Source organism: Salvelinus fontinalis, chromosome 30 (assembly GCF_029448725.1).
Source record: "Salvelinus fontinalis isolate EN_2023a chromosome 30, ASM2944872v1, whole genome shotgun sequence".
NCBI classification, from domain to species: Eukaryota; Metazoa; Chordata; class Actinopteri; order Salmoniformes; family Salmonidae; genus Salvelinus; species Salvelinus fontinalis.
In genome coordinates, this window is record NC_074694.1 from 35,683,694 (window position 1) to 35,793,527 (window position 109,834).

At 42.8% G+C, this 109,834-nt stretch overlaps 1 protein-coding gene, 1 long non-coding RNA gene and 1 pseudogene across 2 annotated transcripts; 2 read left to right on the forward strand and 1 right to left on the reverse strand.

The window, feature by feature from the left end:
- Positions 1-37,814: 37,814 nt before the first annotated feature.
- On the reverse strand, positions 37,815-88,688 carry LOC129829124 (renalase-like; annotated as a pseudogene).
- LOC129829125 (uncharacterized) lies at positions 44,842-60,375 on the forward strand. The gene is made up of 3 exons (XR_008755343.1): positions 44,842-45,302; positions 59,258-59,376; positions 59,609-60,375. It is a non-coding gene; the product is annotated as an uncharacterized LOC129829125 (long non-coding RNA).
- LOC129829120 (lysosomal acid lipase/cholesteryl ester hydrolase-like) lies at positions 88,673-101,448 on the forward strand. The gene is made up of 10 exons (XM_055890668.1): positions 88,673-89,018; positions 90,601-90,718; positions 92,862-92,973; positions 97,442-97,640; positions 98,242-98,351; positions 98,695-98,831; positions 99,025-99,171; positions 99,309-99,380; positions 100,001-100,069; positions 100,391-101,448. Exons 1-10 carry the CDS (start codon positions 88,879-88,881, stop codon positions 100,628-100,630), a joined length of 1,344 nt encoding a protein of 447 aa, XP_055746643.1. The 5' UTR covers positions 88,673-88,878; the 3' UTR covers positions 100,631-101,448.
- The last annotated feature ends 8,386 nt before the right edge of the window (positions 101,449-109,834 follow it).

Sequence of the window (109,834 nt, forward strand, 5' to 3'; positions counted from 1 at the left end):
ACATTTGTTGCTTGGTAATGTATGCATCAAATGTCCTTCACTGATTCTTTAACACAGGAAACTGTTCTCTTTGTTTGCTAATATCCTCGAGGGTTCCTATTGTCAGTGTGAAGGATTCACCATTTTGTATATTGTTTGTCTTAGTACAATTTCTGCCACATCATAGAACAATGTTTTTCCCACAAATGACAGCGATTTGTGTGGCCTGATCCTTTGAAATGATAGGAAAGACAGACATCTCTTATGGAATTGACATTTGTTACATTTCCGTACAAACATGATTTGTGAATACCAAGTATGTGGTGAAGTGTGTGCTGCCTGCTAGTGTATATGTGAACAGAACCCCCCCCCCCCCCCCAATGATGTTAGTGACATTGATACAGACAGTCAGTAGATGAACGTTCCTCTCCTGTATAACTGACTGCTCTGCGTCCGTTTGTCGTTAGAAAACACCACCACAGCCCCGGTGGAAGCTGATATTTTCAGCAGTATGAAAAAGAAGAAGTGAGATTTGAACATTGTGGTGTGCCTCTCATTAACGAACGAGACTATCTCTCTCTCTAGCCTGTTGATAATCAAATTCCCCATGCAGCTCCCCTCAACTCAACTGCACCAGTTCAGCTCAAGTCAGTTCCCCTTTCCATGTTGCCTTTCTTCCCAATGTATTTCTTTCAACTGATCCATGTTGGCAGCAACCAATGATTGCTCATCATGTGAGTTATGGGTTTGTGCATCTGTGGTTATCTTCTAGCATCAGATACAGTTGAAGTCGGAAGTTTACATACACCTTAGCCAAATACATTTAAACTCAGTTTTTCACAATTCCTGACATTTAATCCTAGTAAAAATTCCCTGTCTTGGGTCAGTTAGGATCACCACTTTATTTTAAGAATGTGAAATGTCAGAATAATAGTAGAGAATAATTTATTTCAGCTTTTATTTCTTTCATCACATTCCCAGTGGGTCAGAAGTTTACATACAATCAATTAGTATTTGGTAGCATTGCTTCGGGTAGCCTTCCACAAGCTTCCCATAATAAGTTGGGTGAATTTTGGCCCATTCCTCCTGACAGAGTTGATGTAACTGAGTCAGGTTTGTAGGCCTCCTTGCGCGCACACGCTTTTTCAGTTCTGCCCACAAATTTTCTATGGGATTGAGGTCAGGGCTTTGTGATGGCCACTCCAATACCTTGACTTTGTTGTCCTTAAGCCATTTTGCCACAACTTTGGAAGTATGCTTGGGGTCATTGTCCATTTGGAAGACCCATTTGCAACCAAGCTTTAACTTCCTGACTGATATCTTGAGATGTTGCTTCAATATATCTACATAATTTTCCTCCCTCATGATGCCATCTATTTTGTGAAGTGCACCAGTCCCTCCTGCAGCAAAGCACCCCCACAACATAATGCTGCCACCCCCGTGCTTCACGATTGGGATGGTGTTTGTCAGCTTGCAAGCCTCCCCCTTTTTTCCTCCAAACATAACGATGGTCATTATGGCCAAACAGTTCTATTTTTGTTTCATCAGACCAGAGGACATTTCTCCAAAAAGTACAATCTTTGTCCCCATGTGCAGTTGCAATCCATAGTCTGGATTTTTTATGACCGTTTTGGAGCAGTGGCTTCTTCCTTACTGAGCGGCCTTTCAGGTTGTGTCGATATAGGACTCGTTTTACTGTGGATATAGATACTTTTGTACCTGTTTCCTCCAGCATCTTCACAAGGTACTTTGCTGTTGTTCTGGGATTGATTTGCACTAAAGTACGTTCATCTCTAAGAGACAGAACGCGTCTGCTTCCTGAGAGGTATGACAGCTGTGTGGTCCCATGGTGTTTATACATGCGTACTATTGTTTGTACAGATGAACGTGGTACCTTCAGGCCTTTGGAAAATGCTCCCAAGGATGAACCAGACTTGTGGAGGTCTACAATGGTTTTTCTGACGTCTTGGCTGATTTCTTTTGATTTTCCCATGATGTCAAGCAAAGAGGCACTGAGTTTGAACGTAGGTCTTGAAATACATCCACAGGTACACCTCCAATTGACTCAAATTATGTCAACTAGCATATCAGAAGCTTCTAAAGCCATGACATAATTTTCTGGAATTTTCCAAGCTGTTTAAAGGCTCAGTCAACTTAGTGTATGTAAACTTCTGACCCACTAGAATTGTGATACAGTGAATTATAAGTAAAATAATCTGTAAGCAATTGTTGGAAAAATTACTTGTCATGCACAAAGTAGATATCCCAACTGACTTGCCAAAACAAAAATGTGTTAACAAGAAATTTGTGGTGGTTGAAAAACAAGTTTTAATGACTCCAACCTAAGTGTATGTAAACTTCCGACTTCAACTGTATGTCTTTACAATCCATATGGACAGAATGTAAATGAAATAGTGTCAGAAGACTGTTTATTGATGTCTGTTGGAGCCCGTAAAAAGTTTCCAGGCTGACGTTTTGTAGCTGCAACGCTTCCAAAGTCTCAGCAGAAGTCACAGACAGTGCCTGTCTGGATGGTGTCAGATTTTCAGGCAAATGCCCAAGTCACCCTCATGTTTTCACCTTACCTGCCACCCTAGACCCACTTCAATTTGCTTACCGCCCCAACAGATCCACAGACGATGCAATCACCATCACTCTGCACACTGCCCTATCCCATCTGGAAAAGAGGAATATCTATGTAAGAATGCTGTTTATTGACTATAGCTCAACATTCAAAACCATAGTACCCTCCAAACTCGTCATTAAGCTCAAGGCCCTGGGTCTGAATCCCGCCCTGTGCAACTGGGTCCTGGACTTCCTGATGGGCCGCCCCCACGTGGTGAAGGTAGGAAACATCACCTCCACTCCGCTGATCCTCAACACTGGGGCAACACAAGGGTGTGTACTCAGCCCCCTCCTGTACTCCCTGTTCACACATGACTGCGTTGCCAAGCACGCCTCCAACTCAATCATCAAGTTAGCAGACAACACAACAGTAGTGGGCTTGATTACCAACGATGATGAGACAGCCTCCAGCGAGGAGGTGAGGGCTCTGGGAGTGTGGAGCCTGGAAAACAACCTCTCACTTAACAAAACAAAGGAGATGATCGTGGACTTCAGGAAACAGCAGAGGGTGCACCCCCCTATCTACATCGACGGGACCGCAGGGGAGAAGGTGGAAAGCTTCAAGTTTCTTGGCGTACACATCACTGACAAACTGAAATGGACCACCCACACAGACAGTGTAGTGAAGAAGGCGCAACAGAGCCTCGTCAACCTCAGGAGGCTAAAGAGATTTGGCTTGTCACCTAAAACCCTCACAAACTTTTACAGATGCACAATTGAAAGCATCCTGTCAGGCTGAATCACCGCCTGGTACGGCAACTGCACCGCCCACAACCGCAAGGCTCTCCAAAGGGTGGTGTGGTCTGCCCAACGCATTACCGGGGGCAAACTACCTGCCCTCCAGGACACCTACACAACCCGATGTCACAGGAAGGCCAAAAAGACCATCAAGGACAAAAACCACCCGAGCCACTGCCTGTTCACGCTATCATCCAAAAGACGAGGTCAATACAGGTGCATCAAAGCTGGGACCGAGATACTGAAGAACAGCTTCTATCTCAAGGCCTTCAGACTGTTAAGGAATGGAATACTATTAACTTTAATAATGTTTACATATCTAGCATTACTCATCTCATATGTACATACTGTATGCTATACTATTCTACAGTATCTTAGACACTAATAATGTTTACATAGCTTGCATTACTCATCTTATATGTATATTCTGTATTCTATACTATTCTACAGCATCTTAGTCACTTAATAATGTTTACATAGCTTGCATTACTCATCTCATATGTATATTCTGTATTCTATACTATTCTACAGTATCTTAGTCACTTAATAATGTTTACATAGCTTGCATTACTCATCTTATATGTATATACTGTATTCTATAATATTCTACGGTATCTTAGTCACTTAATGTTTACATATCTGGCATTACTCATCTCATATTTATATACAGTATATACTGTTTTCTATACTATTCTACTGTATCTTATTCTGTTCTGCTCTAACATCGCTCGTTCATATGTATATAGTCTTAATTCATTCCTACTTAGATTTGTGTGTACTGGGTATATGTTGTGTAATTTATTTGATATTACTTGTTAGATATTACTGCCGGAGCTAGAAGCACAAGCATTTCGCTACACCCGCAATAACATCTGCTAATCACGTGTGTGACCAATAACATTTGATTTGATTTGACTGAGGAGGATGAAAGGGATGACAATGGAAGCCACTGGTACACAGGGACACAACAGAAGTCCCCATGTCACAACACATTAGCTTTCAATTAACCTAACCCTCCATGGAATCTGGCTGGTAATGTTGTCTCCCCACTCTATTTCTATGGTTTCCTACCAAGTTCAAAACAGATCAGGGTGTCTTTAGTATATGCTGCTTTGCAGCCTCAGAATAAAATGTGGCCTGGTTGCCTGCCGATGCAGTCAGGCATGTTTGGTTTGAGAGGTGACTGAGTTAGGCTAGGCTGAGTTACCTAACCAAACACAGCAGCCAGGGCCAGTTCTAGCCTTTTGGGGGCCCTAGGTGAGATTTGGTTGGGGGGGCAGCTCACATGCATAACATTTTAGTGGCGGCAGAGAGAAAATGTTTACATTTTAAATTGAATTTCCCGCAATTCTACACATTTTGCCAAGGGGCGTAGAGAACATTTTGAAGTTCTACAGCTAATTTCCCCCAAATTCGACACATTTTGCCATGACATATGCCATGTTAATATGATATCTGACTGAAAGTGACCAACAAAATCGATGGGGGCCTGCTGGAGGTCAGGGCCCCTGGGCACATGTCCTTCGTTCCCGGTTGGTAATTTGGCCATGATTACTACAAGTTTAGATAGCTGACTAAACTACCAATCAAAAATGTGTTAGCTGACATGGCTAATTGAGTGACTGACATAATAAGAGGAAAAACAAGAGAAAAACTGCTGATGCACAACCAAATTTCGAAATTGCACATTGTGTATACTATTGTAATGCTCAATAGTCTATGTTGCTTATTCCCAGGGCCGGCCCTGAAAGCAGCAGCATAACTAAGTAAACTCCCAGAGAGGCCTGTGGCATAACTGACTCCCACACGCCTAGCTCGATCCAGCATCCACAGGCACAGAGAGAGAGTGGGAGAGATACAGAGATAGATGTATGCAGAGAGAAAAAGAGGGGAGAGATAAATAGAGAGAGTGGGGGAGGGGAAGGGAGAACATGCAGAAGCCTCGATCCAGAGAGCCTGCTAAAGCCATCTGCTGCGTGTGGACCTGATTCTCCAAGCATCTGCTGAGGTCCATTGTAGCAACTGTCAATGAAACGTGGAGCCTACTGTATGTACAGTATGGGCTCCCTTTAAGAATGAAGATTAATTTATGGGCAATGTTGTCTTTCTTTTTCTTAATGATGCCCCTCCCGTGGTGTTAGGGATTAAACCGCTCTCTGTGTATGTGTGTGTGTGTGTGTGTGTGTGTGTGTGTGTGTGTGTGTGTGTGTGTGTGTGTGTGTGTGTGTGTGTGTGTGTGTGTACGACTGCACGTCTCTGAATGTGTGTGTGTGTGTGTGTGTGTCTGTGCACGTATGTGACTGGGTGTGTTTTTAGACAGTGTGTCATCGCTCACCCATGTATTTAAAGTAAACCATTTTACCTGCACCTTGGTGTTTTTGTCAACACCCCTGCATCCCCTAGCATGGTTGGCCAGGTTTAATGGTGTGTGTTATGGCACAGTAGAAGAACTTGGCAGAGGGCCGGGTCAAGTGCCCGCCAGACCACACACAGGTAGGTCACAGTCCCTCTCTGTTCCCCTATCCTGCTGTCGAAAGAACATTGCCGAGTCATCAGAGTTCCCGGCTGCCAGCATGGCGGAAGTCTGGGAGGGAGCCCGGCGTCTGTGCCGCTCTATACACACTGCTAACTGCTCACAGGGGCCTTGGCAACACACACATAGAAACAGACACACACACACACAGCTGTTCTACACATACTGCTCACAGGGGCTCTGGCAACGCACACATAGCTCAACTCACACAGGTTGGTGAACAGTCTAGAACTGGGCCTCTGGTACTATACTTCATTTGACAGGAGACAGTCACTATGTACTGGCTCTCCAATGTCTGTTTTCTTCAGTCATCTCACTCTGTAGCATTTACAAAACAACATTTCTATCTCGTACTGAGATGAAACGCTTTAGATGTGTTGTATGCTGAGCCTGACGATTGAGTATGAGTTCACAAATCAGGTTAAGATCACTTTGTACGCCCGCCTGCGCGTCCTAGTGAGATCAATTCTTGCTGGCAGCTTTGTTGAGAAGCCTGCCATGCTCGGGTATGGATTGTGGAAGGCGTGTGCCCCTGGGCGCTATTGACTGTCCTGACTGGCCCAATCGTTGCACCTCATGAGCAGAGGGGAGCTCGATGCACGAAATTGACAGACGAGCAACGTCAAAGTCAATCCTGATCATTACTCTGCCTCAATGAATCTCATTTACTGCACAATAAGAGGGCAGGCAGGGCAACGCTGATGTGACTGACTGCTGAAGTTCACGTCTGTTTATCGACAATTCTTCATCAGGCACAATGGCCATTTGATTATTGCACATTGATTGCGCAATAATCTCTCCTGATCTGCTTTCTCCGGGTGTTTGTGCAGCAACTTTTTGTAATTACATGTAAAGGAATCCGATAACTAGTTTTGATGTTCTTTCTGTTCTCCGTGACGCCTTGAGACCCCCTCTTAGATGGTGCTATGGTTACAGAAAGCAGGATACAACACTGACTTGTTAGGATAATGCCACATGTTCTATGCATTCCCCCAACAAACGGCTGGAGCCATATGGTTGCATTCTGTGTTTCTGCCTGTTGTTTATGATCCTCTACAGGTTCTCACTACAGCTACTTACTTGGCAAATCCTTGTTAGATTTTTTTTCTTTTTAAAAATGTAATCTTTATTTAACCAGGAGACCAAGAGACTTGTGATTGACCATAATGACCATGAAGACCATACAGACCTCTAGTGGCCCAGGAGCTGTGAGCTCAGGAGTCTCTATCCAGAACAGGAACATCTGCTGCAGGCCAGGCCAGGGCCCAGTGGGCTGGATTCCTCTGTAGGCCATATATCAGTGTGATGGGACCCCGAGGTCTGGGGAGGCCCCTTAGTGCTGCCCCTGAGAGATAGTCCTGTCTGGTCAAAACTCTACCAGGTCCTGCCCCAGCCCTAGCAGCCCCAGTAACCCGAGGAAGAAGCTGAAGAGGGTAATGGGTACGGCTGCAGCCAATGGAGGGCAGGAGGATTGTAGACTTTCCACAGAAGCTTCCCTCTGGGGAGTCCTACAGCAGTCCTTTTAACTTCTCGGCAAGAGACCATTTATCTTGGTTTGTTTCTATGAAGGCATGCTATGAATAGAAAACATGAATAGGGAAAAGGGGGAAACTTGTGTGGCAGTGTTTTTCTCATTTCCCCCCTCTCTATCGTTCTTTTTCTACATGCGTATGACCTTGGCAGTGCAGTGGATCAAAAGCTCTGTGAGAGACGGAGCAGATAGGAACAGACAGGAGGCTCGTATTTCAAGCAGAAATGTGTTAGTCGCTGAAGTTTTCAATGAGTCAATTGTTCTCCCTGCCTTTTAGACCTTATCATTTTTTTGAAGTTTTTTTTATGTCCCTGGAAATATATTTTCTCTCTACTGGTTTCTGTGTCATTGGCTGAGAATTCCCTGTGAGAACATTGATGTTAACAGGGAAACATTCACAGCATGGAGAAGGTTTTGTATTATTCTCAACCAACTGAATTGGTTTGTGTCAAGATCATCTATCCACTCAAACAAATGAAACATTGTCTCAAAATATAGATAAGTCTATGTGAAATGAGACAATATCAGTTCACTCCTACATTGCGAAACGGCAGATAACATCTAAAATATAAATACTGTATTGCTTTAAGATCACAAAATGATTTAACATCAGTGTCCCCTAAATCTTTAAGACCACTGTAGCCCAGATGGATCCCGCAGACTCCAGTGAAAAAGCCTTGTGGGCTATTCAGCCAGCCTACATATGGTGAGTGAGCAGTACAAAACCCTTGGGCCCTTAGCTCTAACCTGGTGAGTGTTTGCGGCAGGGCCTGTATCAGTAGCATGGCGTGCACGGTTCTCTAGCACTTGCACTGTGAGTGCTGCTCTTCTCACTACGACTCCCTGGTTCCCACAATCTGTTAAAGCAGTTGAAGCGTGCTCCTCGGCCCAGCGTCTCCCCCATGACGGCCCTCCTCGCCCCCTCTCTCCCTTCCCCTACCCTCCCCCTGCCGCCTCACTGCACAGCTGTCTTGCGTTTGGATTAAGCCAAGAATAAAGCAGGAAGTGGAAATTAAACAAGGGGCTGAAAAACCGAGTCCTGTAAGTTATCAAATATGTAGGAACCTGTCTTCTGACAGCTCGTGGAAAATACTATTTTCACGGGGCCAAAACACTGTCAAAAAAAGAAATAGAGAAGAGAGAGAGAGCAATCAAGCAGTCATACCGTAGCCTCAGCCAGTGTACATTAATTTCCATTATTTATTTATCTGGGGGAGTGTACCAGGATGATTGTGTAGCCTGGAAAAGCAGCCATGTCATTTGTTTAAAGCCTGGGGAGAGCTATGCATCATAACCAGGCAGATTAAAGAACAATTACAGGCTTGGAACAGCTGTCAGATATTTCTGGCCCCTGTTCCTCTAGGCATTACCTTCGTTTCAGCACTCTGAAAATTGGTCAACAGCACAGGTACAGTGCATTCGGAAAGTATTCAGACACCTTGACTTTTTCCACATTTTGTTACGTTACAGCCTTATTCTAAAATGGATGAAATAGTTTTTAAAATTATTTTGCAAATGTATTAAAAATGTAAAAACAAATATTACATTAAGTATTCAGACACTTTACTCAGTACATTGTTGAAGCATCTTTGGCAGTGACTACAGCCTCGAGTCTTCTTGAGTATGATGCTACAAGCTTGGCACACCTGTATTTGGGGAGTTTCTCCCATTCTTCTCTGCAGACCCTCTCAAGCTCTGTCAGGTTGGATGGGGAGCATCGCTGCACAGCTATTTTCAGATCTCTCCAGAGATGTTCGATCGGGTTCAAGTCTGGGTTCTAGCTGGGCCACTCAAGGACATTCAGAGACTTGTCCCGAAACCACTCCTGCGTTGTCTTGGTTGTATGCTTGGGGTTGTTGTCCTATTGGAAGGTGAACCTTCGCCCCAGTCTGAAGTCCTGAGCGCTCTGGAGCAGGTTTCATCAAGGATCTCTGTTCTTTGCTCCGACCATCTTTCCCTCGATCCTGACTAATCTCACAGTCCCTGCTGCTGAAAAACATCCCCACAGTATGACGCTGCCATGATGGTGACAGGTTTCCTCCAGACGTGACGCTTGGCATTCAGGCCAAAGAGTTGAATCTTGGTTTCATCAGACCAGAGAATCGGGTTCTTGGTCACCTCCCTGACCAAGGCCCTTCTCTCCTGATTGCTCAGTTTGGCTGGGCGGCCAGCTCTAGGAAGAGTCTTGGTGGTTCCAAATCTCTTCCATTTAAGAATGATGTTGGCCACTGTGTTCTTGGGGACCTTCAATGCTGCAGACAATTTTTGGTACCCTTCCCCAAATCTGTACCTTGACACAATCCTGTCTCGGAGCTCAAAGGACAATTCCTTCGACCTCATGGCTTAGTTTTTGCTCTGACATGCACTGTCAACTGTGGGACCTTATATAGACAGATGTGTGCCTTTCCAAATAATTTCCAATCAGTTGAATTTACCACAGGTGGACTCCAGTCAAGTTGTAGAAACATCTCAAGGATGATCCATAGAATAGGATGCACCTGAGCTCAATTTCGAGTCTCATTGCAGAGGGTCTGAATATTTATGTAAATAAGGTATTTCTGATTTTATAAATTTGCAAACATTCTACTAACCTGTTTTTCCTATGTCATTATGGGGTATTGTGTGTAGATTGGTGAGGAAAAACAATTATTTAATCAATTTTAGAATAAGGCTGCAACGTAACAAAATGTGTAAAAAGTCAAGGGGTCTGAATACTTTCCGAATACACTGTATTTGGGCCAAGTTCGGCTCATTGTTCAACCCTGTGTCCCAGGTTGACACAAAATGGACACGTCTGCTTCATGTACCGTTTTGTGTATCATCAGGCCCCACTGCTGTGAGATGGTTTTGTTTTATCACTGACACATTGGAAACTGACTAGGCATCTGCCCCAAAATGGCTTCCCACTCTCTACTGGAGCTCCTGATCCAAACCAGAAGGATTGTGAGAAAGGAGATGAGAGGAGGGGGATTGCACTCCATGTGTTGACACTGCACTACTACAACCTCTGCAAAATGTGCATATTACAGCACCCTGTGTGATGCTAAATGTTAATACTCCTTAAGCTACTTCCCGCTCCTGCTTTGTGTCCTGTTTATGTAGTTACTACACTACATGGTTAAGCACTTTGACATTAATCCTATAGGGTCAGAGGAAGATTGAAATGATGTCGAGCTGCCAAATGAGTTATTCGGGATTAGAGGCTAGCGCTCTGTGCCGCTGACATATGTGGGAGTGAGGAGGACATGATGTTCCAATGGAAGATGGGATGGCAGCCATAAAACAAACTCTCTCCCAATATCTCATTGGAAATAATTTGCCTTTTATCAGTACAAGTGGGGATTAAACATCTAAGAGCCAGTGTGTTGTCATCCTCAATGTAACAGAGAGACCAGTGATAACTCTCTCCCCATAAGAGAAATATCAAATATTCGACGTGCAGCAAAGGAGGTAGGTTTTTCCTAACATTATATTATGCCAGTGAGAATTATGAGACACATGACAGTGTTTTCTACTGTAGATCCTTCATTGTAGACATGTATGTTGTAGCTACCGTGAACACATAGGCCAAACATGATTAATCAGATTAGCCAATAGAGGTCTTCGCTTATTAGATAATGAGATGATATCATCAAGAGGCATGGAATAAGATGGCCTCTGTCTCCCCGTGGCTTCCTATCCTCTGCTCTATCATACAGAGCTCTGTCTATTGTTCTTATCCTATTCACTTCAGTCAGTCATTTAGAGTTGGAAGGAATTGCTCCCTTTTTGTTTCCTTAGTTGCTGTAAGAAAAGCAAGTATTTTCTTCTGTCAGGCAGGTCAGTTGCAGGTCGGTTGCAGGTCGGCGTGGGCCAGCAACATTGCTCCTCTAGTTCGTTGTGCATGTCTGTGTTACTCAGTGTCCAGAGGAGACACACATGGAGTCCATTTGGCAATTCACTGTTGCCACTGACCCTCTTCGCGGGGGATGATGCAAGTATAAATATGGGCAGAAGGGCGAGTGTGTGTTGCTGTGTTTTGAACATGACGGCTAATCAAAAGCATGCAGTTTCAATAGCATGTGGACATACGCAAGAATAACCTGGATGGTTGTGCTCTAGTTTTTCAGATAGGGGCTGAGGTCACTCAAGAGCCTGGGTGTTTCACTATTCTTCACCAAGATGTCAGTCCAGCCCAGACAACCCCTCTCTTAGCGGGTAATATACCTTGTATCTACTGAAATACTACCTGTGACTTTTGAGCTTTGTGGGTCACCATTGTTGTTTGGTTATGAAAGGCTGGGTGTTAGAGAGAGCTCGATAAATCATAAGCCTGGGGCGTCAGACAATCAGCTAGTTCTTTGGCGTGCAACATGGCACCGACAGACGTGGTCGCCATGCTTCGAGTCCTTAGGAAACTATGCAGTATTTTGTTTTTTATGTATTTTTTCTTCCAATGTTACCCCAGGAAATCTTAAGTCTTATTTACAAACAGCCGGGAAGAACTATTGGATATAAGAGCGACGTCAACTTACCAACATTACGAATACGATTTTCCCGAAGCGGATCCTCTGTTTGGACCTCCAACCAGGACAATGGATCTAATCCCAGAAGCTAAACCAAAACAACGACGCAGTAGAAGGAGCAATTGGAGCGGCCTCTTGGTCAGGCTCCGTAGATGTGCACATCGCCCACCGCTCTCGAGTATACTACTCGCCAATGTCCAGTCTCTTGACAAAAAGGTAGATGAAATTCGAGCAAGGGTTGCCTTCCAGAGAGACATCAGAGATTGTAACATTCTCTGTTTCATGAAAACATGGCTCTCTCGGGATATGTTGTCGGAATCGGTTCAGCCACCAGGCTTCTCCATGCATCACGCCAACAGAGATAAACACCTCTCTGGGAAGAGGAAGTGCGGGGGGTGTATGCTTCATGATTAACGACACATGGTGTAATCATAACAACATACAGGAACTCAAGTTCTTCTGCTCACCCGACCTAGAATTGCTTACAATCAAATGCCGGCCATAATACAACTCAAGAAAATTCTCGTCAGTTATTGTCACAGCTGTGTACATTTCCCCTCAAGCAGACACTAAGACGGCCCTCAAGGAACTTCACTGGACTCTATGTAAACTGGAAACCATATATCCTTCGGATGCATTTATTGCAGCTGGGGAATTTAAGCAGATTTGAGAACAAGGCTACCTAAATTCTACCAGCATATTGATTGCACTACACGTGGGGGTAATACACTCGATCACTGCTACTCTAACTTCCGCGATGTATACAAACCCTCCCCCGCCCACCCTTCGGCAAATCCAACCACAACGCCATCTTGCTCCTACCATCCTATAGGCAGAAACTCAAACAGGATGTGACTAGAACCATTCAAAGCTGGTCTGACCAATTGGAATCCATGCTTGAAGATTGTTTTGATCACACAGACTGGGATATGTTCCTGTCAGCCTCAGAAAACAACATCGATCTATACACTGACTTGGTGAGCGAGTTTATGAAGAAGTTCATTGGAGATGTTGTACCTACTGTGACTATTAAAACCTACCCTAACCAGAAACCGTGGATGGATGGCAGCATTCGCGCAAAACTGAAAGCGCGAACCACCGCTTGTAACCATGGAAAGAGATCTGGGAATATGGCTGAATATAAACAGTGTAGTTATTCCGTCTGCAAGTCAAAAAAATAAGCGAAATGCCGATACAGGGACAAAGCGGAGTCGCAATTCAACGGCTCAGACATGAGACGTATGTGGCAGGGTCTACAGGAAATCATGGACTACAAAAAGAAAACCAGCCACGTCACGGATACCGACGTCACTCTTCCAGACAAACTAAACACCTTCTTTGCCCTCTTTGAGGATAATACAGTGCCACCATCGCAGCCCGCTAACAAGGACTGCGACCCCCCCCCCCCTCTCCCCCCTCCTCTGTGGCCAACGTGAAGGAAAACATTTAAAGGTGTTAACCCTCGCAAGGCTGCTGGCCCAGACGGCATCCCTAGCCGCATCCTCAGAGCATGCGCAGACCAGCTGGCTGGTGTGTTTACGGACATATTCAATCGCTCCCTATCACAGTTTTCTGTCCCCACATGCTTCAAGATCGCCACCATTGTTCCTGTACCCAAGAAGGCAAAGATAACTGAACAAAATGACTTCCGCCCCGTAGCACTCACTTCTGTCATCATGAAGTGCTTTGAGAGACTAGTCAAGGGTCATATCACCTCCACTTTACTGGCCACCCTAGACCCACTTCTGTTTGCATACCGCCCTATCCCATCTGGACAAGAGGAATACCTATGTAAGAATGCTGTTCATTGACTACAGCTCAGCATTCAACACCATAGTACCCTCCAAGCTCATCATCAAGCTGGAGGCCCTGGGTCTCAACCCAGCCCCATGCAATTGGATCCTGGACTTTCTGACGGGCTGCCCCCAGGTGGTGAAGGTAGGAAACAACATTTCCACTTCGCTGACCCTCAACACTGGGGCCCCACAGGGGTGCGTGCTCAGACCCCTCCTGTACTCCCTGTTCACCCACGACCGCGTGGCAATGCACGCCTCCAACTCAATCATCAACTTTGCAGACGACACAACAGTAGTGGGCTTGATTTTCAACAACGACGAGACAGCCTACAGGGAGGAGGTGAGGGCACTGGGAGTGTGGTGTAAGGAAAACAACCTCTCACTCAACATCAACAAAACAAAGAAGATGATCGTGGACTTCAGGAAACAGCAGAGGGAGCACCCCCATATCCACATCGAAGGGACAGCAGTGGAGAGGGTGGAACGTTTTAAGTCCTCTGTGTACACATCACAGACAAACTGAAATGGTCCACCCATACAGACAGTGTGGTGAAGAAGGTGCAACAGTGCCTGTCAGGGTTTTGGCTTGTCACCCAATGCCTGTTCACATCGCTACCATCCAGAAGGCGAGGTCAGTACAGGTGCATCAAAGCTGGGACCGAGAGACTGAAAAACAGCTTCTATCTCAAGGCCATCAGACTGCTAAACAGCAATCACTAACTCAGAGGCTTCTGCCTACATTGAGACCCAATCACTGGCCACTTTAATAAATGGATCACTAGTCACTTTAAATAATGCCACTTTAATAAATGTTTACATATCTTACATTACTCATATCATATGTATATACTGTATTTTATACCATCTATTGCACCTTGCCTATGCCACTCGGCCATCGCTCATCCATATATTTATATGTATATATTCTCATTCACCCCTTTAGATTTGTGTGTATTAGGTAGTTGGGAAATTGTTAGATTACTTGTTAGATATTACTGCAATGTCGGAAAACAAGAAGAATTTCGCTACACTCGCATTAACATCTGCTAACCACGTGTATGTGACCAATAACATTTGATTTGATTTGATCTTGGTTTGATGAGCAAAACCCAGTAACACAAGATGCCCTTTCGACCGTGGCTGAACTGAGTGAACTCCAAACCCAGTGAACTTCCAACCCAGCACCCCTCTGGGAATACCACCCATCTCCCTCCTCCAGATGTGGGGCTCAAAGTTCAGAAACCACACCACAGTTTAGAAAAACGGTTTGTGTGTGTGTGTGTGTGTTGCAATTTTGCGACTAAGTGTGCAACAGAGACCATTCACAAAACAAGACCAACAGGATTCTTACAGAAACCTCTTGAGGTTTTCTCAAAACAACCTCATTGTCTTAAGTTCTTATGAGGGAGAGCCAAACACAAAGGAAATAAAAAAATGTCCCTCAGAAGATCGAAGATCTGCAGCTGTCCATTTTACAGCTTCTTTACACATCTTCGAGTAAACCACCCTAAGTGATGAAGTAAAAAAGGTCCATCGCATCAAGGGTAAGACTGTCAAGAGGTCATGTGTTTGACATCTCTACCTAATAATAGCTAACGTTCCAAGAATGTCAAGGACTCAAGGTTCACATACTCCTAATGAAAATGGACATTTATGGACCTCTATTTGACTCTGGGTCATCATCTGATCACTCAGCACACCCAAATAAAAGCCTTCTATATATGACTGCCCAATGGTGCACTCAGGCAGGCCCCTGGCCCTGAACAGACATACATAGATGAGAGCCATCCACCCAGAAGAGTGCACACAACACCTTCACCAATAAATCTGTGAACCCACACAGAAGCCCCATACATATGAGATAGCCTGCCCTATGTCGCCACTCATCACGGATTTAAAAGCTGTTCATTTATTTTAAGTTGGTAAAAAACAAAGCAATAAACATATCCGTGAATGTCTTTGGTGGCCCACTTCATTATAATAGATTATAAGGTAACAAACAAAGGCCACTTTCCTTTGAAGTTAACATTCTATTTAGTTACAGCTAAAGGACTGAAACTTAAGAATCAAAACAAGTTGCCTCAGAAAAAGACGGGCTGGCCATTTTAACAAGGAATATGTGTCTGGGTGTGAGGCCAGGCCAGAATAATCTGCCTCGTGGTCTAGAGTCAAGGTCCCTTACCCGGTCTTCTCCCCTCTTTCCCTTAAGTCCCCATTCCATCAGTACTGCCTCCCCTCATTATTCAGGAGCCATTATCTCATCACAAGGTCACAGCCATGCCACAGGGCCTGCTATATATTGGCCCCTATTCTCTTTTGACAAACCCATATGTGTTACAGCGGGGCCAGTGTTTTCACTCTGCCACAGAATTCCCTTTCACTATGTCCTGATTACTCAGGCTTTCTGACGTAACACATCTAAGTGCATGGTATTACATATCTGAATTGACCACTCAGGACTCTAAAGCCAAATCCCACTGGGAACAGATGTCATTTCAACGTAAAGTTTTGATTTAAATTTGGTTGAGTTGTCAACTAATGTGATTTCAACGTGAAATCAACAAAATGGCACCATGTCAAGTTGGGTAAAAAAAAATACAATGTGCTTACATTGATGACAAATCCAATCAGTTTTCCACGTTGATCCAACGTCATCACGTAGAATGTTTTGGGTGGAAATGACGTGTAAACAATGTTAATTCAAACATATTTTGCATAGTGGGATATGTACATGTAGGTCTATATAGGGATGGGTTTCTAGAGCAGAATTAAATGCATTAGGATTAAGCACAGGGGATATAGCTATGTACAGTGCCTTCAGAAAGTATTCACACCCCTTGACTTATTCCAAATGTTGTTCCAGCTTGAATTCAAAATATATTTTTTCTGACCCATCTACACAAAATACCCCATAATGACAGTTAAAACATGTTTTTATAAATAGCGACAAATGTTTTGAAAAATACAGAAGATCAACTTTATATACAGTGAACACAAATATAAACGCAACATGTAAAGTGCTGGTCCCATGTTTCATGAGCTGAAATAAAAGATCACAAACATTTTCCATACTCACAAAAAGCTTATTTCTCTCAAATGTTGTGCACAAATTGGTTTACATCCCAGCCAGTGAGCATTTTATGCTTTGTCAATATAATCCATCCACCTGACAGGTGTGGCATTTCAAGAAGCTGATTAAACAGCATGATCCTTACACAGGTGCACCTTGTGCTGGGGACAATACAAGACCACTCTAAAAGGTGCAGTTTTGACACGTCTCAAGTTTTGAGGGAGCGTGCAATTGGCATGCTGACTGTAGGAATGTCCACCAGAGCTGTTTTCAGAGAATTGAATGTTAATTTCTCTAACATAAGCTGTTTTCATTGTCGTTTTAGAGAACTTGGCAGTACGTCCAACCGGCCTCACAACTGCAGACCACACAAGACCAGGATCTCCACATCCGGCTTCTTCACCTGTAGGAAATCGATTGATTTCCTTATATGAACTGTAACTCAGCAAAATATTAGAAATTGTTGCATTTATATTTTTGTTCCGTATGTATATGTATTCACACCTCTGAGTCAATACTTTGTATTAGCACCTTTGGCAGCATTTACAGTTGTGAGTCTTTGTGAGTAATTCTAAGAGCTTTCCACGCCTAGATTGTGCAATATTCGCCCATTATTATTTTCAAAATTCTTCAAGCTCTGTCAAGTTGGTTGTTGATCATTGCGAGACAACCATTTTCAGGTCTTGCCATAGATTTTCAAGTAGATTTAAGTCAGAAATGTAACTCGCACACTCAGGAACATTCATTGTCTCTTGGTAAGAAACTCCTGTGTAGATTTGGCCTTGTGATTTAGATAATTGTCCTACTGAAAGGTGAATTAATCTCTCAGTGTCTGGTGGAAGGCAGACTGAACCAGGTTCTATTGGATTTGCCCCAAACATAACACTTTTTATTCAGGACAAAAGTGAATTGCTTTGCCACATTTTGATCAGTATTACTTTAGTGCCTTGTTGCTATAAATACACATGTTTTGTCTCTTAACCTAGCCCCAAACCCCTAACCCTAACTCCTAACCCTAATTCCAACCCTAATTGTAACCCTAAACCTAACTCCTAAGCCTAAAATAGTATTTTTCCCTGTGGTGACTGGCTAAATGTTTTTTTCTATTCCCCAAAAGGACAGTAATAAAATAAAAAAACACACACACATTCATAAAAAGCAATCACATGGATGTTGCAGTCCCATATCTTAAATCACATTGACAAGTCTGGTTGGTTAATAATGAAAAAGCTGGTTTGGACTCAGTGAGAACGAAAACAGTTAAAAGGTTTTCATCAGAGATGCCAAACCCCAGCTTAAACTGTCTTTAGCACAATAAACCGGATTGAGATCAGATAACCCACAGTGGTGGAGATAAAGCATTTTAGCCCAACAACAGAGTAATAAGTATCTTTACAACCAGCCTATTAAATTCCATCTGGTCTTCTGGCGTGAGTTGACCACGGTCGCCTGCCCTGGTTGAAGGCACCATGTCATTTCAGACTGGCGTATGTAGAGGTCCTGTGTTCCAGTTCCACACTGTGGTCAACTGTTACATAAAACAACGACAAAGTGCTCTGGGCATGTGTTTAGAGGTTTCTCCAAACTTGACATTTCTTGGAGTTCCTGGAGTTCCCTCTCTGTTATGTTAAAGCATACCACTGATAATCAAGTCCCTTAGGGAAAAGGATGTCTTTATATGGTCACAAAGAGAAGTCCCAGTCAGACTAGAAGTCACTCCATTACTGCAGGTCTGAGAACAGACGGCCCGCTCAGGCCCGGGGACGAGAGGGGAACAATGTATGCATTTAGTCCTCTGCCCTCTTATGTGAACCACTCTATACTCTCGGCTGTTGAGTTAGCACGGAGAGGTTAGGGGAGGATAAACAATCCTAGTAGTGACGTTGTGGGGACCGCCACTAACCCCAATCCCCTCTACAAGAGAATGGGTAACCGAAATGAGGGAGCATGAGGGCTTGGGGTGTGTGGAGTCACGTGACCGATGGTCCCAATCCAGGAATCCCGAGGGAAGGACTCCTCCCTACTGTTCAGTTACAGAGAGAATCTCAAAGAAGAGTCCCAATCCGCCTCTACCCAATGTCTCCTCGTACAAACCCCAAATAAGTGTAGCATTGCTCTGAAACAAAAAAATGGAGATCATTGTCTAAATTACGAAAATAATCACGGTATCAAGCTTTCAGAGTAAGCTAAACATGTTGATGTGTGTGTGGATGACGTCTCCCCATGTTGCAGCTGAGGCGATCTCTTAAGGGTTAACCCACTCTTCCAGACACCCCATTGCGGCTGCCTTCCTCCCCCCTCCTCTCTCTCCACCCCCCGATTTCACTCCACCTCCCGCCTCTGCAGTTTAACTTCCCTAATCCATGTCTGCATCACTCCCACTGCAGCCCCCATCTCCCCTCCTCCACCCGTCCCCCAAAAATCAACTCTTGTCTTCAGGTTACTCTCACTCCATCAGGTGTTGTAGATATTGGAGAGGACACTTGGATGAACTGCTGGGGGTGGAGGGGAGGGATAGCATTTGGTTGCAGTGGAGATGAGGATGGGGAACATCTGTGGAACAGATAAAGGAGATGCTTTGCTCGTTTTCTCACGAGCCCTGGGTAGAACAAGGCTAAGCACAGTTCATCTCCCCATCTCAGCTCTCTCTCCTCAATGGCTGGTGTTTGCCTAAAGCCTTCAGGGGCTTCGGACCAGCCCCCACCAGCCCCCAACACACAGGACAAGAGCACAAGGAGGAAGTCAGCCCAGAGGTCTCGTGTGTGATCAAAGTTAGCCCTTATAAGCCTCATATTTGTACCAAACCCCAGTTATTTTCAAATGGCTTTCATTTCAGCTAGGTAAACAATATCCCGGCGTTCTCCTTTTTCAACCTCTCTCTCCAACCCTCCTGCAGTATTTCCAACCCCCTCACACTTTCCCCTATTACATGGATGGAGGGAAAGGGAAAGTTGAGAATCTAGATTCCTCCACAGGATAATTAATTTTCTGGGTATTAATGCTGATTTCAAAGGAGAGTGTGTTAGGAGAGTGTCCCCTCGGGGGACCTCGCATCAAAACCTTGAATACTTCATGATGACAAGAAAGTCAGCCATATGGAGTGAGGGAGCTCCGCTCTTTGATTCTCTCTCCTTCCATGTTACAGTCCATCAACCACATTGTTATTCCGGACTTGTCTCATTGCTAATGAGATTTCCAGTCTGCTAAAAGCCATGTTTTTCTTTTCCTGTCTTATGAAACCCAACACCTTTTCCCTTTTCGCTAAGAAGGCCGTGAGATCAAGTGACCAAGAAGTCCCTCTTTATCCCATCATTACGACGCCGACACCATCAGAGGGAAACAGTAGAGGCTTTTCTCATATGAAACATATGATATATTTTTGTTACAACCACAAAGAACACCCCTTGACTTTTTCCACATTTTGTTGTGTTTAGAATAGATGCAATTGAGATGTTTTGTCACTGGTCTATACACAATACCCCATTATCTTGAAGTGGAATTATGTTTTTCAAAAATGTTACAAATTAATAAAACATTAAAGCTGAAAGGTCTTGAGTCAATAAGTATTCAACCCCTTTGTTAAGTCAAGCCATAATAAGTTCTGGAGTAAAAACGTGCTTAACAAGTCACATAATAAGTTGCATGGACTCACTCTGTGTGCAATAATAGTGTTTAACATTATTTTTGAATGACTACCTCATATTTGTACCCCACACATGTAATTATCTGTAAGGTCCCTCAGTCGAGCAGTGAATTTCAAACACAGATTCAACCACAAAGACCAGGGAGGCTTTCCAATGCCTTGCAAAGAAGGGCACCGATTGGTAGATGGGTATAAATAAAAAAGCAGACATTGAATATCCCTTTGAGCATGGTGAAGTTATCAACTACACTTTGGATGGTGTATCAATACACCTAGTCACTACATTAATACATGTCCTCAGGGATTTCGCCATGATGCCAATGGTGACTTTAAAACAGTTACAGAGGTTAATCGCTGTGATAGGAGAAAACTGAGGATGGATCAACAAATTGTAGTTACTCCACAATACTAACCTAATTGACAGAGTGAAAAGAAGGAAGTGCTATGCTTGGTGCAAATCCAATACAACACATTACTGAGTACCACTCTCCATATTTTCAAGCACAGTGGTGGCTGCATCATGATATGCGTTTGCTTGTAATCGTTAAGGAAAACCCCAGAATGGAGCTAAGCACATGTAAAATCCGAGAGGAAAACCTTGCTCAGTCTCCTTTCCACCAGACACTGGGAGATGAATCCACCTTTGAGCAAATCTACATCTACAGTTGATTACCAAGAAGACAGTGGATGTTCAGTGAAAGTGGCAAAGTTACACTTTTGACTTACATCTAATGAAAATCTATGGGAAGATCTGAAAATGGTTGTCTAGCAAAGATCAACAACTAATTTGACAGAGCTGGAAGAATTTTGAAAATACTAATGTGCACAAAACGAAAAACACCAAAAAACGAAAAACAAAAAGTCAAGAGGTCTGAATACTTTCCAAATGCACAGTACTTTTCACCTTTTTTTTATTTATTTTTTTACAATTCAAGATCAGAACAGCGATTACTCACCTCGAACTGGACGAAGATTTTTTATTTAATGAGTCCGACACGAAGGATATACTGCTTTGTCAAGACAAGGCCAAAATCCATGTCATCAGCGTGAAGAAAAGACAGCATTATTGGCCAACGTGTAATCTAAACAGGAAACCAAACTGGACGATCTACGATTAAGACTATACTACCAATGGGACATTGGCTGAACGACAACATGGATAATATAAAGCTGCCTGGATTCTAGTAAGACGAGGGGCGGGAGTGTGTGTGTCAAGGCCGATGTTGGAAGGAGACCAAAGTGCAGCGTGGTGAGCGAACATTTTACTTTTATTTTAATGTCGCTAACAAATCAAGAAACAAAGAAATGACTGTGAAGCTTAACAGGGAAAAGTGCCACTAACAAAGATAACTACCCACAATCACAGGTGGGAAAAAGGGCTGCCTAAGTATGATTCCCAATCAGAGACAACGATAGACAGCTGTCCCTGATTGAGAACCATACCCGGCCAAAACATAGAAACACAAATCATAGAAATAAAGGACATAGAATGCCCACCCAAATCACAGGGGCGTGACAGTGTGTCTATTTGTCAATAACTGCTGGTGCACGATGTCTAATATTAAAGAAGTCTCGAGGTATTGCTCGCCTGAGGTAGAATACCTCATGATAAGCTGTAGACCACAATATTTACCAAGATAATTCTCATCTATATTATTCGTAGCCGTCTATTTATCACCACAAAACGATGCTGGCACTAAGACCGCACTCAACGAGCTGTATAAGGCCATAAACAAACAAGAAAATGCTCATCCAGAAGCGGTGCTCCTGGTGGCCGGGGACTTTAATGCAGGCAAACTTAAATCCGTTTGACCTCATTTCTACCAGCATGTCACATGTGCAACCAGAGGGGAAAAAAACTCTAGACCACCTTTACTCCACACACAGAGACGCATACAAAGCTTTCCCTCGCCCTCCATTTGGCAAATCTGACCATAATTCTACCCTCCTGATTCCTGCTTACAAGCAAAAACTAAAGCAGGAAGTACCAATGACTCGCTCAATACTGAAGTGGTCAGATGATGCGGATGCTATGCTACAGAACTGTTTTGCTAGCACAGACTGAAATATGTTCCGGGATTCATCCAATGGCATTGAGGAGTATACCACCTAAGTCACCGGCTTCATCAATAAGTGCATCAACGACGTCGTAATGACAGTGACTGTATGTACATATCCCAACCAGAAGCCATGGATTACAGTCAACAACTGCACCGAGCTAAAGGCTAGAGCTGCCACTTTCAAGGAGCGGGACACTAATCCGGACACTTATAAGAAATCCCTCTATGCCCTCAGACAAACCATCAAACAGGCAAAGCATCAATACAGGACTAAGGTTGAATCCTACTACGTCGGCTCCTACTACATTTTATGCTCGCTTCAAGGCAAGCAACACTGAAGCATGCATGAGAGCACCAGCTTTTCCAGACTGTGTGATTACGCTCTCCGTAGCCGATGTGAGCAAGACCTTTAAACAAGTCAACATTCGCAAAGCCGAAGGGGCCAGACAGATTACCAGGATGTGTACTCAAAGCATGCACGGACCAACTGGCAAGTGTCTTCACTGACCAAGTCTGTAATACCGACATGTTTCAAACAGACCACCATAGTCCCTGTGCCCAAGAAAGCGAAGGTAACCTGCCAAAATGATTACCGTGGCACTCACGTCGGTAACCATGAAGTGCTTTGAAAGGCTGGTCATGGCTCACATCAACACCATCATGCCAGAAACTCTAGACCCACTCCAATTTGCATACCACCACAACAAATCCAAAGATGATGAGATTTCAATCGCACTCCACACTGCTCTTTCCCACTTGGACAAAAGGAACACCTACGTGAGAATGCTGTTCATTGACTACAGCATTCAATACCATAGTGCCCACAAAGCTCATCACTAAGCTAAGGACCCTGGGACTAAACACCTCCCTCTGCAACTGGATCCTGGACTTCCTGACGGGCCACCCCCAGGTGGTAAGGGTAGGCAATAACACATCTGCCACGCTGATCTTCAACACTGGGGCCCCTCAGGGGTGCGTGCTTAGTCCCCTCCTGTACTCCCTGTTCACCCAATACTGCATGGCCAAGCACGACTCCAACACCATCATTAAGTTTGCTGATGACACAACAGTGGTAGGCCTGATCACAGACAACGATGAGACAGCCTATAGGGAGGAGGTCAGAGACCTGGATCGTGAACTATAGGAAAAAGAGGGCTGAACAGGCCCCCATTAACATCAACGGGGCTGAAGTGGAGCGGATCGAGAGTTTCAAGTTCCTTGGTGTCCACATCACCAACAAACTATCATGGTCCAAACACACCAAGACAGTTGTGAAGAGGGCACGGCAACACATTTTTCCCCTCAGGAAACTGAAAAGATTTGGCATAGGTCCCCAGATCCCAAAAGTTCTACAGCTGCACCATCGAAAGCATCCTGACCGGTTGCATCACCGCATGGTATGGCAACTGCTCGGCATCTGACCGCAAGGCGCAACAGAGGGTAGTGCGTACGGCCAAGTACATCACTGGGGCCAAGCTTCCTCACATCCAGGTCCTACAGTTGAAGTCGGAAGTTTACATACACTTAGGTTGGAGTCAATAAAACTTGTTTTTTTCAACCACTCCACAAATTTCTTGTTAACAAACTATACTTTTGGCAAGTCGGTTAAGACATCTACTTTGTTCATGACAAGTAATTTTTCAAACAAAAGTTTACAGACGGATTATTTCTCTCATAAGTCACTGTATCACAATACCAGTGGGTCAGAAGTTTACATACACTAAGTTGACTGTGCCTTTAAAAAGCTTGGAAAATTCCAGAAAATGATGTCATGGCTTTAGAAGCTTCTGATAGGGTAATTGACATAATTTGAGTCAATTGGAGGTGTACCTGTGGATGTATTTCAAGACCTACCTTCAAAGTCAGTGGCTCTTTGCTTGCTATCATGGGTCAATTAAAAGAAATCAGCCAAGACGTCAGGAAAAAAATCTGGTCTGGTTCATCCTTGGGAGCAATTTCCAAATGCCTGAAGGTACGACGTTCATCTGTACAAACAATAGCACGCAAGTATAAACACCATGGGACCACGCAGCCGTCATACCGCTCAGGAAGGAAACGCGTTCCGTCTCCGAGAGATTAACGTACTTTGGTGCGAAAAGTGCAAATCAATCCCAGAACAACAGCAAAGGACTTTCTGACGAGTAAAACGACGCCTATATCGACATAACCTGAAAGGCCGCTCAGCAAGGAAGAAGCCACTGCTCCAAAACCGTCATAAAAAATCCAGACTATGGTTTGCAACTGTACATGGGGACAAAGATCATACCTTTTGGAGAAATGTCCTTTGGTCTGATGAAACCAAAATAGAACTGTTTGGCCATAATGACCATCGTTATGTTTGGAGAAAAAAGGGGGAGGCTTGCAAGTCGAAGAACACTATCCCAACCGTGAAGCACGGGGGTGGCAGCATCATGTTGTGGGGGTGCTTTGCTGCAGGAGGGACTTGTGCACTTCACAAAATAGATGGTATCATGAGGGATGAAAATTATGTGGATATATTGAAGCAACATCTCAAGACATCAGTCAGGAAGTTAAAGCTTGGTCACAAATGGGTCTTCCAAATGGACAAGGACCCCAAGCATACTTCCAACGTTCTGGCAAAATGGCTTAAGGACAACAAAGTCAAGGTATTGGAGTGGCCATCAGAAAGCCCTGACCTCAATCCTATAGAAAATGTGTGGGCAGAACTAAAAAAGCGTGTGCAAGCAAGGAGGCCTACAAACTCGACACAGTTACACCAGCTCTGTCAGGAGAAATGGCCCAAAATTCACCCAACTTATTGTGGGAAGCTTGTGGAAGGCTACCCGAAACATTTGACCCAAGTTAAACAATTTAAAGGCAATGCTACCATATTCTAATTGAGGGTATGTAAACTTCTGACCAACTGGGAATGTGATGAAAGAAATAGAATCTGAAATAAATAATTCTCTCTACTATTATTCTGACATTTCACATTCTTTCAATAAAGTGCTGATCCTAACTGACCTAAAACAGGGAATTTTTACTAGGATTAAATGTCAGGAATTGTGAAAAAATGAGTTTAAATGTATTTTGCTAAGGTGTATGTAAACTTTCGATTTCAACTGTATATACTAGGCGGTGTCAGAGGAAGGGCCAAAAAAATTATCCAGTCACCCAAGTCATAGACTGTTCTCTCTGTTACCACATGGCAAGCGGTACCGGAGCTTCAAGTCTAGAACCATAAGGCTCCCTAACAGTTTCTACCCCCAATCCATAAGACTGCTGCTACTCACTGTTTATTATCTATGCATAGTCACTTTACAAATTACCTCGACTAACCTGTACCCCCGCATATTGACTAGGTATCAGTACACCCTGTATATAGCCTTGTTGCTGTTATGTAATTTTCTTTTGTTTTTTTTCTTACTTTAGTTTATTTAGTAAATATTTTCTTAACTCTACTTCTTGAACTGCATTGTTGGTTAAGAGCTTGTAAGTAAGCATTTCACGGTAAGTTCTACACCTGTTGTATTCGACGTGTGTGTAACGCCCTTACCATAGATTGCTTTGTATGTTTCTATGTTTTGTCTGGTCAGGGTGTGATGTGGGTGGGCATTCTATCTTGTATGTCTAGGTTGTCTATTTCTGTGTTTGGCCTAGTATGGTTCCCAATCAGAGGCAGGCGTTTGTCGTTGTCTCTGATTGGGAGACATATTTAGGTAGCCTGTTTTCCTTTGGGTTTTGTGGGTGGTTGTTTTCTGTGTCTGTGCTTCACCATACGGAACTGTCTCGGTCGTTTGTCAGTTTATTGTTTTTGTTCATTGTTCAAGTATTCCTATTAAAATGGATACTTACCACGCTGCGCATTGGTCCTCTTCTCATTCCAACGACGAGCGTTACAGCGTGTGACATATAACATTTGATTTGAAGATAACAGTAAACAAGGCAAGGCTGAAAAAAATAATATGCTGAAATCTGTTTTAGAAAAACTGGTCGGTCTGACCAAATTTGTGTTACCTCCTGGCCTTTCCCACAGATATAAAACCCCTAGAGTCTGAAGGCTGGAGAGGGCCACTGTGGTGGGCAGACAGACTGCTCTACCTCCTCTCTCCATCCATCACTATATTATACTCTGTCTCTGTCTTGTAGGCTCCAATGGTAAAGTACAGTACCAAAGTGCCTGATTGGTAGCGAGTGGCAAGATGTGTCTCTCACTTGGTGCTGGGAACACCAGGGTGGATAATTCAGCCAGTTTACTGTTTCAGACATCACATTGAGCTAGGCCAGCTTACCACAAAACACTTGTTATCAGCAAGGCATAAGTCAGATACAGGGCGCAAAAAATAAGAAATTTGTAGAATTTTTTTTTTTGTTGAAAGATGAGAGGCAGAAGAGAGGCAGGAAGGAAGGGAGAGAATAAGAGAGACAGTTAATTGTATTAACAACACTGTATCAAACTGGTTGGAACAGCAAAGCTCTTAAAACGTTCTTTATATAGTTTGTGACTTGCTAGCTTGTCTACGCAAACATTATACTTTTGAAGTATTTATATACACTATGTTAATTTATACTTTTTGTCCCATGGATATGGACCGAACACATATAAATTAACCAAAATCAGAAGGCTTTTGCAAGATCATGAAGTTTAGAATGATTTTTTATTTTTTTTAGAGATGAGAGTTCACATGCAGCCTTTAAGGGTTAATCTCTTCACAGGTTCGCCTCTTATCTTCTCACCTCAGAACAGAGATTGTGGTCGAACAAGAACACATGCCAGATGACAGAAAGGGTTTCCTGTCTTTATGGGAAGGTGGCAAGTGAGTGTGTGTACGTGCATGTGTGTGTGCATGCCTACGTGCATTTCTTAACGTGGGTGTGTGCAAGAGAGAAAGAGAGGGTAATACTGTATAGTCAGTGGACTAAATCATTCTTCATAGCCGTGAAAGATGCCCATTCTCATGGACTCAGACTTGAGGGAGTTGATAAATAACCCGTTTGAAACTGTCCGGAACTGTTTCAATCCACATTTGAGCGATCACATATCCCACTTTTTTCCATTGGTGTCACAATTTAATAAGAGGAAGGTTGAAAATGTACTTTCAATAGATGTTATAATTACTTAGCCTATTCAGTTTTATATAGAAAGTATAGCTTGCATGCTGTGTTGAGATGAGCAAAATGGTGAGCAAAATGTCTCATTACACATTCAGTTTGTGTATCAACAACCCTGCTTATTTGCAAAGATTAAATTATGTCCTTGACCCATCTTTGTCACTTTTCAACCACAATGGCCAGATTGTAAATTGATGTGACGATGCCAACTCGAGCAACTAGCACTGCCAAAAGTGCACAACAACAAACTCATGATCACAAACTGAATTTACAAGCAAACAAGTCTGTAAACTTCCACCGATGGTCTTCTTCTCAATAGAATAGCAGCAACTTATCTTTCCCTCGGAGAGAAAAAATGTATGATCTTACTAGTACAACCAACATATGGAATCTTGAATCCCTTAATGAGTTGAGATGAAATAAAACATGAAATAAGGATAAATTGTTAATGTATTAAATGAATTAATCATGAAGAAGGAATATTAATGCAGCAATAAAAAAGTCACAATCATTTAAAAAACTGTCCCAGTCAGAAGTATGAGTGATTAGACTGGACTGTGTAGCTATCGGCTCTATCCCCTCCCCCACTCCTTATCTCCCTCTCTAATCGAATATCAATGCAGGGCAGCTTTCACAGATTTTGTCCCTTTTTTTCTAAAGTCTAAAGTCTAAAGCTGTTACAGATGTACAACCCAGGGAAGGCTGTTGTGGGTGTATTATACGGCGTGCGAGTTTAATCTGTGCTGAAAGGCTTAGTATCACAACAGACTACCCTGGCCTGCGAGCTCTGCGAGCGGCTGGGCTTGACCAGTGTGTGTGTGTGTGTCTGTGTGTTTGTGTAGGGAGCTGTCCAGTCAGAGGCTGCATTTATCAAGTCCCTTGATTAATTATCTGACCCACTCTATTGGCACAGCTGAGGGAGATCCAATAACAATGTAGGGTTAAGAGCGTTTCCTTCACAAGCAGTCAGACAGAGAGGGAATACTGCTACAATACACTATAATACTACAGTACACTATAATACTACAATGCACTATAATACTACACTATAGTACACTATAATACTACACTATAATACTAGAGTACACTATAATACTAAACTATAGTACACTATAATACTACACTACAAGACTACAGTACACTATAACACTACAGCCCACTACAATTCTACAGAACACTATAATACTGCAATACACTACAACACTACAGTACACTATAACACTATGTTGATCTGAGACTGGGCAGAAAGAACATTGGCAGTCCCAAAGATATGCCACAAAAATATTTAAAAATCTAAATAAAACAGTGAAATACAGTACTACAACAACCGAGACTATGTAACAAATACAGTATAACTTTGTAATAATTGAAGACTATTGTTAACAGCGTGTGTGGTGTGTGTGTATTGTGTTCATGGAGGTCTATGAGTACAATATGGCTATTTTGGGAGTAGGTAGAGGTGATACCTAACCCCTGGCGTAGGTTCACCCCTCTGGTCAACTTCTAGATTGAAAGTGTTCTTACATTCAACATTGCCTTCTGGTTTGGGAACCTCTCAGTCAAGAGCAGAGATGTTTTTGAATTGTGATATTCTACTCTCTTGTGTTTGGTGGCAGTCATATGGATTTGTATTTAGCTACGGTATTCAAATTCAATTTTGAATTAACGATAATTCGCTACTTACTAAAAAACCTATAGGGAACACGAGGATAATGCGATAGATATAATGTCTTTTTTATAACACATTCAAATGCCACAAAAGCTAATGCAAAAAAAAAAAAATGCAACAGCATGCAATGAAAGGTTAGTTGAGATCAGTTGACATCAGTTCAGTTGATGATCAGACCCTCTGTCTCTTCTGATTGAAGGAACCAGACTCTGAACTTCCTGGTCAAATGGCTGATTCCAGTGTCCTCTTCCGGGTGACCCTGGTCACACTTGAGGCGATCACACTGTCACTGACCTTATCTGACCTAATAATACAAATATAAATAAAATGTTACATTTTAAGCACTTTCCAAGTCACCCAAGTACACTTGTACATATGGGAGATAACACAAAAGCAAGAAAATGACAAGATAAAAAATAAAACGCCTTTTGAATTTCTTCCAGGATGTGCTTGATGGGTGGCACTGGCTCATTCTCTTACAGGGAACCCATGGTGGCGTCATAGGGACGAGAAAACTGTCACAGTCCTCCAATCTTCTCTTCTTCTTGGAGAGCTGGCCCTCTGGCTGAAAGTCTCCTGGGTGACTAATGGCTGATTCTTGAAACCATAGAGGTGTTCTCCTTTGGCGAGTGGCTGGGGACTGCCTGGTCGGGTTGCGGCTGTGGCTGACTCCACATATGTTGGCACCACCACAGGGACAACAAGGACGTAGTCAGGCCCTGGTGATCTCAAGGCTGGAGCTCTGGGGGTTCTCATGTTGCTCTCCCACTACAACCTCCAGGATCTCCAGGCCCAAAGCTTCAGCCACTGCCTGTTCCATCTCACCCCGGCTCAGGGCATCATGCCTGACCACTGAGGCTTCATGATCCTGGTCTTGGCCACTGGGACCAAGCAGATGATGGCTGGGAGGGTGTGGGTTGGTATAGGGATGTTGGTCCATACTGACATGATGGCATCACGCAGTTGCTGCATATTGGACAGCAGTACATTCATGCTGTACTGCCCATTCCATTCTGTACTGCCCAAGCCCATTCCATCGCATCCCAAAGATGCTCTATTGGGTAGAGGTCTGGGTCCTGCGCAGGCCACTCAAGTAAACTGAACTCGCTGTCATGTTCCACGCAATGTCATGTTCCACTCCTCAATTGTCCAGTGTTCGTAATCGTGTGGCCACTGGAGCTGGTTCTTCTTGATTTATCTGATAGGAGTGGAACCCGGTGTGGTCGTCTGCTGCAATAGCCCATCTGTGACAAGGATCAACGAGTTGTGCGTTCCGAGATGCCGTTCTGCACACCACTGTTGTACTGCACCGTTATTTGTCTGTTTGTGGCCTGCCTGTTAGCTTGCATGATTATTGTCGATCTCCTTCGACCTCTCTCATCAACGAGCTGTTTTCACCTACAGGACTCCCGCTGACCGGATGTTTTTTGTTTGTCGCACCATTCTCGGTAAACTCTAGACACTGTCGTGTGTGAAAGCCCGGGAGGGGCGGCTGTTTCTGGGATACTTGATCCGGGACGCCTGGCACCGACGATCTGTCGTTAGAATGTTGACGTAGCATGTTATTAATGGTTTCCATGGCAAACCAAGCTGATTTCCTTGTGATGCACTAGATCCATGCAGGTGTTGTCATAATGGTGGTTACTGTATGTGGCCAGGGAAAGATGGAGATTTTAAAAAATGTAAATAATAAGTGTCCAATTCAGATAACTATTTTTCAGGAACTTCTTGTGGTGGTTCATACAACAAAACAGTACAGGCAATAGAGAACATGATATAAATTGCCAAACAATACTTCAAAAAGGCAGTCAGTGTGTGTATACAGGGTATTCTGGTCTCCTTCCCCAGAGAGCTTGACTGTGCACACTTCCTTTACTCTGCAAAGTGGGTGTGATGCTGCTATATGCTCTCTCCCTCTATTTTTTTATTTGCCATTTAAAAAAAGAATAACCTATATAATAACCCCCTCCCTGTCCCTGCATTTAACAGTAATGATTGTAGGAGCCCCCTTCTGTCTTTTCCTCCTGTCTGAGGCTGAACCACTCTCTGATCACTTCCTGAGGTCCCCGGGGCCTCTCATCATAATTCTCCCAACTCTGACCACCTACACCCAGCTCAACAACTACCCCTCTCCTCTACCATTTTTTACAACTTAACACGCAGCTCAATAACTACCCGTCGCCTTACACACAGCTAAATGACAACTCTTCTCTCCTCTCTCTCCCCCTCTCACATCGCAGCTGAGTTTGGGTGTCTACACACATGTAACCAGTTCAACTGAATAATGAGAACTCATCTATGATGTTGCAATCAAAAGCTGCATGTTATGCAAAAAAAAAATACATTCTTCAGTATTATTCATGTGGAGCAAGACACATTTTTGGAGGATTGTTTTCTTTGGGCCAATTGGGGTAGAGAGAGTAGAAACAGAGGATAATGCCTTAAAAGTGTTGTGTGACTTGGTGTCAGGCCGAGACATGGATTGTCCTGACAGGGAGCAGTGAGCACTTTGTGGGGTGGAATCAGTTCACCATCCCCGCTGCGGAGAGCTTGGCACAGAGCCTACCAACGTCACACGTGGCAGGAGACAGACAGGGCTGTCATTCACTGTCAAAACAATTCCTGCAAAGGGGAAGGCCCACACTGGTCAGACGAGTTGGGCTCGACTCACCTTGGCTGCCCTGCAGATTCCAGGTATTTAGTAGCTTGCTTGGCTGACTGGGGCGCAGCACAGTAATGACAGGTAGCAGTAGCTCTGCGGAACTAGCAGAGGAATCATAATTGACGCAACATTAGGTGCATGTCATTTTTTGGGGCGGCTATAGACACCACCTCCTGGGCTTTAGTGTTAATACCTCAGTTTGTCCTACATGTGCAGTGACACTATGTATTATATTATAGAGGTGTCTATTAAGGTGATGCTATAGGTACCCCTGGTGTTGTGGTAGCATGCAATATTCACCCTCTTGCGACCTGGATTTGATTCCCAAGCGGCACCCCCCTAGAAACCAGCATTTTTCCTAATTTGTTGTCTTGTTGTCTTACAACTTGGAATTAAAATTGATTTTTGGGGGGGTTTGTATCATTTGATTTACACAACATGCCTACCACTTTGAAGATGCAAAACATTTTATTGTGAAAAAAACAAGAAATAAGACAAATAAACTGAAAATTTGAGCGTGCATAACTATTCACCCCCCTGAAGTCAATACTTTGTAGAGCCACCTTTTGCAGCATTTTCAGCTGCAAGTCTCTTGGGGTATGTCTCTATAAGCTTGGCACATCTAGCCATTCTTCAAGGCAAAACTGCTCCAGCTCCTTCAAGCTGGATTGGTTCCGCTGGTGTACAGCAGTTTTTAAGTCATACCACAGATTCTCAATTGGATTGAGGTCTGAGCTTTGACTAGGCCATTCCAAGACATTTAAATGTTTCCCCTTAAACCACTCAAGTGTTGCTTTAGCAGTATGCTTAGGGTCATTGTCCTGCTGGAAGGTGAACCTCCGTCCCAGTCTCAAATCTCAGGTTTCCCTCAAGAATTTCCCTGTATTTAGCGCCATCCATCATTCGTTCAATTCTGACCAGTTTCCCAGTCCCTGCCGATTAAAAACTTCCCCACAGCATGATGCTGCCACCACCATGCTTCACTGTGGGGATGGTGTTGGGTTGCGCCAGACATAGCATTTTCCTTCATGGCCAAAAACTCAATTTTAGTCTCATCTGACCAGAATACCTTCTTCCATATGTTTTGGTAGTCTCCCACATGCCTTTTGGCGAACACCTAATGTGTTTGCTTATTTTTTTCTTTAAGCAATGGCTTTTTTTCTGGACACTCTTCCGTAAAGCCCAACTCTGTGGAGTGTATGGCTTAAAGTGATCCTATGGATAGATACTCCAATCTCCGCTGTGGAGCTTTGCAGCTCCTTCAGGGTTAACTTGGTCTCTTTGTTGCCTCTGATTAATGCCCTCCTTGCCTGGTTTGTGAATTTTGGTGGGTGGCCCTCTCTTGGCAGGTTTGTTGTGGTGCCATATTCTTTGAATTGTTTAATAATGGATTTAATGGTGCTCTGTGGGATGTTCAAAGTTTCAGATATTTTTTATAACCCAACCCTGATCTGTACTTCTCCACAACTTTGTCCCTGACCTGTTTGGAGAGCTCCTTGGTCTTCATGGTGCCGCTTGCTTGGTGGTGCCCCTTGCTTAGTGGTGTTGCAGACCCTGGGGCCTTTATAAATACCTGTGTGCAATCTAACTAATTATGTGACTTCTGAAGGTAATTGGTTGCACCAGATCTAATTTAGGGGCTTCATAACAAAGGGGGTGAATACCACTTTTCCGTTTTAAATTTTTTGGAAATCTTTGAAACTTTTTAAATTTCACTTCACCAATTTGGACTATTTTGTGTATGTCCGTTACATGAAATCAAAATAAATATCCATTTAAATTACAGGTTGTAATGCAACAAAATAGGAAAAACACCAAGGGGGATGAATACTTTTGCAAGGCACAGTACATAGGCGTACAGAGGCCCATTATTAGCAACCATCACTCCTGTGTTCCAATGGCATGTTGCGTTAGCTAATCTAAGATTATCATTTTAAAAGGCTAATTGATCATTAGAAAACACTTTTGCAAGTATGTTTGCACAGCTGAAAACTGTTGTTCTGATTAAAGGAGCAATAAAACTTGCCTTCTTTACACTAGTTGAGTATCTGGAGCATCAGCATTTGTGGGTTCGATTACAGGCTCAAAATGGCTAGAAACAAATACATTTCTTCTGAAACCCGTCAGTCTATTATTGTTCTGAGAAATGAAGGGTATTCCATGCGAGAAATTGCCAAGAAACTGAAGATCTGTTACAACGCTGTGTACTACTCCCTTCACAGAAAGCTCAAACTGGGTCTAACCAGAATAGAAAGAGGAGTGGGAGCAAGAGGACAAGTACCTTAGAGTATCTTGTTTGAGAAACAGACGCCTCATGTAACAGTTTAACTTTAGTCCGTCCCCTCGCCCCGACCTCGGGCGCGAACCAGGGACCCTCTGCACACATCAACAACAGTCACCCACGAAGCATCGTTACCCATCGCGCCACAAAAGCCGCGGCCTTTGCAGAGCAAGGGGAACCACAACTTCTAGGTTTCAGAGCAAGTGACGTAACCGACTGAAAGGCTGCTAGCTCGCACCACCGCTAACTAGCTAGCCATTTCACATCCGTTACACTCACAAGTCCTCAACTGGCAGCTTCATTAAATAGTACCCGCAAAACACCAGTCTCAACGTCAACAGTGAAGATGCCACTCCGGGATGCTGGCCTTAAGTAGAACAAGGCTGTCTGTATGGGCCTGACTGACTGACTGTCCCTCCAGGATCAATAGTGAGCTCTTAGGCGATCGACTGGCTGTGCTCAGAGGGCTGTGGGCTGTGCCTGCCTACCTGCCACAGAAAGAGAGAGAGAGCCGACTGCTGTTGGTGACGTCACCTCCCATGGGGCTGTGCACCGCCTCTCTCGTTATCCCAGCTTGGGCTCTCTGGGGAGGCAGAGGAGAAGTCTAAACATCCCAATCTTCTGTCTGACACACACACACACACACACACACACACACACACACACACACACACACACACACACACTTGTATGCACACGTATGCATGTACACACACTCAAACACATATGCTTGTAGCGTGCACTCACTCACTTACACACCGTCGTGCACACAAGAGGTCACAGAGTGGACTCGCTTATCCTGAAAACCCAAGCCTCATTTCTCCTCATTTCCTCCCTGAAAACATCTTTCCCCCTGAGCAAATAGCCCTCCACCAACAGAGTAATCTTATGAGAAATGCTCTTGGATCCAAACACAAATACCCCCCCCCCCCCCCCCGACACTTATCCATCCCCAGTGGGAGCAGAGTAGAGTGAGTGCTCAGAGACTTTTAATCCCACTCCGGGGGTGTCCACCAAAAGTGGAGTCACATGACAAGCCATGACCTGAATCCTGCCCTTGTGGCCCTAGAAGGAGGTCGGGGGGATGGAGTTAGAGGGGGGTAGCTGCTATCTCCTCAACCTCTGGTGCCATCTGCCAGTGACTTTGCAAAAATGCAAATCAGCTACCCACAGTGCACAGCAGCCTTGCTCCATCGGAATAGCCTACGAAAATAGGTCAGACGCACCATGAGCCTAGTGTCTCCGGCAGCATGCTTAACTGCTTTGTGTGATGGGGGATAAGGATGAGTGGGGGGACTCTTCACAGAGAGAGACACACAGTCTGGATCTAGAGAGGCCCTTTTGTGCATGCATGTACAATGCTGTAAAAATTCACAGAGAGAGAGCGAGAGAGAGACAGAGATACAGAGAGAGAGTGAGAGCGATAGAGGGTGAGAGAGGAGGGTTGTATAAAAGAGAAAAGGAGTCGGGGGAACATTTTAAATGAGTTCTGGCAGTGAAACAAAGGCTTCACTTGACTTTGTCATTTACCAAGCCAGCGAGTGCTCTGCCAGCCAGCCAGCCAGCCAGCGAGAATGACACAGTGCGTGCCGCTCTTCTCACTGCTCCAAACCCGACACTGCTCTGTTCTGTCCCCCTCTCTCTCTTCCCGCCGAACAATCACCCGGCAGTCCCCTATCCAACCAACAACACACAAGCTCGCTGGCAGTACCGGGTTTATTCTACCAGCATCCCGCATCCTACACACCCTCCTCAACAACCCAAATACAAATCCCCAGTATTCTTCTCCCCTCCGCCGCCTAGCTCTCTTCAACCTTAACCAATTATTTCTTGTCGGATGCTAAAAAAAGATCAAAGACCCCCAGCTGAGGATGGGCGTGTTAATGAGAGTCAGACAGGCAGGCAGAGCAGAGAGGCAGGCAGGCAGAGCAGAGAAGCAGGCAGCTGATGCAATGCCGTGGCAAGGCTAGTGCAATCCAGGCAGCTGACTTCTATTTCTCGCAGGATGACTGCGATGAATTATGCATCCCCTTGGAGCAAAACGCTAGTCTCTCCCCACCCCCCTCTATCCGTCTCTCTCCTGCTGCATTTGGGTTCTGTTCCAACCAGTCTCTGTGCCCTGGATGAGCATTAACATGTAATCCGAGGAGGCTCCATCTCTCTCCTCCTGCCCCTAACACATGTGAAGTTCAGTGTGGCACAAGGGGTACAGTCCACTGACTGATGTAATCTACTGTCCGTGTGCTTTGTGAATGTCATTGAGACCTGAGTGCATATGTTACAGGATATCAAACACATGCATAGTATTGTATTGTACACAAGCATGAACTCACACCCCTTGGGCCTTTACAATTATGCACTGGTGCGAGTTGTGGAAGGTTGGTTTCATATCACACTCCCATTGGAAAGCAGACAGTCCTGCACTGCAGTAAAACTGGATTAACTGGAAATGAAACACTTCCATTTTATTCTACCATTATGTTAATATTCTGTTTTCATATACTCACATATAAGATGACCCTGAGCGAAATGTGCTTGTGTCTGACCTTGAATTCACCCATTCAGTTAAGTGGAGGAGAGAACACTAGTCATTTAACGCACTGTACAGTGACTGCAGGGGCAAAGAAGTGTTAGATCGATAATAAAAATAAATCCAAAAACAGGGCAAACCCTTTAATAAGGACAATAGCAAACCTGTCAAGCATAAAGAGCAATACCCAAACCCCAAGAACAGAGATCAGGGTGATGCAATCAGCTACGATAGTGTCCTAAAACCACTCTCACTCTCTTTTGTTTCTCTGGATGGTTTTGGCCTCTTCAAGCCAGTGTGTGAAGTCTGTGCAGTGGGCTGTTCATAATTCAGCATTCTGGGCTTTCTGTGGCTCACTGTGTTGATAGTGCTAGCACGCGAGAGGGCATAGCCTAATCACACACAGGCCTTTTCCAACTGCCAGTGTGGAGGCAGAGCCCGGTGCCATTGCGGGTGGTACTGCATGGGGCCTAAGAGCGATCAGGGTCCTGCAGCTGCAGGCTGGGTATGTGTTCTATATGTGTGTGTGTTTTAACCCTTACCTGGGTGCTGCTTGTTACTGCAGACTAAGTAGAGTGGGCCTACTACTACCCCAGCTGCAACAGCCTGGATCTCCGGACCAAAACGTTGTAATTATGTCGGATTAGTGGGGGCTCTTTCTCCAGACCGGCTGCCAAACATTTTGTCCCAGATTACTGTCCCGCCACTAAGCTGCTGAACTCGGTCAGTGTCGGGAGGCTGCCCCGGGTGGAATTACACCGCCACGGGCGCAATAGGGGGGGGGGGGGTGGCAGGGCCACAGGGCTCTCACTGGGACACTTGACCTTCATGAGCACAGGGCAGACCTGGTGTTAGCCATACCAGGCGGTCATACCCAGAGTCCTCTGGCTACATCAATGGTGGGTGAGATATGGTATTAGTCAAACAGCACATAGTGTGCCTACTTTGCCTAATGCATTTATAAGTCATTAAGGGATCTTGATTACTTTCTAATTGCTTTTTGACTACCCACATCCATTTTGTACAACTTTGCTCTGAGCTCTGTGCTGATTGGTTCCCATACCACCTGCCATCTTTCTGAGTAAAAAGAAAGTGGAGTTACAGACACAAAGGGGGAGATACAGTTTTCAACTTTTTTATTCAATCTGAACCAAAATCAGATGTTTAGAGAGAAATCCTGAGTAACTACACCATATTTACTTTCAGTAAAGTACTTAATTGGAACGGAATCATGGTCCACCTTGTTGTATTAGTGGGTCATATACACACCGGTTCCACATCTAACCACAAGTGAACACAGCATGGCATCAACATGTTAAAAAATCATATCAAGTACTTCAGTGGACAGTTCAACTCTTCTATTTTACAGATTTCATCCATGATGGGGGGGGGGGGGGGGGGGGGGTTAGGGTAATGGATCAATGAGAGTACCCCCCTCTCTGGGCTAGCATACTGTACACATAGAGGCCCCCACACTATACTCCCATCCCCCCTACCACCCCTTAAGGCATCAGAGAGAGGACTTCAGAACGTCAAACACCTTCAGGGCAGACTCGATACAGCCGTCGAAATTGGAATGTGTGAAGCCGTCGCCCCCACACACAAACAGAGGCTGGGACAGCGGCGTCATCTGCCCTGGGCAGTCGGCCACCGAGCTCGTCACCTAATTAGTTGAGAAAGAGAGAGGGGGTGGTGGGGTAGAGAGAGAGAGGGGAGGGTGGAGAGAGAGAAGGGCCATACAGCAGCAGGTGGAGTGGCCCTAACAGTCACTAGACCCAATAGAGAGGGCTGATTAGTCCTTCATGCTGCTGCTGAGCTATTGAGTGGAATCGGCAGCTCACTGTCCACTGATAAATGATGCATCGATTGTATACTACACTACTGATGGCAAATTGTTGTCATGGCCACAGATGTATCTATTTCTACAGCTACAGTAGAATGTGTTTTGAGACAATGATTTGTTTGTGCTACAGTTATCCTGCAATCCAAAAAACTGTCTGTGCTCAAGTTACCTCTGAATGAACGTGGTGGGATACCACAGATCAAGCCATAAAATGCACCGCCTTTGGCTAGACAGCCAGATATCAAATCAGCCTTGCAGCCAACTGTCTTCCTCGTGTTTAAATCCTGAACGCTGAGAGTTAAGTGTGTTAATGACTTGGGAGTGTAAACACACAAGCCGGTGTACGTGTCGTAGCTTCTGTCAGAGGCTTCTGCTGGCCTGTACTAAGAGGAGAGGCAGCAGATGGATAAACATCGAGGTACGCTGCCCTGTACCGCTAAGGGTAAGGAAATAGTATCCATTTCCTGCTGGGGCTTTTAATAGGCATCGTTATAGGCTACTATGTGCTGCTATCATAACCCCCACCCTCCACGTCCCTCCATCCCCACTCCTCCCCAAAAACATAATTGTTTGTTTGCTCATGCATCCTTGAAAAGGTCATCACCAAGTAAATCAATTGATGATAAGCATTTTTGTTGAAATGTGGCCATGGACAAATTGTTTGGTTCACTCTAGTGGTACGTTGATAAAGTGGCCCTGGGCCCTGCCGTCTCCATATACAGCGTGAGGCTGACTTCCCATGGCAAAGAGCACGAAGCGCCAAGGAGGAGGGTTTGGGACCTTAAGATAAACGCCCCAATATAAACACGTTTTATCGCAAGGAAAGCAAGAGAATTCAGCAGCTGAGAATACGTCTGCTTCATAAGAGAAGTAATCTAAAGAGCACGCAACCTATAACCTACATTTTAGCAACAGTTAAACTGCTATAACTGTTAGGATCAATCATGCATGTGTCTCTCTGTCACAATGGTCTTTGAAAGAATGACTGCTAGTGCATTTGACAGAGAGCTGATATGTGTACAGAATGAGTGAGTGTGCATATGTGTGTGTGTGTGTTTCTGCGCATTCCATTATGAATGTGTGTGTGTCTATATTATAATACAAATGTGCTTGTGTGTGTGTGTGTTACAGTACAAGTGTGCGTGTGTGCGTGTGTGTGTGTGTGTGTGTGTTCTATCATGGCCCATCCAGTTCCAGTGGGCCTTGGCCCATGCTCTGGCACTCCCAGTGATGTGGCCTCCCACACAGATGTTCTGTGGCCTCTGACCCCCAGCCCAGCCCAGCATCGCTTAGCAGAGTGTGTGTGGGTGTGTGTTGGAGCAAAAGAGAGAAAGAGAGAGAGAGAGAGAGAGAGAGAGAGAGAGAGAGAGAGAGAGAGAGAGAGAGAGAGAGAGAGAGAGCACATTTAAGAGATTGAGTGATGCAATCGCCGAGTGTGTACTTCAATCACTACAGAAGAGTGATGAACAGCTACGAGAGCCCTTGGAGGACATATTCTTGCTGGACATAAGTAGTGTAAATAAAGTCACAGTATCTGGTCCAAGAAGAACATGGAGATTCAGGGAAACATCACAGTAAACAGGACATTGGAGCTACTTGAAAAGGGAACACCATGTCCAAGCAGTCTCCGTACACTACACTCGGGTGGTATACAGAAGCAGAAAAACGTCATACATTTAAGTTTAGTACGGCGTGATCGTGATAGACAGCATGTCACTCATCAATGTTCTTTACACAGAGTTTTACTGAACCGAGTCTAACCCTCTGACCTACTTTCCATGTATCTTGACAGGACTGTGAAGTAGCAACAGTTATTATCTCTTAAAGTATCTATGAAGTGAGAAAAAAAAACTCTTCTCTCAATGAGTGAATGAAATAAAACTCCTGGTATTATCTCTCCTCACTCGAAGTAATACAGTAAAACTCCTGGTATTATCTCTCCTCACTCGATGAAGTAATACAGTAAAACTCCTGGTATTATCTCTCCTCACTCGATGAAGTAATACAGCAAAACTCCTGGTATTATCTTTCCTCACTCGATGAAGTAATACAGTAAAACTCCTGTCTAAGTAACCCCTCTCACCTGTGAGCATCTCCACTTCTGACACTTGATGCTGTCGGGCTGTGGCAAGCCAGGCAGCTTGTTCAGCTTCACCAGGATGATAGGCTCCACCTGCTCCTTGGCCTCCTCCAGGTGTCTGACACCAAATGGAAGACTGGTGTGGACCACCATGGAGGGACCGCACTCTGGGAATTCTGCACAGGCAAGCACATACAGCACAGTTCAGAACCATACCACCATAGACGGACTGCACTCTGCAGAGTTTGAACAGCACAGGGACACACAGGAATACGGCACAGCTAAGAACACAGTTCAGTTCACAATTCACAATGCAGGAAAGTAGAGGTAAAATTCTGGTTTGTGAATAGAATTTTTGATTGAATGTGTTTTTTTAAGACATTTATGTTTTGGCCATACTGACCTTCATCAGAATCGACTTCTAAGTCAGTGAAAGCGCAATCGTACAGTTGAACAGTAAACACTATGAAATATACACTACCGTTCAAAAGTTTGGGGTCACTTAGAAATGTCCTTGTTTTCGAAAGAAAAGCATATTTTTTGTCCATTAAAATAAGATCAAATTGATCAGAAATACGCAAGCCTCTCCACTACGTCAAGGTGACAGTCCAGGAGAGTTACATTTAGGATAATTTATTTTTTGCATTCATTTACCTGTATTAGCCCATTGCTGAACTTCCATTGTCCAGTTGTACAGAGTCTCATCGCCTACACCCAAATCACTCTTAAACTTTGAGAGAGTCTGGGTCTCTTCCTGGATTTTTAATGTTGTCTGAGAATTATGACAAAAACAAAACAGAATAATGAATTGTTTTAAAATAAATGAAATGCATAGATATAATACTTCTCAAATAAATGTATTGATCCACACAACCCCCCTTCAAGTATCTTCTGGACAATAGATATTGTTAATGTTGTAATTTACTATTGTAGCTGGAAACGGCAGATTTTTTATGGAATATCTACATAGGAGTACAGAGGCCCATTATCAGCAACCATCACTCCTGTGTTCCAATGGCACGTTGTGTTAGCTAATCCAAGTTGATCATTTTAAAAGACTAATTGATCATTAGAAAACCCTTTTGCAATTATGTTAGCACAGCTGAAAACTGTTGTGCTGATTAAAGAAGCAATACAACTGTCCTTCTTTAGACTAGCTGAGTATCTGGAGCATCCGCATTTGTGGGTTCGATACAAGCTCAAAATAGCCAGAAACAAAGACTTTCTTCTGAAACTTGTCAGTCTATTGTTCTGAGAAATGAAGGATATTCCATGCAAGAAATTGCCAAGAAATTGAAGATCTGGTACAACGCTGTGTACTACTCCCTTCACAGAACAGCGCAAACTGGGTCTAACCAGAATAGAGAGAGAGGAGTGGGAGGCCCCGGTGCACAACTGAGCAAGAGGACAAGTACAGTAGAGTGTCTAGTTTAAAAAACAGACGCCTCACGTCCTCTGGAGCTCTGTCAGAGTGACCATCGGGTTCTTGGTCAATTCCCTGACCAAGGCCCTTCTACCCAGATTGCTCAGTTTGGCCGGGCGGCCAGCCAGCTCTAGAAAGAGTCTTGGTGGTTCCAAACTTCTTCCATTTAAAAATGATGGAGGCCACTGTGTTCTTGGGGACCTTTCAATGCTGCAGAATTTTTTTGGTACCCTTACCCAGATCTGTGCCTTGACACAATTCTGTCTCGGAGCTCTACGGACAATTCCTTTGACCTCATGGCTTGTTTTTTTCTCTGACATGCACTGTCAACTGTGGGACCTTAGATAGAGAGTTGTGTGCCCTTCCAAATCAAGTCCAATCAATTGAGTTTACCACAGGTGGACTCCAATCAAATTGTAGAAACATCTCATGCATGATCAATGGAAAAAAGGATGCACATGAGCTCAATATCGAGTCTCATAGCAAAGGGTCTGAATACTTATTTCTGTTTAGATTTTTTTTTATACATATGCAAAAATATCTAAAAACCTTTTTTCGCTTTGTCATTATGGGGTATTGTGTGTAGATTGATGAGGATTTTATTTAATCAATTTTAGAATAAGGCTGTAACGTAACAAAATGTGGAAAAGTCAAGGGGTCTGAATACTTTCCGAATGCACTGTATGTTGAGTGTTTGGTAACTGTACACACAACAGAAAGGCTTGGAGCCCTGTCTGCTGAGGATCCGGTTGTGTGGCGGTGACATCATGCGGGGAGTGGACACGGTGAGATCCTGTTTCTAATGACAGACAGACAGACAGACAGACAGACAGACAGACAGAGCTCTGAACCATACAGGATGTTTTGCATTGATTTATCGAGGCTGCACGTCATGAAGTTATCTCTCTAATGACATCGTCTTAAAACCATATTTAAACTGATTGTGGAGAATAATGGTTTACTGCCGCCAATAAACATGTCCCGCAATTGACCTGCTGGAGCGGGAAACAGAGTTACTACGAGGTCAATCATTTCCTCCAGCTTGGCTTGTTTTTTTTAATGCGGCAGTCGGGACAACGTTGCGTGAGGGAGTGCACACACATCAAACACAGACGGTTGTTTTGTTCGGAGCCAAGCTGGAGATGCTGAATTCCCTTGTAGGGAACTAGGGGTGGTCACTGTGTGGACAGTGTAGGGACAAGGAGACTCCAGTTTGGTGACAGTGACTATAGTACACAGACAGGCTACAGCACCCATTCGCTGGGGTCTGTCCAACTTCTGTCCAAAGGGCCATTCTGGTATGGCTCATTGGTTAGATAGTCACCCTAACCAGTTTTTGACATCATAGTCCCCGGCCATAGGGCCTGCCAGAGAGAGAAAATGAGAGAGGGAGAGAAAGAAAGAGGAGGAAGGCAAACAAAGATGAGAGAAGTATGAGGAAAGAGTTGAAGATAAAGAGATAAGACAGAAAGAGGTGGGGAAACAGTGTGTATGTTGGTAGCAAGGTAGGCAGGTAGGCGAGAGACTGGCACAAACTCGGCTTCTGAAGGAGAAGTAAGAAAAAAAAACACACAGGTTACTAAATTCACTAGGTAGACAGGCACCACTCAGAGCAAGTTGGCACCAAATGATGCATTGTGCAATTTGCACGAGTTGTTAACTCACTTGCATATTTCATTCCAATCGGAGTACAGATGAAACTCTGAACATGAAGCTGTTTACTCCTAAATCTTCCTCAGGGGGCCGTCCTGTCTGGGTGACGCAGGAGGGCCATTGTCCTGTCCTGTGTGCTCAGTGACCTGACACCTGTTCCCCTGGTCACAGCAAGCTCCCTGTTTTAGACCACTCTAGAGAGTTGGAGAGACGCTCCACAGCTATTCTTACAGCGCCTTTCCTGCTCTCTGCATTCCCAGGCTTTCAAAGGGCCAGTCAGAAATCATCTGTGCTTGCACCCTACTACCCCCTGCTTACTTGAGCTACAAGCAAAATACATTACACAAAGGAACAATAAGATTAAAGCGTAGCGGGGGAGGGCGAGAGGAGGAGGGCAAGAGGAGGAGGGCGAGAGGAGGAGCGCAGTAGCAGCACCGGGGCAGAGGAGCCTTGTAGAATGAAACATTTACCAGCTCCTCTAATTAGGATGTTGCCTTCTGAACACTGGAGTGGATGAGAGGTGACAGGTGCGTGAACACTTTCTCTCGCACTCTTTCTCACACATACACAAGTGACGTGCAAACATGCGCTTGTGCGCGCGCACACACACACACACACTTATCGTTTTTCACTGAAGCACACACGCACATATACATATTTGTCTCTCTGTGAAACACACACACACACCCCTCCAGGTCTGATATAATATAATGTTGTTCCTTCTCATAGAAGCCGAGAGGCAGTGGTATTCTAGCAGAGCTGATAATGAAGGCTGGTGTGTGTAGAAGCCTGATCTTAGGGTGTTGTGCTGTGTGTGCTCTCCTGCTCAGTATCTGCTGCATCTCCCTTCTGTGTTCAAATCAGCAATGAAGTCGGACTACCAATGGACAAGGCTAGCCCAGCACTCACAGAGCCAATCAAACACTAAGGTCTACGGAGGCTCTCAACAGCACGGCAGCGCCGTCAAATAAGTGAATGATGTGAGGTTGAATGAAAACTTCAGAACTTAAACACTTACATTTACATTCGTACACCAAATGCAGCTTGACAAAGTCAAGAAAGAATCCAGTGGACTGGAGGTATAAACTAGCGAGGAAAGTTAAAGGCCTGCTGAACAGTGGCCCTCAATCAGGGAGCAATTCTGACGCATGCCTTCCAGAGAGGGCGGGGGGGGAGTGAGACAGAGATGCAGAAAAGGAAACAGAAAAATTGAGTGGAAATAAAGAGACAGACAGGCAAACAGAGAAAGAGAATGGCGGCACTGACCTAAATTGCGCTTTTGATCGTCGATGGCGATGAAGCGAATGCAGGGATTATTGGAGACGTACTTGGCGGCCCAGGGGACGTCGATGTGAGCCTGGGCCTTTGTAGAAGAGGCCCAGCGCATAGCACCGACAAGTAGCTTACCGCCCCAAGCTGCTGCCGCTGACTCTCCTCTAGCACTTTCGCATAGGGAAACAGAGGGACAATGTCAGGGAGTTTAAGCCTGTTACCAGGCCGGCATCAGTTCGCCGAGCCTGGATACACAGAACCTACAGTATGCTTACAATGGATACCACTGAGGTGATGGGACTGCGCCCGAAGTCTAGGAATCTGTCAAGCTTTCAGGTAACCAGTCAGGCTTCACTCATTCATTCCCACTGAGCCCTCAACAATGAGACATTAAATGACATGGATTATATTTTCTTAAAGGATTTAATCCAAGCAGGTTTACGGCAGTAACATTAATGCGTTATTGAAAAATGGGACATATTATTCATATCAAAACTGGAGTATCATATCTAATGATGTTTGTGTGCTCACAGTATAATTAACGAGCAAGCATTCAGTCTACTGAGGCAAGATAGCTACCGCCTACCAGACTACATGCAGTCACCCTGTAAGCTTGGGTGCAACTAAATAACTAAACTAACGTCCATATTGCATATGGTAGAAGAGATGTTCTCTCCTTAGTTTATTTATAAGGGTTTTGGAGTTGTTTTTTCAAAGCAATGCTGTCCTTGTTTCCAGTCTGAAACATCTGTTGTTTATTGGCCTCTGAAGCGCTAGCTTGGCCGTGCTTTAGTTATTTAGGGCCCCAGAGTATGGAGCATACACAGGTCAGAGATCAACACTGTGGATTTCGAATACATATTTCTACTAGAACACGTTGAACAGAAAAATAACTATTTTAATCTAGGCCAACAGTGAGTCCTAAGAGAAGTATCAAGTAAGCTAACCTGGCGGTCATCTCTGGACGGTCCTAAAAAATACATGACTGAGGAGATTCTTGGAGCGCAGAGCTGAAATGTGGGTAGATGAACTTTAGTTAAACTTAACCTATGTATGTAGGACAAATGAACTGGTTGTGCGACAGCCATTTCTGAATCTGAACAACGATTTACAGCAGGGTCAGTAGATTATATTTGGAAATAATTGCAAACAAAATAACCATAAAGTAAAACAGGGGCAGAGAGGCAAAGAGATAAAAATGTGTGACGCTTACGAACACAGAAATAGTCCTTGAGCACAAGCCATCTTAACATGTTGCACAGTACAAACAACTACAAGCACCACAGCTGTATGCCTAACGTCCCAGTGACCAAAGCTATTAAAACAACAGAATTAAAAATGACCCCACCTATATTCCCGGTGCTGTAGTTAAACTAACAAGCAAATGTTCTTCTAATTAGCTGCACAATGGGCTGACGATGGGGGAATATGACAGCGCCAGTCACAAGGTCACATTACTTTCCCAGGGTATGGGGCCTTTTATAATTTTCTGTGTCATCCTGGAACATCTGGCCCAGATTAGGCCCATGTAAATGTGGACCTTGGTATGGCCGGACAATCTGCTGCGGCATCGCACAAATGCACGGGCGCACACACATACACGGGTGCACACACATACACGGGTGCACATAAACGCGCGCGGGCGGACGGACAAACACACACGCGCGGACAGACAGACAAATGGACACACACACACACACACACACACACACACACACACACACACACACACACACACACACACACACACACACACACACACACACACACACACACACACACACACACACACACACACACACACACACACACACAGGGGAGAAGGGGAGAATGCAAAACCACTATCTGACGCATCCATAAAGAGGCTTTCTGTTTCTCATGAAAATGGAGCAAGCCCATTGTTGATGCCGTTTAAAGATCTCAGACATGGGCAGGGCGGACGCTTATCTCGTCTCAGAGTACCATTTTAAAACAGAGTACAGTTCCGCACCAACTGTGGATTTAGTACTCTTACTAAATGCCTTCAACTTAAACACAGTCGGTCAGAACCTCGGCGAACATCTGGTAATGGAACAGATTCTAATGATCTGAATAGAGACAAATCTTTTAAAAGACTTTGTTCAATTTAACGGTCAGCATTGGGGTCCACCCACCATACTTCACCTAGACCTCATTCATGGAGCTGTTCAAGTTATAGCCCTAGTAGATGTGAGGGGAATTTTTACTCAACGATCAAAATTACCCTGAGTAATGTGGCTTGTCCCAATGCGTTGTTAATGGAATCCGCAGTCCTCCCGCATCAAATGAAGGCATGCTCCATTCCATCTCCTCTGCATGTTTCTACTAACTGTGTCCTGATGAAGACTTATTGAATGCTCATTCATCAGTTCAGTGCCTTCTCTGCTCATTCTCTGCTCTCTCAGTGGTTTGCACTCCAGTTTTGTTGTGGGTGGGTGAGAGAGATGCCTTGCGTTTTTCCAGATGACTGTCCAATGTGGCAATCCGGGGGAGTTAGTGGGTCCGGTGCCCAATTCTAGCACAGATGTTTAACAGGTGGTGGATAGTGTTGCATTAAATGTTTTGGTATGAATAAATATGGAACAGGTGTGTGAGAAATACAGTACCTTGTGTTCAGGTCTCTAAAAACACATTGCATTACTGTACATTACATTGCATAAAGATCTATTAGTTAAAGTCATCAAGACATTAGGAACCATTCCATTCTATTAGGGCTGACCCCATTTAGTCGACTGGTCAATAAATAAAAAATCATGGTGTACAAGACTGTCTGATTTGCGTCTGTCTGAGTGGACTGATCCATCGTGGAGGGAATGGGGATGGCACAGTCCATCAGTCTAAGACATTTGCTACTGAAATTGTATATGGTTATATTATGTAAGAACAATGGTGCTACACAAATAAAATTATATTATTTTATAACAAATGTGTGTTTTTCCCCGCGTTAGTGTTTGCTGTCCACAATTCTAAAATATGTCTGTGCGCTGTTGAATTGGCACCTTTTCCTAGACCATGTTTCTATGTGTATAATAGAAAAGTTAATCACATTTTGGTGTTGAGAAGAATGCGGCGGAGGCAGAAGCGGAGAGAAAACAGCCCTTGCCTTAATTGTCTAAGAAAAGTGAGGAGAAAGGAAAGCCCAACTTAATTAGGTCTATAATCAATAGCAGGGGTGCCACTTTGGTTGTAGAAGTGGGGGGGACATAACCTGATGGGAGGTCTGGGGGTCCTCTCCTTGGATTTTTGGGCCATCTAAAGCTAATTTTCTGCCTTTTTACACAATCCAATATGCAGTCTCCATTTAGAACAAAAAGTAAGCAAAAATACCCACAGTCATCAAGCTATGTAAGAGATAGTTATTAAACCTGTTTAAGTGATTAATAAGACTGAACTAGATCAAAGGTAATTCGATAATAAAATATTGTGTTGCTCTTTAACCAATAGACTAACAAATGAGCAACTCTTGAAAAAATACAACAAAAGAAATTGCAGCCTGACTGACCAGCAGGCCGAGACGCCTGCACGCCCGACCCCCACCAGTCTAGTCAATAACTCAACTCTCACCCAACACAATTTCCTTCACCATTCACACATTTCACTTTTTTCATTTAAAGGAAAAGGTTTGAAATAAATAAAACACATACACTTCAAATATACATTAAAACCTCTAACGACCCCCCCCCCCCCCCCGGATCCGGGATCAACCTCATCACAAAAGCTGACTAGCCTAGCCTAGCGCCACAGGGTTAACACACAGAAACAGCAAATCCTCCATATAATTATTCTCATACTACTAATAGTACTCTAGAGCTCTTTTTACTTGCACACAATATATTTGGGTCGCCCCATCCTGTCCTTAACGTTCCACCACCCTGCAGCCCCCCAACCCAACACACCCCACTTAACTTTAGGATTTTAGTGAAACATTCGTTATTGGTATCAGGTGTGTTAGGCCAAGGACAGAGTGACAATCCACAGGACGGCAAACCCCCAGACCAGGACTGAGCAGCCCAGCAGCTAGATATGCATCTCCCCTGACATGGGTATGTTTTCAATACAGACTCCTTTAGTCCTACTGTATTCCATATAAGTCATCCAGACCTTATGAAAATTGCCCAGTATACCTTTCATTGTGTAATAAATCAAATCTAGTGATACATAACTTGACATTGTGGGAGGAAAACCAACCTTCCAATAAATGGCAATGCATTTCTTAGCCACTATAAATGATTGGTTACACCGTTTCTTCAGAAACCAGTCTCCAGTTTCAACATTTCTAAGCAAACAAAAACAGGGAGAAGGGAGAATCTGTAGACATGCTGAGAAAAAAAGAAGATACTCTTTGCCAGAAATCAGCTAGCCTGCACAAGAGCATAACATATGCAAATATGTCCCCTTTTGTGTTTTACACCTCCAGCAGAGGTATTACATTTCTGAGTGCATGATATTCAGTTTTACTGGCATACAGTACATTCTATGGATGGTCTTAAACTATAGTAATTTATGTCTGAGATGATATGAACATGACTGGAAATTCAAACTTATCTGTATCCATTCATCATCATCAATAACTTTTACAGGGTCTTCCTCACATTTTTGCTTTACCTGTTTTGTGTCATTGGGGAAAGCCTCTATCAACCCTTGATACAGTTTGGAAGTCAACTATGGAGGTTTGTCAGACTGCCTTGAAATAGCATCTGGCTTGTCCAGTGTTTGCTGCACAGAGAGAATAAAGTGTTGTATCTGCAGAAATTCACCTCACCTCTGTCACAGATTGGTCTTCCCTGGTTGCCTGACCCTGTCACCATCTGATCCTCCTAAAATGAGGCATGACAAAGAATTACCTTGGTGTACATTATATTATCCAAGAATAGAATAAATGGATCAACAATTGAAATGATCATTATTCTCAGATTCCAAACTGAAGCTTTAAGCTTCAGTTGCATCCCTTCAGATGCATCCCTAATGCATCCCGCATTTTTCATGCTAAGGGGCGGGAACGGGCGGTCAGGAGCAAAAGCTAGCCAAGTTCATTAACTTCTGAAACAGGACAACATAAAGGCTACAAAACATTTCCATACAAACAACATCTGTTAGATAGTAATAATAGCCAGCTCATATCGCTATCTGACAGATAACTAGAGGCTAGAGCTGACATGGCTGTGGTAGTTACTAGTTATTGTACTAGCTTATATATTCACCTTACTGTACATGTCAGTTACAATACTAGCTCAGCACTGTGAATAAACACTAGTTTAGTGTTCTGTTAAGTTAGACAGCAGTTACCTTGCCAGCTATATTCAGTCAACTAAAGAGTAGCCAGTTTCTGCTCTGCTTGCTTTTACAACTTGGTGAAAGAGCGCAACACACACACACTGAACTATGCTCAACTCTTCCGTGCTGGTTCAGCCAGCCTGCCAGAAGCTTTGCCTTCACACAGCCTGTCAGCCTGTTCTGTGGTATCCGTGCGGTCCTAAATCCAGCCGGCTGAACACTCCAAGCAGGCTACCCGAGCGCTCGGAGTCCAATGGTCCTAAAGCACAATGTGTCGCATTATGTATCACATTGTAATGATAAAACTAAGGGGGGCAAAAATGCTATTTTTCTTGCCCCTGATCAAGAGCCTAACTATTAAATGTGCCTGGCTTTATAAAATCAGCCATATGTATCTGCAGAAATATTTTTTTTTCGTTAGACCAGCTTCTCTGGTATTATTTATAATAATAACAACCCTCCTTTTTCCTTGACCTCCTTCTTATTGTTATTATTATTATGACAATTATTATAATAATAAGTAATGTCATTATCATTAGTAGGCTTAGTATAGCAGTTTTGTATAACCATCATCGAGCTGTAGGCCTAAGAGTGCATCCGGTTAATTCTTAATACCGTAACTTACTCAAGCCTATATTCCAATACTTACATAGGCTACTGTATCAATCAATCATTTATTTGTTCATGTTATCACACAGGAGTCATTCGTGATTTCAAATGCAATCAAGCATTTTAGTTTTAAAATAAAATAACAAAGCGACCATTGAATAATTGGCGTAAACAATAAATAGGCCTAAACTGTTCCATTTTGGAAATTGCATTCACAAATGAATGCGATTGTTTTTAGTCTTTGCTGTAATAAAGGATTCAAAAAAACGTTTCAACAGATTCTCTGGTACGCTTATAATGTATTTAGTGTTGTTTACATTGTTCCAAACAATCAGAAAATATATAGTAAAAAAAGTACATTGTAATCTAAACACCTGTTCGGCACATATAATATGCATGCATATTACCTTCTTTTTCTTGATTTCCAGTATTTTCCACAACTAGTCAAATGTATTACACACATCTGACTTACCCTTTATCTCCTGAGCAACCAGTAAATATTCCCCCATTTCGAGTTCATTTGTCACGTCCTCTGCATCCATTTTTCTGTCACGTGTTACAGTGTTCAGAGTTTGATATAATAAATGTATTGATGTGATTATGATATGCTATAGGTCAGGCCCTATTGGTCACATGCATGCAATGCATACATGTCTCATGTGTAGAGAGCAAGGGTTGAGGGAATAGGGATAGCCTCAGACAACAACATTGATGTATACGCTGAATCGGTGAGCAAGTTTATTAGCAAGTGCATCGGTGATGTTGTATCCACAGTGACTATTAAAACCTTTTCCAACCAGAAACCGTAGATTGATGGCAGGATTCGCGCAAAACTGAAAGTGCGAACCACTGCTTTCAATCATGGCAAGGCGACCGGAAACATGACCAAATACAAACAGTGTAGCTATTCCCTCCGCAAGGCAATCAAACAAGCAAAGAGTCAGTATAGAGACAAAGTAGAGTCGCAATTCAATGGCTCAGACATGATACGTATGTGGCAGGGTCTACAGTCAATCACGGATTATAAAAAGTAAACCAGCCCCGTCGCGGACACCAACGTCTTGCTCCCAGACACGGCCCACTACCAAAACTTTCAGGCGCTCCTTCACCGCGACCAATGTGAGTAAAACATTTAAACGTGTTAACCCTCACAAGGCTGCCGGCCCAGACGGCATCCCTGGCCGCGTCCTCAGAGCATGCGCAGACCAGCTGGCTGGTGTGTTTACGGACATATTCAATCAATCCCTATCCCAGTCTGCTGTTCCCACATGCTTCAAGAGGGCCACCATTGTTCCTGTTTCCAAGAAAGCTAAGGTAACGAGCTAAATGACTATCGCCCCGTAGCGCTCACTTCTGTCATCATGAAGTGCTTTGAGAGACTAGTCAAGGATCATATCACCTCCACCCTACCTGACACCCTAGACCCACTCCAATTTGCTTACCGCCCCAATAGGTCCACAGACGACACAATCGCAATCACACTGCCCTAACCCATCTGGACAAGAGGAATACCTATGTAAGAATGCTATTCATCGATTACAGCTCAGCATTCAACACCATAGTACCCTCCAAACTCGTCATTAAGCTTGAGGCCCTGGGTCTCCATCCCGCCCTGTGCAACTGGGTCCTGGACTTTCTGACGAGCCACCCCCAGGTGGTGAGGGTAAGAAACAACATCTCCACCCCGCTGATCCTCAACACTGGGCCCCACAAGGGTGCGCTCTCAGCCCTCTCCTGTACTCCCTGTTCACCCATGACTGCGTGGCCATGCACGCCTCCAACTCAATCATCAAGTTTTCAGACGACACTACAGTGGTGGGCTTGATTACCAACAACGACAAGACGGCCTACAGGGAGGAGGTGAGGGCCCTCGGAGTGTGGTGTCAGGAAAATAAACTCACACTCAACGTCAACAAAAGAATGGAGATGATCGTGGACTTCAGGAAACAGCAGAGGGAGCACCCCACTATCTACATTGACGGGACAGTAGTGGAGAGGGTGGAGAGTTTTAAGTTCCTCGGCGTACACATCATGAACAAACTGAAATGGTCCACCCACACAGACAGCGTGGTGAAGAAGGCGCAACAGCGCCTCTTCAACCTCAGGAGGCTGAAGAAATTTGGCTTGTCACCGAAAACACTCAAACTTTTACAGATAGCACAATCGAGAGCATCCTGTCGGGCTGTATCACCGCCTGGTACGGCAACTGCTCCGCCCACAACCGTAAGGCTCTCCAGAGGGTAGTGAGGTCTGCACAACGCATCACCGGTGACAAACTACCTGCCCTCCAGGAAACCTACACCACCTGATGTCACAGGAAGGCCAAAAAGATAATCAAGGACAACAACCACCCGAGCCACTGCCTGTTCACCCCGCTATCATCCAGAAGGTGAGGTCAGTACAGGTGCATCAAAGCTGGGACCAAGAGACTGAAAAACAGCTTCTATCTCAAGGCCATCAGACAGTTAAACAGCTATCACTAACATTGAGTGGCTGCTGCCAACATACTGACTCATCTCCAGGCAATTTAATAATAAAAAATTGGATGCAATAAATATATCACTAGTCACTTTAAACAATGCCACTTTATATAATGTTTACATACCCTACATTACTCATGTACTCTATACCATCTACTGCATCTTGCCTATGCCGCACGGCCATCACTCATCCATATATTCATATGTACATATTCTTATTCATTCCTTTACACTTGTGTGTATAAGGTAGTTGTGACATTTTTAGATTACTTGTTCGATATTACTGCACATTCGGAACTAGAAGCACAAGCATTTCGCTATACTTGCATTAACATCTGCTAACCATATGTTAATAAAATTTGATTTGAATGTTTTTCCTAAACAAATTAGCGATTTTGGTAACATAACTTTTCAGTCAGAAATGGCTGTAATTACGATGCAGCTTCAGCAACACGGACAGTGTGATACGCACTGTTGATTTTTCTTTGTTGGTCGCTGCAGCAGGGAAGGAAGCGAGATAAATGGGTGCTAGTTACACAGTCACTCGCAGTTTTTTTTAAACACAGCGCAGCAAGTCTGAGCCAGGCCCAGCACAATCAAATCAATTGCGGTTAGACTCCCTCTAGTCATTTGTGTATCTTAATTATTTCATCAAACAGTTCGCTTAAAGCTCAGTGCATATACTTGTTTTGATTCAAATGTGTCTATATATGGAAAAATACACCTTTAAAAATTTAGACCAATCGATTGGTCGAGAGAACAGATGACTCTTGGTCGACCAAGATTATTTTAGTCAGAGACAGCCCTAATTTTTATGTCTGTTGGTTTACTGACTATGACACTCAATATTCAATCTGCACAAAAAGGAGAAGACAGATAGATCTGAAAAAGTCTCTTCTGCAAAAGTGGGGCCTCTTTGGACCTCTCCAACCACCTTCATTCACCAAGAGACAGTACTGCAAAACACACACCAACACGCACACACGCTATCCTCTCACACTTGTCACCACAGAGGCCTCTGGAGTGGGGGTGCCTGCTCTCTGTCTGTCCATACATTATACATTTCCTCTGCATTCTCTCTGCAGAGACTTGGCCAGCTGTGCTTTACGTGCTGAGAGGAGTGGCTCCCTCCAACCTTGGTGGCTTATGAACAAATGCTTTACAGCTCCTATAAAACACATTCAGAGCATACAGTTCATCACTAAAAAAGTCCATATGAGCAGGGGCCATTTCTATACAATCACCTGGATGTGTTGCAGGGATCTATGAAGATCTTCCATATGTGTGCATGCGAACACGTGTATGTGTGTGTTTGTGTGTGTGTGAATGGGTGTGCCTGCGTGAGTGTGTGAGAAATGAACATAAAGAGAGAACAAATGTGTGTACGTGCACGCACCCACACGTGTGTGTGTGTGTGTGTGTGTGTGTGTGTGTGTGTGTGTGTGTGTGTGTGTGTGTGTGTGTGTGTGTGTGTGCGTGTGCGTGTGTCAGCGTACTTGGAGTTCAGTGCAGATGAGAAGGTTAACATTTTCCAGCGGGGTGGTGGTGCAGTGGGGCTGCCGCTGTGTGTTGTGTGTGTGTGTGTGTGTGTGTGTGTGTGTGTGTGTGTGTGTGTGTGTGTGTGTGTGTGCGCGTGTGTCAGCGTACTTGGAGTTCAGTGCAGATGAGAAGGTTAACATTTTCCAGCGGGGTAGTGGTGGTGCAGTGGGGCTGCCGCTGTGTGTTGTGTGTGTGTGTGTGTGTGTGTGTGTGTGTGTGTGTGTGTACCGGTGGCCTCCCTGGTCTTTGATGTGGGAGTGGGCACACTTGCACTGCACATAAGCACACAGCCAAGACAACGCAGGAGTGGCTTCGGGAGAAGTCTCTGAATGTCCTTGAGTGAACCAGCCAGACCCCGGACTTGAACCTGATCGAACATCTCTGGAGATACCTGAAAATAGATGTTCAGCGACACTCCCCATCCAACCTGACAGAGCTTGAGAGGATCTGCAGAGAATGGGAGAAACTCCCCAAATACAGGTGTGCCAAGCTTGTAGCATCATACCCATGAAGACTCGAGGGTGTAATCGCTGACAAAGGGTCTTCAACAAAGTACTGAGTAAAGGGTCTGAATACTTATGTAAATGTGATATTTACGTTTTAAATTTTTTTAACATTTGCAAACATAAAAATGTATATGCATATTTTTTTGGTTCATTATGGGGTATTGTGTGCAGATTGATGAGGGAAGAAAACAATTGAATCCATTTTAGAATAAGGCTGTAACATAACAAAATGTTTAAAAAGTCAAGGGGTCTGAATACTTTCCGAATGCACTGTAAAATGCCTATAAAAACGGTGGGACGGTGGGCATAAAAATGCCTCTAACTGATGGGATACACAAGCTACATTACTTGCCCAATGACAACAGTTTTATCAAAATGGACTGGTTGATTAAAGTAGGGAAATATGTGTTTCAACAACGAGCTGCAGTTTTGGAATAATTGCATCCCGTCTATTTTCCGCTTAGGCAACTTTGCGAACTGATAATGCCATTTAGAATTGGTTATCCTAGAATATAACCCCCTATACATAGACAGGTTCCACACTGAAAATATGCAAAAACATTTGTTTGATAAAGACAAAGATCATATTTTCATCAGAATCACCAAGCCTAGGCCTACTCACCAGACAGATGTCGTGGCTGTAATTTATCATCATGCAGTGTTCCATTTGGAATTGATTAACCCATTAAGAAAATACAAAGAAACTGGCAAAATAAACAAAATCGAACATCTGTAGGCTTATATTGAAAATAACACATATTTTGGTTTGTAACCCTGAAAATGGTTTATTTCAATGCACCAAACGGAGCCCCTTTTCAAATTATCTCTCTTTGACAATAACTGTTCCATACGCGTGAGATGCGCAACACTTTGCACTGCCAACTTCTTTTCATTTGGAAAAATATTGTTATATTATGTTATATTACATCATGTTTTTGCTATAAAAGAGATGTGTCTTGACTGTATAACAAAACAAGGCTATGCCTTTGCACAGCCATAGGCTTTTACAAGCAAGCGCCACTGCTGAGGTTACTGCCTTTTTGAAGATTGTGTTCCACGATACAATATAACCAGCTGATATTATAGATTCAATAAATGAATCTTAAAGGCAATAGTTTTTTATTGATTGAATATATATATGAGGCAATTTAGCAATTTGTTTTGATTTGTTATCTGTAATGGTTATGATAGATTAGGCATTGTTGTGCACTTTCTCATATTTTTTCCATTGCTGGCCTTGCCCTTCTAAAAACATATATTTTTTCCATTACAAGTACTTGAAAAAAATCATGGGATGTTTCGAACAGTCCAAAAACGTCAAATGCCCATCCCTAGTATAGAAGTTCATACCCTGTCTATATTCGTATTAAAATGAATGCACAGCACATATAGTCCAGTAGCAAAGGTCAAATGAACAATTCATTTTAAAATGCCCCTCGGGTATGCTTTACAATGTCTATACATCCGAATTGGGACTGTCTACGGTCTACACCCCATACTTTAAGAAGGATTTATTCCAACAGTCAATTACAATGGCCCTTTATATGTGGACCCGCAGGCTTACTGTCTGATGTGCTAGAATTAAACTGCCTATCAATGCCTTAATTAAATGCCATAATTCAAAAATTTATGACTATACTACAGCAAGAAGAAAAGAGAAGAGCTTTGTACAGTGAAGTATAAGGTGGATGTGGAAGTCACAGTATCTATAGTCATCACCACAGTAAGGAAGGGAGGAGTACTGTAAAGCATAAATTTAAAAAAAAGTTTACACTCTAAAATATGCTCAATGTTAAGGTCACGGTCCATGGCAAACAAATAGCTATCTACCTGTTCTGGGGGTGGTGGGGAAGCCTTCAACACCATTCAAATACACAGTATTTTACCTAATTTCAAGATTCACAATGAGGTGCTCTGAAAACACACAACAGTTGCACTGAAGAGGAAATACATTGCCCTTTAAGACATGAATGTATGGTGAAGTGGGACATGTATAGTGCAATGAATGCACATCACACCATTTCCCCTGTTGAATGACGTAATGTGAAGGAAACAATGCTTGAATCTTCTCTCTTCTGCCTTCTTCTCAAAACCCATTGGATGAGAAGGTCAGAGGAGAGAGGACGTGAGGAATCAAGGAAATGCAATTGAGATTCTCCTCATGTTCAAATAAAATGGCTGCTCCTCTCCTAGACCCTCTACTCTCCTGTGTCCACCTGTCCTCTAGTCTGATAGGATACATGCTCCCCTGCACGTCGCCATCCCCGGAGGCATGCGCTTCGCCCCTTCACACCGCAATGTCTTTTCACTTAATTGCATTTTTGTCAAACCTTGTAAAGGATCTGTGCGGGCGGCGGAGTGGCAGCCATGTGGAGTCCCGCATCACTTGGAAGGCCCGGTTACACATCATAAACGGCAATGCCTCTTCCCCATCTGGCAGGGGCAAGGCTGTAAAAGAGAATGTTATTGTGAAACTCGCTCGACGGCTCATAGCCGATCAATGGGGTGTAAAAGGGAGGGGGAGAGCGAGAGAGAGAGTGAAGTGAGAAACATGCAGGCCAGGCAAGGGCGTTTTCACATAAAATCCCAAAGTTCAGAGTTGGGTATTAAACATTCGGCCCATCACTCCCCTGCTTGTGTGGCATGTCCTTAAGGCAACACCAGGAAGACCGACTGTGATGCCCAATACCCTTGCAGACTGTTCACTGTGTGAGTTCGAAGCACAGACCCAAGTGAATCGATCCAGCCTCCCCTTATACTTCCAGCATCTCACTGCTCTGCTATAGTCCTGTCCCACAATTCACTAATATGCTGACTGTCAGTAGAACTCAGGCAGGGTGTCTAGTGGTTAGAGCATTGAGCCAGTAACCAATGCTGGATCGAATCCCCGAGCTGACAAGGTAAAAATCTGTCGTTCTGCCCCTGAACAAGGCAGTTAACCCACTGTTCCCTGGTAGGCTGTCATTGTAAGTAAGAATTTGATCTTAACGGACTTGCTTAGTTAAATAAAGATTAAAAAATTCTTATAATAAAATATACTCTGTGCCAGAAGGGAGGAGGGCTCAGGATATATATGGCATGTTTACTCACCATGTCAGGGTGCTAGACTGCCATGCTACATAAAGACTGTGCTGGGTTGGATGAGATTTATAGGCCCTGTAGCCTGGGCCAAGGAACTAGGAAGAACCACAGGCCTGCAGTGCTGCTGCTGGACTCCAAATGAGTGGGGAGTGTGAGCAGGGAGTGTGTACTGGCAGGCACTGTTAATCACTGCAGCTCTAGTGGGGGAGTCAGGAGTCTAGTTCGCTAAATGTAGGACTACTGTGACACTCAAGGTGCATGTTTCCCTCCTAAAACTACAGGTTTAGGATCAGATTACTTTCCTAAATAATCCTATCTTTAACAATTAGGGGAATTAAATAATATCTGACCCTGGACTGGGGCAATATGGGACTGCAGTGAGCTACCTTAATGGTGCTCTATGAGGATCCCAGCTATGCCCATTAGTAAGGAGGAGAACATCACATCCATTGCATGGGGCGGCAGGTAGCCTAGTGGTTAGCGCGTTGGGTCAGTAACCGAAAGGTTTCTAGATCGAATCCCCGAGCTGACAAGGTAAAAATCTGTTCTGCCCCTGAACAAGGCAGTTAATCCACTGTTCCTAGGATGTCATTGTAAATAAGAATTTGTTCTTAACTGACTTGCCTAGTTAAATAAAATTTTAAAAATCATGAACATGATAATTGACTGGGTTAGACACCTGCTAATGGGCTGAGCCTGTGCTGAGCTAAGTGTCACTACACAGGAAGAGCTGTCACGGAGGCTCTCCGCGCTGACTCTCATGCCTCTGTTTTCATCCTCCTAGATCTATCCGCTGCCTTCGACACTGTGAACCATCGGATCCTCGTCTTCACCGTCACAGAGCTGTGCATCTCAGGCTTTGTTGGATTGCATCCTACCGGACAGGCCGCTAGTTAGTACCAGGTGACGTGGAGAGGATCTGTGTCTGCACCACGTGCTCTCACCACTGCCTTGGCAGGTCCCTAATAACATTCAAATACAAATGCTACTGGTGTCCCCCAGGGCTCGATTCTAGGCCCTCTTATTCTAGGCCCTCTTAGTCACTCGGCTCCGTCAAATACTCACATGGTCTCTCCTATTATTGCTATGCGGATGACACTCAACTACTTTTCTCCTTCCCCCTTCTGACACTCAGGTAGCGGCACAAATCTCTGCATGTCTCACAGATATCTCAGCTTGGATGTCTGCCCACCACCTCAAGCTCAACCTCGACAAGACGGAGCTCCTCTTCTTCCCGGGGAAGGCCTGCCTCCACTAAGACCTCTTTCCATCACGGTTGACAACTCCAGTGTCCACTTCCCAGAATGCAAAGAGCTTTGGCGTGACCCTGGACAACAAACCCTCTGTGGTTCTCTGCAAACATCAAAGCAGTGACTCGCTACAGCAGGGTCATGCACCCCAACATCCATAGAGCACGACCCTACCTCACACAGGAAGCTGCACAGGTCCTAATCCAGGCACGTCATCTCCCGCCTGGACTACAAGTTCTCCCATGTCACGCACTGCTCTGCACACTCCACTGGCATCCAGTTGAAACTTTGAAAGTTCTTGAAATTTTCCGAATTGACTGACCATGTCTAAAAGTAATGATGGACTGTCTTTTCTCTCTGCTTATTTGAGTTGTTCTTGCCATAATATGGACTTGGTCTTTTACCAAATAGAGCTATCTTCTGTATACCACCCCTACCATGTCACAACACAACTGATTGACTGAAATGCATTAAGAAGGAAAGAAATTCCACAAATGAACTTTTAATAAGGCACACCTATTTATTGAAATGCATTTCAGGTGACTACCTCATGAAGCTGGTTGAGAGAATGCCAAGAGTGTGCAAAGCTGTCATCAAGGCAAAGGGTGACTACTTTGAAGAATCTCAAATCTCAAATATACTTTTTTGGTTACTACATGACTCCATGTGTTATTTCATAGTTTTGATGTATTCACTATTATTCTACAATGTAGAAAATAGTTTTTAAAAACTTTTTAAAAACTTGAATGAGTAGGTGTCCCCAAACTTTTGACTGGTACTGTACTTAAGTATAAAAAGTAAACGTAATTGTAACAATATACTTAAATTACAAAAAGTTTGCTTAATACATTCCATATATTAAGCAAACCAGATGGCACTGTTTTCTTGTTATTTAAATGTATGGATAGCCAGGGGCACACCCCAACACTCAGACATAATTTACAAACAAAGCATTTGTTTTTAGTGAGTCCATCAGATCAGAGGCAGTAGGGATGTTATCTTGATTAGTGCATAAACCGGACCATTTTCCTGCCATGCTAAGCATTTGAAATGTATCAAGTACTTTTGCGTGTCAGGGAAAATGTATTAAGTAAAAAGTACATTGTTGTCTTTAGGAATGTACTGGAGTAAAAGTAAAAGTTTTTCAAAAATATAAATAGTAAAGTAAAAGTACAGATACCCCAAAAAACTACTTAAGTAGTGCTTGAAAGTATTTTTTACTGAAGTACTTTACACCACTGCCGTTCTGCCACCTCCTCCCTACGGGAGGTCAGCTCAGCTCAGCCCAGTCAAAGCTATTTTTCTATCCTTGCACCTCAAATGGTGGAACCAGCTTCCCCCGAAGCTAGGACAGCAGAGTCCCTGCCCCCTTCCGAAAACATCTGAGATCCTACCTCTTCAAAAAGAATCTTAAATCATCTCAAATAATCCCATACCCCCCCCCCCCCCCCCGCATGAAAAATTATTCAAATAACACCCTTGCTTTTCCTGACCTAACACTTGCACTTGATAATCTGAGAAGATCATTGTATGTCCCTCTCACTGTAATAAGGATGGTTTGTCCACCAACACCAACTCTATAATAAAGGATAGTCAACCTGCAAGACAAAATGAGGAAGGCTAACATACAACAGCACGATGAGATGAGAACACTGCAAATACACTGACCACAAACACAGGCCTGTTAACACAGAAGCCTAGGTGTCAAGTGATGTACACGCTTTCCTTGACAGGACTGATAAAGTGTGACAACAGTTAAGAAATAAGATGGTAAAATAAGAAGTACAAAGTGCAACATCTCAGCGGTCTGCACACACTGTTACTGTAAACATTATTGAGTGCCATGCTTCCATAGCTGAATGTGATATGCAAAGAATGAACTGTGCCACACAAACCAAGTACTCAATGAAAAAAGCTAAGTCCTGGCACTCTTACCGGCAAGTGTTTATTCACAAAATCATCAGCATCTGTTTATTTTTAAAACGGGGGTGGTAGGAGATTTATTTCACGTTAGTATTGTTTTAAATGGACATTGTTGCGAGTGAACACAAAGGTTTGAATGGGTCAGAACACTACTCCCAGCCATTCTCCATTGTTCCCAGCCAGGACCTTGCCTTTGGCTGCTTCCCTAGGGGGGCTCGGCCCCAGCACCACGGCAGCGCATTGAAAAGTTATTCATAGAGCCAGCACTCCGCGCGAGGCGAGCTCTAACTGCACCGTTCCCCCAATTTATGATCTCTTAGCCCTTTAAAGGTTGATTTAATATTTGCCTGAGAGGTTTTGGACGGCATCCCATTAGTTCGAAGGGGAAAAAAGAAAAAGGAGGTTGTTTTGCTAACCTTTAATGCACTTGTACGTGAACTGTGTCCAACAATAAGTAAAATATTTATTGGGCAGGGTGAGTCATTGGCGTGCGTACTGAGAGGGGAAGAGAGGAGAGGTCAGCGGCTCAGCGCCCAGCACTCTGTGTCTGTCAGCGGTCAGAAAGCCCCCACACAGGAGTGACCGGGCCCCGTCATTAGCCCCGTTTCCTAATGGATCCCATCTGAGAACTAATTTGTTGGAATGACGAATGGCGTAGACAATATATTTTAGGAAGGGGGCTAAATTACTTTTCCAACTGCAGCACGCATCTAGATTAGGGTCAGATTAGAGACACTCTACAAAGAGAATGAGGTAGTGTGTTGGCCAGACAGAGGAGTCTGGATGAAGTAGCCTACTTGGGGTTGTACCATTAGAACGGGTCAGAATATCTCATTCATGCATTGTTTCTCTCTGACTGTTTGGTGTGCTTCTGTTTGTGTATTTTGCATTATTAAAAGATAAAATCTCAGACAAAGCTCTCAGATAGACATGCCAGTAACTGACTCTGCTGCTCCTCACCACAACAAAGATTCACTTTCAGCTACCACTTTTCCCCGAGCCACAGAGACAGACTAGAGATATGAGTGGCAAACATATCGACCGGTCTGGACATTCATACATCCCCTCACACATCTCTCTCGCTGTAGCATGCGTCTTGCTTCTGTAGAAGAAAACTTCTGGCCTCTTTATCTCCGGGGTGATGCATGGAAGACGGTGAGGAAAAGCGGAGCTGATTCTGACCAACTCCTCCACAGCTGCAGCAACAGTGTACTTTTAACCCTTTACACTCGTGGGAATTGGCTTATATGGATAGGGCTACATTGAAATGTTTCTTACAGAAGGAATATGAAAAGCCTATGCATACGCATGGTAGCAATTGTAAGGGAACAGATTGGAGATGATGGGAAAATTATTAGAGCAAAGTTGAGGACACAACATTTCACCGGACACAAGACTGAATCCAAACATTACACTGTTGATTTGATGTGCATTTTACATTTACTGTACTTTTCACAGCATTAATTGATAACGATATCTGAAAATACTCTGAATACAGTCAGTAACATGTTCAGAATATTACTGGGAAATGTGGGGTAGGTGCAACATAAGCAACAAAAATGACAAGGATATGAGTGAGAGGACTAACTGGTTTCTCCAAGTGGCCACACACACACACACACACCTTTCCAAAGTGTGCACAGTTCCTAAGTAATTTCAATGCACTTTCATGACTCAAAGAAGAGTCTTCAACTATAAGGTGCTTTTTTTTTTAGCTCTCCAAGCTGTGCCGTTGAGAAACTAGAGCAAGCACACTTCAAGTTGTTTTGTTTGGAACACAACCCTGCATCCCCACCGTCACACAATTACTGTTGTTGTTAACAAACATAAAATAAATAAAAAACTTATAAATCACGATCTGGGTCAGGTTGGCATCATTTGAATGCTTATTCTATTGCCAACATGACTAGCTAAGTTATAAAATACAATCTTACAGTGTTAGGCTTTTACAAAGGCAATTCAGAGAAACAGATCGTCATTTTGGTGCGCATAGAAAGGAGTCATGAGTGCATTCAGGTGCGTGTTCCACAGCAAATTTTCTTCACAATACAGTGGGTTTTGACCAGAGGTGGTCGCCTCCTCGACAACGCTTCGCTTGAAATTAGCATGAAACAGCGCATCTTTTTCAACCGCTCCGCTAGCAGGGTTTCGACGCTCACCTTCTCACAATCCCCCGCACATTTCTCTGTGTGGCCTCGTTGAAAATGAATGGGGGCGTAAATTCTCCTGCTGAATTCGTTGTTTGTTAAAACCCTACAACAGACAAACATAGGCTCATTCTGTTCAGAACAACCCAAGGTATGACGCCATATCATCTTGTAACTGTGCATCAAACACAGTAGGGCTGGTCGATATGGCCAAAATATGTCATGGTATTTAAAAAGAACTTGGACGGTATTTTAAGTTTTTGAATAATAAAAGTTCTAAATTTGCTTTATGAGTAGTGCGTGACCCTAGAGTGACAACACATACATTCTAAGTGATTTCAAATGGGGCATTCTAGGTGATTTCAATGTTTTATACTGTTCAATTCAACCCAAAATAATTTATCAATTTCTGCATTTCCTGCACTCATTTGAGATCATTTCCAAACGGCCCAGCAGGGCTGCACGATATGGGCAAAACATCTAGGCTTTATTTTAAAATAAATGTTGCAATTGCCATTTTACACTTGGGTGAACTGTTGGAATCATGGAAATATAATGAATATTCTAATTCTATAGTTAGAATATAATAGTGGGCACTTTGAATACAGTGTTGTTTGAGATGACAACAAATTAAAATGCCAGGGAGGAGTTGTGACAGGGTAGGAACCAAAGTGTTGATACTTTTTTCTAGGGAACCCTATAATCTACCTAATTTAGCTAATATTCTTGCTTTGTGTATTCCTCTTTGATTTAGAAGATACTGTTTCACAAACAACATTCGCTCACTCATTAGCTAGATAGTGATTAGCATTAGCAGCTAACAAGATTTAGGCCCAAGTTGCAGAGAACAAACTAGCTGTTTGCAGATGTAAGAAACACAAGCAAATAATGTAATTATAGAATGCTAGTGGATTTATATTAAGAAGCAAAGTGAAAACAGCATCGTTGTAATCGACATTGGTGCATGTGCAGCATTGACCATGCAGACTGAACGTAAGTGTCTCGTAGTCGAGAAACAACGAATGTGCTCCTTGAGTGACAGGGGGCGGGGCTAGGTCTGTGTGGAAAGTTCCGTCGAGAGAAAGAGACAACTTAAATAGCGAAGTAAACTATAAAATGGACGTTGCACACAGCATATCACATTTAACAAACCAAACATTCAAATAACGTTATAGAAGGTAAAGTAAAAACCCAAACAGGTCGGTGCATCAATACCGGTATATCGTAAAATACGGTATACCGCCCAGCCCTAAAACACAGTGATTATAAATGTTGGCACTGTTTATGACATGAGTTTTATGATATGGAAATGTGAAGTGCACATTTGGACTCAGATGTTTACTTGTATGACATCAAAGTGGTGTTAATTATAATCCTCAACGTCTCATCTTTCAAAATACATAGAGTCCTCTTAATATACAGCATTTCCCTCACTCAGACAAAAAAAACATTTAGGGGAGGAATGGGAGCAACTACTTGCCGCGTGAGGTGCTCAAGTTCAGAACGGCTGTCAGTCAAAACCCATACAACGCTGTGAAGCGCAGAGCTCTGACGTAATGTATAGCATATTACTGTACAGCCACTGTGTTCCAATTTAGACACTTATCAGTGACTAAATCTGCCATTTTCAACCCGTATACGGGGTACGAGTATAAAGGGCTACAGCACACATTTTCAGGGGATTTTTCTTAATGTATTTGCTGGAGTTTTTTTCCTCCTTCTGCAAACAAGCATAACGGACCCCTTTGTGTAGCCAAGCAAATTAAGCTAGGTTGCTCCGATGTCAGTTAAACCATTTTCTGGGTAAACAGAGCACCGCAGGGCTTAAATGGCTAGGTTTATTTCAGAGATTGTTTGGGACAGAATTTAACACAACCTGAGACATTTAGAGTGACAACCTGCAGGCTCCAGGACTGACGTCAAGCCAGAGTGGTTATTTTTAGCAGGGAGGGAGTAAAAATGTGCAAGTTCCACTGTCTTTTTATAGGGGGAGCCAAGCACTAGTTCTGACCAGCTAAACCAATTCATACTGACCCAGCTATTCATATTGCTTTGCATCATGCAAACTAAACTAGAAAGGTATCTTTATTTCTGACTTTGAACTGGGTTGATGGATAGCTACCAAATGCATTCATAAAAGTTGCAGTAGTACACCGTTTACCTAAGAAATATTAGTTCTCTCTAAATCTATGGAACATCCCCTCGTCTCTCCTCTGTAGAAGTGTCACGGCTGCAGTCAGAGTGCTGCAGGACAGAACAGAATCGAACAGAATAGGAAATCAATAATCCCCATTTCAAACTACACAACAGTTCCTCTTCGAATGAAAGCCGTTGGTACAACTGGAGGGGAAAAAATATCTACTTACTCAAATTCAGCCAGTGAGTAGAGAATTGAAGAATTGCATACCACCCATTTAGTGCAGAGCTTTGGCTGACATCTATGCAACCCCTAAAATGGATGTGTTTGGTGCTTTCAATCGATGACATCATCTGTGCACACTGGCAGGCCTGTGAATGTGAAGCCACTAGCTGCTATATAAACCCTTCACAGTGCTCTGTGCAGCAGAGACAGAACCTGGCGAGACATCTGTGGCCATAGTTTCTATTTTGAATAAAAGTGCTGGTAGGCAGGAGTCTTTGGATATATTTTGGGTACTTACGGGTGAGCTATGTAAATAAGGGGCTCATCCGTTAAGTGGGTGTGAAATACTTGAACCCCAGAGGATAGGGGATGTGCGTCACCACTTGTTTCCGTCTCCTTTATAAAACGTCTCATCAACAACAGCGAGGAACCAATAAACCTTCTACTTGTTTCCTTACCCTTAACAAGCAACAGAAAGTCCATTATATATTTTCACATGCACTTGCAATGCAAAGCAGCAAGAAACAAGAGGACAGAAAAAGCAGTGAAAACAGGGTTGCTAGTGGAAACAGGAAACAATCTGTAGGTGTGACGTGAAATGAGGAACATACATACAGAACATATACTGTAGCCTACACCCAAGCATCATCAAGTCCTCAACATATATTTTGGACACATATATTGCACATTTCTCTACGGTTCGTCTTTGTAAGACGACACAGAGCAGGCAGCAAAAAAAAGCAGTGCATCTCTGACAGTAATCAGAGAGAAGGATTACATCATTTTAGGCACACCAGACTGAAGCACTGCTGTAGCTACCCCAGGCAGACAGAAATACACACTGTCTGAATAGAGAAGCTGCGCATAACAATCCAGTCCAACTATAAACATGAACCTGTTCAAAGGATACGACTGCATAAATAACTAAAGGTATGAATGTTTCAACAATGAATAAACCAAAATGTGCAATATGGCTGTTTACTAATGAATTTGAGAAGCCTACTGTAAGTAAAGGGAGTTCTGGGGAGAAATCCTCAGTGCGCATACTATTCATCTCAAACTATCAAAGCCACAAATCAAACTCGGCTGCCAAAAAACACAAATTGCCACACAAGCGAGGCGTGCCTGCCAAGAACAGTTAGGCATTTCATAAGAACGGAACAAGAATTAGGTTTCTCAATATCAGCCTGGCGTGGGAGCCGACACAGAGAATGAGGGGTCAAATATAGGAGGTGAGTGACTGCTTTGGTTCTGGTGCTTCCATCATACTCCCCTCCGCTCCATGCTGCAGTACTTATTCTTATTTCTATCCTGCTGTAATTATCTGTGGCTATCTGCAGCTCAGGGAAATCAAAGCTGTGGCCTAAAGGCTCTCAGCACTGTGCTGTGACCGGACAGGACGGATGATGTCATCGGAGAAAGGCAGGCGGTAGGGCAGGCGGGCAGCAGAGGAGAGGAGGCACTGCTATGTGCTGGCCTCCATGGGAAGAGGGTGTGGCCCGGCCAGAGGGACAGATAACGGAGAGATGAACGAAGGGAGGGATATCAGTTCGAGGCCAGGGTCGCAAGTGGTGGTGACAGTCTATGGGCAATACAAGTTGAGGAAACCTGAAGGGGTACTTAGGAGAGAGGTGAAAATGCTGTGAACCCGCGAGGATGTCATAAACTAGTCGAGTGAATCAGTGCTTTATGATTCACAGCTTGGTGGAGGCAGGTTGTAATTTCTCACTAGAAATAGTTGGGCCTTGGCTGAGGGAGAGCTGGGGAGGACCAAGTGCACTTTGATCATGCAGATCTGTGGCTAATTTGTTTGACAGATGATAAAACCAGTGCAAAGGGGATAGGGAGTGGCAACACACTGATAACCTTTGATAGATCTGCTCATTGCTTTTCATTTGACTTCCACCTCTATAAAAAGAGTAATACTTAAGCTCCGACTATGAAAGCGATCACACTCAGATAACAAGGGAGATATCTACATTCATTTAGGCAGTAACACTGCCTTTACTAAGAAGCCAGTACTTGCAGTATATTATTGTAAATCAATATATCTCAACATATTTAGAGGACAGTGAAAACCATTGATCACCGTTATACTGTACTTGCATGCATATAGGCCTTAGGCCAAAATATTTGTTTCATGGAAACACTACTCTTTTCTATGAGTTAGCCTGTAACATTTTTATAAGCAGAGGGTCAACTAACTTCCTCTTTTGTCCTATTCTTTCTTTACCCACAAGAACAGAAACGGTTCCTCTTATGCTTTAAAACGGTGTGTGCCAAAGCGGAAGTGAGTTTATATCGCATTCTAATTTTGAAAATGACCTTACTCAGCCCTTCTGCATTGTTCCAGGACCAGGTTAACCACCTGTTTGTAATACCGATAGTGCTCCACTTCTGGCCTGGATCCAGTCGAATTCGAGGAAAGTGTGGGGAAGAGGAGGATTGTGTAATGTTTTTTTTTGTGGGTTGACATGTTTCATGGACGGTTTCCAATGTGGGTACAGCATGCTGTGTGTGTGTGGGCTGTGGCTGGCTGTAGGGAACACCCTCAGTATCAACAGGGGCCCCTGTGAACACTGCAACAGACACACTGGCCATCAGAAACCGTTCAAATGTCTTATGTCATTTAGTGACTTTGCGAACTCTGCCAGCTCTTGCAAAACCAACATTCCTGCTTCTGTTGTTCATTTTTGGCAGCTGGCTTGGGTTGTCAATGAAATCAGACATTTCGCTAGAGTAAAGGGGAAAAAGAGGAGATTCTGCAAAAGCTCCAAACATTAAGACAGGGAATTCACTTCCAAGAACAAAAAAAAAAAAGAGAGTCATGCAATTGGCTAGGGTAGAATGCATTAAGCCTCTGGCAAAGACGTTGGCAAGCCACCCTGGATAAAAGGACACCTCTCCTCCCTAAAACTAGTGCTCCAGGAACCGTGTCAAACCGCTGACCCCAAATCCTCTGCAATATATTATGGGGAACAAATAAGCCAGGAGACCACAGTGATTTATATCAGGCGTGCCATGTCCCGCCAGTGCTCCCTGAGTTCATTCATCTTTTGCAAACGATACATGGCCGTATTTCCCACTCATTTCCCCTGCAAGGAAAGGAAAAGTGCTGTGAAGGCCAAGACACACCACAAGACGCGCACAAGCTATGCCTGAGTATTCAGCCGGATACCAATCATAAAACCAAACACTTCAGACGAGACAACATGAACAATATGTTCAGAACTTGCCCACTGTACATTTGACAGCTTGGATATGTGGTTGATTGAAACCAAGGGCTTTGATTTCTTTCATATTGTTGCAGTTCTAAAGGGATAGTGGCCAGACCGTCGATCGTAAGGCAATAAATCAGAAATCATCAGAATAACATGCACACATCCAGTCCAATCATCTAATAAAACATTTTTTTTTTTTTATTTATACAGGTTTTTCTCATTGAGATAACATCTCTTTTTCAAGAGAGACCTGGTCCAACAGCAGCAGGGGGGGAGCAAAGTTTCAGACTAAACAACTTACATACACTAACGCAACATTGAACCAAACTATAGGCACACACACAGTACAACAATTACATATTACGTAACAAAGGACTCCAGTACCTTTGACAGTACAGACTATTTTGATATGGGTCGATAATTGTCAAGTAGCGAAGGATCTCCACCTTTCAGGAGAGGCAGTTCAAAAACAGATTTCCATAACTTCGGGATTTCCTTAATGTCAAGCGTGAGGTTAAAAGTACATGTTAAGGGGGAGCAATCATGTCAGCAGCTAGGTGTAGGAGGCGGGGGTCTAGTTCATCAGGGCCAGGGGATTTCTTTCTATCAATTTCTTTCAGGGCTTTATGCACTTCTGAAACGGAGAAGGATGAGAAGGAGAACCTGGCGAAGGAGTGCACAGGGGTGTCAGGTAAATTCACAGGGGGCTCATTTATACCTTCAACCTTTTCAAATAAACTGCCTGCATCTAGAATATGCTGATTTAAGGCTTTCAGAATGGAGGTTATCTCAGTTACAATCTGTGTCTCTACCAACAATTGTTTGGGAAGCTGTGTATCTTTTTTTGCACTCCAAACCTTTCACTACTCTGCCAAAATTTGGAGGGATTATTTAAATTATCCGAAGTAGATTTAAGGTAGTGGTATGCTTTCAGTTTTTGGTCATTGCCACACCCATATGTCAAAGACATTCAAAAGCCATCCAATCATCCTCTTGGTGTAGCCCACATAGCATTTCGTTCCCTTATGATTTTAGTAAATTCATCAGTAAACCAAGGGTCTTTCTGCACTTAATCCTGAATTTTTTAAAAGTTGCATGCCTATTGCATACATCCTGGAATGCGTTGTGGAAGTAAGATAAGGCTAGTTCAACATCAGGGACTAATTCAACTCTATTCCATTCCATACTAGATACATCATGTAAAAAGCCTTGAATATCAAACTGCTTCTAGTTTCTTTTCGTAATGACACGTGGAGATCGCTTAGGAGTTTTACCATATCTCACATAGGAAATAGCACAGTGATCACTAATGTCATTTGCAAAAAATACCAGAAGCATTAAAACGATGAGGAGTATTGGTTAAGATCAAATCAATCAAAGAGGATACTTTATAATCAACCTAGTTACACTGTTGACAATCTGGGTGAGATTATAGGTATTCCATAGAATTTAGAGATGATCAGAGCTAGATGATAACCAATCCTGATTCAGATCACTCATCAGGACAAACTCAGAATTGACATGCTGTAATAACAATTCGGAAAAAATACAATCCAGAGAGCCAGCAGTAGCAGATGGAGGTCTATAGACAACAAGATACAACAATATCTAAAGATGAGCCGAGGTTTAGGTTCAAAGACAGATATTCAAATTGCTTAGGTTTAGTAACAGAAGTCAGAACGACCGCCGAGAAATTGTCTTTTACGTATACAGCAACATCACCACCCGTAGATTTATGATCTGTATGAAAAACATTGTAACCATTTATGCCAATACTTTTGTCTGAAAAAGATTTTTGGAGCCAGGACTCAGAAAGCATAAATACGTCAGGGTCGTCAGTTTCTATCCATATATTCACAAAATCAAGCTTCAGTAGAAGACTTCTTACATTCATATGCAGAAACTTCAGGCCACTCTGACTACTTAATTCGGCAGGGGTAAAAATGTCAGGACCTGGTTTAGATTGTACATTTCCAGACAGTAGAAGCAGCAAGATAATGGCAAGCCTAGATCGGGGGTTTTTACAGACGGGACTTGAACGACAATCCATAGTCACCAGTCTTTAACGCCACATATTTCAGGAGATGTGTGAAGTCCAGAGACATGGTTAAGCACCAAGAGAACAGTCCTGACATGTAAGCGCAAGAGTCAGATTTCTCCCATGTTGTTTGGGAGAAATGTGCATAGTTCTCACGTGCATTTACGGAGCAAGAGGGTGGTTTCTCCCGAAACACGAAGGAGAAACAGTCATGTATTTCCTCATTCACAGAGCAACGGGCTCTAAAAGTATTGCCAACATTGTAAAAGCCAAGGGCAGACAACAGCAAAATGAGCGACAGTAGCATGTTTGTTTATTGCCCTATCAATTACCATGGGAGAAAACTTTGTATGTCCCTAGCACTGTGTTAACAGAACAATCTAAGATACGTAGCCAACGCAACGCTAAACCCGCATTAAATGAGCTACGACTTCAAATGAAAAACGTTCCTAAATAATAATACAAAACACAGCAAGAATCACTAATCAAATAGTCCAACAGCAGATCAGTAAACAAGTCTGCGATGTATGCGTATGATGTAGACGAGCAAAGCTCCGGGGGGAGAGAGGGAGGGAGAGTGGCGAGGGCACCTGTAGCAGACTGGGAGAGACAGACCAGAGCAGGCGGGGAGCAGTGCAGCAGGTAACAGGAGGCGGCCGAAGAGAGGCCCTCAACTAGGCAGACATCCAGGGCGACAATAGATTATAAAATAACCGTTGGGCAGAAAACAAAACCATGAAGGTGATATAATCGCTAACCAGAACGGTAATAAAAATGGCTTAAATCCAGACCAGAAAGGACAGTCATGTAAAAGCAGGAAGCAAAATGTTTGGTGATCAGATCCAGTGTGATGCTGTGTTCACACTGCCCACAGAATGAGGTGGAAAAAAAGACATGTACACTTGCATTCACACTAAATCTATATAGCCTGTCTAAAAACAGTTAGAGGAACAGGTGCAGATAGGTAAGTCTTCACATACTGTACTCCTAACCTAAGTTTGCTCAGAGCAACACAAAAGGAATTCTATGGAGGAAATAGTACCACTTTTTGCAAACAGAGCCATGCTATATTGAAACATTAAGAACAACAGGCCTATACCTCGACCCTCTCTATTATGTTAACCAAACGTAGAACACATGAAACCATTATCTAAAGACTAACTGCACAACAAAGAGCTGGACCTTTCAGATGCTTCAAAAAAACACTAGATCCCTGCGGTTTCAGATGCTTCAAGAAACACTAGATCCCTGCGGTTTCAGATGCTTCAAGAAACACTAAATTCCTGCGGTTTCAGACACTAAAAAAAAATAACTAGATCCCTTCGGAGACTCAGTCAAGGTGGTTCTGAGGGGTTTTACCAATAAACTTGTTAATTTCAAAAAGGGTCTGCAGAGAACAGATAAATCCACATTGACTCTGTTCAGCGAGATCAAAAGTAAAATTCATACAGTAGCTGCCAAAGATGATTTGATATGAAGAGAAAAAATATATATCTTTTGTGTATGATTTGGCTTTCTAGACATGTTTTATTAGAATTACTGTTTGTGTAGATTTCTGCACATTATCCGCAGACTATTCTTATCCCCCATTTCTCTGTTCAACATAATGACAACACATTTCTCAGTGTCTCATATTTTCAGAATTTTGAGCAACCAGGACAGAGGAGGAAGTGTGAAGCAAGGGTTATTTTGAAGCTTGATTCTGTTTAAATGACTTCCAGACTGCATCCTCATGGGGGCAGGGACTGGCTCCAGCTCACACCTGTTACTGCCCTCCTCTGTCCAGTCCCTCGCACTGCACCACTATCACTGACATCTTCACATTTTTTTGCTAAATAAAATGCATAATGAATGAACCTGACAAAGTCATTACTACCACCCACATTTATAAATATATCTTATCTATTGTATATAATTTGCATCTAATCTATAAAGGCAAACCAATGTATGGTGGTCTTAAACAAATATAAATATACACTGAGTATACAAAACATTAAGAACACCTGCTCTTTCTTGACAGACTGACCAGGTAAATTCTGGTGAAAGCTATGATCCCATATTGATGTGACTTGTTAAATCCACTTCCATCAGTGTAGATGAAAGGGAGGAGACAGGTTAAAGAAGGATTTTTTAAGCCTTAAGACATGGATTGTGTATGTGTGCCATTCAGAGGGTGAATGGGCAAGACAAAATATTTAAGTGCCTTTGAACAGGGTATGGTAGTAGGTGCCAGGGGCACTGGTTTGTGTCAAGAAGTGCAACACTGCTGGGTTTTTCACTCAACAGTTTTTGTGTGTATCAAGAATGGTCCACCACCCAAAAGACATCCAGCCAAATTGACACAACTGTGGAATGCTTTGACACCTTGTACAGTACGCCCCGACGAATTGAGGCTGTTCTGAGGGCAAAAGGGGGGTAGCAATTCAATATTAGGAAGGCGTTCCTAATATTTGGTATACTCAGTGTATAAGTAGCCTTGTTGCACAAGCCTTGGCTTGGAACAGCCGGAAGGGCTCATTAGGGGAAGGATGCTATTTCTTGTTTCTGTAGCGTAAGGCAGCTTCATGTGTACCGCTTGGACAGGACACTAGTCTTTTGCCGGGCCTATTCAGAGTGGGACTACAGTATATACACTATATATACATTAGAATGTGGACACCCCTTCAAATTAGTGGTTTCGGCTAGCTCAGCCACACCCGTTGCTGACAGGGGTATAAAATCGAGCACAAAGACATGCAATCTCGATAGATACATTTGCAGTAAAATGGCCTTACTGAAGTGATCAGTGACTTTCAATGTGGCACCGTCATAGGACGCCACCTTTCCAACAAGTCAGTTCATCCAATTTCTTCCCTACTAGAGCTGCCCCGGTCAACTCTAAGTGCTGTTATTGTGAAGTGGAAATGTCTAGGAGCAACAACGGCTCAGCCGCAAAGTGGTAGGCCACACAATCTCACAGAACGGGACCGCCGAGTACTGAAGCGCACTAAAATAATTGTCTGTCCTCAGTTGTAACACTCACTACCGAGTTCCAAACTGCCTCTGTAAGCAACGTCAGGACAATAACTGTTCGTCGTGAGCGTCATGAAATTGGTTTCCATAGCGGAGCAGCCGCACAAAAGCCTAAGTTCACAACGCCAAGTGTCGGCTGGAGTGGTGTAAAGCTTGCCGCCTTTGGACTCTGGAGCAGTAGAAACATGTTCTCTGGAGTGATTAAATCGCACTTCACCATCTGGCAGTCTGACGGAAGATTATGGGTTTTGCGGATGCCAGGAGAACGCTACCTTCCCCAATGCCTAGCACCAACTGTACAGTTGGGTGGAGGAGGAATAATGGTTCAGGCCCCTTAGTTCCAGTAAAAGGAAATATTAACGCTACAGCATACAGTGACATTCTAGGCGATTCTGTGCTTCCAACTTTTTCCTGTTTTTGCCCCTGTGCACAAAGCGAGGTCCATACAGAAATGGTTTGTCGAGATCGGTGTGGAAGAACTTGACTGGCCTACACAGAGCCCTGACCTCAACCCCATCGAACACTTTTGGGATGAATTGGAACGCCGACTGTGAGCCAGGCCTAATCGCCCAAAATCAGTGCCCGACCTCACTAATGCTTGTGGCTGAATGGAAGCAAATCCCCGCTGCAATGTTCCAACATCTAGTGTAAAGCCTTCCCAGAAGAGTGGAAGCTGTTATAGCAGCAAAGGGGGGACTAACTCCATATTAATGTCCATAATTTTGGAATGAGATGTTCGATGAGCAGTGTATATTCATACAGTAACAATTGTTTATCCATTGATGTTGAGTGTTCTAGAATGAACCAGTTGTCCTACACATTCTAGGGGCATTTGCTGTTACTTACAACACACCCGATGAATACACACTTACAATCAATCCATGATGAGTTCAACACACTACATGCAGACAGATGGTTTGGTTGGGTCAGATTTAATTTGACCGAAAGACTATAGCGAGAAGAAAATATGCATGCAAGTGTCAAAAGATCTGTGTATAAATTACAAACAACAAAGGAGCCGGGGCTCTGAAGAATGCTCCCAAATGACTCCAGCCTGTCTCTGTAAAGCAGAACCATTTGTATGGATAGAGTTTCTCACAGTAAACCTAAGCCCAAAAGGCACAGAGCACATTTCTCAAATGAATCCATAAATCCATTTCTAAGTCATGGGGGCTTTGAAGTCATTTCTATGGCTTTGAATGAAAGCAGTCAAACTGGGCCGACTAACTAGCTTTGGAATTTGTCTATTAAGTGAACTCACTAGCAGCTCATTATGCACTTTTACCCCTACCCACATGTACATACTGTATTATCTCAATTACCTCAACTACTTCGTACCACTGAGCGTTGACTCGGTACTGGTATTCCTTGCATATTAGCCTCGTTATTGTTTAAATTGTGTTACTATTTCCTTTTTTATTTAGCAAATATTTATCTTACTTTTTAACTCTGCGTTGTTGGGGATGTCTACAGTAAGCATTTTACTGTAAAGTTGGTGCATGTGACCAGCATGTGACCAATAAAATTTGATTTGATCCCCAGTAGAGAAAAAAATGTACATTTTCTCGAGACAACTCAGTGAATATTGTAGAGACAGGTTATTCGATATGTAATACTTACAGAGGCTCTGTCTTAATTTAAAAAACCTATTCCCCACTCTCCTTAAGATTCAGCGAATCTTGAATTGGACTGACATTTACTGTTTGTACAGTTACATGTCACAGTCATTCAGTAAATGGTAACATAGCTGACACCATCACTTCAGACTATAGTTCCTTTCAGGTGTACCTCTCAGCTTTAACTGTCACCCACAGTGCAGCACAGTTCAAGAAGATATCCCTGCTTCCAGTGGCGGTTATGAGGGGGGGGGGGGGGGGGGGGCAGTGCCCCTGTGACAACAATTTTGGACCCCCTTGTGGCCCCCCTAAATGTGGAGTATGAACTAGTTTTTACATAACAAATTTTTGCTATCGTTCTTTTTTTACATCCGTTATTAGACAGTGGCAACGATAATGATTATGAACATGGTCTTTTGCCTGCTAATGCCTGCAATGCATTGAAGAAAACGATGACAACAATAACGTCTAATGTAACTGGCCCCTCTAACATTACAACTGGCCCCAGCTAAGAACCCCCCCCCCAGTTGAAATGGTCTAGAACCACCACTGCCTGCTTCACCAACTCATCCTCTACAGTCGTGGCCAAAAGTTTTGAGAATGCCATGGACCCAAAATATTGATGGTTTGTTCCCCGAGCCACTTAGTTATCACTTTTGCCTTATGGCAAGGTGCTCCATCAGGCTGGAAAAGGCATTGTTCATCACCAAACTGTTCCTGGATGTTTGGGAGAAGTTGCTCTTGGGGGATCTGTTGGTACCATTCGTTATTCATTGCTGTGTTCTTAGGCAAAATTGTGAGTGAACCCACTCCCTTGGCTGCGAAGCAACCCCACACATGAATGGTCTCAGGATGCTTTAATGTTAGCATGACACAGGAGTGATGGTAGCGCTCACCTTGTGTTCTCAGGACAAGCTTTTTTACGGATGCCCCAAACAATCGGAAAGGGGATTTATCAGAGAAAATGACTTTACCCCAGTCCTCAGCAGTCCAATCCCTGTACCTTTTGCAGAATATCAGTCTGTCCCTGATGTCTTTCCTGGAGAGAAGTGGCTTCTTTGCTGCCCTTCTTGACACCAGGCCATCCTCCAAAAGTCTTCACCTCACTGTGCATGCAGATGCACTCACACCTGCCTGCTGCCATTCCTGAGCAAGCTCTGTACTGGTGGTGCCCCAATCCCACAGCTAAATCAACTTTAGGAGATGGTCCTGGCGCTTGCTGGACTTTCTTGGGCGCCCTGAAGTCTTCTTCACAACAATTGAACTGCTCTCCTTGAAGTTCTTGATGATATGATAAATTGTTGATTTTGGTGCAATCTTACTGGCAGCAATATCCTTGCCTGTGAAGCCCTTTTTGTGCAAAGCAAATGATGACCGCACGTCTTTCCTTGCAGGTAACCATGGTTGACAGAGGAAGAACAATGATTCCAAGCACCATCCTCCTTTTGAAGCTTCCAGTCTGTTATTCGAACTCAATCAGCATGACAGACTGATCTCCAGCCTTGTCCTTGTCAACACTCACACCTGTGTTAACGAGAGAATCACTGACATGTCAGCTGGTCCTTTTGTGGCAGGGCTGAATTGCAGTGGAAATGTTTTGGGGGGGATTCAGTTCATTTGCATGGCAAAGAGGGCTTTGCAATTAATTGCAATTCATCTGATCACTCTTCATAACATTCTGGAGTATATGCAAATTGCCATTATACAAACTGAGGCAGCATACTTTGTGAAAATGTATATTCGTGTCATTCTCAAAACTTTTGGCCACGACTGTACTGCCCTACTTCGACCATCCTCAACCTTCTGTGCGTGATACCAAACTAGTCATTCGGAATTCAGCATCTCAGACCATCTCTTCACCCTAATAGCAATGGGCACGGTTTCCTCCACCGTTTTCACTTGTTTTATTCCCTTTTTCAGTCCAGTGGCTCATTTGGAATGCAGCGACTTCTGCTTTTTTTTTCTGCTTCTGCTTTTTCATCCACACTCTGCATTATTCACCGTTTCCAAGAAACTCTACGCACCCTGGAGGACTATGCCTTCCTCTCCCATTTCCATATTCGTCCATCAGGAATCTACACTACACTGTGTTAGGGTTTCGAAATCTCACTTGGAGAATACAAATTTGGCTGTGGATGCGAGCCCCTCGCAGCCAGAGAGACAGCTGGAGACTGATTTAACATGCGACTGGAGGGACCCGGTCAGCGGTGTGGCAGCCAAGGACAGGCTCTGTGTTTGTTGGTCTACTGGTGGGGCCTAATCACCCACTGACCAGCCAGTCAGCTGTCTTTCTGTCTGTCTGGAGAGGCCAGAGTGATGCATTCACACATGTGTAGGAGTGAGGAGCGAATACCAAGTAAGATTTCTCATAACACCCAATTTCTTAAGTCAGAGGAATGATGGGGAGCTTCATCATGAACATAACATTAAGTAGCAACTTGTTGTCAGAGCCAAGGTCCAACAATGTCCAGCATACCTGGAGCAATTGGGGTTAAGTGCCTTGCTCAAGGGCACAATGGCAGATTTTTCTACCTTGTCGGCTCCGGGACTTGAACCAGTTACCTTTCAGTTGCTGGCACAACGCTATAATCCTGAGGTTACCGTAAGACCTGGCTGTCTCCAGCTATGCCAAAACTCACATTTAACTAGAAGCAGAGGTGAACTAGACAAGATCTGAATATCTCACATATTGTTCAATGCAAATATTTGGCTGATTAGAAACAAAAACATAGGCTGTATATACACTGAGTATACCAAACATTTTGAACACCTTCCTAATACTGAGTTGTACCACCCCTTTGCCCTCAGAACAGCCTCAATTTGTCGGGGCATGGAGTCGAAAGCGTTTCACAGTCGAAAGCGTTTCACAGTGATGCTGGCCCATGTCGACTCCAATGCTTCCCACAGTTGTGTCAAGTTGGCTCCTTCTACCATACCCCATTCAAAGGATCTTAAATCTTGTCTTGCCCATTCACCCTCTGAACGGTACATACACAATCCATGTCTCAATTGTCTCAAAGCTTAAACATCTTTCTTTAACCCTGTCTTCTCCCCTTTATCTACACTGAATGAAGTGGATTTAACAGGTGACATCAATAAGGGATCATAGCTTTCACCTGGTAAGTCTGTCATGGAAAGAGTAGGTGTTCCTAATGTTTGTACACTCAGTGTACAGTATATCAGGGGTAAACAACTCAGGCCCTCAAGATCCTCAGTCCAGCTGTTTTTAACCTCGTTGGATCCTAACTGATAAAAGGCCAGGATGAAAAAGGAGCAGCATACAGCACATCGACCCTCAAAGACTGGAGCTGTGTAGTATTATGACTAACCATGCATATGTCTGTGCATCAGCGGATGGTGGGTAGATCAATACTCACAGGAGCCCACGTCTCCTTGCAGCTGTAAGATCTGCGGTATGGCCACGGTGAGGACCACAGCGTCAAACTGCTCCGTGGCCGTGCCCTTCCGACACACCTCCCAGCTCGCACCATTCTGGTAGATGTGGGTGACTTGGTGGTTAAAGAACACCTCTGCCTCTACCTGGGTGCAGAGATGCAGAGTCGGCATTGTTGCAGTGAAATAGAGGGACGGACGGAGGAAGAGAAGGAGAGAAAGAGAGGCGGTGAGGAAAAATCCAGAGACGATGTCAAATACAGAGAACCTTTTTGATTGTGCATCACTGGGGAAATGATTCAAACGTTGTGGTTAATGATACACACAGCCTGGAGATGGTTACACACACACGCACGCTCTTCCGCACATGGCGGTGGCAAGCGACGAGTAGAACAGTATGTTACCTCACCACAAACAGTAATCAAATGATGCACAATGAGGAGGAAACACAGAATGAGATAGTAAATTAGAGCAAGGATGCACAGCTCTTCTCTCCGAGAACCCGGAATTGTACATTCCAGAATTAGACTACAGAATCTCTTTAGAGATGAAGAACCAGGTTAGGCGCACCATAGATGTCCAGAATTTGTTTTTAAATGGAGCCCTTAACCTCTTTTTAGTGGACTAGAAATAAAATAGCTGGTGTTGCATGAGGGTTGTGATTTGATCTGCTAACACTGTACTATTAGGTTTTGTAGGCGTCAATTCCTGTGAATGTTTTCTAAAAGGCCTGTACTGGGTAATACTGTAGATATCCCCCTCCTTTATCGGTTGATAGTAGAGGTCGACTGATTACCATTTTTCAACGCCGATACTGATACCGATTATTGGAGGACCAAAAACATCCGATACCGATTAAATCGGCAGATTTTAAAATGTTTATTTATTTATTTACTGGTAATAATGACAATTACAACAATACTGAATGAACACTTTTATTTTAACGTAATATAATACATCAATCAAATCAATTTAGCCTCAAATAAATAATGAAACATGTTCAATTTGGTTTAAATAACGCAAAAACAAAGTGTTGGAGATGAAAGTAAAAGTGCAATATGTACCATGTAAAAAAGCTAACGTTTAAGTTCCTTGCTCAGAACATGAGAACCTATGAAAGCTGGTGGTTCCTTTTAACACGAGTCTTCAATATTCCCATGTAAGAAGTTTTAGGTTGAGGTTATTATAGGAATTATAGGACTATTTCTCTCTATACCATTTGTATTTCATATACCTTTGACTATTGGATGTTCTTATAGGCACTTTAGTACTGCCAGTGTAACAGTATAGCTTCCGTCCCTCTCCTCGCCCTCCTGGGCTCAAACCAGGAACACATCGACAACAGCCACCCTCGAAGCATCGTTACCCATCACACCACAAAAGCCGTGGCCCTTGCAGAGCAAGGGGAACAACTACTCCAAGTCTCAGAGCGAGTGACGTTTGAAACGCTATTAGCGCACACCCCGCTAACTAGCTAGCCATTTCACATCGGTTACACCAGCCTAATCTCGGGAGTTGATAGGCTTGAAGTCATAAACAGCTCAATGCTTGAAGCACGAAAGTGCTGTTTGAATGAATGCTTACGAGCCTGCTGCTGCCTACCAACACTCAGTCAGACTGCTCTATCAAATATCAAATCATAGACTTAATTATAACATAATAACACACAGAAATATGAGCCTTTGGTCATTAATATGGTCGAATCCAGAAATTATAATTTCAAAAACAAAATGTTTATTCTTTCAGTGAAATACGGAACCGTTCCGTATTTTATCTAACGGGTGGCAACCCTAAGTCTAAATATTGCTGTTACATTGTACAACCTTCAATGTTATGTCATAATTATGTACAATTCTGGCAAATTAATTACGGTCTTTGTTAGGAATAAATGGACTTCACACAGTTCGCAAAGAGCCAGGCGGCCCAAACTGCTGCATATACCCTGACTGCTTGCACGGAACGCAAGAGAAGTGACACAATTTCCCTAGTTATAAGAAATTCATGTTAGCAGGCAATATTAACTAAATATGCAGGTTAAAAATATATACTTGTGTATTGATTTTAAAGAAAGGCATTGATGTTTATGGTTAGGTACACATTGGTGCAACGACAGTGCTTTTTTGCGAATGCTCTTGTTAAATCACCCGTTTTGCAAAGTAGGCTGTGATTTGATGAGATATTAACAGGCACCGCATCGATTATATGCAACGCAGGACACGCTAGATAAACTAATAATATCATCAACCATGTGTAGTTAACTAGTGACTGTGTTAAGATTGATTGCTTTTTATAAGGTAAGTTTAATGCTAGCTAGCAACTTACCTTGGCTTCTTGCTGCCCTCGCATAACAGGTAATCAGCCTGCCACGCAGGCTCCTCGTGGAGTGCAATGTAAGGCAGGTGGTTAGAGCGTTGGACTAGTAACCGGAAGGTTGCAAAAACGAATCCCCGAGCTGACAAGGTAAAAATCTGTCGGTCTGCCCCTGAACAAGGCAGTTAACCCACCGTTCCTAGGCCGTCATTCATAATGAGAATGTGTTCTTAACTGACTTGCCTAGTTAAATAAAGGTGTAAAAAAATTATTATAATAATCGGCCACAATCGGTGTCCAAAAATACCGATTACCGATTATTATGAAAACTTGAAATCGGCCCTAATTAAATCGGCCATTCCTCTAGTTCTGTTGGGCTGCTAACGACGTGCAACCTTTGACCTCGTATGAAATTCCATGACTTTAACCTAGTATGACATTCTGATATCTTATACTCAATAGACAACGACACAAGCAAATCACATCTCCAACAAGGTCCTTGTCAAAGATATTTGAGATAGACATGAAATGTGTGATCTTCAGATACAAGGTAAAAAGGGTAGGAGACAGGGCTACCTGAATGCTTGAGGAAATGTTTGACGATGGTGGACACTCCTGTTGGAGTGACGTAGTTTTTATGGCCTCAATCCATCACCTCGCCTTCCACTGAGGACAATAGGGGCTTCAGAACACCATGGACCAGCAGCTCTTCATAGAAACTGAAACACAATGTGATGATGATGAGAGCCATCTTGGAACCCAAAGAATAACTTGCTCAAAGTTGACAGAACAAACAGACATCAATGGATTGACATTTGTTGAGTCCACTTACAAATATCTTTGGTAAAATATGTCCACATTTGATTATGCTAGTAACATATTGGCATAATTAGTCTGGTGGCCAACCTTCAAAAAGGTATTTCGTTTGAGATACCCTTACCCGAGGCACAACAAAACACAACCATGTTTTTTCACATCTTTTAATGTCTCCCATATACAGTACCAGTCAAAAGTTGGGAAACACCTACTCATTCCAGGGTTTTCCTATATTTCTACATTTATTACAATATATTTCCATTTTCTACATTAAAGAATAATAGTGAAGGCATCAATACTACGAAATAAAACATATGGAATCATGTACAGTTGAAGTTGGAAGTTTATGTACACTTAGGTTGGAGTCATTAAAACTCTCCACAAATTTCTAGTTAACAAACTATACTTTTGGCAAGTCGGTTAGGACATCTACTTTATGCATGACAAGTAATTTTTCCAACAATTATTTACAGACAGATTATTTCACTTATAATTCACTGTATCACAATACCAGTGGGTCAGAAGTGTACATACACTAAGTTGACTGTGCCTTTAAACAGCTTGGAAAATTCCAGAAAATGATGATATGGCTTTAGAAGCTTCTGATAGGCTAATTGACATCATTTGAGTCAATTGGAGGTGTACCTGTGGATGTATTTCAAGGACTACGTTCAAACTCAGTGCTTCTTTGCTTGACATCATGGGAAAATCAAAAGAAATCAGCCAAGACCTCAGAAAAAAAATTGTAGACCTCCACAAGTCTGGTTCATCCTTCGGAGCAATTTCCGAACGCCTGAAGGTACCACGTTTATCTGTACAAGCAATAGTACGCAAGTATAAACACCATGGGACCACACAGCCGTCATACCGCTCAGGAAGGAAACACGTTCTGTCGCCTAGAGATGAACGTACTTTGGTGTGAAAAGTGCAAATCAATCCCAGAACAACCGCAAAGGACCTTGTGAAGATGCTGGAGGAAACAAAAGTATCTATTTTCACAGTAAAACAGGTCCTATATTGACATAACCTGAAAGGCAGCTCAGCAAGGAAGAAGTCACTGCTCCAAAACCGGCATATAAAAGCCAGACTACGGTTTGCAACTGCACATGGGGACAAAGATCGTACTTTTTGGAGAAATGTCCTCTGGTCTTATGAAACAAAAATAGAACTGTTTGGCCATAATGATCATCGTTATGATTGGAGGAAAAAGAGGGACGCTTGCAAGCCGAAGAACACCATCCCAACCGTGAAGCACGGGGGTGGCAGCATCATGTTGTGGGGTACTTTGCTGCAGGAGCGACTGGTTCACTTAACAAAATAGATGGCATCATGAGGGAGGACAATTATGTGGATATATTGAAGCAACATCAAGACATCAGTCAGGAAGTTAAAGCTTAGTCGCAAATTGGTATTCCAAATGGACAATGACCCCAAGCATACATGTAGCAAAATGGCTTAAGGACAACAAAGTCAAGGTATTGGAGTGGCCATCACAAAGCCCTGACCTCAATCATATACAACATTTGTGGGCAGAACTGAAAAAGTGTGTGCGAGCAAGGAGGCCTACAAACCTGACTCGGTTACACCAGGTCTGTCAGGGGGAATGGACCATAATTCACCCAACTTATTGTGTGAAGCTTGTGGAAGGCTACCTGAAACTTTTGACCTAAGTTAAAAAATTTAATTTAATTCTTAAAATAAAGTGGTGATCCTAACAGACCTATGACGGGGAATTTTTATGTCAGGAATTGTAAAAAACTGAGTTTAAATGTATTTGGCTAAGGTGTATGTAAACTTCCGACTTCAACTGTATATATTGTGTCTTGCCCATTCACCCTCTGAATGGCACACATACTCAATCCTTGTCTCAATTGTCTCAAGGCTTTAAAATTATTCTATTCCTGTCTCCTCCCTCTTACACTGATTGAAGTGAATTTAACAAGTGACATCAATAAGGGATCATTACCTTTCACCTGGTCAGTCTGTCATGGAAGTAGCAGGTGTTCATAATGTTTTGAACAATCAGTGTATGCATAAACATTGAAGTGATAATAACTCAAACTAGATGGTAACTGTACATGAAGTAAAGTTGTGGGGCTTGCTTTAGCTCTTCAAAAGTATTTTTGTGGTAGTGGAAGAAATGTTACGCCCTGACCTTAGAGATTTTGGTTTGGTCAGTGTGTGATTTGAGTGGACATTCTATGTTTTTGTATTTCTTTGTTTTGGCCAGGTATGGTTCTCAATCAGGGACAGCTGTCTATCGTTGTCTCTGATTGGGAACCATACTTAAGTAGCCCTTTTCTTTGTTAACTTTGTTTGTGGCACTAATGCCCTGTAAGCTTCACAGTTGTTTTTCGTTTGTTGGCGACATTTTGAAATAAAAAGGAAAAGGTACGCTCACCATGCTGCACCTTGGTCTTCTTCCAGCAACGGCTGTGACAAGAAGTGTAAAAAGTCTAACTGTACTACTTAAAGCAAATTAGTTATATTGAACAAAAATATAAACACAACACGTAAAGTGTTGGTCCCATGTTTCATGAGCTGAAATAAAATATCTAATTTTTTCCCCATATGAACAAAAAACTTATTTCTCTCAAATTGTGCACAAATTTGTTTACATCCCTGTTAGTGAGAATTTCTCCTTCGTCAAGATAATCCATCCACCGGACAGGTGTGGCATGTCAAGAAGCTGATTAAACAGTGTGGTAGTTTTGTCAAACACACAATGCCACAGATGTCTCAAGTTTTGAGGGAGCGGCCAATTAGCATGCTGACTGCAGCAATGTCCACCAGAGAATGTTGCCAAAGAATTGAACGTCTCTACCATAAGCCGCCTTCAACGTTGTTTTAGAGAATTTGGCAGTACATCCAACTGGCCTCACAACAGCAGACCACGTGTAACCATTTCGCTACACCACAAGCTTTCTCTACACTTGCAATAACATCTGCTAACCATGTGTATGTGAACAGTAAAATTTGATTTGAACCATGCTAGCCCAGGACCTGCGGGATCATCTGAGATCAGCCACCTAGACAGCTGATGAAACTGTGGGTTTGCACAACTAACAAATTTCTGCACAAACTGTCAGAAACCGTCTCAGGTAAGCTCATCTGCGTGCACGTCATCCTCACCGGGGTCTTGACCTGACTGAAATTCGGCGTCATAATGACTTTAGACGGCAAATGCTCACCATCGATGGCCACTGGCAGGCTGGAGAAGTGTGCTTTTCACGGATGAATCCTGGTTTCAACTGTAGCAGGCATATGGCAGACAGTGTGTGAATGGCGTCGTATGGGCGAGCAGTTTACTGACTTTAAAGTTGTGAACAAAGTGCCCCATAGTCGCAGTGGGGTTATGGTATGGGCAGGCATAAGCTACGGAGAACGAAAACAATTGCATTTTAACGATGGCAAGTTAAATGCACAGAGATACCATGACGAGATCCTGATGCCCATTGTCGTGCCATTCACAACAACTATAATAACAGAGCACAGAAGACGATGAGACATTGTTAAAGTTTTAAATAAACACTTTTTTTCACAACGTATTTGGACCAGTAGGATGTTCATGAAGTCCTCTCTGGGCTGGAGGATCAGTGGGAAGAGGTACCCACAGGCCAGAAAGGGGGAACCCCTTCCCTCTGAGCACCTCAGCCCCCAAATCAAATTGAACATTTAATTTGTTCCCTGATTTCATTTAGGTTTCCATATTTTTTTTCCTCTCTCAGAATATAACTTTTTCAATTTAAAAAAAAAACTACACAATTGGACATGCTAAGTCCACAACAATGCTTAAACCACATCAGGAGATCACTTTTGAGTTTTATTTTTGGGAATTGTTACCCTTTAATGCAGGTGAACACCAGCAAGAGACCATTGTTGTTTGGTTAGCAATGTTTCTGTAGCACTCATGTGATTACAGAGCTTGCAAAACAAATGGCCAGTGGATTGATGCAAATAATCCTTATATTTGTTTTATGCAGTTACTAAAACAGTTGTATCATTAGGTTAGTAGCAGATATCTTTGTTTCAATTTCAGATTTGAATAGCAGATAAGTAGAAGAAGATGTCATATGTTCCAACATTGTCTAACTTGTTGGGAAAGTGGTCAAAGTAGCTGTTTTGTGTCATAAATTGCATTGTTGCATTTAAGTGAATGGAATGTTGGAAGTGATGATGACAATGGGCCATTCAGAATGTAGAAGAAATCCCATAAAAGTGGATGAAGGACAAAAAGAAAGAAAAAAATGTATAGTTTAAAAAGTATAAAAAAATTGTATACAAGCAACTTAATCCAGACTGGTCTGCACGTTTTAAAGTTTGAACGAAGTATCTCCCTCGGGGAAAAAGCATCTACCCCTGATTTCTCCATGCTAGTACTTGGTTTGCAGTGGGGCTTGTATAAACCTACCTGTCTCCCTCTACGACAGGGGTAGGGAACCCTGATCCTGGAGTGCCACAGGCACTTTAAGTTTATTATTTAACCAACTGAACCTGGAAGACCAGGTGTGTCAAATTTAGGCAATCACTGAACTGATCAATTAACTCAGTTGGTCAGGTGTGGTGCCTAGTTGGAACAAAATCCTGCAGTACTCTAGGAAAAGGGTTGCAACAGGGTCTACGACCTGTCGGCCTTCACATCGGTTACACCAGCCTAATCTCGGGAGTTGACAGGCTTGAAGTCATAAACAGCTGCTGGCAAACGCACGAAAGTGCTGTTTGAATTAATGCTTACGAGCCTGCTGCTGCCTAAAATCGCTCAGTCAGACTGCTCTATCAAATCATAGACTTAGATATAACACACCTTAGGTCATTAATATGGTCGAATCCGGAAACTATCATCTCGAAAACAAGACGTTTATTCTTTCAGTGAAATACGGAACCGTTCCGTATTTTATCTAACGGGTGGCATCCATAAATCTAAATATTCCTGTTACATTGCACAACCTTCAATTGTATGTCATAATTACGTAAAATTCGGGCAAATTAGGCGGCCCAAACTGTTGCATATACACTGACTCTGCGTGCCATGAACGGAAGAGAAGTGACACAATTTCACCTGGTTAATATTGCCTGCTAACCTGGATTTATTTTAGCTAAATATGCAGTTTTAAAATATATATACACTTCTGTGTATTGATTTTAAGAAAGGTACACATTGGAGCAACGATACGCACCGCATCGATTACATAGGACACGGGACACGCTAGATAAACAAGTAATATAATCAACCCTGTGTAGTTAACTAATGATTATGATTGATTGTTTTTTATAAGATAAGTTTAATGCTAGCTAGCAATTTACCTTGGCTTACTGCATTCGCGTAACAGACAGGCTCCTCGTGGAGTGCAATGTAATCAGGTGGATAGAACGTTGGACTAGTTATCTGTAAGGTTGCAAGATTGAATCCCCCGAGCTGACAAGGTACACATCTGTTGTTCTGCCCCTGAACGAGGCAGTTAACCCACCGTTCCTAGGCCGTCATTGAAAATAAGAATGTGTTATAAACATTCAAACAAAACATTTACATGTGGGTTTATGGAAGTCACAGGGAGGTCAACAGCAGCAGACATAGCCTATGAATTAGGGTCAAATGTCATCATCAATATTTTGTGATTTATCCTTCTTAGGAAGTACTGAGATGTCACTGATCGGAGCAGGAAGTGTTGAAATGTATGCTAAAAAAAATCCCACATGTCACAATTTGACCCTCACTTTTTTACTGTTATCTGTGGAATAATAAGCACGCAGCCGACATTGTAACGATATAAATTAATTTGGTCAATTATAATTATGTGAAAGTCTCGTCTCAAGTAGCAAGTAGGCTACGCTTCGTATACATTTGACTTAGATACAATGTAACAACTTTGGCGGCAACTGACAAATTTACCTGCTCCTCGCGATTTGTCCCAGAAAACAATAACTTTGTTAGGGCATTTATCTTCGCAGAAGACAAGCGCATAAACTGCCTGTCAACCCTGCACCAACTATAAGAACTCGTGACATTGAGTTAAACTTAAACTATAAACAACAACTGTTGCTGGCAATACACAAATAATTTACTTTTTAAATTTCGTTGAGCGTGTTTGGTAACGCCAAATTTCACATATAGTAGGCTAAACATGAATGGCTGTTGGCCGACCAAAATGTTCCCTTGGATGCATGGAAGAAACAGTTTATTCCAGTCAAATAAACATACGACTTAGTTTCTATTACAAAATCGCACTGTCAACAGTATTGTCATTGCCACATCTACAGGACTGATTGAGTAGGCTAGAGCAGGGTGGAAAGGTTAAATCGGCATTTAATCTTTCCCAATGTTTGTTACAAGCCCAATCAGCTACAAAAGCAGTAGGGAGCCTCTGACGTTTTATCACCCTGCAGCTCCTGTGACTACTTCTTCATTTGGCCAACCAAGAACAGAGTATTGGTATTCTACACAGCAGAAGTTGTCCGGGTAAGTGTTTGCACATGGACACATTGTAGCTATCGTAAAATACATTTATGGGGATATATTCGCCACTGATACAAATGTATAGCCTACATTTTCCATATATCACATATAGGCCTGCCCTGTGATGCAATAGTTTAGACATGTACAGGTTCAGTGTCAGTGAGTACAGACCACCTTGTGGAATGTAAATGTCAACAACAGCCTACTGAAGCATAACCTACTCCTATTTTAACGCATACTGGTCTAATTAGATAGTCAGTCCACATATGGCATATTTTTGTATTGAATCTCAGCAACTAATAGAGTTTCAAGGCAAGCATAGTTTATGAATAGTGTGCAGGAAAACAAAAGATCAGGGGTAAAATAAAGGATGAATTAATAATGTATTAATTGGGTTAGAGCTTTTGTAAAGGCTAGAGGTTGTTGTTACTTTCACTTCCTCATGGAAATCTTGGTGTTATATCTAGTTTACTCCCACAGTTATCTGAATTAATTAATTAATTAAAATTCATGTTTTGCTCTTTTGACTGCGAAGGCTTCATACTCAGTTTGTTTTTCTCTAACTAATCGGTTATGAGACTACATCAATAGTTCAATGTCTATTTTTAAGTCTGGAGCCCCTCAAGTAATATTTGTAGAATGTATCATCTAGTGCTTATTCTTGAGACAATGCAAACATCTTTTGATATATTACACAAACAAAAGACTAACTTTGAACTGTTGTGAACAGTGAACACAGTATCAGGCCAGATCTCATGGTAAAGAGAAGATATAGCAGCTGACTAGTTTTTTATTTTATTCGAATATTAGTAGTGGAGACAGCAACATTTGGATTGCAATCATTTTGGTTAACCAATAACTATATATCTTGTGTAATTAGTCTGTCAATGAGAGATTAAGATTGCAATGAAACGTACATTTAATGTATAAAGTCTCTGATTGATGCTCATATTTAAGTAGGTGTCTGCTGCCAGGGTTGTCTTGTACCCCAAAAATCTGAAGGGGCATAAAGAAATTGAGGATGGCTGGAGGTGGTCCGGAGGGGGGCTAGGACCCCTATCCGGAAGTTGGAGAATTTAGCATTTGTCAAACACCTGCAATCTAGAGCCATAATCGTTATGCTTAATTCTATGTTAAAATATGTCTACTTTTCTGCATATCTAAGCATACATCTTGAGCTGTCAGTATCCTCCTGACTGGTGTATCTTTTTTGCATCTCTGCTAAAATCTGGGTAAAAGACTGAAATGAATGTCTTATTCAGTACATTTAGTTATAGCTTGCTTTCCTAAAGTCTACCAACTATGCCAGAAGGCATACCAGGTAAGATAGATAGACAAGCTAGCTGCTCTAACTTAATTGATAGCCTGAAATGGCTTCCTGGGAGCTAGTTATGTTGGGACATCAGGAACCTATCTGGGCTAGCTAAAGCCAACTTCATATAATTGCTAGTAGTAATTGTAAATTAAAAATATATATAAATTAAATAAATGGGCATGACGCCTCTGTGCGACGCTGAATAGGTTCTGACATAATGTGGTCGGAGAGACTTCTAAAGGTTTATAACACATGTATTATGTTTTTCAGACTGAAGATGGTGTGGGTAATACTTTTAATGGCCTTCCTGACCACTGGGGCGATCCAGTGTCAGAGATCCTTGCTGAAAGACGAAAAAGGACTGGACCCAGAGGTCAACATGAATATTGTGAGTTGGCTAAAATCAATAACAGACACACTGTATTCTCAGAAACAAAGTGGACAAATACTGAGAAATTGTATTTATCCACACAGTTTTTCCAGACAGACTTCAAACTGTTTTAATACCAACCATAGATAACTGAACACACTACTGGACTTCATAGGTCACAAAGCTCATTAACTATTCATAGAACTAGGCAATCTTCTGGGCCAACAGGAGCAAATAATAGTCATGGTGGTTACCTCACATGGGGGGAGTTCTGCTTTGCCCACATTCTTCACTTTGTCCCCCATATATCCCATGAGTCATTTCAAGGATAGTCATAACATGTGATACTGAGGCTTGGGCCAGGTCACTCGAAAGGAAATCCCTCTGTCATGTATTAAACTTCAGCATATATTTATCACTGGATAGGACAATATCACACCCATATTATAGGACTTAAACATTAAGTTTGAGATCTGACCTAACTAAACATACACTGCTCAAAAAAATAAAGGGAACACTTAAACAACACAATGTAACTCCAAGTCAATCACACTTCTGTGAAATCAAACTGTCCACTTAGGAAGCAACACTGATTGACAATAAATTTCACATGCTGTGAAATGTGGCCTGCTGGGGGTCATTTTGCAGGGCGCTGGCAGTGCACCTCCTTGCACAAAGGCGGAGGTAGCGGTCCTGCTGCTGGGTTGTTGCCCTCCTACGGCCTCCTCCACGTCTCCTGATGTACTGGCCTGTCTCCTGGTAGCGCCTGCATGCTCTGGACACTACGCTGACAGACACAGCAAACCTTTTTGCCACAGTTCGCATTGATGTGCCATCCTGGATGAACTGCACTACCTGAGCCACTTGTGTGGGTTGTAGACTCCGTCTCATGCTACCACTAGAGTGAGAGCACCGCCAGCATTCAAAAGTGACCAAAACATCAGCCAGGAAGCATAGGAACTGAGAAGTGGTCTGTGGTCACCACCTGCAGAATCACTCCTGTTTTGGGGGGTGTCTTGCTAATTGCCTATAATTTCCACCTTTTGTCTATTCCATTTGCACAACAGCATGTGACATTTATTGTCAATCAGTGTTGCTTCCTAAGTGGACAGTTTGATTTCACAGAAGTGTGATTGACTTGGAGTTACATTGTGTTGTTTAAGTGTTCCCTTTATTTTTTTGAGCAGTGTAAAAAGCTGTATAAAAATGAGTCCCTGTAAGTTGGGATAAGTGAGTGTTCAATTAAACGGTTATTTTGTGTGCTTAGTGATATCAGTATAATTTGTGTTCCAGGAGCCCACACACAGGCATGCAGTAGTTGAAATATTTGACATGGCAGTCAATCAAATTCTTTCACCACACTTTGTCAGAAAATATATAATGTATGTTTATTCTGAAGTATGCCAATGATAAAATCAACATTTGTGGATTTGTGCCTGGTACATATCAGTGGTTAACCTCGTATCTTTTATAGGCACCGCATAGTAACAAAATGACATTGATCCTAATTCTAGTGTGTCTATAGTTAGTATACAGTATTTGTCATTGGAAACTACACACTATCAATGATATAAGCCTAATACAATTCCCAGTACGAATAGTTCTCACATGAGAAAACATATTTCCCATTGTTGGCCTGCAAGCACAGGCCCTCTCAATATCTCTCTCCATACTGAGGTCATGTGACATTACATTCTTTTTCATACTCAGCCATTTCCCTGTGTAAAACCAGAAACCCAAATAAGTCAGAGCAGAACACCAATCCTCCCCTCCACCCCTGAGACGACCTCTGTGTGTCGAACCAGCAGGTTTATCCTTAAGTGGCCCAGAGTCAGTAGAATGTGCAGACTGGCAGCCTAGAGGGAGGGGTGGGAATGGTGGTGTGTTTTAATTATGCATGGCTAGATCGCATGGCAGGCCCGGCTGGAACCAACAGGCTCAAACACTTTCTTTGAAGTTCCAGATTAGCGTATATATAGATAATATCTGGGAGGGGGCGGTGAGAGGGAATGCAACAGGGGAAGAATTGTCTGCTTTAATTTTACTGTAATGTGAATACCAGTGATAATGGGGCTGTAAAATAAAGTGTTACCAGAGATCCCCATTATGTCAGAATTAAAAATATATTTGACAGTTTGTTTGTCTTCTTTCTCTTCCACAGAGTGAGATCATCAGGCGTTGGGGCTACCCAGCAGAGGAGCATGACGTCGTCACAGAAGACCTCTACATCCTCAGTGTCAACAGGATCCCACATGGCCTGAAGAACAGTAAAGGTGTGCATCAAAGAGTTTTAATGCAGTGCTTCCTAAACTTTTCACTCATGCCCCCCTTTCATCATTGGGGAACATCTCGTGTGTCCCCCCCACGCCCCTTCCCTCATCCAATTGAATGAACGGCTACTATTGTTACACAAAAATGTGTTAACAAAATTATTAACATTTAGTTCATAAGTTAGCCTTTTACTCAGCAAGAAACAGCACATACAAATACCAGTACCTGGTTTCCCTTCCATTTTGAAAGGAGAAATAAATGAGCTTACTGCTGTGCATGTCACATTCCTATGATGAATAGGGTGGGCCAATTTCTATTGTAGAATTTCTCCATTTGAAAAAATAAATAATAGTGTTTCTGGAAGTATTCTAAGGGTGATTATTAGGTTGCAAAACATGATTAGTGCTTTCCCTCCACAATTTTGGCCTTCAATTATTTATTTATTTTCAAGTTAGCTGATAGATTTGAAGGTTTGTTAAGGAGGAAGAATGGGAATAGGGCAAGCGGAGCAGCTTGCTGTATGCGGCGCACGTCCACAATCACCAGTTAGAACTCATAGCAGATTATTATTGGGAGCCGACAATTATGTTGTTGAGCAGTAATTGAGGGCTGCAACATTATGCTTTTAATTGAAATAAAAATGTAATGTCCAACTTTAATTGTGACCGAAAATCCAGCTTAATTTTCTCTTAAAGATAATCTAATAATTGATTTAAAATATATATATACATACAGTAGAAAGTTTATACACACCTACTCATTCAAGCGTTTTTCTTTATTTTTACTATTTTATACATTGTAGAATAATAGTGAAGACATCAAAACGGTGAAATAACACACATGGAATCATGTAGGAACCAAAAAAGTGTTAAACAAATCAAAATATATTTTAGATTTTAGATTCTTCAAAGTATCCACCCTTTGCCTTGATGACAGCTTTACACACTCTTGGAATTCTCCCAACCAGCTTCACCTGGAATGCTTGTCCAACAGTCTTGAAGGAGTTTCCACGTATGCTGAGCACTTGTTGGCTGCTTTTCCTTCACTCTGCGGTCCAACTCATCCCAAACCATCTCAATTGGGTTGAGGTCGGGTGATTGTGGAGGCCAGGTCATCTGATGCAGCACTCCATCACTCTCCTTCTTGGTCAAATAGCACTTACACAGCCTGGAGGTGTGTTGGGTCATTGTCCTGTTGAAAAACAAATGATAGTCTCACTAAGCGCAAACCAGATGGGATGGCGTATCGCTGCCGAATTATGTGGTAGCCATGCTGGTTAAGTGTGCCTTGAATTCTAAATAAATCACTGACAGTGTCACCAGCAAAGGACCCCCACACTATCATACCTCCTCCTCCATGCTTCACGATAGGAACCACACATGGGGAGTTTATCCGTTCACCTACTCTGCGTCTCACAAAGACTCAGCGGTTGGAACCAAAGATCTCAAATTTGGACTCATCAGACCAAAGGACAGTTTTTCACTGGTTTAATGTCCATTGCTCGTGTCTCTTGGCCCAAGCAAGTCTCTTCTTCTTATTGGTGTCCTTTAGTAGTGGTTTCTTTACAGTAATTCGACCATGAAGGCCTGATTCACACAGTCTCCTCTGAACAGTTGATGTTGAGATGTGTCTGTTACTTATACTCTGTGAAGCATTTATTTGGGCTGCAATTTCTGAGGCTGGTAACTCTAATGAACTTATCCTCTGCAGCAGAGGTAACTCTGGGTCTTACTTTCCTGTGGCGGTCCTCATGAGAGACAGTTTCGTCAGAGCGCTTGATGGTTTTAGCGTCTGCACTTGAAGAAACTTTCAAAGTTCTTAACATTTTCCGGATTGACTGATCTTCATGTCTTAAAGTAATGATGGACTGTTGTTTGTCTTTGCTTATTTGAGCTCTTCTTGCCATAATATGAGCTTGGTCTTTTACCACATCTTCTGTATACCACCCCTACCTTGTCACAACACAACTGATTGGCTCAAACGCATTAAGAAGGAAAGACATTCCACAAATTAACTTTTAACAAGGCACACCTGTCTGTTAATTGAAATGGATTCCAGGGGACTACCTCATGAAGCTGGTTGAGAGAATGCCAAGAATGAAGAATTTAAAATATAAATAGATTTTGATTTGTTTAATACTTGATTCCATATGTGTTACTTCATAGTTTTGATGTCTTCATTACTGCTCTACAATGTAAAAAATAGTAAAAATAAAGAAAGACCCAGGGATGAGTAGGTGTGTCCAAACTTTTGACTGGTACTATATATATATTTCATTTTTTTTGTTGTGTTTGTTTATCCCTTTCTTCTCTGCCCTGTAATCAGATCCACATATCTAAGACCAACACACACAGACAGACCTTGTCTAACATCTGAAGTGCTGATATTTCTCACATTGTCAAACATTAGTACTGAATCAGAATCCAAAAGGGAAGTGGTTTTTAGCATTAGTCACCTTGAGGAGAGCGGAGGAGGAGGAATCCATTTCTATATTTTGCGATTGCACCACCCAGCCTACTCCTGGCTTTTCGTGTTATCACGAGCTATAATATCACATGCATCCAGTGAGGCTGTCCATCTGCTAATAGGTCACCTCTATGCTTTAATCATTTTGAACCCAGTCTATGATTGAATTTAATTTCTGTAGAGTTTATTTGTTTGGCATTTCTCGTAATCCGTCCCTAGTTTGAGCTGTTTCAAATGTGGCTTGGCTAATGTTCAACCAGCGTCTCATTTATTAAGCTCTTGTTACAATGTATTGTAATTACAGCTTATTTTCAATATGTGATGGGAACAGTAATAGTGGCAGTAATAAGGAGCAAACTGTTTGCTACATGATTTGATTTGAGTATGTTTAGGAATGCATTATGGTATTAAAAGTTTTAGATTTCTTGTAAAGAGGAAGTTGTTTTCTTACAAGTTTAGTCTAAATACTGAGATGCACAGCTTCTGTCAAACACAGCCACTGTCCCTCTCCAGTTCCTACAAATCAGTATTCAGTTTCTCTTTCCTTTGTGGCACCTATATTTCATTAATGAGCAAAGTGAGTGCTAAACCTCACACTAATCTCATCGTGGGAACCCACTTGTGTAAAACAAATTCAGAGGCAATAGACAATGCTTTTTCCTGAACACAGGGTCTCATATTATTCTGAACAATAACTCATGTTCTCGATACAGATCTCGCTGTAGGTGAATGTAAGTGCCTTTGAGTATTAAACACTGGCTTTGGCCCCGTTCTCGTTTTTTCGCCATTGCATTACTTCCCAAAACATGAATTAGTAAATGAATGCTGTGTACTTAATTTGACCCTCTCCAACAATTTAAAATGTACATTCAATTTAGTATTAATATTGACAGTGATTTGTCATTAGAAATGCTTCATCAACTAGGTAGGGGTTCCACTTTAAAGATACGCCCAATACGATATGTGATATGCCAGGGCTGAGGTAGTCTGGGGAGTTAACAATCTCAATAATACATTCTGATATCCTCTAAATAAGTAAAGAGCCGTCATGTCGTTTGTATCTCTTGATGCCTCTCCCTGCTCAGTAGTATGTGGCAGCAGCCGCACATCCAGTAAGATAGGCAGCGGAACTCTCTGATAGGCTGGAGAACATCTCATTTCCTGTTGTCCCACTTCCCCTGGTCACACGGGAGAGCGTCTGGATCTCAAAGGAACACAGCAGAGCTGGAATTATTTCAGCCCCCAAATGGGATTTTGATATGAAATCGTGCTCGCTAGAATAGCTATTGCTGGAAATCTTTGATGTTCAATCTAGGAGAGATAGTGTAGATTTCTTGCACACAGCTGCATTGTGGTTGAAATGCCTAGTACAGGTACAAGGCAGTCTAGGCAGCAGGGTAGACTAGAGGTCCATCTCAAATGCCACCCTATTCTCTATATAGTGTACTACTTTTGACCTGGACCAGAACCCAAAGTATTGCACTATATATAGGGTGCCATTTGAGACAACCTAGGGGCAGGGAGGGAGGAATAGCTGGTATGAAGTCAAACAATCCTATCATCTAAAGGTCTGTTTGTGCTACCGAAAGGACCCACTCACATCCTGTTTCTGACAGATCGCAGCGATAAAGCTCCCAAAAAAGAAAAGGTGCAGAGCCACAAGAACGGCTGCTCTGCAGCTGAGATACAGCTTAGACAGACACGCCCTCTGGTGGTTACAGTCAACACAACATTTGAATTATGAATAGAACATACTTTTTTGTAACTAACCATTTTTGTAACTTGTAACCATACACTTTCAGTTTATGTAGTTTTGGTCATGTTGGAATGTGAATGGATACTTCAACCATGTTTGAGAAGATTGGAGAAATACAGCATTACCACATGGGCTTTGTGATCCTTGCTTGGAATAAGGTGCTCCTCACTTAGTATTTCTTCCATACCTTGTTACAGTATTCATCCTATAGCATTATGTGTAATGTCGTCTTTTTCTCATCTTCTTAGATCCCAAGCCTGTAGTGTTCCTCCAGCACGGGCTCCTAGCTGCAGGGAGTAACTGGGTGACCAACCTGCCCAACACCAGCCTGGCTTACCTGTTAGCCGACGCTGGCTACGACGTCTGGATCGGCAACAGCAGGGGAAGCACCTGGTCCAGGAGACACGTCACACTCAGCCCTGACCACAACGAGTTCTGGCAGTTCAGGTAGCTAGAGATTTATTCCACTTATACTGATCCTTGCTCGCTCAGCTATTCACCCCATGGTTATGCGCCTAACCTGGATCTGCACTGAGTGTACAAAACATTAAGAACACCTTCCAAATATGAGTTTCATGCCCTTTTTCCCTCAGAACAGCCTCAATTTGTTGAGCCATGAACTATATAAGGTGTCGAAAGCGTTCCACATGGATGCTGGCACATGTTAACTCCAATGCTTCCCACAGTTGTGTCAAGTTGGCTGGATGTCCTTTAGGTGGTGGACCATTCTTGATACATACGGGAAACTGTTGCCTGTGAAAAACCCAGCATCATTGCAGTTCTTGACACACTCTTACCGGTGCGCCTGGCACCTACTACCAAACCAAACGTTCAAAGGCACTGACATATTTTGTCTTGCCCATTCACCCTCTGAATGGCACAAATACCCCATGCATTCCTAATGGTTTGTACACTTAGTGTATATCCCCTGTGCTTACCAATAGAATCACAAGAGGTTGTAGTAAAAAAAACAATATATTATTTGAAATGTTTATTTAAATAGTCTTATTATGGCATTCACTGAGTTTCTTATGTTCTTATTCTTCAGTTATGATGAGATGGCAAAGAAGGACCTGCCAGCAGTGGTCAACCACATCCTGAAGACCACAGGCCAGGAGACTATCTACTATGTAGGCCACTCTCAGGGAACCACTATTGGTGAGACGGCTTGATTTAGTTAAATGTGTCATGTTACAGTATGAAGCAGTATATTTTTTTAATCTGTAGTTTGACACTGTTAAGTACACTATGGTTTACAGTTATAAACAGGGGCGCAACTTTCACTGGGGACGGTTTTATCATTAAAATGTGATACAGAACGAGGCAACGGTGTCCTTTAGGACTATGCGGATGCCTCCGAGCGGTCGGGTAGGCTGTTTGGAGTGTTTATCCGACTGGATTAAAAATAAAAATAATAATGTCCCCCCCCACTTCTTAAACCAAAGTTGCGCCCCTGTTTTTAAACCATGACATATCTGACTGTATGTCTCTGTCCCTGTAGCTTTTATTGCATTCTCTTCAATGCCTGAGCTGGCAAGCAAAATCAAGATGTTCTTCGGCCTGGCACCAGTGGCCACCGTGTCTTTTACTACCAGCCCCATAACCAAGCTCTCCCTCTTACCCGAATTCCTAATTTGGGTTAGTAGCAAAGGTTATTTTTCTAACTTTACCTGCATTATGCCACAGGTCATTCATTCAATAAGTCTAACCTGTGGTTTCCTTTTTCTACCCAACTTTGGCATCAGTTTTTTTTTTCTTGATCGATCTGTCAAAATTATTTGAGAATATTTCAATACTAATGCTAATCCATTGTTTGGTTTCCATATCCTAGGATCTATTTGGGAAGAAGGACTTCATGCCTCAGACTTCTCTCATCAAGTGGTTTGCCACCCAATTCTGCAGTGAGGAGCCTCATAGTGAGCTGTGTGGAAACATCTTTTTCGTCCTCTGTGGCTTTGATGAGCTGAACCTCAACATGGTGCGTTCCACAGCGCTCACATTTGATTGCTTTTGGGAAATGATTTTACATGATTACTATTGTGGACTTCAACCTCAAGCCAATTATATAAGTACTGTATGAGTTTGGTGAAGATGTTCATTTCTCTTTTTGTCCAGACTCGCACACCTGTGTACATCTCCCACTGCCCAGCAGGCACCTCAGTGCAGAACATGATTCATTGGTCTCAGGTAAGAACATACCTGAGAGGAGCTTCTCAAAACATCCTCCAATATGATTCCACTTCTTCAAACCTACAGTATACATCCCATCCCAACCCCATGTTTGTTAAAACTGTCATGTAGGCCTATAGTGTAGATATCAGGCCTACAATGTTACCTATATCCTGTGAGGCTGGGGTGTGTTCAACACAGTCTGAATAGAGAATGAGTTTGCACTTGTCAAACCACAGTTGTCAAACCGATACTGACATTTTGGTTTCACAAGCAACAGAGCAAGTAGAGTTACTCAGGACAGAAATAGTTGATCTCAAAGACGTTGATCAATTATTTTTCAGCTTATTTTGTGTCATGAATAATTATTTCACCCTGTTTATACCTCAGTCTCACACCCAAGTCAACTATCATCGACATTCCACTGTGTGAATAGGAGAGGCACAGACATTCCACACTGACTCAAACACACCTATTTGTTGCCCTATCCTTGAGTAAAGGCCAATACCAGATTTACCAAAGACAACTTTAACTTTACTGAAGTTGACATATTGTTGGACATATTACCTATACATACAGTACCACCATCTGTTCAGCTATCTTGAGACAAGTCTTTTTTATGTGTATTCTTTTTACAGGCGTTGCATGTTGGAAAGCTGATGGCGTATGATTATGGGAGAGAAGGGAACATGGCTCACTATAACCAGGTAAGGCCAGCTCAGAGCTCATTAGTCTACCAACATACACTGAGTATACAAAATATTAAGAACACCTGCTCTTTCCATGACAGACAGGTAAATCCAGGTGAAAGCGATGCTCCCTTTTTTGATGTCACCTGTTAAATCCACTTCAACCAGTGTAGATGAAGCGGAGGAGACAGGTTAAACAAGGATTTAAGCCTTGAGACAATTGAGACATGGATTGTGTATGTGTGTCATTCAGTGGGTGAATGGGCAAGACAAAATATTTAAGTTATGACCAGTCAATGCCTTTAGCTGACATCTAGTCCATTCTTGTCCCTCCTCCAGTCGACCCCTCCATTGTACAACGTCCAGGACATGAAGGTGCCTACGGCCCTGTGGTCCGGAGGTAACGACACCCTTGCTGACCCTAAGGACGTTGCCGTGCTGCTCACCCAGGTCTCCAACCTGGTGTACCACCGCCACATCAAGGACTGGGAACACCTGGACTTCATCTGGGGCCTGGACGCCCCTCAGGAGATGTACAGTGAGATAATCAAACTGATGAGCCAGCAGGACTTGGTGTAAACAGTGGATAGGCAGGGAGATATATGGATAATTTTAGCCTCAACTCTCATCACAATTGCTGAAGAGATTTTAATACTGTATCTGACATATATTGGGAGTCATATATCGGAGTGCCTGGGTGCGAGGGTTTGTGCACTGTATGTGTGTTTGTGACTATAAGTGTGTGTAAGAGAGAGTATTAGCATGCTTGTGTGTGTTTGACTAAACCATGAGCAATAATCATTCACCTCTAAATTGGGGTAGTGCGGTACACAAGCTGTGAGTTGTTTAGGGTTATGTGTGAGGAATCATCTTGTATTATTTTTGTCTTACTTTACTACCGTCCTCTCTTCCACAACACTTGAATGGATTTTAATCTGTGTTTTGAGAATTTCCCGGGTTTGTAAAAACACAAGTACACTATCAGACATTTAGATCCGGTTGAAATCCTGCTTGTAGGTTTGGATGACTATATCTCAGTCATTGGTGCATTATCATGGTTACCATCCAGGGCCCAGTTCAACACCCAGTACCCCTCTCTTCAGGACTTGTACTTGTGTTGGTTTATTTTGCTGTGCCTTTTTAGTCAAACAAAATCATTGTTTTGTTTGTTTACCACAAATTTTTATCTTTCCTGTGCTATTGACTGTCTTTTTATTAGCTACTTCCTCAATGTATTTTTATTGGATTTTAGGTGATCTTGAGAATTAATTAGGAAGGGTGCTGACCAAAGAATGACCGACTTGTTTGTTCATTAATTTAATGCTTATGTTGTAACACTTATTTATGCCTCCTTGTAACTAATTGAGAAAACTGCTCATTAAATCTTCATTAGAAAATCAGTTGTACGGTTCAATTACTTGACAACATTTATTGAAAAGTGCTTGTCTACTGAGTATCTACTCATATATTTTATTTATTTAAACATTGTCAAAGGCTTTAATCTGTAACAATGTTTTAATTCACTTTTCTCGTAAGTACTGTACAAAAGGACAACACCAGAAACAATACAAACACTCAACTCACAAATATTTAGAGAAGCATACTATTAAGAAAAATAATAGTATACACTGAGTGAACAAAACATTAAGAACACCTTCTCTTTCCGTGACAGACTGACCAGGTGAATCCAGGTGAAAGCTATGATCTCTTATTGATGTCACCGGTTAAATCCATTTGTGCATGTGTGCCATTCAGAGGGTGAATGGGAAAGACAAAATATCGAAGTGCCTTTTTTATTTATTTCACCTTTATTTAACCAGGTAGGCAAGTTGAGAACAAGTTCTCATTTACAACTGCGACCTGGCCAAGATAAAGCAATACCCTTTGAATGGGGTATGGTAGTAGCAGCCAGACCCACCGGTTTGAGTGTGTCAAAAACTGAAACGCTTCTGGGTTTTTTAATCACAACCGTTTCCCTTGTGTATCAAGAATAGTCCACCACCCAAAGGACATCCAGCCAACTTGACACAACTGTGGGAAGCATTGGAGTCAACATGGGCCAGCATCCCTGTGGAACCCTTTCGATACCTTGTAGTCCAGGGATCATCTAGTCAGCTGCGGGACGATTTATTTCTTGAACGGATGGTCAGGGGGCCGGAACATAAATATAAGTTGGGGAACCCTGTTGTAGTCCATGTCCCAACTAATTCTGAGGGCAAAAGGAGGTGAAACTCAATATTTGTGTAATGTTTTGTACTCGGTGTAAATTGAAATGAATAATTCAAATTGGATCAACCATGAGACGATTGAAAACAATTACATGGCCACTTGTACTGGTATTAACTTTAACGAATGGTTGATAGACAGCTGAGGCGAAGGTGTCCAGTACGAACTGCAGACTGTATAAAAATGACTTTGTCAGACAAAAGACTACTGAAAACATGGTGATGTTGCTATAGTGAAAAGTTCCCCCTCGTCCTCAAAACCCCCTTAAAGCTTTCAGTCTGTCTTTTTCAGCATTGTTACAATCTTGAACTGCAGTCTCCTTGCTCTATCCAGTGGGGTTTTATCATCCTAAAGGACAGAAGAATACATCATATTACCATCCAAAACTTTGATAAATATATCCCTTTCAAACCAAGACGAAAAGCCGCCAACTTTACCACGACGCCAACTTGTATCCCTCCTTTTATTTATATCTGAAAGGTATTGGCAGTAACAAAGCCTGTACTGTTATTGTTTAAAAGTCCCGTCAAAGCCTCAATATAAAATGTCCCCTTTCATCTTAACGGCTTGGGAACGTTTTAAATCATGAACATGCTATTGTTGTCTGACATCAAACTTGTCCGCGTCAATCACAAAGCTTCACGGAAATGCTTTTAATGCATTTATGCTCTCCATCTAAATTTACTGTATGCAGAGTGCATTCGGAAAGTATTCAGACCCCTTGGCTTTTTCCACTTTTTGTTACGTTACAGCCTTATTCTAAAATGGATTAAATAAATAAAAATCCTCATCAATCTACACGCAATCCCCCATAATTACAAAGTGAAATCCTTACAAACATTTTTGGGGGCAAATTTATTCAAAATAAAAAGAGATATACCTTATTTATATACAGTTGAAGTCGGAAGTTTACATACACCTTAGCCAAATACATTTAAACTCAGTTTTTCACAATTCCTGACATTTAATCAGAGTAAAAATTCCCTGTCTTAGGTCAGTTAGGATCACCACTTTATTTTAAGAATGTGAAATGTCAGAAAAATAGTAGAGAGAATAATTTATTTCAGCTTTTATTTCTTTCATCACATTCCCAGTGGGTCAGAAGTTTACATACATTCAATTAGTATCTGGTAGCATTGCCATTAAATTGTTTAACTTGGGTCAAACGTTTCGGGTAGCCTTCCACAAGCTTCCCACAATAAGTTGGGTGAATTTTGGCCCATTCCTCCTGACAGAGCTGGTGTAACTGAGTCAGGTTTGTAGGCCTCCTTGCTCGCACACTTTTTTAGTTCTGCCCAAAAATGTTCTATAGGATTCAGGTCAGGGCATTGTGATGGCCACTCCACTACCTTGACTTTGTTGTCCTTAAGCCATTTTGCCACAACTTTGGAAGTATGCTTGGGGTCATTGTCCATTTGGAAGATCGATTTGCGACCAAGCTTTAACTTCCTGACTGATGTCTTGAGATGTTGCTTCAATATATCTACATAATTTTCCTGCCTCATGATGCCATCTATTTTGTGAAGTACACCAGTCCCTCCTGCAGCAAAACACCCCGACAACATGATTCTGCCACCTCGTGCTTCACGGTTGGGATGGTGTTCGTCGGCTTGCCAACCTCCCCCTTTTTCCTCCAAACATAACGATGGTCATTATGGCCAAACAGTTCTATTTTTGTTTGATCAGACCAGAGGACATTATGTCAATATAGGACTTGTTTTACTGTGGATATAGATACTTTGTACCTGTTTCCTCCAGCATCTTCACAAGGTCTTTTGCTGTTGTTCTGGAATTGATTTGCACTTTTTGCACCAAAGTACGTTCATCTCTAGAAGACAGAACGCGTGTCCTTCCTGAGCGGTATGACGGCTGCGTGGTCCCATGGTGGTACCTTCAGGCGTTTGGAAATTGCTCCCAAGTATGAACCAGACTTGTGGAGGTCTACAATTGTTTTTCTGAGGTCTTGGCTGATTTCTTTTGATTTTCCCATGATGTCAAGCAAAGAGGCACAGCGTTTGAAAGGAGGCCTTGAAATACATCCACAGGTCCACTTCCAATTGACTCAAATGATGTCAATTAGCCTATCAGAAGCTTCTAAAGCCATGACATTATTTTCTGGAATTTTCCAAGCTGTTTAAAGGCACAGTCAACTTAGTGTTTGTAAACTTCTGACCCACTGGTATTGTGATACAGTGAATTATAAGTGAAATAATCTGTCTGTAAACAATTGTTGGAAAAATTACTTGTGTCATGCACAAAGTAGATGTCCTAACCGACTTGCCAAAAGTATAGTTTGTTAACAAGAAATGTGTGGAGTGGTTGAAAAACGAGTTTTAATGACTCCAACTTAAGTGTACGTAAACTTCCGACTTCAACTGTAAGTATTCAGACACTTTACTATGAGACTCGAAATTGAGCTCAGGTGCATCCTGTTCCCATTGATCATCCTTGAGATGTTTCTACAAGTTGATTGGAGTCCAGCTGTGGTAAATTCAATTGATTGGACATGATTTGGAAAGGCACACACCTATCTATATATATTGTCCCACAGTTGACAGTGCTTGTCAGAGCAAAAACCAAGCCATGAGGTCGAAGGAATTGTCCGTAGAGCGCAGAGACAGGATTGTGCTAAGGCAAAGATTTTTTTATTTTATTTATTTTACCGTTATTTTACCAGGTAAGTTGACTGAGAACACATTCTCATTTGCAGCAACGACCTGGGGAATAGTTACAGGGGAGAGGAGGGGGATGAATGAGCCAATTGTAAACTGGGGATTATTAGGTGACCATGATGGTTTGAGGGCCAGATTGGGAATTTAGCCAGGACACCGGGGTTAACACCCCTACTCTTACAATAAGTGCCATGGGATCTTTAATGACCTCAGAGAGTCAGGACACCCGTTTAACGTCCCATCCGAAAGACGGCACCCTACACAGGGCAGTGTCCCAGATCTGGGAAAGGGTACCAAAAAATGTCTGCAGCATTGAAGGTCCCCAAGAACACAGTGGCCTCCATCATTCTTAAATGGAGGAAGTTTGGAACCACCAAGACTCTTCCTAGAGCTGGCCACCCGGCCAAGCTGAGCAATTGGGGGAGAAGGTCCTTGGTCAGGGAGGTGACCAAGAACCCGATGGTCACTCTGACAGAGCTCCAGAGTTCCTCTGTGGAGATGGGAGAACCTTCCAGAAGGATATTTAAAGGTCCTATATTCCAGTAGGATATTTAAAGGCCCTATATTTAGCTAACAAATTATGTTAATATGCATAAATGTAGAACTTAAACTACAAATCGCTAGTAGGCTATCAGTTTGAAAGGAAAGAAAGTGCACAATCGTATGATCGCATTGGTTGGTGATAATAATATTTAGGTGGGTGCTTATATTTGTCCTATTTCACACATGTACAAATGTGTAATAATGTTTTTTTGGGGCATATCCCAACTCCCCCTGAGACACCCTCGGAGAGTGGGGTCATGGCCAGGGTCTTCCATTATCAACAGCGACGCTGGAGAAATTAGAGTTAAGTGCCTTGCTCAAGGGCACATTGGCAGATTTTTCACCTTGTCAGCTCGGGGATTCAAATTAGTGACATTTCGGTTACTGTCCCAACACTCTAACCGCTAGGCTACCTGCCGCCCAGTAATGATGAAACATTTACTTCAGTATTAGGCGTAATATTTAGCCAACAAATGATGGGTTAATATGAATGAGCTTCTTCAGCTACACATAGCCTCTCTTTTCCAGATGAGCCACTGCAAAAAACAACATGAAATGTGGATCAAAAAAGTGACTAGCTCAAATCATCCTACAGAGGTTCCTCCAGATTCAATGTATTTCTTTAAACGATCAGAAAAAGCAGATTCTTCGGTTTCTAAAGCATACAAGCACCTACAAACTCAAAAATGAAGGCATAGGGTACAACTTTTTTGTTATATGACAGCCATTCCACAAGTTCCCATATTTTATTCTGTTATATTCCATTATATTCTTTATATAAAATACACTCATATTAAGTACACCCATCTAGTACCGGGTCGTACCCCCCTTTGCCTCCAGAACAGCCTGAATTATTTGGGACATTCTACAAGGTGTCGGAAACATTCCACAGGATTGTTGGTCCACGCGATGGCATCACCCAGCTGCAGATTGGACAGCGGTACATTCATGCTGCGAACAGCCCGTTCCATTTCATCCTGCGCAGGCCACTCAAGTAAACTGAGCTCGCTGTCATGTTCCACGCAATGTTTTTCCACTCCTCATTTGTCCACTGTTGGTGATTGTGTGCCCACTAGAGCCGCTTCTTCTTATTTTTAGCTGATAGGAGTGGAACCCGGTGTGGTCATCTGCTGTAATAGCCCATCCATGACAAAGATCGACGAGTTGTGTGTTCCAAGATGCTGTTCTGCACACCACTGTTGTACTGCGCTGTTATTTGTCTGTTTGTGGGCCGCCTGTTAGCTCGCACGATTCTTTCCATTCTCCTTCAACCTGTCTCATCAACGAGCTGTTTTTGCCCACAGGCCTGCCGCTGACTGGATGTTTTTCATTTGTAGCACCATTCTAGGTAAACTCTAGACACTATCATACGTGAAAAGCCCAGGAGGGCAGACGTTTGTGAGATACTGGATCAGGTGCGCCTAGGTCACTCGTTTTCCCAATCTAACGTTCAATTGAACAGTAACTGAATGCCTCGATGCCTGTCTGCCGCCTTTATATAGCAAGCCACAGCCACATGACTCACTGTCTGTAGGGGCGATCCATTTTCGTCAACGGGGTGGTGTACCTAATAAAAATATATGTATGTTGACTGTGATCAGGGCAAGGGAATGTAAGTGTGTCTGTTTGAACAAAATAAACTATTGATTTCATTTGGATGCACAGTGAACACGAAGTTAAATGTCACAGAGAATGATCAGTAGCGAATCATTCTAATATTCAACTGCATAACCTCAAGACTCACATTGTCAACAGTGTTAACCTCCCCTTTAGTGCTCAAAACCATATTCATTATTTTCACATTTGTCCGTTGCTTGGCATGAGGATAACAATCATCAGGCCATCCAGGAAGGAGAAGGTCCTCTGTGCAGCGTAGTGCTGACATGTCCTCTGTTTCTACAGGCAGACAGAGGAAGCGAGAGCATGGACACTTTTCACAAGACACCCAGTTTTGTCAGGGTCATCATTGGTAACACTAACATGTTCCTGCACGATTCTGTATCTTTTACTAAACTGCATCACCTAGGTGAGGAATAATGACAGCAAAGTAAATGATAGACTTGGTCTGACAGCCTCCTTGTTACCTAGCATTTACATGAAATAGTAACTAATAACTACTGTTATTATGATTGGTGTATCGCCAGATTCCCCCTCTTGAATATTTAAAGTCTACGCATCCATCTTTTAGAATGTGGTACACCTTATGAAGGTCGTCATCGTAGGCAGCTTGGCAAATGGGCTGCGAGGATTAGCAAATGGTTGAGTATAGAGTGAGTTCATAAACAAGTGAATGCATTTGTATGTATTGTAAATCAATGCATGTTGATTTGTCTTGATTTCACACCTGGGTCAAGGGTTTATTGAAGGATAAACAGATAAACAATGAAACGATGCCAACAACAAATACTCTAAGTGGGCCTACTGCTGTAATCAGACCAAGCCCTTTTGTGGCCAAGAACCATATGCCATATGAGCATCTTAAAAGGTCATTTCTGTCTCAGTTCAGTCATAGCCGTGAGACAGCCAGCCCCACTTTAGGTCACACCCTTTAAAAACATAAATTACACCTGAGTGCAGTCAAATACAGACCATCTCTGGTTTCTGTCAGATGGCTAGGGAAATTCCATAGCCTATACAGATGCCATATCTTAATTTGATAATCGTGTTGTTGCACACTGTAGTGTATTTGAGGTTTAAAAAGGCTTTTAAAGTTAACAATTTCCACTTTAAAATCTAATGAAAAATGTATCAACCCCTACAAAAAATGTCCATTAAGTATAATCTACATAATAATTTACATTTCCTGTTGCTGCAGGATTGTTTTCCTGCTGTAGCAAACTGTCTCAAATGAATATCCTATATATATGTATGTGTACAACCAACACTTCCTAATTAACAAGACAATACATCTGTGGGAGACCCCAAGTCATGAAGAGCATTCTGCACCCACTGTCACTGTCAATGGACCACCAAACCACAGAGAAGAAAAATAAATATATGATTTCCCTCACCTGGTCCAAGAAAACAACTATACCAACCCACTACTCCTAGTAGGCTATTAGATTATGTGATGAATAGAACAATTTAAAAAAGCTGTGATGGAAGTCTGTCTGGTAGGCCTATTATGATGAACAGTGTTATTTCCTTGTTTTGTCTGTAAGTGTAGGCTACTATTTATCCCATTAAACATGCAAATAATTACATACAGTGCTTTCCGAAAGTATTCAAACATCTTGACTTCTTCCACATTTTGTTACGTTACAGCCTTATTCCAAAATAGATTTTTTTAAAATGACAAAATCAGCAATCTACACACAATACCGCATAATGATTTTCTTTGTTGCAAATGTATTAAAAATAAAAAAACAGAAATACCTTATTTACATAAGTATTCAGACACTTTGCTATGAGACTGGAAATTGAGCTCAGGTGCGTCCTGTTTCCATTGATCATCCTTGAGATTTCTACACCTTGTTTGGTCCACCTGTGGTAAATTCAATTGATTGGACATGATTTGGAAAGGCACACACCAGTTTATATAAGGTCCCACACTTGACAGTGCATGTCAGAGCAAAAACCAAGCCATGAGGTCGAATGATTGTCCGTAGAGCGCCGAGACAGGAGTGTGTTGAGGAACAGATCTGGGGAAGGGTACCAAAAAAATGTTTGCAGCATTGAAGGTCCCCAAGAACACAGTGGCCTCCATCATTCTTAAATGGAAGAAGTTTGGAACCACCAAGACTCTTCCTTTGTACCACAAACTGAGCAATTGGGGGAGAAGGGCCTTGGTCAGGGAGATGACCAAGAACCTGATGGTCACTGACAGAGCTCTAGAATTCCTCTATGGAAATGGGAGAACTTTCCAGGACAACCATCTCTGAAGCACTCCACCAATCAGGCCTTTGTGGTAGAATGACCAGATGGAAACCACTTCTCAGTGGGCACGGTCGACGAAACCAAGATGGAACTCTTTGGCCTGAATGCCAAGCGTCACGTCTGGAGGAAACCTGGCCCCATCTCTACGGTGTAGCATGGTGGTGGCAGAATCATGCTGTGGGGATGTTTCGGGCGGCAGGGACTGGGATACTACTCAGGATCGAGGCAAAGATCAACAGAGTAAAGTACAGAGATCCTCGATGAAAACCTGCTCCAGAGCACTCAGTACCTCAAACTGGGTCAAAGGTTCACCTTCCAACAGGACAACAACCCTAAACACACAGCCAAGACAACGCAGGAGTGGCTTTGGGACAAGTCTCTGAATGTCCTTGAGTGGCCAGCCAGAGCCCGGACTTAAACCTGATCGAACATCTCTGGAGAGACCTGAAAATAGCTGTGCATTAAT

Bases quoted from the DNA above. Each gene is read 5' to 3' on its own strand.
- LOC129829120 (XM_055890668.1), top strand. From the start codon at position 88,879: ATGTTTGTTACAAGCCCAATCAGCTACAAAAGCAGTAGGGAGCCTCTG. The intron at 89,019-90,600 runs GTAAGTGTTTGC...TATGTTTTTCAG, and splicing joins ACACAGCAGAAGTTGTCCGG to ACTGAAGATGGTGTGGGTAA. The intron at 100,070-100,390 runs GTAAGGCCAGCT...TCCCTCCTCCAG, and splicing joins ACATGGCTCACTATAACCAG to TCGACCCCTCCATTGTACAA.